Source organism: Eleginops maclovinus, chromosome 7 (assembly GCF_036324505.1).
Source record: "Eleginops maclovinus isolate JMC-PN-2008 ecotype Puerto Natales chromosome 7, JC_Emac_rtc_rv5, whole genome shotgun sequence".
NCBI lineage: Eukaryota > Metazoa > Chordata > Actinopteri > Perciformes > Eleginopidae > Eleginops > Eleginops maclovinus.
In genome coordinates, this window is record NC_086355.1 from 8,963,688 (window position 1) to 9,107,866 (window position 144,179).

Here is a 144,179-nt window from a genome sequence, read left to right on the forward strand (position 1 = left end):
AATGTAATGTAACAGAAAACAGAAATAGGCTGTCATGAAAGTAATTTCAGACTGCATCCCAAAAGTAAAGAAAAGGGCATCAAGTGTTCAGCAAGCTGGGTATGGGTGGCCCTCTAAAGGCTACAAGGCATAGGCAGAGAATGGATCAGCCTCCTCACAGAGACCAAAATGGTGCTTTTAGGTGGTCCTCTTTAGCCACTGAAGTTTCAAATGTCCTGACTACAAGAGTTTGGACTGAAACCAGTGGCATTCCAAGAGAAATCAGGATCAACAGAGTGGGGCAGTGTTAGACTCAGTGTGCCTGTGGACTCTGCTTCTGTTTGGTGTCTGCATGGGCCACTATATGCCAGTGTTAGCACCTGTGTGTGTGTCTAAGGAGGCATCCACATTGGAGCAGAGCAATTTGTTTTCTGTGATGCGTGACCTGTCACAACATGAGGCAAGCAGAAAAAGCCTTGGGCTGAAGTTGCAATCCAAACCTTTTTATTCCATTCTCACACAGCCTCTAGTCTCTAATTTCACCAAAAATTATTCCATGATGCCTATAGGTTGTGAATCTAATAGCTTTGTGGTGAAGGCATGGTGTATTCTGCACTGGCTGGAGGCACAGCGGGAACACTGGGACCCCACTGGGCCCTCTAGGTTTTATTATTTACATCCTGCTTGGGCCCTTTCACTGGCTCAGTTGATGTGAGTGATGACCACCAGAACACATGAGAAATACAAAATGGCTACACGATAAAGTACATCCTGAATAAAGTTGATAAGGTGTTTTAAATTACACACAGCATTGTGAATTTAGTTAATCCACTTCTTTCAGTATTACAAATGTATTTCAAAATGTCATGGACAGTGGCCATTGTAGCACATGCTAGCACTTCAACTCTTTCTGTCCTTGTGTCACTTCCCGATGTTTCTTTTTCTCAGTTGCCCTTACGCATCTCTTGTTGTGTGCAAACTTGGCCATGGGTCAACCATTTTATACAGGAGGGAAACTATTCCTCCGAGTCTCTCCCTCCGGCTCTCTTTGTTTTAGCAAAGGCTAATTGGATCTCTCATTAACAGTATAGCAACCTTCAGCTCTTAATGATGTGGAACTTTTTGATTTGGCTACAGGCTGAACATAGGAGTAGGGAAGTTTGTCCGCTACATCGGGATCAAATTAGGGAGGTATGGATGCAGTGCTGAGAAGGAAGTGGCGTTTCACTCCGCATTTTGTTGTGTTTGCTGCCATTAAACCAGTCCCAGGGGGATTTAACTGAGATGCATTATGCAGTTTGCCCTTTGACAGAGACACATTCTAATTCTGCGCAACCTATGTCAGTCAAATAAAGGTTAAGCAAGTTAAATAGAGGTGGACTTCTGTTAAGATCAGTGCAAGCTAAACGAAAGGGGAACACAATCTAGTTGATTGGTTTTGTTAAACGTTATCTCTATACTTCTTATTATAAAAACCTACAGTAGAGGCTTTTGTGTCACACAGACAGACATCACTCTGTAGAGCTGAACTGATGGTGATGTGAAATCTGTTAACAGCCATCACACACTTCACTGTGAGCACCCTTCACTAAATGACTGGCTGCCCTTCTGTGCACTCATACTGTCAGCTGGAATGGCATTTAACCAACCAGCTATATGGGCCTGTGTGTGTGTGTGTGTGTGTGTGTGTGTGTGTGTGTGTGTGTGTGTGTGTGTGTGTGTGTGTGTGTGTGTGTGTGTGTGTGTGTGTGTGTGTGTGTGTGTCATCACTTTGAGGATACAGTGGCAGTATCTTTTAAATATTTATTTCATCTAGGTCTTTTCTGACATCTGGGAACATATTTTTAAGTGGTTCTTGACCTTTCAGGCCGATGGAAAAGAAACCAGAGAGCTATTCAGGTCCTTTTTTATTATTTGAGGCATATTGTATCTCCTATTCTATTCTCCTTTTATTGTAACTTGACATTTGGCTCTTTCACTCCTCAGAGCTTAGGTCAAGAGTGTGTTCACTACGATTGTCTGAGCCATTGACAAAAAAGTGCAAATCCTATAATGTTTAGATCTTATTTAAACTTCTATTCAATTCACCATTTCAAGTGATACAGCAATTTTAGTTTGGAAGAAAAATTACAAAATAAAACAATAAACGTAATGCTATTAATTTGCCCAATTTGTCCTATTTCACAACAATATTGTTATCATTAATTATTTTGATAACAATAATCTTCCAGTGAAAACCTGATATTATGAAAGACCTGTACTGGACACATTAGCCTCATGTTTTTGTGCTAATTTTAGACTTTATGTTCCAGGAACTGCTTGGTTGTGGTGACTTACACTTTAAACAAATATATGTCATCTGTGGTTGAACACCATCATTAACCGCTGACTCCTCACTATTCATAACCGGTCGGTACGGTGGCAATTTATCAACTTCATGAGTTACAGTATATCAACAACTTCTTCAGTTGGAACTTGAGATAAGACAACTGTGGTCGTTGATGTCGTTTAAATCCTTGGCTTGAGACTAATGGAGTCCTATCTGCCCAGGAACCAAAATGTATTTAGTCTATTGCTGATTGTTACGTGCCGGGCAGGCTGTACTTTTGTTTCTTGCCTCCTGCTCTTTTCTCTACTCCCTGTCGTTCGCTACAGCTAATCAGCAGCTGATCAGTACCTGCCTGGGCATCTCTGACTGATGACTGGTTGGCTCCTCTCACCCTCAGCTGACCAATCAGCACCCAGGACCAGCCATAAAGGAGACAACCAGGAAGCCTTCTCGGGGTCTCACTGCTGGGCCTGCTGCTGACTGGAGAGCCTCAATTTGACTGCGTGTTAAAGCATTGTGACAACTGTGTATCCTGTGCTATATGTTGTGACTGTGTGTGTGTGTGTGGTGGGAGGTGGAGGAGTTAGGTAAGTTTGGGGTACCCTTTACATCTCATCACGTAGATAACATATGTTAGACACACTAGGTTAGCGGATTGTTGCCACCCCTGTATTTTGCTTTGTCCAATTATTAGTAGTTCAGGAAGTGAGGGTTTTTGGTTGAGTTTGTTTCAGAAGATATATGTAGGGATAGGCCTGGTTTTTGTTATATTTATTTCTTTTATTTGGCACAATCTCCCTTGTCTCCTCCTCCTCCTCACCTGAAGAACATTTGTTGTTCATTCTTTAGTCATTAGAAATAAACATTGTCTGTCTACATTTAATCTGACTTGCTCATTAATTGGTTGTCGTGTGTTACTGTCTCCAGGTCCCCTAGACTTTAGTGGGGACGTAACACTGATCAAATGACCAACTGTACAGAGTTGCCGACTACCACGGATCACATTCTCCCAACGGCAAAAGGGGAGCTACTTAGCTGTTAGCTGTGTGCAGCCGGTGGACAGCTGCATTGTGTTAGGCTATGCAGGTGCAGAAAACTGCGTATGATAAAATGAGAATGTATCTGTAAAGTAGAAAATTAGTTTGATAGGCTTGCAGTCTAGATGGGCTACAATTTGTATTAATTCAACATTACATCAATAGTCATTGCGACGAAATCTGATCTGAACTCTACTGAGTGTTTTTTGATGAACACATTTCGTGAGCCGTTTGCCCAAGGAGTCATACTCATGATGTTGAAAGGTTTTGAAGTTGCTTTGGAGATACACCTGCAGTGCAGAGCAGTCTCTTATGGCTCCATTAACCTAATTCTGGTCATTAATATGGAAGACTCCAAGACGCATGCAACAAGCAATAAATCAAAAATGACCTTGAGAGGTTGAGCTGCTGAGACTCTTTTCTTTCGATGCACTTCAAAGCGCTCCACAGGGTCTGAGCTGGCTACCTGGAGCTTGTTTACCTCCAGGATTTTAAATACACCTTGTTGCACAGCATCAAAATCAAACCTCCCCACTTACTTCTGAATAAATATAATTTCTCTCCTTATGTCCTTTTGTTCACTGTCTCCCTCACTGTCACTGAACTTTAATTTGAACTGAATGGTAATTTAATTTGAGATCTTTTGAGGTTTGTAGCTTAATCTTAAATCGTAACTCAGTTGAAATTGAATATGTAAGTTTTACTGCATGTTGTTTTTCCCTGATCTGTTTAATGTCACAAGAACAGGATGCACGAGTTAGCCTTTATAAGAACTGAGCAAAGATATATCTGATTATCGGGTTCACGCTGCTCTTTGCTGATTTAATCCTTGAAAATCGTTTAAATAGCAAGAAAGCACAGGCCACAGAGGAAGTTATAGCTGGGCAAAGGAACACATCTCTGAATTCAGGGTATTTTTCTACCACTGCAAATTGCAGTTTCTAATTCCCTGCAGATTTTTAACATTTCCCCCTGACCTTCATAAAATGACCAGGAAATGGGAGGTGTATTCATTTCCCTTCTCTCATTGTTGCTTCTTCCTCCAAATTATCATTTGACCTTCACTGCTGTCCGAATTCCTCTCCACAGCTCAGTAAGGATGCTTGGGTTCAGTCGACACACGTAAAGTCAAAAAGACTGGACTTGAAGTGTTTGCTGTATGATGTAAAAAATGTTTAGCAGAATAGTTGCTGCATTACTATAATGACTTATACACATACAGAAAGACTTTTATTTGAGCAAGACTTGAATATGAACTGGTCTTGCTTAAAACAGTTGGGTGTGGTCTCTAATGCTTGTAACCACACTCAAATGGTTTGTATGATTACATTATGGTGCGCTGGTTAGTACTTGCAAAGTGGGTGTGGACGGAGCAAGAACTAAACATGAAAAGCAGAACAAGCGGGATTATGTGCCTAGGTGTGGTTTCTCTTTAAATCCTCTGAACAAACTCAATTGACAACGCCTAGATTACACATCGGGAATACATGCAAGGGATAGTTCTACAAGCTGAATGTGCTTCATTGCATCCCAGCAAAAGATGCAATGAAGGACAAAAAGCATTTTGATATCTGCTTATTTAAAACATTCACATGTTTCTGCCAACAATGCATTAAGCAACATTCCTAGACATCAAAACTAGAAGAAGTTTTCCTCAAAATGCAAGTGAGAAATCGTTTAAGCTGTATTCCAGACCAGGGTTGATTTCACAAAGATAGGCGCTCGTGTTGGTGATCAACTCATGTCAAGTTTCCCGTCATACTCACATAGTTTCACATTTAAGACATTTTTTAAGGGATATTAAAGTCATTGTGTATCAGAATGTGTATACTGGTCAATTTTACCACTCCAGAATCTTTGAAGCAAATGTATTTTTCCTAAAGATACTGCTCACTGTAATATAAGGAAAAGATTTAAAGAGTTATTCCATATTTGCCATTAAGATTGATTGGCTCTTGTGTTAGTTTTATTTGAAATAAGGTTTCTTCCTTTATAGTCATTATTTCTGTCATGGCCATTGCTGTTCAGGCAGAGTTTTCTGGAGACCTGCTTTGTACCCAAGTCACCGCTGCCCGATGTTTCAGTTGTGATCTGAATTTATTTCCATGAATGTTTTTGATGCCCTCGGTGACCAACCCCTTCATAACCAGTATGACCCAGCACATCTCATATTGTATCGAGTAGCAAAGAAACACCACTGGCATTATTACATCTCTTTGTGAATCCCCACACACACACACACGCACACACATTTGACAGTATGCATTCAAGCAACATGCAAGCACACATCTCCCAGGCAACTGTCTAGGGCTACTCTCCTCTCTTGTTCTTCTTCCTATAATATATTTTCAGGCTGTTGTGTCTGCACCCACAGGAATCATGTAATAACAGCTTGTCAAGGCTTTTTGTGCTGGGAAACATTTGCATATTCAAATGTGTTGTGGAGTGAAGCTTGCCATGGCTGATTTGCTAATGTGCATATTCACACTGTGGGTTTGTGTTCATGTTCTGCACAGCTAATGGACGCATCACACTCATTGTTTTCAGTCTTTTTTTTCCTCCAGATTTCCGCAAAAAATAAAACGGAGAGCTTGCCTGAATGTGGGTTCCTCACCTGCATATTTATTCTTGTGTTTGTGCAAGTCTGAATTCCCTCATACCCATGCACAAACACATTGCTGATTTACAGCCCGTTTATGCCTTGCCAAGAGACGCTATCAGCCTACAAATAAAAGATAATGGAGGCCAAGTACACACCGAGAGCACTGAGACCATTCCAACTCTGCAGCTTTATCACATCCACACACACACACACACACACAGATGTGGAGATTTCCTTTTAGGGCTTCTAAAATCACGCCAAAACATAATTTCACTCTTAGCCTCAGCCGGTTCCAGTCATGCAGACACTTTATTTGCAGTTTAAGGTTTTCAGATAACCGTCTCTGAGACTTCTGCGGCTTTCCCAATACAATGGAGTCACATGGAATTTCATATGTAGCATTCAGTAAAATCAAAATGACATTTAGAACTCAACAGCAATGTCTTTCTCAGAAACAACCATTCAGAACAACTCACAGACCTTCCAAAATAAATGGTTAAAAGCTATCATCCCATTTCAAATCAGAGTTTCTCAAATAAAACTTACTTAAGAACAACACACACCATTACCATCACCCCTTTGAGTTGTGCTGGTAGCAGAAAAGCAGCAGTACCAATGACAACAACAACAAAAAAATCCTGATGGTACATTGTTCTTTTATAGTTATTGTGGACTTTTCAGGCCAGTTAATGCAGATAGCCCAGGCAGACGAAGGAAGGGTACTGGGATTTACTGAAGAAGTGAAGATAAATAAACTTGCAGCCATAAGGCAGGTACTCACGGCTAGGTTGAGGCACAGGTTGGCAACAGGATGGCAGTCTGGACAAATCAATCCAAGAGGGGCATGACAGGTGAGTTAAAAATAAACTTATGTTGACTGCTGTTGAGGGCAGGACACCATCAGGCTGCCTCCTGTGCTGGAGGAAAGCAGCCGGACTTTCAGGATATCACGTAATATCCATAGATTGTGATGCAGGGGAAAGGGAAGGACCCAAATGCCAAAAAGTGAGGCAAACAGGAACAGGTAAATAAAATATTAAAGGTTTCGGGTCAGATTCAGGTGTCAAAGAACACCATGGCTGTCTTGGGAGTGATTGGAACTGGGCCTCCTATATACTGCAGGGCTGATTAGAGAAAGTGGAATTAGGTGTGCTTGCAGATGAGGAAGTGAGGTGACTGCATGGAGCGGAGGGGGGGGTAGTCTGAGGACATCTGGTGGACAGGTAGAGAAATACAATAAAAATGTTTGGGGGAAAAGGAAAGTGGCTACAAAGAGGAACAGAGAGGATGAATTTGCCATATGAGTTATGTGTTTTCCCGACCTCAACAAAAGCTCTGTGGCTGAATGGGAGAGAAATGCTTACAGTCAAGAGTAAAGGCTAATGTAGCAGCATGTTAAAGAGGACACATTCTGTTCATTTTCAGGTTCATATTTGTATTTTGTGCCTCTTCTCTTCTCTGACATGTTTACATGGTTTATTGTTCAAAAAGACCTTCATTTTTCTCATACTGCCTGTGCTGCAGCACCTCTTTTATGTGGGATTTTAACCTTTGCAGACCATTTACATGCACACAAATCATTATAACATACCAAGGGGAAAGGGATAGTATAATAGGGCCCCTTTAATGAAATGTCCATGGTTTCAGATTGAGGCTCTGTAGTGCATCAAGTGGTGGATGAAACCAATTTTTTAAGACAAACAGAGATCCAGCACCATTATATGAAGAGGCCAGTGTGTCAGTTTATCGCTGGCAGACCAGCTGCTTCACAGAATTAGTTATGGCCTGTCAGGTCTTTGGAAGCTGCTTTAAATGGACTTGTCAATGAGAAAACACATAAACATTTATATTGCTTAAGGCTGAAATATGGAAAGCAATGAGCCTTTCATAAACCCAATTGCTCTCCTAGTGTTGAGTCATCACACACATTAATGACAATTTCAATACAGTCATTAGCACAAGCACACACACACATACACATAGACCCACGCTTACACATACACACATAATGACAATGTGTGCACTAGCAGCAGTTTTAATATTTCTACCCTAATTGTAATGGGTGATGTGACTCGTGGCTGTTTAGAGCTATTGACTGGAGCTAAAGACACACTGTTTGTTTAAGTCATCATTAACACAGCCTTCAATAAGGGTCACTGGCAGCAAGTGTAGCACTGATTAGTGTGTGTGTGGCTGTGTGTCTGTGTGTACAGCGTGTTGAGTAACGGTATGAAAGTGAAAGGCATCTGTAGCGTAGATATATTTGGACAATTTTTCATGTCAAGCAAAGTCTTACAAAAGCGTTTTCAGATTCATTTCTAAAATTTTCTTTTCTCATTGGGACACAAAATTGCAAAATCAACCTTTTCATTTTCTTTGTGCAAAAAGTGTGCATTAGCAAAATACATAAAAAAGCAATCATCAGTTCAAACCTCAAATCCATCACCCCTTACTCTGCAGATGTGACATTTGGTGTCACAATGGAGAATCTCTTTATGTTGTGAGGGTTTTGTAAGTACAGGTGAGCCATGTTTTCTTTTGGTTTGAAATCAAAAGCCAGCCATGAATGGTGCAACTGTCAATCAGTGTTTGATGGGTTAATGTTGATGTCCAAGTGAGAGAGAGAAAGATCAATACTGATGTTAAGGTTAAAACATGACATGCATGGGACAAAACGGGATGAAGTCTAGATGGATATGATGGATTGCAGCGTTTTGGATTACATACTATATATAGGGTACTGTAAACCCGATCAATAATTGAGTGGTTCTACATGAAAGACCTTGACCTGAATTGATCCAGTGGCATTTTTATCATGTTCCACTCCCAAAGCATTAATGTTTTATCATTAACAAGTCTGGAGGCTACTCTCAGTACAATGCAGAACTGTATTGTGTACAAATCACAAATGTAGCAGTGTTGTTGTAGCAGCAGACAAAATGACCAGATTACAGCAAAGACAAAGTCAACAAACGTAATACATTTAATAGGTTCTTTAAAAGCAGCATTTGATGGCAGCCAAGATGACTAATAACCTACTAGTGTATGTTTTGGTCTGAACAACATGTCTGAAGTTTTCCTTATCTCTTACAAATGTTGTTCAGACTCTGGTGGGATCAACATGGCATCAGCTTCCTTCAGTCATTGACACACCTACATTTAATGAGCACCTACTAAGTCTGCATATTTCTTAAATGGTGGCAGCAGTTGTTACGACATTTGAAAAACGTCTTCATTTTGTAATTGGGAACAAAGCATAGCTGCTTACATTCACAATATCTGAGAGTGATTTACTGAATATAACATCAAGTCTTCACAAAATTAACCACGTCATTTTAACTTTTGACTTATTAAACACGTTTTTTTTTTTATTGGAAGTGCTCTAACTCTCCGTTACCTAACACTTTTACTTCTAGACACCTGAAATGACTCCCCTTTCCTCTCCCCCTCTGCCACCACACAGTGCGTTACATAATTTGAAGGCTTCCTGATCCCTGCCGTGTCCTCACCCCGGCTGTGCTGTTTTCTGCCCCATGAACTCCAGCACCAGGATCTTTCTCTCAGCCTCTTTGCTACCTCCATCATTATTCTTCTCCCTCTCTATGCCCCAGTTCTCTTTCCATTGCTCTGCTCCCCTTTACCTCCGTCCCTCCCTCCCTTTCCTCTGTCGCCTCAGGAAGAATTCAGCACCAACTGACAGTCTGATTTAGTTCCAATACCAACCTCCCATCTCTCTTTCTCTCTCTCTGTCTCCCCCTCTCTATTTCTCTCTAGAGAGAGGGTGTCGCACATAAATCTCTGCTGTAGCCATCTATTACCTTCTACATTCCAGTCCTGACCTAATTCCTCCCCGTCTCCAATGTGTCAGTAGGTCCAGGATATAGTGGCCTCAATGTAGTCCGTCTCCCTGTCTCTAATCCAGACTAAGTCTTTGTTTTATGGTTAATAATGTTAAAACACACTACCTCATATTATCTCATAACCAATGATGAAATGAGACAAATTGCCCTTATATTATATAGTCCACTTTATTTCCCTAATCGTCTTTTTTTTCCAGAAGCAGTGTGAGTGTCTGAAATGATGACAACATACAGTAAATCTCTTTCACTCTTATATTGAAAATTATTGCACCAGTGCTGTAGTTCAGCTGCATGATAAAAGAGACGAGCCATTTTTAAGAGGTCATTAGCATTTCTCACCAGATCAAGATTTATTTTCAACCTCCTTCCTAAACTTTACCGACCTCCTTAAGCCAAATTTATCCCCAGTGTTAGTCACTGATAAAAATCTATTTCCATCACACTCATGGACCAATATATTGAGGCAGAGGCATTGTGAAAACCTCTGGTCCCAAACAAACAGCTCACTTGGGGCCTAAAAACATTAAATATTGCCAGCCCTGGAGGCTCCGCGCTGCATGTGGGCCTTTCCTCACCTATCTGGCACAACCTGCAGGATGAAGCTGAGCTGATAATAGTTGTGTTCTCATGTGATGACTTTAATTGCACTTCTGAGGGTCCATGCAAATCTAATTAATCTGAACATTTATTTTAATTAACAAGTAATCATCAGTTAATCAAATGAGCATAGTGGCTCAGTAACATTGTCCAGTGTTCAGCCAAAAAGCACAAAACTCAAATATAACTGAATCTAATATAAAAACAAAACAACAATAAACACACACAACTCCTCACAAAAATATATATATAAAGTATAATACAGTAAAATAACAGAATCATATACCCAAACGTACACAATCAAAATAAATAGGAGAGGGCTTCAAAAGTAAATAAAGACAATAATGACAAATAATGAAATAAAAATAACAGGGTTATGGTTCATTCATAGTAAACAAGCAGTTGTAATCTTCGAGGCTACTGTATTAGGGGTCTGTTTTAACCATCCATCATGATGCAGACAAAATAACAACAAGATGATATTTGAAATCTTCACAAATGTAGACTTTAAAGCAACAGTTCATGTAACTGTGTCCATCTCTCTGCTGCACAAATGCGAGGCAGAGCTATATTAGTGGGAAGATAAAGTCTTTGGGCCTTCAGAGGTAGAAGCACTCGATTTATCCTCTCAAATGTTCTCCTTTCAGACGGTTAATTATTTCCAAAGTGCCCTTCAAAAGAATTCCATCAGAAGCAGAAGCCAGAAGGGACTAAAAAGAAATGAAATGATCAGTCTCAGGCTGCAGTGGCACTGTGTTGGTGGTGTGCTGTGGATGGAAAACTGTGTGGTCAGCAATAAAAGGTTGGCCCAAAGGTGCTTTGAAACATGTCGGCCAATAAACGTGATTGAAAGCATCAAGGCAAATGAACACCGTAACGTTTATTGTTTTCAGTAAGGGTGCAACAGTCCTATAACACTGCAGTGAGGTGCTTTCAGATGCATCACACCGACAGATGGAAGATTAACAACAACAGTCTGAAAATGTAAAGCTCACACAAGAGCAGATGTTGATATGACACATGTTTCCAGAGGTCGGAAGTACATTTACTCAAGTACTGTACTTAAGTACAATTTGAGATACTTTTACTTAACTGTAGTTTTTCCATTTAATGCTACTTTGTAAATTGTGCACTTTTACTCCACTACATTCATTTATACTTTTAGTTTCTTTGCAGAGTTGGATTAATAATCCGAAATATAATCAACACATAAATCAGACTTTAGTTACACCTGGAGTAAATTCACAAGCAACCCTGCAGTATACAAAGTAGTACCAATTATAGCTGCATCTTTACCAGCTTTGATAAACACTTTAATGCATCAATAATTATGATCATAACATTTAATATAAGTTATTCTGAAATGGGCCAATCTGCATAATGAGTACTTTTGTTACTTCAAGTTCATTTTGATGGCAATACTTTCCTACTTTTACTTGAGTAACATTTTCATTGCAGGACTTTTACTTGTAACAGAGTATTCCTACACTTGGCAGGGTTGTGGTAGCAGGACCCAAATGCAGCCAAACAAGGGGAGGAAGGTATGGGGGTTTGAACTAAAAGTGAGCATTATTAAATAAAAGCTGCTACAAAACACAAAAGGTAAGGTACAAAAAAAACAGAAAAGTAGCAAATAAAAACTATGACAAACCAAGGGACGCAGGGAGGGAAGACCAGGACATGACTCATGGAACAGACTCTCAGGAAAGATGCGTCGAACGAACAAGGAGTAAAAGGGAAAACCAGACTAAATACACAAAAGGGTATTCACAGGACAAGACACAGCTGGGGAGGGGAGGAGAAACACAAGGGCAACAGGTGATCACAATGAGACAATCAGACACAGGAGAGCAAACAAAGGAAGTGACACCAGACAAGACACGAGGAGGAAGATACACTTCAAAATAAAACTAACAAAAACCCTGAGGCCATGACAACACCCTGGTACTTCTATTTATTTTACTCAAGTAAAAGATCAGTATTTACCTAATTACATAATACTGTGATTACATCTTCTTTAAATATATTTTTTCATCCCATCCATGCAAAATAAAACTCTCACCTTTGCGTAAATAACAGTTTTTTGCGCTTGAAATGAAATTGCTCTTTAAAGGGGTTGGAAACATGGGGATGAGGCACCCAGAGATATTGCCGCTGACATGACTCTCTGCTGTGAATGCCAGGCATCAGTGTTGACAGGTGATCTTTCAGTGGGTGCAGAGCTGAAGGTATTTCTGGACTTTTTAGGAAGGTTTTGAGGTGGTTTGAAGGTTGGCGGATTAGAGGAGAACGAAATAGGTTGACGGGGACAGAGGGATAGGTGAATATAAAAAAAGGCTGGAGCAAGAAGAGGAAAAGGATTTAGTTTGGGTGAGAGGAGCAGATGGATTTGAGGTGAAACGAGGGGGGAAGGAGAATCACCTCAGCACGGAGCGTGATGAAGGATAGGGGCGATGTTTAACTTTTGTCTCATTCCCGTGTGTGTGTGTGTGTGTGTGTGTGTGTGTGTGTGTGTGTGTGTGTGTGTGTGTGTGTGTGTGTGTGTGTGTGTGTGTGTGCTCCTTTTGTAAGTCTGTCATTGTGAGGAGTTCTGTAATTTGACATAAAGGACACTGAAGGAAGTCAGTACACTTTGTCCTCTTCTTACTAATACTAAGGGGTTTAGACTTGGAGTTAGGATTAAGGTTTCACGAATGGTCCTCAGAATTAAAGAAACACTACGACCATATTAAGTCTTAACCAGCCAAAGATACCTCTGCCGCCGGGTACCTGGCTGCCTCTCTGCTCTGCCACCTCTCCTCTGCATGTGGTTGTGTGTGCATGTATTTCCTCTGTGTTTGTGCATGTATATCCTCTGTGTGTTTAATGTGTCAACACAACAGAGTAGAGAAAGCAATTTCCCTGTAAGGGATTAATAAAGGTATGTCTTCTTCTTCTTCTGTCCTACCATCCACACATCTAATGCTCTCTTCGCGACTATCCTTGTCTTGTCTCTTAGTTTCCTCTCTCCCTTTCCTTGCTCTTTTTCTCATTATATCTCTTTTTCATCCTTCTCTTGCTCATCATTGCATTCTCCTCTCTCCACTGTTCATCTTGTTTGTTCTTTTGTCTTCTCCCTATAGCCTGGTTTCTCATTTCATCCACCTTTTCTCCTTCCTCCCTCTATTTACCGTTTTTCATCCCTTTTCCTCCCCCCTTTCTCCTGGTTTCCCCTCTACTCCTCTCCTCGCTGCAGGATTATTGATGGCCTCCTATTCTCTGTGGCCAGGCAGACAGGAAACAGAGACCCCTGCACAGAGTGAAACACCATCACAACCCCTGAGGCAGGTGACCAGGTGAGTGACTCCGTCCGTGAAAGTGTGTGTCTGTGTGATTATGTGTGTGTCTGTGTACATGGGGGGATTTATACCCAGGTTGGAGTTATGGTGAGGCAAAAAGGTAAAGGGGGAAAAAAGAGGTAAAGAATTCATTTTATCCAGTGGGATGAGAGTTTCCTTTGTGTGTGTGTGTGTGTGTGTGTGTGTGTGTGTGTGTGTGTGTGTGTGTGTGTGTGTGTGTGTGTGTGTGTGTGTGTGTGTGTGTGTGTGTGTGTGTGCGTGTGTGTGTGTGTGTGTGTGTGTGTGTGTGTGTGTGTGTGTGTGTGTGTGTGTGTGTGTAGTACTAGTGAAGTCCTGCTACCTCCAGCCCCACAGGCCTCTCAGAATAAATGGATTTTCTTTTTCTATTCTAGGACGCACTGGACCTTATTTCCTTCTCATTCTCCTCTCTATTTCAATCTCTGTCTCCATCTCGGTTCTCCCCAAGCTACAGGAACATGCTCACAGATGTTTTAACCCTCTCTCCATTATCTAACAGCGTACCATTAATAGACTCTCATTTAATTTAAAAGTACCTTATTACAGTTTAGACTATAAAAGGGAAGCTAAACTAATCAAGGCATGGCACATATCCCACTCACTCCACTTATAAGTAAGGTCAGGGCGCACTGAACGGAAAAGAGAGGTAAACAAAATACTTGCAATACTAATAATCATAAGCATCAGTATTGTTGCTATGGTTACAAATAGACAATATATATTTCAGGCCTTGCTGTTTCGTTCTTTGCTATCACCACCTGGTTATTTTTGTTACTGACGACAAACCTTAATGAGTTTTAACTCCAACCACGCTCTTTGGCCGACCCCAACAGAGTCCTGTTATCTCCCCAAAATATCTAAATGTTCGCCATAGTGACCACAGCGCAGATTCATCTGGACAGTTGTGTAAGGCGCTGAAAAACTATCCTGTCTAAGAATAAAAGGGGTTGTGTTTTTCTGTAGAGCTAACAAAAAGGCTGTTTGTCATTTGTTACCCTTCCAAGATTGCAATCCATTCATTGTAACACAAGTGGTTCAAGGTGTTCATGTCATGGTCCTGGTTTCATGTCTGTCATGTCTTTGTGTTGTATGTTTTATTTTGAAAGGTTTTCCCCTCTTGTGTCAGGTTAAGTTTCATTCCCTGTCTTTAGTTTCCCTCCTTTCCCTGATTGTGTCATTGTTTTCACCTGTTGCCCCTGTGTTTCTCCTCCCCTCTCCAGCCGTGTGTTGTTTGGTGATTAGCCTAGTGTATTTAGTCTTGGTTCCCCTTTTGTCTATTGTTCGGTCGTCGTCGTTTCCTACCTGATCCTTTACCTGTTACCTGCCTGTTCCCAGTGTCCCTGTATCCCCTGGTTAGTGTTGGTGTGTTTTTTTTTTCTTTGAAAGTACTGCTTCAATTTAAATAAAGCTCGCCGTTTGTTTAGACCCATACCTGCCTCCCGTTCATTTTACTGCACTTGGGTCCTGTTTCCCCAAACCCTGACAGTTCAAGACCTCTTTAGATACACATGAATGTTAAAGTCTTCTGTAAAGCATTTCAGCAACAAAAAGAGGTCGACTCAAACTCAGACAAATACACAACATGCAAGCAGGTAAAAATCTGCAGCAGCACAGCAGTCCTTGAAGTCAAACATATTCAAGAAGCACAAGAGGTGAGAAAAAGGCATCAGGTCAAAACAAGGAAACAGGCAACAATAAAAAAGCACAGGTCAGTTTCATGTTCAGAAGAAAGCAAAGACTTAAGTCATATTGACAACTTGTCAGGGAATGAGTAGGAACATGCCGGTTATACTGCAGGGCTAACAAGGGGGCAGTGGAAACAGGTGAGCAGGGGAATGAGAGGCAGGTGACTGCAGGTGGGAGAGTTTGAGGGCAGGTCATGGGTGGATGGAAAATGTCCAAAAAAGCTGAATAAACACAGTATGGATACTTGCTCTTCTGACCCAATGGCTCTTTTCAAGATTTCTCAGCAAGATTTTTCAAGATAGAGAAAACCCTTTCAGAATTTCACCAGGGTCGTTTACACCAGAGTTGCAGAAAGCAGGGTGTTTTTTGCTCTCATAGACAGTAAGTCAATATCCAGCAGCTTCGCTGACTTACTAGCTATCTGCTATCTGCTCAGAAACAGTACAGGTAAAAAAGTTTGGGTTACAAAATGTATTGAATCTGTTTTCTGCCAGGGGAATAACTTGAACTCTACAGTGCAGAGGCAGTTAAATATTAGTTCTCAGGTATTGTTAGTCATAACACAAATACTGCAGAGTTTTACTTTCAATTCTTATCACCAGCTAGTGATTTGCTAAGTCCTTTGAGCCTATTAAAACATATTTTGAGTGTGTCTCAAAGCCAGCATGAAAAGCAGGACTCAAATGATTATGGTTTTTCATAAAAACTGCAACAAGAAATTAATCTAACAAAACATCATAAAGGTTTAATACAAAACCAAAAAACAAATAAAAAATGCAGCCTATGTCATATGAAGCACTTTAAGAGTATCAAAGTCCACAAGGTTGCATATATTATCCAGCGACTTTAGCCGACAGGATTAGCTTTGCTGTGTTTTGTGCTCATTACTGGTTCCTGCTCTTTGTTCTTGTTTGAATGGAGCATTGGATAAGCATGAGTCACTTCCTGCCTCTGGCCTTTTAGTTAAATTCATTTGAAAAGGTTGGGTATTTCAGCTATATAGTGAGTAACGCTCTGCTTTGTTTAAATAATTCTCCTCCATAAAGACTCTTTTTGGTAGTACTAAGCTGCTGAGCTGATGTTTATGTAAGTTTTCTCATCCAGCATTCACACTGTTCCTCATAAGACACATTTCTGTGTGTGAATTTGACTTTTCAAACTTTAGGCACTAGAGACGTTCATGTTCTCCGGAGAGAGGGAGAGAGATGCTTGACATTTTCCAGACAGAGTCAGTGTCTGAGCGATCTCCATGGTGATAACTGCATTATCTCACATCCTACAGCGGCGAGGAGAGCTGTGGATGGAGGAGGAAGACACACAGTATCACCACAACATGCACATGAGAAACAATGTAAAAAGGGCAGTAGCTACATGTATACTGTTTGTGTTACAGTGATATCTGGCCTTTAGGGTTCATGGGAAATTTGGTTCTTCAAATGCTGCTGCAAAAAAAAAGACTTGATAGACAGACTAGCATCCTTATCTACACATATTAAGTGAGCCACACATTTTTATGGATTTTAACTTCGTACCGTTGCTTCGAAAGTCAATTAAAAAACCCTCTTCTGTTGAACACGGCCGCTGCCTTGTTTATTGCATGTTTTCACACACCCATACATTACCGATTACTGACTACACGTTTGTTAGGTTAGTTTAGTTGTTCTGCATTGTAAATAAAAATGCTTTTTGTCACATATAAACTCGTCTGGTCTCTAATCTTTGTTGCGGCCCAGGCTGTAACGATGAGGTTTGCAAGTTGAAATATGATCCAGTCATGTGGATGCATCGTTACTGCAATTTTGAATCTGTGTCTGTACACATGCATCTTACCCTTTACTCCGTATGCAGTTGCGTCACTTCTCAAATGTGCTTTACATTCAGTCTGAACACACATTGACTTACTTTGGCCATGAGTTGAAACCTGTGTCCTACCTTGCTGTCCATGCTGCTGAGCTGTTGCACTCCCTGGTTTGTCTAAGGGTTAACACAGTCAATTGTAGAAACTAGATTTCAATATGAGTATAACAAGATAGGTGATTTTGTTGAACCATTTGAATTTCACTCGAGGTAAAACATCTGATTAAATCCGCCTTTCTCGTAGAAGTTCTGCTGTTCTCTGAAATCACCCTGTTCTCTGCGGCATATGGCTTCACAGGTTTCACAAACAATCACGTTCAGTTTGATTGTTTGCTTTAAAGCTGCCATGAAAAGCAGATGGGCAGGGATAACTGATTTCATGATAGACTGCTTGAACTTTTATGATGTCTTGGGAAATTTAAAGCAATCCCCGAAAAGTAGGCGAGAAAATGTTTTCTACACGCTGTGCATGTGGATAAAATGAGTCTCAGTAGTGTTAGTCCCACCAGTGCCGGCTGTGGGGTTAAATCATCAGTTTACATTCAACACAAGTGTAGAGAGACTGTGGGATATAATTCACAGTGAAGGGTTGCATCCTGTTATCCTTGTGGAGGGAAGGAACAACAAGGGAAGCGGTGCAAATAATGTCTTTGTTTAACAAAAGTCGGAACTGAGTTTTACTTTCAAGACGAAATGTGTCAAAAATGCATGCTGTCATTCTCATGCTTCTGTGTGCCTGTATGCACCTCACCTTGTCTTTGCTTGCTGCCGGTTTGCTCAGTGGTGCCTGCTGTGGAATAAAATGTAAGCATTTACTTTATAAAAAAGGTTTTAGCAATACGAATGTGTTAAGGCCATGCAGATAGAGGACAGGTTCCTTCTTAGGGTCTTGACACTAATGAAGGAACCTCTTTGGCTGATGGTGGAGTGGAGAAAGATGAAAGGGTGCAAAGTCATATGGCTTTAAAAGAAAAAATGTGCAATGATATTTAAAGATGCAGTGATCGAACCAACTCTATATCTTCCTCTTCAGTCTCAGCACTCATTAATCTCATTTCCAGCAGCAGAAAAACTTTAGCAGCAAACAAGCCAATAAGTTAAACAAGACGCAGATCGCTTTTTTTCAGGAGATGATGGAGACCAAACCTGAGTTAAAAGGGCAGTAAATATTTGACAGAAAAACAACCCTAAAGGAGTGCTAATGTTGTTTGGTTAGGACATGTTAATAGGCAACTCTCTGATAACACATCTGCCTTCATAGCTTTATAAGCCGGCTATATATTAACGTGTTTACAGCTTGTTAATCGCAAAAAGAAAAGAGAATGCTGCTTTGAAGATCAGTAGCCACTAAATGGTATAAGCATCAAGACGGGAGTTGTTTGGCTACTCATTAGAAAAGGAGCTGACAGATTTGTAGAATTATGGTTAAAAATGACGAGCTAATTGTGGATGGAAACTATAAATGACAGACCCAGGTAATTTATGATTGAAAATAAAGCATCAACAAAAAAGGGAACAAAGAGAGTGGAATCAAGAAACTTTTGCAAATGATCCTGAAAGCCTCATTAGAGCACATCATTAGTTCCCTGCTCGGCTGATGTATAAAGGTATTTCATGAATGTTAATGAGAGTGTTTCAGTGGTTTCACTAAGATGGGGCTATAAGGGGTTCAACAGTGTATACGAATGTAGTAAATATATATTATTCAAGGTATTGTAAAGTTATACTTTTATTTCAGCTTATGGCATTATAAACACTATATCTTAATAGTGATTAAAGTCTGTTTATACGTTTTAAATTATATAATTATTTGTGGTATAAGGGGGAATACATATATTGAACTGTAAAGCACAAAATAGCAGCAAAAAGATGGTAAACATCATCATAAGCTGCTTTAATTACTAACAAATCAATATCAACCTAAATTAATGTGTAAAAAACATATTCAGTATTTTTCTGGCTCAATATGGAAAACAACATTTCTACAAAATACTCTTGGTAAATTATTACCTAAACCTTAGGGCACCATGACAGCATATCCTGCCTTCCTATCTGGACCTTGTATATTTTCTGACATTCCTTATTAATTATTTAAGCAACTATGTCAGAGTCAGACTTATTATATGTAAGACTCACACATTAAACTGTATCTTATAGGGGAGAAAGAATCATTCATATTGATGTGAGCTTTTCTCACTGTAGGGATTATTGAGTACAGAAAAGAGGAAATAAAGGACAAGAGAACAGGGCGGTAGTTCCTTGTTTTTCTAATTGATTGTGTTTCTACAACAAATGACTTGAAGGTTTTATAACTGTTGTTTCACAAAGGATAGTCAGGTGGTCTCTGGTCTGACTGTGTGTGAACACTGCTATCTTGGTTATAGTAAGTGTAGATATATATTTGTGTGTGTGTGTGTGTGTGTGTGTGTGTGTGTGTGTGTGTGTGTGTGTGTGTGTGTGTGTGTGTGTGTGTGTGTGTGTGTGTGTGTGTGTGTGTGTGTGTGTGTGTGTGTGTGTGTGTGTGTGTAAAAAGACCAGACATCCCCCCTGCATAAATGTGCTGCAGTGTTTTTCTGTAAATCAGCTTTGTCAATATTCCCCAGAGAAATAAAAAGCAGAAAATAATCCTCACTGTTTTCTCCCTCGAGGAGGGGACAGGTGATCATCGCCTTCTGCCATTTTTCTTTTTTTTTCAAACCAGACGCACCTCGAGCCTCGTGACACGTTTTTTTCTGTAGAGTCAATTTTCTTTTTTCTGAGGAGAAAGGAATCACTTCTCTCTTAGTGTGCACGCCTACTAGTGTGTGTGTGTGTGTGTGTGTGTGTGTGTGTGTGTGTGTGTGTGTGTGTGTGTGTGTGTGTGTGTGTGTGTGTGTGTGGTTGGAGGAGTTAATATTCAGGTTGTGGAACGAATGCTAATTTAATCAATATGCTGTAAATCCGACTGGGTGCTTACTCATGCTGGTCTGAGAGTCCCATGGGGGGAAAAAACATTGAAGCAGTGTATTCAGACACACACACACACACACACACACACACACACACACACACACACACACACACACACACACACACACACACACACACACACACACACACACACACACACACACACACACACACACACACACACACACACACACATATCCAAAGTTCAACCCCTACCAGATCTATATATAGGTCTTCCTGTCTTCAATATCTGTTGTCTCTCTGGTTCAGGTGTTGCTGTGTGTGTGTGTGTGTGTGTGTGTGTGTGTGTGTGTGTGTGTGTGTGTGTGTGTGTGTGTGTGTGTGTGTGTGTGTGTGTGTGTGTGTGTGTGTGTGTGTGTGTGTGTGTGTGTGTGTGTGTGTGTGTGTGTGTGTATGTGTGTGTGTGTGTAGGTGTTTCCTGGCAGTGACTCTCCTCCATCACCTCAGACTCAGACAGACTAAAGCCTCATTCAGACAGGATTTATATATCTCTAGGGGAGGTTGTGATTTAATATAGAATGTGCTGATCACTGATTTTAATCCTCTCCAGAGCATGTGTGATTTTTCCTTTCCTTTTGTGAGTGATACGAGTCTAAAATATGTAAACTATATTTGTGTTGCTCGGTTCCCCCAAATGTTAAGTACCAGCTGGGATGTCTGCATGTTTGAGCCCATTTACTAAATCACCTAAAGCTTATTCACATGAAACTAATAGATATTCCCCATTTGGTAAAACCATGATACTGTGTTTTAGATTCTTCTATGTATTTCCTTATAAAATGTGATTGTTGACAAGCTAACTCCCCTATCATGGGTAAATCATATCAGATATATTATCTAACAAGGTGTTATTATAGTTCAGGGTTGTGTGTTTGTTTGCACATTACCAGAGAATCAGTGCACCAACAGCTGTCATGGGTAAATCATATCAGATATATTATCTAACAAGGTGTTATTATAGTTCAGGGTTGTGTGTTTGTTTGCACATTACCAGAGAATCAGTGCACCAACAGCTGTTTACTTCAAAGCAACACTAGATTAACTGAGCCAATTCATCCCCCAGCAATTATATAAATGGAGGTCAAGACGGACATTACACTTCCTGTCGGGAAGTTGTCTCAGTAAGCAGAAAACATTCTTCATGAATATGGCCAGAGGAGGCATTAACCTGAAGAGGGTCAGTGACCTGTGTCTGACTCACTGACACTGTTATTAGATGCTCATTAAAATCATATTTGTGTACGAATTGATGTGAATGTGTTGAACTATATCAGTGAGAAGCAGCAGCTCAGCCGTATGGTTTGTAATGATATACCCAACTGCCCATACCACTGCAAACACACTCACACACACCCGCACCCACACACAGATGCAGGCTGTAGGGTCAGGGGTAATGGTGTCACCTCTGTCTGTGTGTGTGTCCAGCTGAAGTGTGTGTTGGTGGAACCTGCTGTCACCTCATTACAGCTCACCGCCAGCCACATCTCATGCTGACATCCAGGGGCCATATTCACAGAGTATTTTATTTTACCACCAGGAGTTCTTCTAAATGGCACCAAAAAGTTCTGAGCTAAGACTTTTTCCTCTTAAGACCCATTCACAAAGCTGCTGGGAGCTACTTTTACTGAGGAATGGAGAAAACTATAAATGACTTTGGTTTTTTCCCTCTGCTCCCTTAAACGCACCAAATAGGCATTTTTAAGTATTTAAATTAAAGTCCCTTTCTTTTCCTTTCCTGCATACAGTAAAAAAATTAAAAGTAACCCATCCACAAATTGGATTATGATTTCTTTCCGTGGTTTCTTGATATTGTTATAGTTTCCCAGGCCTGTGAGCTTGCGTCATTATGAGTCATTGTGGTTGGATTAAAGGCCTTTTGGGTCCACTTGGTTCCTTTAAGCCTGGATCCTACACAGACCACAGAATATTGTGTGAAAGACCAGATAAATCAGTAATCTTGATGTGTGCATTGATGAATAAAGAACGTTGACAGCAAAAAACTAGAAAAGCACGCCAACAACCAAGCAGGCCTGTTTTTAAAGGTTTTCCAGCCCAGCAGCCATGGAAAGCTGCTCCTGCTGATGACCCGCACTCAAGCAGAGGAGGGGTCCTCACTATATTCAATCTAATAAGGTCGGTGTAATTAGTCACAAGCAAGTAAAATGATACGTATTGCTGCTCTTTTTAATGGCAGCTGTGCGTCTACTGATCTTAATGCTGCTGCTGGATCACTGTCGAATCAAGTTTCTTTCTCTTTAAAAACATCAATGTATGCATGCTAGGTTTTGGTGGGCTTTTCAATTGTCCCCATTCTCTTCATGTCTATGATTTGGAATCTGAGAAGACCTTTTTAGCATTTCCTAAAGTGTTGTGGATGCACAGCAGAAAGCGGCAACTACAAGATTAATCAACCATAGAGACATACTGTTGAATAACGGAGGTAATATAATACAGCTGTCTCTATTTTATTGCCAACAGTCCTCTCACTGCCATCAAAAGTCAGTCATCTCAAAACATTTGTTTACCAAAGTTGAATCCGAACGCTTCTTTAATATCTTGACCAAATCCATTGATTATGTGATTAAGTGAAAACTAACTTATTTTTGGCAAAAACAAAGTTGCAGTTTTGACAAGCTGTAAAAAGCTGGATTTATGAATGTGTTTGCTATTAAACGTGACGTAGTCTAACAATATGAATCATGGAAGTGTGGCTGGAGACTAATATCAAAACAGCCGTGGTTCTCTAAGGACCTGATACGTCTTTACAATGTTTGAACTAAATATCAATTCCCTGTTTACCTCCCAAATCAAGAGGTATCATGTTAACTTGTTGGCAAACAGCTGCTTATTACATGTTCAGCCGACAGGGAACAACATCAGCATTCACGCTTTTGTGCACCTGATGAATAGAAATACAATATTCACACTCATTTTATCTCTGTTTTGGTCTCCACCAACTACTGAGACAAATCTAGCTGTTGTTCCACTTTCTTCACCTAGTTGCTCACTTTATCAGCCTTTTATGCTGAATTAATCTGCCTGATTTTACCATATTAAAGGTTAATGAGAGGGATGAGACGCAACCAAACAGTAAAAGTATTCATCAACACGAATAACACCTCTTACTTTACTAATAATAATTTGATTCATTTTTTTATACAGGAGCATAGTTTAATGGATCTTAAGACGTTACAATTTGTCATCCAACCCTTTTGGGATTTTGGCAGCACACTGATCTTCTGTGAAACATCTGGTTGTGTGCTGTCGATTATACATACATGTTCTGACATGCAAATATGTGTATGTGTGTGACCGAAAGTGTAGGTGAGCATGTTAATGACTACCAGGCTCGTGTTACTAGGCAGGATGCACAGTGATTCCATTATCATTGATTAGGTGACAGAATGTGTGCCAAAAGCATGTCGGTGTGACACACATTGTAAAGGGATTAGAAATATGGGAGCCAAGAAGTGTGTGTGTGTGTGTGAGGACATTAGTAAGAGTGCTTGTCCTATCAGACGGGATATTACTATACTCACTATGGAGGTCAGTGGAACGATGAGTCTTTGTGTTTGAGAGAGAAGTGCCTCGCTGTCATCTTTGCCACTCATATGATCATCTACTCACATTAATGGTGCTGGTAAATGTGAACATCTTGTCGCAGCTGTAAGCGGCAGTGACACACAATGTTTAACAGTATCTTTAGGCCTCTAATGGTTGTATCCTATAGCCAAACAGCCTAAAAACAAACACATGAACATCAAAAAAATGCCTTTGGCGAAACAGATAGTTGGACCCAAACACAGGACTAGAGGAAGGTGAGGTATAAGGATTTAAAGTATAGTCAAAAGAGGCAGAGTGGCAATGGTTAAGGCTTGAAAACACAAAAAAAGAGGCTGAACTGAATTACTATTACTGTAGCTGAGAAAATGATGTGGCAAAGGACCGGAGAATAGCCCAGTCTGAGAGAAGTGATGAGCGGATAGCAGGCAGTTGTGCCAGTAAGCAGGGTCCAGGTGGGTGATGGAATAGGAATGAGACTCACAGAAACACATGTGTTCGAACGAGCAGGCAAATTGGGAACATGACACAAGAGTAGTGAGAAACATAAGAAACAGGGGAAATAAATATCATATGGTTAGCCTCATAACATTAAGTCATATTTTGGCCAAATTATGAAAGGTTATTACGTGTTTCCTGAGAAATGCCTTTTTTCTTTTCTGAAAACCTTCAAATTGAAATGATGCTTTGAGGCTAACGATATAGGACTCAGAAGAGTGTTTAGCTGATTTTTTTTGAAGAAATACGCTCTGCAGAGATAAAGGGGACTGCAGAGTTTGGTGATCATTCTGGGATTTTACCAGTGATACTTAAGTAGTCATTAACTCAAATGGTAATATAAATATATCGATTAAAGCTGGTTTCGTTCTTAACTTAATGAATAGTGGTTTTACTAACATATGCACACACAACTGATCATCCCCAAGATTCACAACTAATCTGCTGTGGTCAGCGCAGTAGCTACCCACTGCTAACCAGCTACCTCATGTTGGCAGTACACACAAACACACACACACACACACACACACACACACACACAGACACACAGAGAGAGACACACAGACACAGACACAGACACAGACACACACACACACACACACACACACACACACACACACACACACACACACACACACACACACACACACACACACACACACACACACACACACACACACACACACACACACACACACACACACACACACACACACACACACACACACACACACACACACACACACACACACACACACACACACACACACACACACACAGGGAGTCAGCTCTGAAGCCACATTGCCCCCTACTGGTTGACAGAACAACATTGTCCTTCATTTTCAGAGGTATTTAGATCTTTTACTAAAGTAAGTCACTAAGAATAATGTAGTTGAATAAAAGGTGCAATATCTTCCTCCAACATGCTGCGAAGGTGAACTAATATGTACAAGAACAAGCTTCTTAGGATGCAAGTTAAGTTCAATGCTTGAGTAGAGGCTGGTTACTTAACAGTGTTGTTTATTGTTTCCTCTTATCCTTTTTAGTAAGACTCCACCATCGACTTTTGCTTATAATCTCTTAAAAATAAAGGAAGTCATTACCATAATGCTTGTTTCCTGGTTTTATGGGGAGTTAGAGCAGCAGCAGAGTGGTTCCAACCATCACATCCTGTTCTGTGGGAATCAGTAAAGTGGATTACAAGCAAGCACTTGCAAAGCTTTTGTATCCGACATTATGATTTGATTAAATTCAAGCAAAAAAACAAATCAACTAATAAGCAGAAGTTAAACATTCAAACTCTCAAAGTATCAATGGCAAACAGACAAAAAGCTGCACAATATAGTGAAAAGTATATGCAAACAATTAAATATTAGTTCATTAACTCCCAGTCAGTGTTTGAGGTCAGGGCTATGTGCAGGCCAATTCAGATCAGGCCTTTGCAACATTCTTGAAAGCTTAAAATTGTCTAAAATATAATGTAGTGTCATTAAGATTTCCTCCCTTGAAAACAGACATGGACAGAGGTACTGGGGACTGGAGATAGTCACAGACTGAGGGAGAAGCCACATCCAGTCAGGGTGGCTGAGTTTTACCGCTTCCTCGGGCTCCATCCTGACTGGTATTGATTATTCATTTCTCATTGACTGTGCAGATGTGGGAGAGTTAAACTGCAGAGGAAGGAAGAGAGAAGAAGCCATTATCCTCTGAGTCCGATAACATCTTAACTATGGTCGTAACACCAGTCAATGAAAGCAAAGATTTTTCAATATGTGTTCATCTATCCATTTTGATTATTTACACTTGTATAACATGCTTTGTTACTCAGGGAAATGCTACATTTATTTGGTCTTTCTTATCAACTGCTTGGTAGACCCAATTATTTTGGGTGAAAATAAAACAGGTGAAAATTGGTTCATTCTGTGAGCCGGCACTTCAGATGGAGGTTTAACTTTAATATTACCATCATGCAACATTAAAGCCCTAAAATGAACTGAAATATTTAATCAGTATTAAGTTGAGGGCTCAGTTCTTTAAAGTATATCCTTATATCAATGTGACAACTTGTTTAATATTTTTCTAAAAAGCATTCAACACAAAGTAAAGGGTAGGCTGGGATTTCATTTAGTTTGCTGGTTGTTGGTCATGCACCAAAGTAGGCTTTTATAAAGATCTGATAAACAAGATAAAAGGAAGCTATTCATCCTGTGTGTGGGCCGACAACATTTCATGACAGTGCATCCCACAGTTGTCGGGACCACAGACCCACGCTGCTGGCGTATTAACAGAGGAGTATTTGCCCGGACTCAGCAACAAAAGGATGAACTCTCCTGTGTGTTATGAGAGTGCTGAAGGAGCTCAGGGTGTCCCCAGGCCTCACCACTGACGACGCAAAGCTTCAAGATAATTTGACTCGGTGACTCGTCTGTAACTGAGGGAAGATTCATTTGGGAGGAAGGGAGAGAGCAAGTGTTTTAGTTTTCAAGACAGGAAGAAAAAATACTTCTGTGAGTCTGACTGTTGGAGAGGGAGTGTGTATTGTGGGCCCCAGAGGGTAAAGTGGAAATTACTTTGTCTTTGACAGCAAAATACTGTTGAAGAGCCTCAGGCTTCTTCCTTTCCCCGTCTATCTCTGCAGCTGCTGCTCCACTCTCACTCCTTCTCTTTTTCATCTCCTGTTTCAGTACATAACAGCATGATTTAAAAACACTTGCAGAGCAATAAACACAAATGTCTAAACAAAGGACTGAAAAAAAAAGATCAAACATCTTTTAAGAATTAGAGACGTTTGAATTGATTTCAGTGGCCAGTGTAAGAGAACCAGATGTACTGGGAAGCTGAATGATAAAATGCAAAGACCTTCAGATATGCATTATTTCAGTTTAAATCACAGAACATTCATTTGAAATTTCTAGTCAAGACAATACAGATAGCTGTGATAAAATGCATACATCCGCTAACATACAACCATCTGACAGTTTCAGAAATACGAACGTGCTCTTCTGTCTCCCTTTTAAATGTGTATGTCGGTACGTGGTATAACAAGCTAAATAAGATCTTGTATTGTTAGTTTGTAAAACAGGTTTTTTTCTAAGTAAAAGCTTAAGAAAAACATGTTTACAGGTTAATAACGTTGTATCAGAGTGTCTGAAGAATGATCAATAACAGAAATGGTCGATAATGTTATAAAAACCTGTTAAAAGACAGTTTGTTAAAAACCATATTTTTAGTAACATTAACCAAATGTACTCGCGGCATTAGGGAGCCAAAAATATGTTAAATGGGTCTCTTCCTCTCCTTTACACCCTAAACTCTCGCTCTGTCTCTCTCACTAATTACTACAACCCGTCAGCCTCACCACGGTTGCTGCGGCGATCGGTCGTCGTCATGGCAACCCCGGTGGTCTGTCTGGCTGGCTGGCTGTGGGGGTGTTATCAGGCAGGAAGGTGAGATAAGAGTTAATTTCTTCTTTAGTAGATAAAACAGTTGCTGGTCTCCGTCAGAGAGACATTAGAACCACAGGATAGCGGTGGTGACACGTACAGGCAAAGAAATACAGAGTTTGAATATTTCTTTCAATATAGATTTTTATTTTTCCATAAAAATGCATAATATGCGTTAATATCATATTCCAAAACCTACCAAATCTGCAAAGGAAAAACCAGTTGCATGAGGAGTGTATTAAACATGTGATAGTCTTACTGTATAAAGCAAATAGTGTTTAACAGTTCTTTGGAGTGGGCATTTGTTCCAGAAAACGTTCTTTATCTTAAGGTTATTTGAGTAGTTTATTTATCAGTAAGTAGCTCAAGTGACATTTTCCAAACACAAAAATTCAAGTTTTCAGCTCCTCAAATACGAGTTATAAAAAAGCTCAGACTCTAATGTCGTTATTCTGTCTATTATTGCCTAAATCTTTAGATTAAGCCTCGAGATACACAAAACAAGCTGAGCAGTATGCTACGGACAAAGGAGTTGAGAAGCAAAGAAATGTTTGAGATGAACCCTGATCTAGAAACTGTTGTGATTAACAGTATGTTAGACCATCAACTTAAGGCTGAAAATACAAAAGGTATTTGGATGATAGGCAATCTTCCTAGAGATAAAAACAAACAAACATGGAGGCGTCTTTCATTAAAGTCAACACACACAATGTAAAGAAGGCACAGGATCATCACTCAACACCCAAACTGCTGTTAAAAAGCAGACAGGATTTCAAGGTGAAAATCCTCGAATGAAAAAACCTGGATTTTCACCAACGCCTTTGAGGGCTCCCATAGGAGAGAAGCACCTGGACAGTTGCGCCCAGGTCATTTGATTTTCTGACCCTGATCTAAAGTATGGTTGAGTATAAAACCCCTATTGAGTGATTAAAAATAAGTTGTCTTTCTTAGTAAATCCTCCACCTTGGCTTTATTGCAATTTTTATTAACATTAGCCTTCATATTAACGGACATGTCAACATTTCTGGGAAAACAAATATACATTTTAAAAATTCTTTATAAATCTTTGACTACAAAGAACATTTTACAATGAAACTCAAACAAACAAAACAGCAAAAGGTCTCACATTTAACTTTGCACCAATAAGCTTAAAAAATAACGGTGTGATATTTTATGATTATAAATGTCCACAGACCTCATCTACACCCACACTCATCCACCACCATGTCCTGGTAATGCCGAAGCACCACGTTGTCGTTGTTGTCGTAGTACAGCATGGAGATTGGGGCGAGGCGGATCGGGACACAGCAGGGCTGGGGGGTGCCGTTGGGGTCCAGGGAGTGCACCAGGGTCTGCAGGATGGCATGGTTAGTCCCGTTCAGACTCTCACTGAGCGGGAACGGGCACTCCCCGTGGCAGTAGTTGGCCATGTAGCCCTGCGGAGCGATGATCCAGTCCTGCCAGCCCACGTCCTTGAAGTCTATGTAGAGGCGGCGGGCCTTGCACACATTGCTGGGTGTCACTGGGAGGTGGATGGCGCTCCTTCTTTGTCTGGTGCGACACTGGTGAGGGTTGAGGGACACGGCCACCAGCGAGGCCTGGATCGACGGCAGGGCAGAGGCCGTTTCCAGAGGAAGGGAGTTCCCTGGGTGAAAAGGAAGAAGTTCTTTTGCATCTACGCTGAGAGGCAGGAGCTCCAAAACCAAACCATAGTTGCGTCCCGGTTTGCGCCAGCTTTCTGCCAGGGAGGTGAGGTCTAAGGTGATGGAGGAGGGCTCAGGCTGCAGCTGGACTGACTGGGAAAGCAGGAGTTTGCGGTTGGCCTGGGGATTGGCACCCCTCAGCGTGGCTCGAATCACTTTATACAGAGATACACTGAGGGTCCTTGGCCCCTGCAGGATCTCCGATGAACTAAAGGGCTTCCAGTGGAACTTGATTTCCAGCTGAGCCAGAGACAGCAGCTCCACAGGCTGCAGCACGGACATGTTGAAGTAAAGCTGCTTCTCCAGACAGGCCTGACAGCTGCTGCTCCAGCCAGACACCAGCCCGCCTGCAATACATCAGCGGCGAAAGAAGCATTTTAACAGCAGGGGTTTATAAGTGGAGATGGGCTGCATGATAACCTAAATCATAGAGAAGAAGAATTTGTCATGACCAATTACTTCTCACTCAAACACACACTGTGGTTGTACTCACTTTGCATGTTTAGCAGTTTTTATTAAAGCACATTTGCAGAATGATTCTAAACAAACACCTAGAGTAGCAAGCTTTTTGATGTCTTGTTTAAAGTGATCTGTTGACAAAAAATTAAAACAGTTTGCACGACTGAAAAACACATTGATCAATAAATAATGATGTGGTTTTTTTACGCACAAGGAAGCAGAAAGCCTTCTGCGGCCCCTAAAAAAAGTACAATAGGTTCATATGTTCCGTATGTGCGAATGCCAGAAAAAAATTGAAAATATAAGCAATATTGTTTTAAGCAATACATTTAGCTCAAGTCCACAATAAATAATCTAAGTAATTCAAAAACTGAATTTTTGAGTTAAATGCAAAACCATATTAAATGAGCTGTTCCTAAAGTTGGGCTGTGATAACGCTGTCTCACATACAATTGATTAAACTTTCACCTTCTTTCATATGTTTATTGTACTGGCTGTAGAACAAACTTGTCATTTTATGTTTTAAAAAGACCAACCAATTTATAAAGATGTGATCTTTAAAGCTTTATAAATACAGATGTAAGGTGTTCTGTATTTAATGACAATTAGGAGTCCTGGTTGTGTGTAAGCACACACACTTCAAACTCCTCTAAAACTAATTCACATTAAACACCATCATCTTACCTTGGTCCTGAACGTATCGGATGATGTTGCCTCGGACTCCGTACTCTGACACGGTGCAGGGGTCGCTCTCCCGGGCCTGCATGTTCTCTGACCTCCGGAACATCCTCCAGACCGCAGAGGGGACATTGCGCCGGGACTGGTGGCTCCCCGCCGGCTGAGGCCGCCCAGAGAGCCCCAAAGAGCTGAGGAAGAGCCGCTCCTGGATCTTCATCTCCTCCACATGTGAGAGCGAACACACACCGAGGAAGCACACCGCTAGCAGGACCACGACAGTCATGTTTGGCCTCATGTTGGACTCACTCTGCTGCTTCCTCACCTGAATCGATGCACCCAGAGAGAGGGCCGTTTGATTTAACCTGTGAAACCTCCCGGTGTGCAGCTGCATAATTAGCCTATGTTAATGAGAAGCGGGCAGACAGATAAGTGATAAGCTGAGGGTTGGTGGCGGGAAGATAGAAACTGATCTCAGGTCAGGTAGGGAATCAACCAATGGTGATTCCCGAAACCACCAATAAAGTTTGCAAAACCGGACGTAGAGGTAATGTTGTGAATTGTTCTATCGCAACGTTTCTCCTCCATTCATTGCATTGTTGTGTTCACTTCTCTTCTTTGACCCTTAAAGACCCAATCTTCCCATATAACTGTTAGTTTAGCACCAAACACAATAGTTAAGTTTATGGAAAATGTATAACATAAAGTTGTTCAAACTATTGATAATTAATCGATCAATTAATCTGATTCTGATTGTACATTATTTAGAAATAAATCAATAATACTAAGAGTAGGTTACTGCTTTGTCTGCTGAGGTCATGATATAGCTAATTAAAACTCTCAAAAAATGTTTAACAATATTTAGTTGCCCCCCTGCAGAAACCATAGACTGTGGTGGAGGTGGTTCCTGGGCCGGTGCCTGCTTGCCAGAGAACCAGTTGGGGTAAAAATGAATTGAAGATATGGTTTGACAAAAAAAATATATACAGGAAACATATGACTGTGGCTCCCCCCAGTGGAAGTAAGAGATTACATTTTTGTAACACACTGCACACTACTATTACTTGTATCGATGTAAAAGCAGTGTTTTTTGCCATCCAGTTTGTGTTTCAGCATTCCTACTTTTGATTTTCTGAAAGAGACATTGTTTTTTTTCTTCCACTAAGCTCATTCGGCTTTGTTTTACATTCTGTTGATCGTGCCCATATCAATATGAATTACTTGTGCTATAATTAATGTTGTCCTTTTTCACATACAACAATATTAAAGAAGATCCTTTTACGGCAACTTTGTGTCAACCGTTTATGAGTTTTTCCTTCAACATGGCAATACCCCACGTACAAAGTCAGATCCACAGAGAAATGATATTTGGAGTTTGATGTGGAAGAAGATAACTGGCCTGCACGGAGCTCTCAATTCAATCTCATCCAACAACTGTGGGATGAACTCGGACACAAACTGTAAACATAATTATTGAACTTCACTGCTTCTCTTGCGGCAGAATGGGAGCAAATCCTTCTAAAATCTTGAGAAAGCATGAAACCAGAAGAGGGGAGGATGTTGAAGCAGATGATTAATGCCCCTTGGAATAACATAAGGAAACCTCCTTAAACAGCAGAGTCTTTGCTTGTTGTTATAAACACCATACATTGAGTCAGTTCCAATGATTTTTTAATGTAGTTGGCAATCAAAGATGATTTGATTCGAATCATTATTTACAGATCAGTATGTAAAGTGGTCAAAGAAGAGCAGGAGGCTGTAGATACACTGTGTGCGTGAGGAGGGGAAAGGGGGGGGTGGCAGACATTCATCCTGTGAAGTAAATGAATGAATAAATCATAAAATGACTTGTTTCATTTATCTACTCAACACCTAAAGGTATGTGTGCATAGCTCGATATGGATTTGGCAACGCACACACACACAGAATAAATATACACACACTGTATTTTAACAATTCATTGATAAGGTAAGACCATAGATAGACAATGATGTGCACTGACTTATCTCACCTGATCACACACGCACAGACACATACAAGTAGATGCTCACACACACACACACACACACACACACACACACACACAAGTAGATGCTCTCACACACACACAGACACACCCACACACACACACACACACACACCGATAGAAATCAGCCTGAAACTCTCCTGTCATCAATAGTTTGACATTTTAGACTTTTTTTGCTGGAGGTTTCCATCTCAGTCAGTTTTTGTTAAAAAATAAAGTTGTTAATTAAAGTTTTTACTGCATTTCTTAAATATATCCATAATCACCAAACACGTTTCTGTCCTGCAGGTTCAACAACTATTCTCATTGCTGTAAAGATATATAAAGATATTCAGTATACAGCATATAATAAAGTTCAGTTTTCATTTCCACTAAAATTGTACCGTATACGTGAAGATGGTATGTCTTTAACAGGAAATGGTTCGAACCGGTTTTTTTGTATGTTTAGCCATTAAGAAAATGCAGCCTAAAATACAGTTCTATTGAACAATGAGCAAGGTAATTAAACTTTTGATAATGTATTCCCTTAATAGACTTATGAACGACAACATTTCTTGAAACAGCAGCTTTAATTTAAATAGTGGCAGAATTTTATTTTAGCCATTTAGAACTGTTTTTACGCTTTTGTTAAGAAAATACAAAAAGGACTTCATTTTATGTTACAACTTTCCAAATGCTCATTTTGGATTATAAGAGTGCTAGTATTTAGAGGTAATGTTCTACTACAGACTTCAGAGGGATCTTTTGTTTCAGCAGGACAGAAGAGTCAGGAATTATGGATATGTCTCCAAAGATGCATTTAAGATTTGACTTTTGTTTAATTTCAGCAACTTGAAAAAAGTCTCAAATGTAAAAAATGATGACTGTGTGAGAGACACAGGAGCAGCACTGACAGCTGGACACACTCAGTCAAAGTTACAGTACTTGAGAAGCTGATCGAGGCGTACACATAACTAGGGCTTTGGTGCATCATGGGATTTTCTGGACAGTTTTTTCTTCATTTCGAAGGATAACGACAGGCACAGATCTGATCGATCAGTCCATATATATATTTATATATATCTATATATTTATAACTATAAATCCATCCAATGAGCTATGTACAAAGTATGGCAAAGAAAATCTTTATTTAAATTTTATCAGCAGATGTCATTGGCTCTTCACCGCTTCTAGTCCATAATGTCTCCAGTGATGTGAACATGTCATGCTAAGGGGTGAGTCCATGCCGGCGACCTGCAGCGGTCGACACGGACTCACGGACCCGATCTACCCCGGAGCAAAAGCTCAGCAGAGTCCATCCAGGGCCTGGGTTTAGTTTTATAAGGAAGGGGCGTGCTCTTGCCACCAGGGTCATGTAGCGTTGACCTCCATGATGTGGTCGTCGGTAGCGGGCAGCACCAGGACCTGCCGTGTGTGGATGTGGTTAAACACTTGTCCCGGGCTGAAGGGCTCCAGACGCGGCATGGCCACGCCCCTCTGCTGCTGGTCGCCACTGCCCACAGAGTGCACACTGCCCCGGCTGCGGATACTCGCCGTGTCCCCCTGGTCGTCCAGAGCCTTGTCAAGCAGGGACAGACTGTCGTTCTCCACGCAGCTGTCTGAGGACGGCAAGAGACAAAATACTGAGCGTCCACTGGAGGGGAACAAGTCATCAGGAGACCATTTGATAAAACAGAATTAATTGTACTATTTTTTTTGTTGTTTTTGATTGTCTTACGTTTTCAGATTTTGTGTAAATATACATTTTATTCAATTGCTGAAGTCTGGGAAACATTAATCAAAAATCTACAACTACTATTCTCACAGCTCTGCTACTGTTTGACACTCAGCTGACAAAGACTCAATATTGAACCTGAATTACAGTTGGATTGTTTCCCGTTTATTCTGATACATAACATGTGGGATGAGAGCAAATAAAAAAAGGCAGCATAAACTGTAAGTCTTCAATCCCTCACTATAGAATAGGTTTATGTTTGAGGAGGGGTCTCACCAGGGTCCGGTTGAATGGCCACTGCTGCAGTGTGAGGCAGGTACTTCAGCACTTTGATCTTGGGGAAGGGCAGATGTCCTGCAAACAGAGGCATCACCTCGATCTGCACCTTGTGGGTGGCGTTGGCCGTCATCGGCATGGACACCATCCCTGAGCTCTTCCCGCACACTGCCCAGTTACTGCTGCTGTCAGCCACTGTGGACATTGATATGCAAATAATGATTAGCATCACTACATCATTCATTTAATCTTATAATTATTAAGTCTGTATCATACATGACCAGAGCTTAGAGAGAGCTTAAATGCAATGTCTTTATTCACAATTAAACCTCCATGTTACTAAATAAAGGTGTAACCAATATATTTAACAGAGCTTCTTTTTTTTGTATTGCTTAATGCTTCTTCAATGCTTTGATTTATCCACCTTTAAAGAAAACCCAGAAGAAAAGCTGTTCTCCACATACCTTCATACATGAGTTTGGTGGTTTTGAGGCCATCAGTGTCTGTCTTACTGTCCTCTGCGATCTCTCCCTCTGCAGGTTCAGTCAGTCGTGTTATACAGACCTCCAGCCCACAGAGAAACCCGGAGCGACAGTTCTGCTCCCCAGCAGGAGGAAGGATATCAGCTCTCACGCTGTACAATGTCTGACAATAACAAACAGAGAAAATCTCATAAAACAGAACAGTTTCTTTTTGCATTTTATGTTCAGTTATTCAATCAATATTTGAGCAACTGACAAAACAATTAAAGAAAAACATAGATGTTTAAGTGAACTTACAGTGACTTTCTCGAGCTGGAACTGGTATTGGAAGGGTTTGAAGTCAGGGACGTCTTGCTTGGGCGGAGAGAAGTTTGTGGAGAAAACACACTGGAGACAGGAGGGCAGGTCGTCCTGCCACCTCACCTCCCACAAGCAGAACAAACTGTGCTTACTGCACAAAAGCTGCACCAGAACACAAGCCAGACATACAAATTAATTAGTGAATAGCCTTATCTTCAATCTTAAATCCTTCTAGCTGAAAATGAGTGACACATTTTCATCTTTTTTCCATTACTGTGAAAACAGCCACCGAACCAATCTTTCTCATTTTCAACATTGTCTCATAATCAACCATTACTATTAGTACACAAAGAAGACTGGAATCATTCTACTCATCAATCCTGCAGTCACCGACATCAGTTTGTTTGTTTTGTTCTGCTCACCTGTTGAGTTTTAGTGTTGAGGGACTCCAGCTCCAGTGATGCATGCTGCTTCTCAGTCAGCTTCACTTCTGCCAGCGTGAAGTTCACATCTGACATGTTCTGCACACACACCTGGATGTACTTCCTGTGTGGTGAGATGAAAGGTCGCAGGTTAGACTTGTGTATGAGCGAGTTCGGGAATGTACATGGTAAGGAAGTAAACTCTAAGTTCTGAATGGAAAGGATTTCATGTAAAGGAGGAACTTTTCTCTGGTAACCATTGTTGGTTCCACTTCTTTCTTTTTTTTGTGACGCAAATGGGAAAGTATATAGAGAATGGAGGCCCACCTGTTACCAGCAGAAAGCAGAGAGTGTTTTGTCTTGAAGGGGATGTAGAAGGTGAGAGCCAGCAGCGTGGAGTAGATCGACCAAGGACAGTCAATAGACATCTGTGGACAGACGCCATCAAGACATTACAATCAAATCTCTTAGTATGATAATAACACGTCCTCCATCGTTATTTCCCCGACATCTGTTACAGCTCATCTCACAATCTGCAAGTGTGTGTTTGTTTCCTCACCCTCTGGTCGATGGCGGTCATGGGTATGTCAGGATGGCTGTAGCTGCGTGGTCGGTGGCGGACCTCTCCGTTGGTCAGCCTCTCGTTGGGGGGACGGTCCGAGCTGGACGGGATGATGCACAGAACCTCCAGCTGGAACTCCAGAGTGTGGTAAGGAGGGGTGGCAGGCAGGCTGATGCTGGTCACCTTCTCAGACGACTGGATGGACAGAGCGCTTTCCCCCAACAACTCTGAGCACAGGACGAGGACAGAAAAGGAAGCCATGAGAACTTTCGAATGCTATCTGTATCAGTCAGTGTGTTTATAGGCACACTAGCTTCAGGAAACAATAATGCAATAATGAAAGAAAATTCAGTTTTCAGCTATCTGATATGGAGATTGTCTGCTTTTTCTCAAGACAATAAAAACTTTGAGAAGCTAGGATGGACTTTTTTCACTATCTGATTACATTGTATATCCATCAATTAATACAAAATAAAGGAATTGCTAATTCAAATAATTGTTAGTTGCAGTCATAGGTCAAATCAGTTATTAAAAGGAAGATTAATGCCGGACAAATTAGATTGAATGAAATCAATCAGAGCCTTAAAAGTGTGTACTGACCACCTGTCGGGTTGCTGATGCGGGCGGTGCAGCTGCTGGAGGGCAGGATGGGCATAGTTTCGGTGTTGCTGAGCTGCAGAGCGTCTCCCTTCTTCACAGTGTAGTGACCCGTCAACAGAGTAAACTTCACTATCTGAGGCAGACCGGCCAACAGCGGCTCTGAAAGCACCAACACAACAACAGTGAGCAACGGCTACACACACGCTGCACTGTGGCTTAAATGATCACAAACATAATGCTGTCTGTTTGTATCTCTGATACATGCTCAGGTAAAACTTGTCAACATGACTTTGTAACTGTGACAAATAACCATAATATGGAGGTGGATATATTATATTCCACATAATCTGACCTGATAGAGGCTCCACGGTTAGTTGTGGCTCCTGAGAATAGACTTCATACTGGACTGATGGGTAGATATGAGGCAGAACAAACTGCACCTGACCCACGGTGGCAAACAGCTGGCGCAGAGTGTAAGTACCAGGCTGTCCACTCTACAGGGAAAAGAGGAGTGAATGATTAAAGGTGGAAAGTGAGGAAACAAACAGCAGGTTTATTTAATTAATTTAACAGATAAACTAACATTTAGTTTAAGATTTCAACAAGTCACATTTAGTTTTTTCCATTTAAAAAGGTAGTAGCAAGGTGTCTCTTACTGGTGCTGTGAATGTGATGCTGTTGTTCCCGGGCTCTAACGTTACATCCTGCACTTTCAGCATCTGAGCTCCTTCCTTCATGGTAACTGCAGGAGGGCTGACACAGTTGGGCGGGTCCGGCGGTGAGATGCTTTCAGGAAGCCGCATGACCAGATGAGTGTTTTTACACACCACTCCTGTAGAGTTGAGAGAATTGTCCGAAGGACTCCTGTCCTGAATCTCCTCTAGCTCTAAAGGGGGCCCGTCTGAGGAGGAGGAGGGACCCGCTGATGAAGTGTCGTGGTTAAACTCCACTGTCCCTGGGTTTGTTTGTCTTGCAGCTCCCTTAGACCTTCCATTAGTCCCTGCACGCTCCAGGTCAAAGTGAATGCTAGCAGCTAGTTGCTGTATGTGCACCGACACGGGCATCAGACATCGCAGATTGAGCTCCACCTGCAGGACAGCTCCAGAGTGCACCGAGGCGGTGGCTGGAAGGAACTGTAGCCGCGTGAGTTGAGAGAAAACACCCATGCTGAGAGTCACTTTTTGAGCTGTGGGGGAAGAAGACAACATCTGATGTTAAAGAAGTACAGATTTTTGGAGTTTGAGACAACAAGACACATTTTGTGGATATTACAGCTCTAGAATATACAAGTGGAAAACAGTGCTTACGTCTAATTGGAAATGATCTCAAGACATAAAACAGCCAGATATTTATCAGCTTAATATTCCACATGTGAATCCAAAATGATGAACTCTAAAAGCATTTTGGAAAATCTCTGATCATCAGCAAAGGAAGAAGATAAGGTGGTAGTCTAAAGGGGGCACATGAGAAACGTAATGACCCCTTGAAAGAACTGAACTATACAGACTCATAAAAAAGAATAGAGTGTATAAGGGTTTATGCCTTTAAGTTTTGTGTTGTAAAAGGTCATCATCACTTACACTGATCTTCAGACTTGCCAGCAAAGGTCAGAATTTCTTGACAAAAGTGCTTCCTCTCCTCCGTGGTCAGATTCGCATCACCAGCCAACAAGGCACTGGTTTGTAAGTAGCTGCAGTAGTTTGTAAAGGAAACCAAACACTACAGTGAAGTGTGTGCAAGAACACCGCCTCTATCAGGGCGATGTAATTCCCATACAATGTGGGGCAAACTTTTGAGGACGAGAATATAAATGAACAAACACTATGCTGATTATTGCATTCCTCTACTTTACAGCAATATTAGACAGTAAAATAATGAACAACTTCAAATTCCACTAAACACTGAAGGATATTTCCTCTAACAGTTTAACTTTGGCACTAGTGTAAAGTCGACATATTCTGCCCTTTATTGTCTAATGGCTATTCTTGGTGTTTTGAAGGATACTCTTCAGTTATGCCCAGCAGCTTCTGACACTCAGCGATCTGTTTCCTGGTGTGAGTGACAGGGAGACTCCATCCCTCTGATACGTAAGACTTCAGAGCTTCCTGTAAGAAAGCCTCTGCCTTCTCAGGCTCCCCCTTCCTCCTGAAAAACACACACAAACACAGCACATTGTTTCTCATGGGCACATCAACATTGTACAATAAATATTTGATGCTACGTGAAATCAACACTTATTTAAAGGCCAAAGTAAAAGATGATCTTTACCGTACAGGATGTGATTGTAAGCATGAACAAATCATAATCTTTGTAAAAGGTATTATATTGCTAATCAAACTTATATTAAAAGGTCAGCGTCTACTTTGAACATATTATATTCAAGTGTGCATCTGCTATTGCCTGGTGTTTGGCATTAGGCTATGTCATGATCTGAATCTGAAATGAAACTCAAAGCCAATAGCAGAGGCATCAGTTCAGTTTGCTATCTTTAACACATGCTGTTGCACCTCACACGTTTGGGTTAAGGGTCTGATTACTCTTTATAGTCGACCTAAAATATGTTTTTAACACAGCAAAAATGCCAGGATGACTCTATTATGTGTTTAAAATATCACTTTCATTTGCACTTTCCATTTATACTGCCTGATTAGACTTCTCCTCTAAGGAGTGTGTGGGTGTTAACAAGCAGCGACTGATTAACAGTTCTGGAGAAGTGTCCTAATCAACCAGACTTACTGAAGATACCAGTTTGGATGCTCTTGAGCTTTAAGATAATTTTGAGGCCCGTGTGTATCCAAAGTGAGCTTACATGTAGAACTCTGCCAGGCTTTTTCCCACCAGTCTGGCAGACCTCAGTCGGCTGATGGCCCTGTACATCTCCATAGCAGCATGAGAGAGCTCCTGATGCAAGAAGGGGCCAACCAGGTGATGGAGGAAGAAGAAACGAGTGATAGGGAAGAAGAGAGGTTAGAGCAAATCAATCGTTTCCCCTGAGGTTTACAGGAGGTTACATCAGAAAAGAAGTTTTGGGACAGGAATTCAAAAATGCATGCCAACTTCCTGCTTTGCCAATTTCCTGACGTACAACACACAGCTGTGGCAAGAACTTACAAGATAGTGCCTTTCAAAGGCTTCCACTGAAGACAAGGCCTCTTTCAGCTTCTTGTAAGGGCTCTGTAAACTGCTGACTGTAGAGGAAGACAAAGAGACAATGATTAAATTATTCTTTGTCTTTTAAATAACAGTCTTCATTACATCTTAACAAAATGATTGGCTGAACAAGCTCCCTCTTCTGTCAGTGAAAAGGAGGTTCATAACAATGGTAGACTTCAAAGAACGTGAGGCATTGCTTTACGTCTGCTGTAAAAAGCTGCTACAGCTGAGGGCTACACTAGTTTAATTTCCCAGGAGAGTGTGAAAACTCACCGGTCTCAGGCCTCTCATCCCCCAGACCGGCCAGCAGATCTACAGTCCTGTTCAGGTCCTCAGATGTGGGTCCCTTCTCTGACACCAGGCCACAGAGTTCCCCCAGGGACTTCAGCTGCAGACAGGAACAAGAATTAATAACATATCTGAATCCACTTTTGTTATTTGGAGAAAAAAGTAAAAGATTGAGCAGATATTCCTCCTCTTTAATTATAGGAAAAACGTCCTGGAAGTTACACAGATGAACAAACCAACGCTACAGGATTCAGAATGATTTGTCACCTTGTCAGTTGCATAGGCCCACAGCCCGACAGTGTGTGAGCAGTTAGCAGCTAACTGGGCCTGATCACAGCAGCCCTCGATCCTGTGCAGAACCTCCAAGCAGCTGAGAAACACCCAGCAGTCCAGAGCCCCCTCCAGCACTGACACCTGAACAACAGGGGCAACAACACAGAGTTCAGTCTGTGTCAATGTAGTCTACTGTCCATCCATCACAGTACGGATGATTTCTTCCTGTTTAAAATAACCCCATGACCTGTTGTATGTGTATTTTTGGGAAAATATGATTGATTTAGGAAGTCGGGCAGTTTCAAATAAATAGAAAAATCATCATACTTTTTCTTATCTTTTTCTTTTAGAGTCTTAGTACATGTTGATTAAAGTATATAAACAGGAGAACATTTCCCTTCAGAGGTCTGTTTACCTCCAGCAGGCGTAGCTCCTGTACGCAGTTGTGCAGCAGCTCCAGGGCTCTCTGAGTCACCTCCCAGGGCCTCAGGAGGAAGATGAGTAAGGTACACTGTCGGGAGAACAGGTAGCTCCTCAGATCTAGCAGGCTGGCCTCCCCGCGCTGGATCCCATCCCTCTTCTCCATGTCGATGGGCCGCCGAAGCAGCAAGCCGCTCCAGTTGCGCACTGGAGCGCAGAACGAGCCCAGCCAGTTCGCTGTATCTGTGGATGGAAACTCACCGGTCAGACAAAAGCCAAACTGTAGATCTTGGAAACAGAACGTGCATGCACAAAAGACTCGTCTTTATTTTGCTTCAGAGGACAACCAAATTAAGGCCAGCCATTAGGTGGTGAGTAATCACCTCCAGCTCCAAAGTTGAGGACATACTGGGTAAAAAGAGCATCTAGTTCATCGTACTGGACCAATGCATCTTCAAACTGCTGCAGCATCTCGAAAACAAAGGCCAGCTCCTCCTGCACACACAAATAACACGCACATGTGAGACACAACGGAACTGTGACACTTTTTCCAACAAAAGTAGTGTGTTTATGCAGTTATTTTTAAAACTATGGTAAAGAATCCCTAAAAAAAGTCAATAAATTCCGCATTTTTGTTATTTGTGTCAAGTTTTTATGCTCTTTTAGTCATGACACAACCTCAAATTCTCTTTCTGTCCAGACGCCTGCCTGTTGTTTTTCTTTGTACCTGGACCATGAAGTATTCACAGAAGCTCCAGCCAGGCTGAGTGCGTTTCTCTCGGAGCGTCCGCATGTCGTCTTCAAAGCGTCCCAGGTTCTTTGTGAAGGACATGAGGAGGAGAGTCCGCAGCTTGAGCAGCAAGGAGTTCCAGGATTCCTGAGACCGGGACGAGTCCTTCAGAGGATCCGACAGCACCACACACCTGTGGCAAGAGGAATAACCTTTTCAGACTCAGGGAAGGTTGAATGAACAGGGTTTATTATATTAGGCAAGTATTAATTATGTTGCCTGCTGTGGGAACATATGCAAAGTGCATCCAATTTCACCTGCATCAACTTGTTAATGAGAGGGGAGTGTCCTAACCTGTCATTCTGCTTGTTGCAGAAATCACTGCGGATCTTGTCCACGATGGATGACCGAGGCAGAATGTTGGTCTTGTTCTTTTTCTTAGTGTCGTTTGTCTCCACAACGATGATGACCCAGTCTGCTGAGCCATGAGTCCGCAAGCTGTTCTGCCAGCGCATCATGTCCTCCTTCACCGTGCTCTTATACGCCTCTGTGTCCTATGAAGTAGATTTAAAAAAAACACATTATTTTTGCTCGCTTTAAGCTCTGTGTGAAGCCCAACAAACATGACAATTAAATAACAAGCGAATATGTCATGTGGATCTTTTTCTAGAACGTAAACCATCACGTGATCCAACAGACATTTTACCCTGGGCTAGTAGAAGTGCAGAGCTGAGGTTTAACCCTTAGTTAACAATGTGCGTGCGTGCAAAAAGGTGCTAAGCTATCCAAGGGTCAACTCACATCCCAGAGCTAAGGATGTGCAGTGAGAGAAGCCTACAGTATATGAAATGGTCAGGTTGTCATAGTTTGTGATACTGCATAGTGCAGGCTAATGAGAAAGGACCGTTCAGGGAAACCAGAAGAACGTGTCTGTGTTTTTGCACAAATTATGCAGATTGCATTTCTCTCTTTTCTGAACTGACAAAGTTCTCCTTTTTCAATGTGTTTAAAATATTAGATCTTGCAAAACATTGCTTGTTTATCAAGGACTCACTTTCTTAAGCAGTGTCAACAAGTTAGTCTTTGTAGGTCTGGTCTATTGAATTGTAATACTGTGTCCATAATGCCATACACACACACCCTCAAAACACCCATACCAAAGGCATAGTCCTGAAGAAATGTCATGAGTCATGCGCTGATGACAGCACTTCCTTAAACTAACTAGCTGCTCGGTCAGCAGGCAGGTTCCTGCTTCCCTTCTCTTTATCTCCTGTCTGCTTTCCCTAAGCAGCAGTCTTGGAAGTAGATCAAGTTCAGTTCAGTAATGCCTTGTACAAAATGTAGAGAACATTTGAAAACATATTCTTCTCTTTTTCCCATCCACAAGAAGCAGATCTTTCTCACCCCACAAAACTTAGCTCTTTCAAAATCCTTGACAATGTACATACATTTAAAAGGATTTTTGCAGATAGAAAATCTTATCAAAAACATCACTGTATGCCTACCGACATTCACAGACATGCCTACATGATTTTAGCTGAAGTGATCTTGCATACAGAGGTGTCTGCGACTTATTTTTGCCAAGATGAGATGCAGTACTCATCTATTCTGAGAGTTCAGAGAAGCAGACATTGCTTATCCTTCAGGACAAATGGAATAAACTAACTTTTACAAGATTCTGTGAGATTTGACTTTTGAAAGCTACAAAAAGGCAGGTAGCAGCAACATAAAATGCGTACTTGTGTTGTTCCCAGGACACACGATGGGTGCTCAATGTGTACATAAATGAATGATGGTTAATATAAAAGCTGTGTCTCTCTATATATCAAAAAAGGAACCTCTATGATAATGACCATAAAGCAGTAATTTAATCCACGCTCTCTCAGCAGCATATCTTTTTTTAATTAGATTTATTTGACAGAAAGATTTTATGACCACAAATCAAGATCAATGATTGATCCAAAAACACAGAAAACTGTCACAATAACATCGTATTTATCATGTGATAGTGAAAAACCAAAGTGTTCACAGGGAGCTATTTCATTACAGCACACGAGTCTTTGCACCTGATCTGCCAGCAGGATAGAATTTAATTCAACAGTCCTTTATTGTACCGCTGCCAAATGATAAGATAAGCTCCCTTTGCTATCTTAGCACAGTTTGATAATGTGCAATGCAATAATAAATGTTTCCCAGTATTGCCAATGTAGTATGTGTGTGTGTGTATGTGTGTGTGTGCGGTTCAAGCTACTCACACAGCAGTCGGTCCAGTAGATGTGGAGGAAGGGGAAGGTGAGGAGGGCCTTGTTGCCGTCCTTAGGGAGCAGCTCCTCTTTAAACTGGACAAAATTAGCTTCAAGGTGGATCATTTTTGGTGCACGGCCATAGGTCCTGCACAGAAACAAAGAGGAGTTTTGTAGGATCAATTATATGCTGTTACAGGTCAATAGATGTGTTCTGTGACTGGCTAGGTATATATGAAAGACCAAGAGAAAATTCACTGTCATTGTTTGCATTAATAATGATATCAAATCCTTTCCCCTAAGAGAGAACAAGGGCTTTATTTGAGATTTGGTTTGTTCTTGCACAACAATGACAATAAGACTCAGGGTGTAAAGATGTCTATATTTTTCATATCTCACTTTAACTTAAAGGGCTTGTTTCAGTTGACTGCTGTTGAAAAATCACAGCAACACAGAATGCTTTATACACATTTACGGTCTTTCACTGTGAGTGGCTCATGTATGTGATGTTTTGTGATTATTGTGGTATAATGTAGGAAAGTAAAAACACATGGTGTAATGATGCAACATGTTGGAAAACCTGTACCAAAAAAACTACCTGTTACAAAATGCTCCAACATTGGATGTGTGGTACTGTAACTAAAATCAAAATGCTTTACAAAGATCTGTATGACAATGTTTTCCCATCACTCGGCAGGGCAACGCTCACCTCCTCCACTCCATTGGCTCCCTCGGGAGTTGTTGAGCCAATGAGGTATAGAGAGACGTAAACAAGCCCTGGTCTCCCGCACCTGTGAGAAAAGGGGGAAGAAAAAGAGCATTTTAAAAACCAAAATTCAATAAGAATTACTTTAGCCAAGGACAGCCATATCGATTATAACAATATTTAACAGTATAACTTATTAACTCAACATTTTCAGTCCTTTCTGCTGACGAACAGATTCATTTCCTACTCAGAAATTAATTTTTGTGCTTTTAGGAGCTTCATGGTGAAAATACAGTATGTGACTGAACTGACAAACATCATTTCTGCACAGCAGTTTAAAAACCATCGAGTTTATGGTCGTAGTTTGTCCCCGAGGCTTTTACAATCTGCCCAGCATGCAACACCCTCTAGGCCTATCCTTAGACCATGTTTCATCACCCTGTAATCCTCATACTAGTTCACAGAGTTTGAGCCTATCCTACATAGAAGCCTCTAGAAGTCACACGACAACAACTACTGCATCAGTTATTCCCAGAAGACAAACATTTGGTATTTTACATCATAGCTGCTGCTCACACCTCCCAGTGTTTTAAGTAATAATCTGCTCCTCATATCATTGTATTTTTGAGAACAGTTCTTAAGTATTGTATAGTATGCATTAAGTATGCATTTAAAAAATATATGTTATTATTATGAGAATAGGGTGCTTGATGATCAGCTTTAGTTTGAAGAGTTTTACATTGCAGAACCACAGCTGGTGAATTTCTGATTGAGAGTCTTCTCTCACATTTGGCACCGAAGCTGTGAGGATCCACTTTCTAGGTTAGTTCATCATCAGCAGTCCGTTGGACCAGCCCCTCACTGACGGTACAATACTCAGCCTAGCTCAACAATAAATTCAGTTTAATGTCTCCAACAGTGCCCCATTTCTCAAAACCTCATTAAAAAAACCGCCATTCACGCTAGCTGGTTGCGTTGTGATAAACAGAGACTTGAGGGCTGAGGTAATTGTTCAGGCTACACTGGAACTGGGCCACGTCCAATGAACCACGTGAAAAGCAATTTTTATAAATAGGTTAGCCTCAAGAAAAATACAGCACTACTACTTCTTCACTATTCATACAGTGTTATTGTAAACACCATCAAATATCCTGCAATAAAAATTTCAGCACACCTCATGGTCAGTTCTATTTTAATCCAGTGCTGGATTGGGGCCAACACATAGCCTTGTGCTGACAGTTTGCCTGCATTGCTAATGAATTAGCCTTGCCCTTGCTGCTCACTGTTTATCAACTGGATAAATACATGACATCACTGGATGTGGAGTTTTGCTATGTGGAGGACGTGCATCATGTGCCATAAATCCAAATATGCGAGTAATTTGCATGAACAAGTAACACAACATAAACTGGTTACTATATTATAGTTCATAGCTGCAAACAATGTAACTACGTTATTTCAGCAATAATTAGTACGAGTCAGTGTTGATTTCAAACACGTTTAGTTACTTGTGTGATTAAGATGATGCCACATCTTTCCACAGTAATACAGCGCCAGTAAAGGCCAAACAAACTGAACTTTGAATTTTCACAACAGCTATCAGAAACTTATCAAACACAACCAAGTAAAGCAAACACCAGTGTAATCCCTTTGACCGTGAGAGTCATTCTCACACACAGCGTCAAGCATTAGAAAAAGTGCAACACTGCTCATCTTGCTGGAGACTCCATTAAAAGCAGAAGGGACAGAGAGTTCCATATGTATTACTCAGATTCATGTTTTAATTCATAAATACATTTTTTGACAGATTCTAAAAATGTTTGGATGGATCACACTTCGTCAGAGTGACACACTTTCATTGTTTACTCAACTTTACATAGTAGCCTATAGTGCCCATTTCTGCCTCAGACATAGGAAACTGTTTTCTATGCTGTAATTATCAGTTTTAGATTAGTTTCAATAAATACACTGGACTCTCAAAAACAAGCCACTGTTTGAAAAATCTTGCTTTTCTTTAAAAAACTCTTGTATCATTATTTCTGTATGGCCTTAATTTGAGAGGGAAAATATTCTTTCCAAATTCCCAGCAATTTTAAGATAAATTTGACATGTCCTGTTGTTTTCATTTTTAACCTAGATAATGACAAATTGACTGTAATTCTAAATCATTGCACTCCATGGTTATAGAGTCCTTGAAATAACTGTTGTATAATGCTTTTGTTAATTGCACAAATTAGGTTACACAGGGTTTACTTGCACAAGTACAAATATAACACCTGTGATTTCAGAGGCATCGATACACCTGACTCAGGACACCTGCTATCTGCTCAGCTGTTCCCTGGATCTTGCAACCTGTGTTTGAATCCCCTCACAAACCCAACCACAACACTGTCACGCAGATGCTTCTCTTTCATATTGATAATTCCCTGTGCCTCGGTGTGCTCCTGTCCTGGTCCACATTTGGACAACCCCTTTCCTAAAAATGGAGCAGCCTGCGGTGTGAGATAAAGCTGGCACCCACTACCAGAGCTGACTCCTAAAATAACCCCTTCAAGAAGCTTACATAAGATTCCAAGGGATTTATGAATGGCAAACTGACCCCACTGGGCCAACAGTGTGGCGACCACAGTCTGAGCTGCTAACGGAGGAAACTGTGGCTGTCCATCAGGGAACAAGATGATATCCTTCCCCAAACTGCAGCAACTAGCCGTGACGTTATGTCGTTAGCTAGGCCTGTTAATTAATGTAGCTACTAGCTAGCTCAAAGATTCCCGCATTTAGCAAAGACAGTGGTGTAGAATAAAAGTAAGAAACTATTACAGCCATGACAAAAGAAGCCACACATCAAAACATGCACACAGTGTCTGGTTAATAAAAGGGTACCAGCTAGCTAAGCTAAAACTAGCTACTGAATATAGCTAACTGGCTAACTGTCAAGAGCAGAAAAAAAGAGACGTCTCCTTCTACTAAACACTTACATGTCACAATCGGCTTGTTTTCCATAGTATAGATGATCGGCTTTTCCTCTTGACACTCCATATGTGTTAGCGGTGGTACTCCATGAAAATTATATACAAACCCAGCTTTATTATTAGTAAATGCTTATGTATGCAGTTGTGTTGAATCGATGGGGCCTGTGTCCCCACTGCACTTCCGGGAAGTGCGTAAACTGTGCGTCATTAAAGGGCCGACCTGACACATTGCATTTGTTGTATTCATCTGACTTGGAGTTGAACACAAAGCTAGAATGTTTGTGTTTTGTTGTAATGGAAGAAGTACTGAGAGAATAGATCCTTTCATTAGGTAAGGTAAGCAATACCACATTGTACAAGTAAGGATACAGTTAGAATAATTAAAGGCGAGTATTCAACAGTAGTCCTACTCTTTTTTTTCAGTGTTATCAGTCAATCGTCTTTCCAAAGTAAATGATAATAATGAACTTTATTTATACAGCACTTTTTTAAATTACATTTAAAAAGCATTTTACATTGTACAACCAGGATAGAATTCAAATTATATCATACAATACATTCAAAATAATGTTTTATTTTTGCAACAATGTCTTGAAAGCTTACTTATGATTTTCTTGGAAAAGTCATTTAAAACTTCATGTTTTTAACTGTGTGTTTTTAAACCACAACTCAAGAGGAGCGGATTGCCCTGCAGGTGATTTAGATATTTAAGAGATGTAGCTGCTTTCCCCGCATATTCAAGTTGATCCCGAGCAAAGGAAAACAGTATTTGATTGGTACTTCCCTTGGACAAATAGACATGAACAGTGACATATACAGTATATACATGGGTAAACATAGATTTTGCAAAAAAACCTTTGAAAACAGTCTGAAGACTAAATTTGGAATTATGGAAAAAGTTCAGGATAATCTATCACCAAAATGATTTATATTTGTATGTCTTGGAAGGTCCCTGTAATTACCATTATACGTAAAAGCGCTTCTTTAAAGCTCGCAGTAGTCTTCAGATGTATGTTTCTGTAGGCTTACCTATCTGTCACGTAGCTTGAACTCTAGTGGTGAATACAATGCTGCAATCTAGTGGTAACCATTTGTATTGCAGAAAGTGTGAAATGAAATGTTGAGGTTTTGAGTTTAAAGTATTTTATATAAAACAGACAATAATACACACGTTTTTTTTTAACATTCTGTTGTTTTGTTATATTGCCTTTTCATTCATTTTTAGTCTGGCCTTCATCTCCCTGCTTCTTGTCCTTATTTTCTGAGTCCTCCTCAGCCTTTTCTGCCCCCTCTTCAGAATCTAACACACCACTTTTCTCTTCTTTTTCCTCTTCAGGTTCAATCTCAGCTCCATCTCCTTTCCCAGGTCTGTCATCTCCTTTCTCTTTGTTTTTTTCACTATCATCTTTTTCTTTCTTTTCCTGATCGTCTGGGTCCTTCAGCCCAGATCGATCTACCTCTAACATCTTTTCTACATCTCCCTCTGTACTTTTTGTGCTTTCTCCATCTACCTCTTTGGTCAAACTATTATCATCTTCCCCCTTTTCTTGTTTTTTAACCTTTGCATCTGAACCCTCCTCTTCTTCTCCCTCAGCCTCTTCTCGCTCCCATCCAACCTCCCCTCCCACCCCTTCCCCTCTTAAATCTGTTTTTTCTCTTTCTTCCCCATCTTCTACTGGCTGATTTTCTAATGCTGCCACTTCTAAATCAAGCTGGTCCACCCTGGCCTGCATCTTATGATTGCTCGACTCTAATTCCATCATAAGTCGAGCGAGTTTTGTCTGCAGAATTTCCAAGTTTCTTTCTAACCTGTTTATCTTGTTTTCAACTTTTTCCTCCTCCCCTTGCTTTTCCTCCCCATTCTCCTCCAACATGCCCATCTTGGTAAGGATCTGTCTGCCTTTCTCTTCCAGGAGACGTTTGGCTGCAGGGAACTCTGATAGCACGTCCGTCAGGTCTTCTTTGGACAAACTGAAAAGGTCAGAGTAGCCAATGCTTCGGATGTTGGCAGTACGACGATTGCCGGACTTATTGCCTAAAAGGAAACAAAAGTTTTGTTATTTTGTGAAATTCAGTTATATATTTTTTTAAATCATCAGAAAGTCAATCATCTTTCCGAGGCATTAGGTAACCTTCTTATCGCTGCCCTAAAAGAGAAGGTTAATAGTATTAATATCTAAGTATTAATATTTTAAACTTCAGTGCTTTCCAGACACACTGCAATTTCCTTTCATTATTTTCATTTACAGGATTCTCCTATGCACATTATCAGTGACTAGGACCATGGGACTGTCCTTAAATTTTTACTCAACCAAGTGCTTCATTCCTGAGTGTTTGGGAAGTACAGAGAGAACAGCAAGGTCCAAATCACCACAGGAAGATGTTTCTTCTTTTGCACTGTTGACTCGATTAAAATCTCTTCTAGGTACAAAATTGTTTTATATTGTGTCAAAAATCAGCCTATTTTCCCTTCTATATGCATTGATAAATGTCCATGTGTGTAGTAGTAGTGGACTAACCTTTGATGTTGAGGATACTAATTTCCCCAAAGAAATTGGATTCAGTAAGCACAGCATACTCTGTGACCCCGTCATCTGCAACAACTGCAAGTTTTCCCTCTTTGATGATGTACATCTCATGGCCCACATCTCCTTTCCTGCAGACATACTCTCCTGGACTGAACACCTGGGAATCCAAAAGAGATAAACTTATTTATTCTTAAACAATTCTTTTGTAAAAGAAAACTAGACAAAGTGACGAGAATAAGCCGTTCAGCCATTAAGTATTGCCCCTGACCTGAGGTGTTAGTTTAAGCACCAGCTCCTCCAGAAGACTTTTCTCACAGCTCTGGAAGATGGTGACTTTGGAGAGCGTGGGAAGGTGAACGCTCACAGCAATCTCTGTTCTCAGATGTAAGGGAAGCTGCTGCAGGATTTCATTCTCTCGCATTATCTTCTTGTTGATGTGAAGATGTTGGTACCAGTTGTCAATTCGCTGTCGAAGCTCCTTGCTAATGTGATGGCTACGCAGGTATGCCTTCACCTGAAAGCCAAACAACAAATTAAAATAACTAACTGTCAGGAAATGACTCAGAAACTGGCTTTCTAACTTACCAGCTCATGGTTAGGAAAGAAGACATTATCACGGTCCCTCAGGCTTGTGATGACATTGCCAACGTTTCCAACAATGGAAGCAAACACCAGCACAGCAATGAGCAGGTCAGCAATCATAAACAAATACTCCTCTTCCCTTTTTGGCAGTGGGGTGTCTCCCACTGTGGTGAAAATCTGGGTAGAGAACCAGAAGCAGTAAAAGTACTGACGGCGCATGGAGGCAAACTCAGGCTTGCTGATGTTGGGGTAGACCCAATGATCACTTCCGAAGCCGATGTAGCCTGACAGTGCAAAGTAGAGACAGGCATTCCAGTGGATCAGCACAAAGATGTAGATCATGAGCTTGGTAATACGGAAGGTATTGGGGGAGGAGGTTCTTGTCTCCATGCGATCCAGGGCCTCGTCCAGTCGTGGTATACGCAGAAGGCGATTGATCCTCACCATCGGAGTTTGGATGCCAAAGACCAAGTAGAGGAAGTCTGTGGGAAGCAATGAAACCAGGTCCCTTACGAAATGTTTAGAGTGCAGGTAGCGCTTCTTCAAGTGAGAAAGGTCCTTGATCAGGATGCCTTGATACAAGTAACCTGGAAAAGGAAAAACAAGGTCTATCAAATCCCAGAAAACATTCATATACTGGTATAATTACCTAAAGTGTAGGTTGCCACTAAACATGTGTTGTTTTTGTCCTGATACAGATCTTGTATTGGACCAAATGGAGTGTATTTAAAACAGTTTTAAAAACCTTATAATAAAAAATGACCCTTCTTAGAATATTTAGCTTAAAGTCTGGTAGTCTGTAAGTTGAACCAGGTAGATGTTAGTATAATACATAACTTGTTTTACAATAATGCCTATTATCTGTGGTCTGAATACTTTTAGTACTTATTGTGTTCCTTTATATAACAGCTTTCATATGACATATATGTGTCGAAATGAAGTAACTTCTTTACAATAAAATGTGTACCTGTGTGGACAGTGATTATCATGTCAACCATGTACATGAGGTCTGCCAGGTAGTCCAGTGTAAGCCACACAGGTAGGTATCTAAATGCAATTGCAGTGAAGCACGTCCTGAGAAAACATAACCAAACAGACGATGCATGTCCAAGGATTACAGGATATACGATTAGATACTTGATTACTCTTTGATATGTATCATGTTTGTACCTCAAAATGATGATCACCCAGTTATAGACGACGGGAAATATCATGACCTGTAACCAGACATAATAAAACTGTTCTGCCGGATCAAACACCCACTCGGTCCACCTGAGAAGGAAATAATGATGAAGACAAGACAGAGGGAAATGAGGGCAATCAGTAATGATGATGTTGGAGGGACATGAGGAGGATTTTCCCAGAAACTGTGGTTTATGGTTCTCAAATGTACATCATAATGTGCTATTTGTTACCAAGATCTGTCACAGCATGACGTTTTAAATAGTTGAAAACATTTTTTTTTTATTGTAACATGTTGTAAAACATTTGCATCAATGGCTTACAGCTGTTGTAGTTAGCCTCTTCATTGAACTACACTGAGAGAAGCCCTGAGTATAGTATAATGACAGTAAATATATTTCTATTTTATTCTAATATTAAACGATTTTCCCTTTTTGTCAGGTGAGTCCGAAGGCTTACATACCATACCGTATCATTGATTGATCAATAATTGTATGATATTATCAGAATATTCAATTTTGTCCATATTGCCTTCCCCTGCTTTCTTGTAAGGCTTTCAATATCTGCTTGTAATTTAAACTCTGATTCAGCAGATTAAAAAAAGTCCCCGAACAATTTACAATGCAAAAACAAGAATATAAAGTTGGTGGATATTCTGTTACTGTGGATATAAATGCTCTCTACTAAGGTACATTAGCTGGATTTAAATCATTTCTTCTCTCATTAAAGAGGCTTCTTACTTATTCATCAAATCAGCAGTAATGAAGTCTGAATGAGTGATTGTTGTAAATAAATTACTTACTTGACTTTCAACTTTTGATCCGGATTGGTGTTTTGTTTTGCTTCGCCCTTGCCTCCATTTTCTCCATCTTCAGTCACTTTCGGACCCCGTTGCCACTTGAGCAGTCTCTGCCATTGGTTAACTTTGATACTTACATCACCTGTTTTATCCATTCTCCAAAGATTAGCCGTAGACTAACACGTTTTTCTAAGGTAGCATGGCCAAGTGCATTTGATCTTGTCCCGTCCTGCATAAGCGATATAATATATCGGATAATTATTCAAACAACCTCCTGCATCAGGTGGTACTCCGTGGTTCACCTAACAACAAACCAGGTGTACCTGAGCTCTGCCTGGTGATGCAGGTCTCCATGGAAGAAAAGCACAACAGATGTCAATTGTCCTCTGGGAATTTTTTCTTCACCTAGAGAAACCAGAGAGGTCCTCCTCTGCAAATTGTACAGGCTGTGAGTGACAACAAACAATAACTGGAGGATAGAGAGCAAACTATATCAGTGTCATTAACATACATGGACTGTGTGTGCAAAAGAAAACACATGATTTATTTTTCATTAGGGTTTATCTGAACAAAAGTAAATGTTTCCAATAATTATTGAAATAACATTTTTTTAAATCTATATTTCATTTACATTTGTTTCTTTGGCAATTGATATAAGATAGCACAACTGCAGACTAAAAATGTATAGCCTCATTGCAGAATTTCTTCACTCAATTTAAGTCAGCAGGACTACTGATTCAAATAATAACCCAGATGGTGTCATAGGGTTAGCTCAACTTGGGCTTGAAATGTGAGTCTCCTATAATATCTTATGTGTTAGCCCCAGTTTGGGATGTAATTTCCAGTGTTTTATCCCTGATTCATGCATCTGATGTTTAAGCCTTAGGTTTGGTCTGTTGTTTTAACTGGTCTTTAGACTGTGTGGAATTAAGATGTGGGCATTACATAAAGCAAGCAGAGTCTAATAAAAGACACAATTGAGTTGCCTTAGGTGAAATATAGCATACAGCTCGTTTTGAAAGGGTGACCCAGTTGAGACTCAGAATCACGGTAGGTCTACAGTACTTGGCCTTTGCTACTGTAGTTTTGATGGGTCTCCCTACTCTATGAAAGTTCAAATGAGCTTCTCAATTGGAGTAGGCTTTAAAGGTCCATGTAGGATTTAGCAGCATCTAGCAATTAGGCTGAAGACTACAAACAACTGTTCATCCCTTCCTTCTCAAGCATGGAGCAGCCTTGTAAAAAAAGTAAAAGAATAAACCTGCTCCATATGGGCTTAGCTTTAGTTAACGAAAACACAATTCTTATGATGACATAGTTGTGAACATTATATTCAATTCTTGCCAACACATCAGCCTAATTCCTACACATTCAACCTTTAAGCCAAGACTGGATCAGCAAAGTCTTAAAGATCTCAAGAGCTAAAGAGGTGTCTCCCATGACAATCTAGCAAACTAATGCACTGATGAAACTGATTCACTCAAAGCACCTGTAAAAGCTATTACATAGTCTTCAAGCTGTGTTGTTAAGAGGAGATTTATAAGAAGTAAGACTGATGTTCAGTTGTCATGAACTGGTTTAAGAATTTATTTGAATTTGTCCATCAGTTTCTTGTGTATTAATAAAACCTTTAGTTGCCTACAGTGTTTTTACATTGGTCAATGTAAGTACATAACCGGGGCAAAGTGTGAAAGTCTTATTTTTGTCACTTTAGTCCCTTCACACAGCAGAGGAGCAGCGTCGATGTGGGTGTGAGTCAGAGAAGTCGTGTGGGAGGAGTTAAAGTAAGATGGCTGCGGGAAAAGGCAGAGTGTTTGAGAAATCATCAAATGGGATGTTTATCAGTCTCTAACAGGATGCACTGCAGCCCGAATGAAGGAGTGGTTAATGTGTCAGCTTCCCCGGCTCAATATTGTCTAGCTCACCAGTTGTCTCCAGGTCACCTGCTTGCTGCTCATCCGTTTACTGCTCTGACATTGTGGAATTCATTAGCAGCTAGTCGTTAGCAACCAGCGCTAACCCACTAGCAACCAGCTAGCAGGTATCCGTGGAAATCAGGAATAACTGTTGAGAGTCCTACAAATAACAAAAGGTGAGTAACTGTTTTACCACTCTTTATACAACCATTTCAGCTCGATGAAGTAACCGTATACATGGTTGACATTCCTAACATAGCTAATTATCAGTACCAACTAGCTGTCCCGCTACATCATCTCGCTAGTGAAATGCATTGATTGTTTTTCGGCGGACCCCAGCGTAAGCCGGTGGTGTTGGATAACATGAGATCTGGCGCTTGGTGATGACTAAAATATCCGGTTTAAAGCACAAATGCTATTAAGATGACGTTAATTAAACAACCGGCTTAAATGCAAGGTCGTCCTTTTGGTTGTTTGAGAGCTAGGTGCGGTAACAGCCTGTCAGACTGAAGGGGACACATGACCCAAAACACCGCAGTGACTGATGGCTGACTTGTTATGATACAGTATGTGAACTCTGAATTACATCAGACGGTTTTGTTTCTCCTGTAACTTTGCTTTGGTAGTCATTTCTGCTTTAAACAATTGTGTGGTTTCTTGATCAAAGGCACATCGCTTAAGTTACACTCCTTGTAAGTGCACTATACTTTAACATCATTTGTTATGATAGAAATATTCATTTACTCAAGTATATAAGATATTGAATGCCAAGGTTTAAGGTGTTTGCTGAAATATGTCTGCAGCACAGAGTCTTCATATCCGTTGTAACAGCTGTTATGAAAAGCCACTGCACCTACCAGTGCAAACACAGATGTGAACAGTGTCTAAATGTCCTTCATTAAAAACAAACAGGGACAGAAGTAGAAATTTGAGGCAGTTGAAATACTGCATTTTCCTGAGAGGTTGGAGCTCTGACTGTTTTCATGCTTGTGCACACCTGGACAATTGCTTCAGAAAGCAGGTGTGGCTGTCAGTTTTTCAGTCACAGAAAATTTGGAAACGAACGTGTTTCTCCTTTCAGTCTGACTGAATGTCTTTCTTGGACTTTAGACATTTTGGTGTGAGATAAGTCAAGACGAGTTGTGGTATGGTGTGTTTGATCGCTAACCTTTGACTAACTCTGTTGTCTTTATGAAGGCAGCCTCCCCTTAGTAGAATCTGTAAAGTTGAACTTTGAACTCATTTTACAAGCGGTTTTATTGTTGTGTGTGTGTGTGTGTGTGTGTGTGTGTGTGTGTGTGTGTGTGTGTGTGTGTGTGTGTGTGTGTGTGTGTGTGTGTGTGTGTGTGTGTGTGTGTGACGTGACAAGACAATAAAACACACTTCAAATTTCCGCATAGAGAGCTTTGTATATTTAAGCTGAGGAAAACTGCCTGCGTGCATGTAAGGTAATAACATTCATGTTGTAACAAAAGATTGAATTTTCATTGGGTCATTTTTGCTGTAGATACATTCCTGTTTTGAGTCTTTTTGGTTTGAGTGTCTGGGTATGGTTTCATTTTATTCAAGATTTTTTCGCCAGGCAACAGAGAGAACTTTGACTAGCCTGTTGAGAGCTGGTGAATCATTAAGAGAAGCTAGTTGGTTACATTTCACCTGCCTTCCTCAGTGTAGTCGGTGTAGATCATCAAACAGCAGCTTTATGAGAAATGTAAGAACAGAAAATCCTGGTGCGTTCTTGATTTAGGGGAGTCATCAGATCTGTATCTGACCTAAGTCCATGTCATCTCATGACTTCAGTCAACATCATGTGGCCTTAAATCATAAAATGAATCAACTTAAACGTTTATTCATATATGCTTTTTAATAGCAGTCTGGCATTGAACTCAATAACCTTTTGAACCTTTCCGGAGCAATTAGTGTGGTCTTATGGATTATCCTTCACACCAACACTAACACAGAAATGGCTACATTGTATAATGCCTAATGCTTAAATTAATTTAAGACTAGGTTTCTCCAGCAGTGAATAATTTGGTAACTGCAATCTGTTGTGGAATATGGAAAAATATCTTAAGTATTAAATAAGCCTGTTGCCTTGAAGGTTGGTCTCAGATGTTGGGTCCCAGAAAAAAAAGGCATCAAAACATCCAGGCAGCATAATCCGCTTCAACACATCTGTCCAGTCCTTTTCAAATAATCCCCACAAAATACACTAAATGCACTACCTCCAGAAGATACTTTTAGGAGCTTTTAGGATGTGATAGCCCACATTAGTGTATTTGGCTATGCTGTGGAAAAAGCTATTCATCTTTATTAATTCTAACAGTTGAAGATTATTTGAGATACAGCATAGTTTTCACAGTTGCATGCCATCCGGTTACTGAAGTGTCAAAAGAAACACTATCTCTTAAATGCAAAGCTGTCACTTGGTTTTGAGGTTAAACAGTCGTGCCTGTGACTGCTCTTCTTTTTCTTTACTACAATGTAATTATGCAAAATGGATTAACCGTTTCTTTAAATACTGAACATACTATGGTTGTCGGACATCACTCAAGACAGTTATTAGAGTAAAACTTTCAGTGAAGAAAAGCAGGCATCTCAAAGTAAAAATAATTGGAATCATTAACTGGTCTCTAACTTCGATAAAAGGCAAATGATCCACATTTGCATGAACCACAGGTCAGACAATTAGTTTATGAGCGTATTTTGGACTGGATGTAGCTTAACTAAAGAGGGACCGAATGGTTTCCCTGGTAACAACATACTGTAGAGGCTGACTAATGTGTTTGTTTTAGAAAAACACAAAACACACCGACGCTCTTCAGCACTGATGGCTGATTTATTGTACACATTTTACACTTAGTTAGCTATCACTGTTATATGTCTGACTATGAGAATCATTTGTGATGTATTCTTTATTATGGAGAAGGTTACGTTTGTGGAAATATGTTTACATGCTGTTTTTATTTACTCAGCCCAGAGAACGTCCTGACTGGCTATGGAGTGGTGTTGGCTTCAGACTGGATGACAGCGTGGACGGGGCGGACAGGGTCGCATACATTCTAAAGCAGCAGCGCTTCTCCTAGGCGTGAACTGACTGGCAGTGACAGCTCGTTTGCAGCAGACCTCCCTTCCCTCCTTCTCTCTGTTCGGATACACTCTCCCTCCCCTTCCTCCCCCTCTACCCCTGTATCCCTCTCTTCCTTCCCACATCTTTTCCTTTCCTCTACTTTTTTCCTTCTCTTGCTACGATAGTCCGATCATTTTTTTATTTTTACTGGAACTCAGTTTCTCGTCTTAATAGTTATTGTGACTCTTACTGAGTCTAGTATGAGCTGGCTGAGCAGGTTGAACCCGCGGGGTCCTGGGAGTCGGACGGGCCGCAGTGCCGCCCCTTCAAGCCCTTGCACCGCCGACCCGGAGACCTGCCTCATGGTGTTTGAGAACCACTGGCGACAGGTGAGCCGCAGACACACCTCTTCTCTTAATTTTTGTATTATTTTAAATGATTTATTGTGGTAAAAACATGGTGTTCTCTTTCATATAAGCTTTACTTTCTCACAACCTGGATATTAGTTTAGCTGAATAATCTTTTTTCCTCATCACTCCAAAGCAAAGACGACATCTCGGCTATTCACAAGTTTATTAAACAATTCCCCAGTTACGATATTATCCAAATCCATTTGTGAACAAGCAGTCTGATCTGTGATCTGTGTCATCAATTTGTCTGGGAGAATTCACACAGTTACTTCAAGCTGTCCATTTGTGATCCATTTACAAAAGACGCATGTAAGTGCTATGTATTAAAAGGGGCTAGTCATAACTTGCATCTTAACACACTGGCCTGTTACACACACACCTTAGATCCAGTGTGACTCACATGCAAATATTTGCACGTTTTGTTTTTGGTTGAGCAGCACAAAGATAAAAATGAATGTTTAATTTTGGCTACAAGTCAATGATAGCGAGCCTGTTAGAATTGAAAGGCTTTTTCTTTATTTTAGTGAATGATTATCTGTTCCGACACCAAGTGTGTATGTTCACACATTCAGTATGCTGTGCCAGTGCTAATGAGAGCGGTCAGTCAGTCAAACACACTTTGACTGGCTTATGTCCAAACACAGACTGAGAGCTTTATAGGTTACACATCCTTGCCGCTGCCTGACTGTTGGATTTCCTCAGAGGCAGTATCATATATCTGAGTGATGCTTATTGGTTTGTTTATTATTATTTAAAGTAGAAATCTGCTATACAAGAAGCAGACAGTACACTGTCATAACTGTCAACTGAATTGCAACATACGCACAAGATGTTATAGTAATCTCTACTCCTACATGTCGCTACATGATTGCTAGTAGTCATGCAAGTTTTTGAGTTGAAGTAAAACAGGAACACCCTGTCAATATTTTTTTAATCAAGGCTTTATTTTTTCATAGTTTGTCAAGAAAGTTTAAAGTTATGCATCTTCATAGCACAGTTACGCCCAAGTGGATTTGAGAAACACTTGGTGTTGTGGAGAAATTGGTATTTAAAAATACACATTTGTGTTGTGCAATATTCTACACATTGGTTCCGGCTTCTTGCTCATACATTCAACACAAAGAAGCACGTCTCTTATCTGCTACAGATACTCGCAGATCTGCAAAGTCATCATTGCAATGTCATGCTAACTGTCAGACCACTTGATAAATGTTGTAAAACCTCTCATGGACATCACTTTTGTCCTTCCACTATTGACATTTGAGAGCACTACAGTATAGATCTCACACTTAGAAACATGACACCTGAAAGAAATGGCAGACAGTAAACAAAGTGGTTTCAGACACAGACACAGTGGGGGAAAAAGCCAGTGAAATTGAAGAAGGAAATCAGTCATCATGTCGTATTTCATATTTTAGTCCTGTGCTTTTCCTACTATGACATGTCCAGGTGAATGAATTCTATCAGTCTAATGACCTTGCTGCTGTAATTCTAAACTTGTTCAGGACTGAACTGAAATGCCTGTTAGTGCTCTCTAGTTTTACTTTTTAACTCCTGAAACAATGACATCACTGGAGTTAAACATTACACTAAATCACTGTACCTTCTCTCAGGTCTCGTGGGTGTTGGAGCAACAGGATCCTACCTCCTCCAGCGATGACCTGACAGCAGTGAGGAATCACACCGACCAGATGTTATGTCTGCTGGCAGAGGAGCGGCCCGCTGAGAGCCCAGAGGGCGTTGTCGGCTTGGCACCCATGGGCCCCATCCTGGAGCTGGTGGTCACCGAGAATATTCTGGAGTCTCTGGTTCAGTGGCACCTCCGCCGCGGCCTGGACCCAGACAGCCAGGGGGCGCTGCTCAAGCTGTTTGAGATGCTCATCGGCCAGTCCCAGCAGCCTCTGCTGCAGCACACGGCCGTCCTCCACCCCCTGCTGAGGCTGCTGGGAGCTTGTGCTGACCCAGAATTAGGTTGTCCTTTAGCTCTGGAAAACAGCCTGGTGCTGCTGCTCAACCAGGTAGATCACCTTGAGTCTCTATACTTCTCTACAATGTCTAAAACAATCTACACAAAGAGTTTGCAGCGGGCCTTCTTTCTCAATTAGCAAAATGGGAATTTACAAAGGCTAGATACCCCAAACATTACTTTCAGATTAACATTACAATGATTTATTCGTCTTGACAGTCAGAAAGGAGCGCACGTTGAATGACTGAGGTAGACTATAATAAGAGTCAACTCCAGAAATTCCAGTAAAGCACTTAAGGTTTGTGCTGCAGAAAGTTCCTCTTGCTAATTCAGCTGCAACATGCATGCAAAAGGAAAAAGGAAAGGAAATGTAACAGTTTTAGATGCAAACTTTGAAAAACCCTGTTCTGTATTTTTGATTATCCTCCAGTTCTGTGTATAATTGTGACTCTGTGACTCCTCACCAGATCTGTGTGTCCATGGCCCGGCAGCCTGTGGTTCTGGAGATGTTGTTCCGGGCGGCACCAGCTCAGCAGGGCTCCACCAACCTGCTGATCTTCTCCCTCCTCGTTCCCTTCATCCACCGGGACGGAGCCATTGGACAGCAGGCCCGGGACGCGCTGCTGCTGGTCATGGCAGCGTCGGCCAGCCACGAGGCGGTGGCACGCTACATTTCTGAGAACTCCTACTTCTGCCCAGTGAGTAATGATGCGCATGAAGACTTTAACCAGTATTTAAAGGCGGTTACATAAGGTGCTGCATTTGGTCCAGTGTCTATGCAGCTTTCGTATTTGCTCATACTCATTTTTATTCTCTTGACGTTTTCTTACATTGTTTAATGTGATTTGGTTTGGAATTCGGCCATCTGTCCTATAAAATATCCGTGTGTGCAATTAGTTTGTTTCCTATTGTCATTCTGGTTCTGGTATCTTTGCATATTTTTGATAGCTGAACCTATCTTCAATCAAAACCCCTTAGGAAGCCAAATAGGAAAGAACATCTTTATTCTTAAAGCATGTATGATTTATCTTGTTCAATTGTTAATAACTAATAACTCAGGCAGAGACCTGATCATTTGGGGTTGATGGTTTATTAACATCCTTAATATCCTTTCAAGATTTCAGTTTCAATTCACAAGGTATTCCACCTGGGCTTCTTTTAAAGGGGAAGGTTTGAAACTCTACTACCTGTCTTTCTCTCTTTTCTTTCGTGATGTTCATTTTTTATTCTGCTCTGACCTTGGCTGACTTAACAGCAATTCACATAACTCTGCATATATTATCAAACTCGGCTCTTTTATTTATAGGCTAGTCAATTTGGGCCTTCTGTTTTATACACACATGGAATGGAGCTACTCTGTTATGATGTGATCGTTACAGACAGCCTATAATGTCGGGTGTGTGTGGGATTCTGATGCATTGGTGATGGTGTGTGATAATTGGAGGGGGGAGGATGTGACTTTGCACTCGGACAGACAAGTTCATCCTTATCTACTTCCTGTCAGATCTGCCTTGACTTCCTGTAGGCATCTTTTAAAAAAGAACCTCTTCACTCAAAACCCACAAGATTATGATGTTTGAGATAAACAGATCAGACACACTCCTGCATGCTGCTGCTGCTCGACACTTATGAAGAATGTCTGATCTACAAGAATAGATGTTATTCTAGATCAATTAAAATAAACAATCAGCGTCAGTTTTGAAACATTTTGTCTCCAAATTATTAAAAAAGGGACAAATTTGGAGATGCATCTGCCTCTGTTGTTGTAGTTTCTCCCAGCTGCCACTAGGTGTGATTAAAGAGCTATATAGTGCAATTACATTTTCAGACTGAAGTAACTAGCTGGATTAAAATGTATAGTGGTTCAGTGTGAGGAAAAGGTTTGCCGTTCAGCCTCGACAGTACAAATCTTGTGACACACTACAGCAACTGAGCAACACTTCAGCAGTAGAGGAGTGAACAGCAGTATTTAAATGCTGCGCTCAGGACTGTTGTCTTTCCCTCTGCCGGTTTACTCTGTCGTTTAAAGAGCTTGCTCAGCTATTTTCTGAGTGCATTCCTTCAAGCAAATCCAGTCTGACCTATTTACAGGCTAGAAGAAACAGTGGAGGGGGCATCAAGGGCCACGTGATCATTTTTCTTGTCTGTTCATGCTCACACATTCCAATCAGCTTTGTGTGACATTTCCAGATGTAGCAATACATTCTTCATAGCTGTAACAACCCCCTCACTGTGTGGTACTGTAAGCCGTGCTCATCAACACAGTCTTTTCTCTCTCCTGCGATCTAGATACATGGCTTTCTTTTACATTTTGGGCATGTGTATATCTCCCTAACATATAATTTCACAAGTCTAGCCAGCAGAAAAATACAGTTTCCTAAAGGCCATCAGCTGTTGTCAAAACACTCAGTAACATGAGGGCTTTAACCTTGACTTTTTCATCTATACATACTGGCAGGTTGTTTTTCTCTGAGCTTCATCATATCCTCAGGGTTAGTATTTGTGTTATGAAAATAAGATGTGTTTCAGCCAAGTCGTAAGAGAACACTGCCAGGTATAAACTGGGGGATCTAATGGGGATCTAATAGGGTTACAACTCACTTCATTAAGATTAGGATTGTTTTCTTGATAATTGATTAATCATTTGTTCTTTGGTAAATATTACCCATCACAAACTACCTCTGTGACTTCTTTACGCTCCTACAAAACCCTAAAAGATTGGATTTACAAATGACATAATCGATTTAACGATTTATTGTCTCAGAGTGTTTTCAATAAGGTTTTTTTTCAATGTAGTTTTATATCATTTAAAAATCTGGAGCGTAGAAAACATGTTGTGTTTTAATCATAAACCTACATTTTTACACGAGGGCTGTTCAGCACCTCCATCAACTGCCGACCCACAGCTGTTTGACAGAAGCCTCTCCGTCTCTCCTTAGGTGCTGGCGACGGGCCTCAGCGCTCTCTACTCCTCTCTGCCCAGGAAGATTGAGGTCCGAGGAGACGACTGGCATGCCCTGCGGCGGGAGGACTGGATGGGCGTGTCATCACTCGTGCTTTTCATGAACTCGCTGGAGTTCTGCAACGCGGTGGTGCAGGTGGCTCACCCCCTGGTCCGCTCCCAGCTGCTGGACTACCTCCACAACGGCTTCCTCGTACCCGTCATGGGCCCCGCGCTGCATAAGGTAGAGGATGGATAGGTGGTAGAAAAAAATGACTCTGGATGATCACAAATCTCCTTTTTAACAGTTAAAATTGCAACTATTTGTTAAAAAAGATAGGACAGGATATGGTGGACCTCACAGATGGAACTTTATTTATTGTGTATATGAATTGGTTTTCTGGACATTTTTCAAAGGGATGACTCAGAGTGGGAGTCAAAGTGAAAAAATAGATTAAAACATTTAAAGAAATTACCTCATGCCAGTTTTTAATCTCAGCCGTCCCATTCTTATGAACGTTTTGGCGCTGCCCTCCTACAAATGTCGTTGATTGTGTGTTTGTAGTCGTCGGTGGACGAGATGATTGCCAGCACCGCCTACCTGGACCTGTTCCTGCGCAGCGTGTCCGAGACATCCCTCCTCAAAACCTTCCTGCGCTTCATCCTGCTGCATTGCCACGACAACGACACCATCCTGGACACACTGCTCACACGCATCAGCAGCAACTCAAGGGTATAAAATAGATGTACAGTATATGTGTGTTTTTCTGTGATAGAGCATCAAGGCCCCTATATGAACTCATTGTGTGGGTGAAGCGTGGGCCGAGAAATAGAATTGAAAGTGTCTCCTGCAGAATACACAAGTATCTGTTTTTTTAAGAAGATGGAGAGTTAAAGTCTTCCGCATCTACTGACGAGTGTATTGTAAATAGTTTGTAGTCAATGAAGCAATCCACAGCGAAATGCGAGTTCATAATCAGTTTCAAACACTCTTGGATAAACATTTTGTTGTAGAATAATTAAAACAAAACCATGTAAAGATTTCAATTAAAAGGGAAATAATTGGATTCACTAATTTCATTCTACTTTTATAGCATTGGGCAATACAACAGTGCCACTGAACACAGGTTTCCCACATATCCTGAACAACTGTTAAACACACCTTGGTTAAAATTATGATTTTCTTTTTATAATTAACAATCTGTTTTGACCATATCATGGACATTGGCCTTTATTATTAACCGCTCCCTCTCTCTGTGTGATGCAGCTCTGTATGGTATCGTTGAGCCTCTTCAGGACTCTTCTGTCTCTGAACTGTGAGGACGTCATGCTGCAGCTCATTCTCAGGTATGTCAGCATCGTCCAGTATTTTTCCCCTCTACATCTTGTATTTAAAAAGGTGTACTACCTAGGTCCTTTTGAATTAGCAATTACATTTTTCAACACAAACACGTTGACCTTGCAAATATTTTAATTTGTTTTTCTGTTTCTTTGTCCCTAATCATGTTCAGATAGGGAACTGACTGCCCACAATTAATTGACACAGTAAGATAGAATAGCCAACATGTCTAATGACTGCATTTATAAATGTTTTTGCATATATTTGTCTGCTTTGCTCCCAGGTATCTACTGCCCTGTACACATGTAATGCTGAGTCAGCGTCGTGCCATCAGGGAGACTGACCTGTACGGAAAGTCAGCAGACAAGTTCCTGTCGCTGATCCCAGAGTGCTGCCGGCTGAACCCAGCGACCACTGCTGAGCGGGACGAGGACAGTGCATCATGGGCCAAAGGTGAGCAACAAACCCCTGTGGAAACAACAGAGAAGGGAAGAGAGTGGATATGTGAACACTGTTGGGTAAATTAAATTAAGTCATTGAAGAGCACAAAATATCGATTCATTGCATGTTTTCCCTTGTGATACCTGCTGGCACACAGAGACATACTTAGTGCTTAATGTGATATGTGTTTTTTTTGTATGTGATAACTATCTGTACGTTCATCCGACAGCAATGAACAGTCCCAGCATAGAGTCTCCAGTCCCGCCCAGACCCAGCACACCGTCCCGCTTAGCCTTCTTCATGCGCCAACAGAGCAGCGGAGGTGGATCAGGAGGAGGGGGTTCCTCTACCCCCACCAGCGTGGAGCCTCCACAGTCGGGTCCTTCTGGCTCACATCCCCTGTCCCCTGAGAGCCCGATGCACCAGCAGCAGACCAACACAGACTGCCTGGACTGGGACTCGGGTTACCTGGAGTACCTCAAAGACTCGCGGCGAGGCATCGAGTTCTGTTCCTGGGCCTGCCGTGACTGGTCGGCGCCCTATGATGGAGAAAACCCCTCCCCAAACACAGCCCCTCCACCCCCACCTCCCCCTACCGCCAACCCCTCCATGGCCATGTACCCGGAGCATTTCTCTCTCCAGCAGAGAGGAGGCAGTAACACCCCTCCAGGCCAGCAGAGGGCGGCCATTGTGGCAGCAGCGAGATCCGAGTGGAGCAGCTCAGAGCGGGACAGCGGTGAGTGGGACGTTACGATCGGCAAAAACAACTGCATCAGCCTCACACCTCGCTCCAAGAAACGCAGCCTGCAGAGAGAGGAGCTCCTGCCCAAGCCTATACCTCAACTCGTCCCCTCCTCCTCCTCTTCAGCCACCCCTTTATTGACTTCCCACCCCGCCTCGTCCCCAGCACCTCACAATCCCACCTCCACCATCACTGTTAGCTACCAGGCCATGTTTAATGGGACATCGGGCCAGGGGGATGGGTGCTCAGACAATCGAGACCGAGGACTGGAGGTGAAGAAGGTGAAGAGGGACTTAGGGGAGCAGCAGTATTTGGATGAAAACGCAAATCAAAATGGATCCCTTGTCACCTGCTCCTCCCAAAGCTGCACCGCTCTCCCACAGACTATTTTTAGTAACAGTGAAATGAGTGATGCAGAATCGCTTTGTCCTAAACAGATTTCCTCTCAAAGCCCCGTCACCCAGCCGACTCCTGACACCAAACTGCTGACCGGCGACACCTCAAACCCCCACAGTGCATCATCAGATCTTGTAGAAAGCAACCAGACGCAACAGTCTGTAGAAAGTCTCATCAAGGAGCTGCTGGAGCAGGCGCCAGGGGAACCGCAGCTCCCCGGAGACTCCAATGGTCAGGGCATCAGCATCGAGGCCTTCACACAGGAGCTGAGGGAGCTGGAGGACCGGGTGAAGGAGCGCAGCAGAGCAGCCTGCCTGCCGGAGGAAACTGCCGGAGACTCTGTGTCTTCTGAGCAGCCGGAGGAGGAACAATCCTCAGGCCTGGAGGTGAAGCTGACGGTTGACGCAAAAGGAGACGGGCCTGTGCCGGGCCTCTGCAGTCCTGCTAGACCACTAAATCAACCTGCCTTTCAGCCATACACAGGTCAGATACACATTATTGAGAATTTATCTAGTTGTATTGTTCCTACAGCTGAGCTAAAGTTGGTTGTGGATTATTTTATTCCCTTGCTAATGATCCATCAATTGTTCTCTGTCCAGGTCCGTTCATGGTGGTTCTGTTTGCCAAGCTTGAGAACATGCTCCAAAACTCGCTGTACGTCAACATCCTGCTGACGGGCATCGTGGCCCAGCTGGCCTGCTATCCTCAGCCGCTCCTACGCTCCTTCCTGCTCAACACCAACATGGTCTTCCAGCCCAGCGTCAAGTCCCTGATCCAGGTACCATGCTAATCTGTCATAGACCCAAGAGCGCTCTCCGTGCTCTCTGTATAACCTCAAGGCTCTTCGTTTCTAAACCGGATACTGATCACAAACTGAAGGAAGTTCTGTATGTCTAATGAAAGTGACGACAGTTTTAGGTCTTTTGTTGGAGGCATAGTTGTCTTCCAGCCCACCTCACTTCTGTGCTCGCTTGTATTCCAAAAGCTTTGGGCCCACAATGCATTAGAGTTTCTTTTGCATAATCCATTTCCGTCCATGATATATGATTCTGTAAATGGATGACTAATGCCGTAAAAAACAGTAAAAGTAAAATTTCCTGACCAAAAATCAGCAAACCCAAGTGAGCTGCCTTTTTGAAGATCAAGTCAAACTTTTTTCTTCCCCTCTGAATCACCTCAGGTTCTCGGCTCTGTGAAGAACCGTATCGAGGCGTTTGCAGCCTCTCATGAGGACTTCCCTGCCATGCTGAGAAAAGCCCAGCAGTACCTGGTGGCCCGAGGCAAAGTGGACTGGACTGACTCGCCTGCAGCAGTTCCAACCCTGAGGCGCTCTGATTCATTAGGTGAGCACAGGAGCAGGAGAAAGTGCGTGACTGGTATCTAATCGGGCGGACTAGGACAGGATTGCCTCTAATATACATAAAAGACTAAAACAAACATGTCTTCATATGGATTGACATAGATATAATTGTATTAAACCCGACATAAAGCAGCAAAAAAAGAATAACTTCTTTTAAAAGCAATAACATCATCTTTAAAGGATAGAGTAGTTTTACAAAATAATCTAAACTCAGGTTCCACTTAATAGATATTTTTCAGAGCTTTAAGCCCTTTGAACATATCCTTCTTAGCACTGCTCTGTAAACGTACTGTTTCCTTGTCCCAGTGAAGAGTCGTAAGCCATCTCTGGGAGACCTGATCCTTCGCCACACCAACAGCCCGACCCGGGCTCGGCACGCCGCCCAGCTGGCCCTCGCACACGTACGGGATGGCAGCCAATCACTGCACAGCGCTCTGTTCAAAGGAGGTGGAGGCGGAGGGGCGTCTGGCCTGGAGAAGCAAGCTGAGGCACTGCGAGTGAAGAACGCTGTGTACTGTGCCGTCATCTTTTGTGAGTTCCTCAAAGAGCTAGCTGCCCTGGCTCAAGAGCACGCAGTCACTCTGCCTTTCCCCCAAAGCCAGGACACGGAGGAATAGAAGGCGAACTCTTACTTTTCAGATTTAGCTCTCTTTTTCGTTTGGAGTAGGCTGTAAAAGAGTTATACATGACTCTCCCCTCTCCAGAGGACGGACCGAAGCACTGAGACTTTTCTGTCACTGAAGTGGGTCGTCTGCAATGACAAAAAGCAGGATAAAAGAACTGCGTTTTTGTACCAAAATGGTTATAGGATACCTATATGACTGGAAGAATTTTCCTCATCTGTAAACTTATGATACTGTGCATATCATGTATTATATTTACATTCTATAAATAGAGAATCTCAGTAAATGCTTGAGATTTAGAAGCTTGTACATACACATACCATGTCATGGTATAATGTGACACAGTAAAGCCACAGATAAAAGAAACAGACGAACATATCGGTGCTAGTCTCTTTATGTTTTAGGTTGAAAGGGTGCTTTCAGGCGGCACAGAGGAGAAGAAAGTTTTGTCCTCAACAAAATCATAAAAAACAAACACCAAAAAAAAAGTTTGACAGGAAGACATTGAAAGTGTAGATCCATCAGTCCATTACAAAGTGATCGAATCAGCTTCGGCCATCTCTGTACGGCACAGCTTTGCTTATGTCCTCTGAGAAGGACCGGCAAATAGAGGAACGGTAAATCTCCCTAACAGCATCTCAAAAGTCCATTCTATTATCTGCACTGCTGCAAGGACTGGTCATCAACGAACGAGATGAAAACTGGAGCACACAGGTGAGGGAGAGTGCTGCTTTCTCTCCCCTGGAGCAGCACGGCCGACACAAATGTACTGGAAATCTTTGGGTAATGAAAACCATTTTTTAATAATATGTTTTAAACGTTTGTCTTTTGCGTTTGCACCATTTTCTAGACATATCAACAATATGTGGGAGCAAGTGTGTCTGTTGTGTGCGTGCGTGTGTGTGTGTAAGGTTTATTTGACATATTTTGAATGACTCCTTTCCAAAAGGTGAGCCAACCCTTCAGGCCATCAATAAGCCATTCACCTGTTGCCATAAAGGAGGCTGTGTGATTGGGGAGGCAGAGCTGCTTTACTATTCATACCTTGAGTGCATCATTTAGTCTTTTTAAAAGACCTAAGAGTCGGCCAGAAAAAAGGGAAGAGATTCTTCTTCTAGGGAGCGCTATATATAATGTACTTCTAACTGACATTTGTAAAGACCCTCTTGAGGCATTCACTGACATTTCTTCAAAACATTTCTTTTTTTCGTGAGCTAAACAAGGAGCTCGTACCAAGAAATGTAAGTTTTCCGTTTATAATTTCAAAATGAACATCCATCTGTTCACCTTGAAATGTAACATGCTGCTATTTTTTTAACACTAACACCCATATAATTCTTCTCATAGCTACCATCGTTTCAATTTATTGTTCGGTACCAAGTATAAATGTGCATGTGAGGATGTGCTAGTGTTGTGATCAGCATTTAATTTATTTACTTATTGAAGTTGCAGCCAGGCAGTGTTAGCTTTCAAAGGCGCCTCGAAATATAGAATGAATTAGTGTTAGTAGCATTTGCCAAGACGAAATGTTTCCCTTTTTATTTTCTCAACATTCATACTTTTCAGGTTTTCCTTTTTTATGAGAGTCTAATTCTTTATGTTAAAGGTCTCTCATTTCATGAATCCCTTTTTTTCTGTAACTACTTGTAGGGTGAAACTATTAGGAAATGAAGAACCTTTACTTGTGTGACTGCTTAATTCACAATTGGTTTACTGCACTCTCGACTTTCAGCAGTGAAGAAGCTGCTGAAAGTTTCTGCCATCCTGCAAAATCTTTGAAATTGAACATTACATTATTTTTCACCTGGACAATTTGAGGCCCTGTAAGCTTGTCAAAGCCATATATATCCATGTTTGTAAATGAAGTACTTTATGATGCTGTCACTTTTGTATGGGATTTCTAGACACATTTCGTAACACCCTCCAGTTTTAATACCATTAGTTAAGAGTTTCTGCATGCCAGTTAAGGCAATTCATAAATAAATAAAAGAATAGTGAAGATAAGTTTTCTTTGGTTTGTGTGATAGTGCTGAGCTGAAATGAGCTTCCATGCAGTAGGTTTTAGTGGTAAGTGCATCATCCCAGATCAGCGTTTCACACTGAATGTTTGTTAATTACATTGATAGAGAAATAACGTCTATATTATATCCACTGCCATCCATCATTCCATCTATTACCCAGTCAGGTAAATGTTTCCCTTGCACAGATTAAAACAGGAATAGGCCAGAGGGTCTAAATCCTCAGCGGGTTCCTCTTCGTTTACACTCGAGATTGTTTTTTTGACTAAACTATTTTTACAAAAGCTTCTGTTAAATGTGTGTCAAATGTTCTTTATCCTACTTGGTCTGTTGGTCAGTCACATGGTAATTAAGTGTTTCAGTGAGTTTTCTGTTTGAATTCATGGACACCAAAGACGATCTCTCTGACAACATTGAAAGTCCGAATGTCTCTGTTAGGAAACAACGTAATACAATTAAAGTAACTGTTAAATAAAAGGGACATATTATTAGACTGCAACATTGATAACATTGAAAAGTGAATTTGTGCAAAGATAGAATTGATGGCCAAACCTGTGAAAATAAGACCAAAGCTGTAATAAAATGTCTCAATAGATATTTACCAGCTGAAGCTCTTCGGACAGGGCCAGTGTATTTATGAGTGTTTCAAAAATAGGAAGCTGCAAACTCTGAGATTTGTCCCATTTGACTGATTTGATTTTGATCATCATCTCCTGCCTACACTCCCTGCAGTCATTTCAATATCTACTTGTATAACATTTGAAGACATGAAGTGGGCTCTTTGGAACATTTTCCAGCCAGGAATATTTCATGATGATGACAGACTTAAAACAGCGTAATATAAAAAAGGCTGTTTGGTGAACAGCACATAGGCTGTGTGCTTAATGGGATGGATTACCTAACTTGATGGAAGTTGTTTTTTACACTCCACATGAAGGGCAGCAAATAGCTTCCTCTGCTGGAAGAACCAGAGACCTCCAGCTGCGTAGGCTCCAGTAGGGATTGAGGGCAGGGTGACAGCCTGTTAAAAACACAAATGCAGGTAGTGATAACAATTCCTGGAAGGGGTTTTGTTTTTTGAATATGCAGTAATTACGACAGCTGGATGCTGAAGCCAACGCAGAAATGTCTTTAACCGCAGTTCCTTTAATGGCCACCACAAACTGTCACCAAATACATTTTACTGTAATGAGGTGAAAACCAAATTTATGAACTCTTTAAAAAGTAGATAAATTGTGCTAAGTTTGTAATGTGTTTCACTGATTCAGCTGTGGGGGTTGCCGCTCTACTCAGACGGTTCAGGTCAATATATCTTTTCATGACTATTAAGCAACAAAGGTGGAGGTGAGAGGTAAACCTAAAGCTGAGCTGCAGAAACTGTTGTCCTTTAGTTATTTGTTTCCTGCTGTCTTTGTTCCAGACAGATGTACCAGAACACTACAATGTACGTGTCAGATCTACAAATAGAATCAGATACTTCACTGTTGTTTAGTGAAATTCAGTGCATGTTTTTTTTTTTTATATTTAGGGGTGAAATCATACTCTGTAAACAGCAAACCAAAGTCTTTAACTGTCAATGAATTTCATTTGAATCAGAATTGAACTGTGCGTTGTTGTTCCTTTGCCCTAAGGTTTCCACTTTACACATTTCAGTTTCAAATGCACACACGGTTGTTTTATTACTGTCAGCGCTATTGACTGTATGATTATAGACATCGAAAATGTATTGGGTATATCCAAAGGGACACGCTTGCTGCTTAGAATTTGTTTTCACGGCTGATTTATCAACACCCCATGTATACATGTTCTTCAAATAGATTTGTGTTGACTTGCTGATCACGAGATGTAAAGCATCTTCTCAGTTTTCTTTTTCTTTTAAACGCTTCAAGTTTTCATCCCTGTTAGATTTCCCCCCTGTGATCTATGCAAACATGCTCTAGTGTCCCCCCCCCCTCTCCCCCCTGTGAGGCTGAACGATTGATCAAAATGTGTAAATACTGTAAAAAGAGGAGTGGGTCAAAAATGGTATGTGAAATATCCAACATGACAGAATGAAAATCATGCTAAAAAATAATGTGCTGATGAATGTTGTCAGAAATATTTTTCTATATTTTGAAATCATTAGAAAAAAGGACAAAAATACAAAGTGGGGAAAAGCTGTCATACGAACACTACAAAGGGAATGTTTTTATTAATTTATAAATTCTTTGCCTAGCAATACTGCGTTTGTCCTGGTGTCCTTTCTTTGTCGTCTTCTGACTGTAGGTCTATGTAATGTGGTTTTTTTTTTGGCTTGTGAATGAAGTAATGTCTGCTTCCCAACATAGATAAAGCATGTCTTCAGTGTGGACAGAAGCGCTACCAATTCAAGAGAACTTTTCTGTTTAATTTAAACAATTTCCTAGAGAAACTAACCAGAAGTGATGAAATTGAGACAAAAATCTAAAAGAAATAATGTACAAAATATTGAGAGTTATACAAGTATCTGATTAGGTTGTCAACCACTGTAATTAAAGACTTAACTTCACGTTCCCTTTCTTTAGTCTAAGTTAACACGTTCACATTAGCTGTGATTCAAGGAGATGGAGCCCATTTCAGCCTGTACTGAGCATGTTTACTTCCACAAGTTTACACATCCTAGATGTGTTAACCCTGAGCAGTACAGTCCTGAATTTCCCCACGGGGATAAATAAAGGTCCATCTTATATTATATCTTGCATCGCCTGGTTTTGAGCAACATGTTTCTTTGATAGAATCAAAGAAACATGTTGCTTGTCTATAACACCAGTGTCTAATCTTAGGCTGCCATGTATGTAGGACAAATCTTAATGATGTTCAAAAGAGCTGTGTAATGTCATGTGGTGATGTTTTAATAATTCTGAATCTTCCATAACTGATGAAGAAATGGATAAGGAAACAGCACAGTGATAAAAACAGCAGTGTCCAAGCAACCAAAACCAAAGTGTGTTCAGGGAACTGGAGTCAGTGCAGAAATGACGGATGCTGGATTTCCTTTAGTAAAACACAAACATGCACTGTTGATCCCACAATTATAAACCTGCATAATGCTCAGAGCTTAAAATATCAGACGAGTAATCTATGACAAATATATTTGATAGTGATTTATCATTTTAAGGCATGTTTAAGAAAAGCGAAAATATTCCAGCTTCTTCACAACGAGTGTTTGTGTTATATTTACCAAAATCAAACCAGGCATACTTCACTACTTTCCGGTGTAACTATTAATTAGGTCATACAATATAATAATTTACAATTTACAACACACATTGAAACAACTGAAACTGGTCTCAAGTACAGCTAAAATAATGACCAGTAAGTATCAAGTTGTCAAAAAGTGAAATTAATCTGCAACAATGCTGTAATTTTTCAAGCAAATGTTAATCGCTTTTATTTTCTCAAATGTTTTTCTTCAACAGTAAACTAAAACTCTTTGGGTTTCTGAGATAAAAGGAGACCCCACCGTACAGTCAATGAACTTATGATCTTCATCCCTTTTTACTATTTGCTGACATCTTATGGTCGTTTAAGCCCAATTTACCAGAAGGTTTCAAGGTTTTATTGGTCATTGCACAGCATACACAATGTATATGTTGGCAATGAAAATCTCATATCCCATGCTCCTCCAACAACTCAACATACATGGACAACTCAACATACATGGACATCACAGAAACACGGTTAGGGATAACTCAAGTCCATGCACAAGGAACTGGCTCAAACCCACAACTGAGTATGTGCCGAACACTGAAGACAGTATGACAACCAAACCTAGAAATTATTGTCCAAGTGAACTCCCAGTAAACCAGAACAAGAGCACTACAAAGTCAACCACCCATCACATACTCAAAGCTCATAGGTGTATTTCATGATGTAAAGAGGTGTCGCTTCCTCAGGTGGTTTGTGTCATGATAAAGTTGCTCCCTACTCTCGACTCTTTATTACACAAAGTGGTATTTCTCTAAAACACAGCAGCAGGATTCCAAGTGAACTATAGAGTCTACAGATTGAAGACCAAGGCACATATCGATGCACCTTCTGAGTTTGCATGCAGAGGAAACTGGAGTCAGCTTGGCGGTCTCCTAGCAACAGCTAACCGTAGGGGAAACAGCGCAGAGGGAGGGCCGGAGGTTGATGGTAGAAGTGAGCGCGAGGGGAGATGTGCTGAAGACGAGCAGAGCATGGGGTCGTAGCAGCGACAGGTACCTGACGACAGGTAAGACACTGCAATGGAATTGTGTTTCTTTTTTTCTACAAAATCATCACTCCATTGTTTACTTATTAAGTATTATTTGATTGAGGACTCTTAAACTTGATTTTTATTAAAAAAAGGAAAGAAAAACATGACGTTGTTTTAGGCTAAAATGTTACAAAAACTCAAAGTCTTGAATTTTGGGGATACACATGTAATGGTAACACTGGGTTGCTCGTAGGTTATTTTCCAAATGTGACCCAGTTCTCCCACTCGGATGATGAGAAACTGGACCCTCTTCATCTATTATGTAGTTTGGTCATTTGAGTGGAAACCCGCTCTGAGACACAAATACATGGGACTGGCATAGTGTCAAAACTACAAGCAGCTCGTATGAAGAATAGGAATTGCTTAATTAGTAATGGGTTGAGTAACTTATACCGCAGAGAAGACTTACAGTGGGATATTTGAACTATTCGTACCCCTGATACCAATGCCGCACCAATTCATTTATATCATGTATGCTCCCTCAACTATGACATCAACGGCCTCTCTAATTTTTGGCCCATCCCTGGTCCTTTAAAGCACCCTGTTAACACGAGTGATGCTAACAAGCTACACAAGAGGCCCCAACACTTTAACCAGAAAACCCTTAGTTAAAGACCCTTTTCCCCCCAACAAACAACAAAACAAACAAGCTAAAAAGGATATAAAACACAAAAAATATACTGAATCCAGACTTACCTACACTGAGAATTTAAGGAAATCTACAGCAGCACATTCAAGCCATCATATCCAAAACTCAGCGTTGACACTATCTGTGTAGCGATGTCACTGAAAAGGGAACATTTAAAACATAAATTAGCTCGACAGTGTGTGCTTTTATGTGCATCAAAGTGCACAGCATAAAGTCAACCGTGACTGAAATGATTGCCTATATGCCTTGCACAATTAGATGACAGTAAAAGGAATACTTCACCACCAAAATAACCATTTCTGCATTAATAACTCGCAGCATTGACGTTTTGTTCAACATGGAGGTATGCAAGAATAAGACGTTTTCTTCGAGAATTTAAGATAATACTGTGTGATTTATTGATATACAATAGCATTTAGTGTGTGTATTACTTTAAGGTGGGTTTAGAGACCAGAACGTATTGCATTTTCTCTATATAAAGAAAATAATGTCTTTTCAATCCTTTCTTGTCCACTAACATCTTCTGCTACTCATAAATATCACTCAATAAATCTTTATGACGCAGACCCCATTTTAGGTTGTATATGTGGAAAAACTTCTTGGCAATATTTTATATGAACATACATTTTATGTTGTTGTATTCTGACTGGCAGTACCCTTCCCTATAGTCTGGCCATACACTTCCTAAAGGAGCCTCAGTAAGAAAGCTACTCTGTGTCTGTTAGATGATGGCTCCCTATGGTTCCAGAATCATGACAATACATCACTTGGAGGACAGACATCTTTCCCCGCCATTTCTCTACATCACTTTGTTCATTTCATGAATAAAATATCAAAGCGGGGTCTGTTTTCAGAACTGGGGAGTTGAGAAGTATTGTTGTGTTGACACTTGGGCTGTCTCTTTACCTCCCACTCTCGCCCTCACTCTGGATGCTTCTGGCAGTCTGCCTCCATTTGAAATGCTAATAGATTTTCTCGGTGTAAAACTTTCTTCTTTCTCTGTGCTAGTTCTCTCTGCCCACAGACTCCTCTCTCTTAAGGCCTTCCTTCATAGATGTATCACCTTTCCATAAGCAAGGGTTCACATGGCAGCATGGAAATGGTTGTAATAAAAGATCTATCTGGTGCACATACTTTCAAAAGCGGTTGCTCATTCACCTCTGCCAGACTAAATTACAGTGTGTCAGATTCAGTATACTAGATTATTTGATCTTGTGTTGGTCATATACTGTGTTCATTCCTATAAAGTAAATCAAGTCCTATAACCATTTTCTAGTGACATGTTCAATAGGAGGATGTCACTGCTGAAAATACTGCATACTTTAACAACTACACTTTAACTGATAGCTGAGCATCAACAAGTATCTCTTGAAGAGTTGAGCTATACATACTTTCCACATCTAACCACACTTGATAACCACATCTCATAAATTTTTGATATGACAGAATTGTAAATATGTCTTAAATGTTAAGCCATTCTTAAGCCTGGATAGACCTGCATAGCATATAATTTTGGATTTGATTGACACGTGGTTACACATGTTTCTACATACTGTGTTTTATTAAGCATTTATTATGTTTATGGGTTGGTTGTTTATGTGTTTACCTCCCCTTTCCCTTTATGTCTCTCTGTAGGAAACTCAAATTGAATTCTAGAAACTAGTTGATACATCCATTCGTAATGATGTTTGTGGGAACTCCCTTGGGTAGCAATTCTGCCTCACCTATGCCAGCCCACAGCCCCAGTCCAGATGGTCAGTCAGAGGTTTCTGGCCCTGCTCTCCTGCATCGGTCCCCTCCATGTTGGGCGTCACAGGCACAGTGCGACCTTGCGCAGGCAGAGGCAGAACTGCGACGCTTACAAGAGAAACATTCAGTTGAAACTGAATCTGTGAAGCGGGGTGTAGAGCGGGCCATTCTGGGCGCACGCAGGGAAGAGCGGCGCCTGATAGAGAGGGTAGAGCAGGACCATCGGGACACTCAGCAAGGTCTGGAGCAGGTCCAGAGGGAGAACATGGCAGCAGCACAGGTTAGCCAGTCCCTGTTGGACCAAAGGCTCCGTATGGTGGCTCAACTTCAGCAGCGGATTCAGGTCGTGAGTAAACAGTCAGGTCTGGAGGACAGTGAGCCAAACTATCTGCTAAAGGACATTGCAGAGTTCCTACAACCCTGGGAAGTCTCAGTTTCCCTAAAAAAAGTAAACTTCAAACCCAGCTCTCAACCTAATGCTGTCACCTTCGGAGATATCCGTGTTCAAGAACAAAGCCTGTGCCTGCATGTTGGAGGTTGTGGGCCGCAGGGGCATATGTGTGCTCTCCATCACAGGAGATGCAGTGTGACAACACAAACCATCAAGGCGGAGAGAAAAGCCCCCTAGGAGAGGGGTGGACCTCACCAACAGGAAGGGTTGTCAGAAAAATCAGTCTTTCTACTCGGAGTGATCTCGAATCAGAGGAGGAACAAAACCTCTCCACATCAAAGATAGGCCGCTGGCTTCCAAAGTGTGAGCAGCCAGACTGGGAGTCATCCCAGGATGAAGAGATGGAGCCAGCGTTGTTTCAGCCACAAGGGGAGGACGTATTCCTGGCTGTCCCTACGTTACTTAAAAACATAGATACAGAAAGCAAGGACCAGTTGTACAAGATGAATAGTAATGGAAAGCACTATTCTCCTAAGAATCAGAACAGGTCAATAACTGGGGTCTCTGGTAGGAAGCCATCCCCCTCATCTGAACGAAGACGGGAGCATGCTAAACTGAATCATTGTTTGAGTTTAGACAGCCAGGGAATAGATTCTCATAGGCTTTTGAGATATGGCAACAGTGCTCTTACACCTTCCAGGCTGACTCCAAGAGAGTCTCTGACTAGCCAGAGCTGCCTGGATCTCACTTCAAGAGGACGACCTCACTCTCGCCTCAGCCAGTCCTCTGATGAACACTCTCTAGGGACCCATGGTGACTCTGGTCGAGCCCCATCCCCAACAGACAGCCTTGACTCCAGCTATACTTTCATAGTTAGTCCACCTAATGACTACAGCAAGAACAGAGGCTCTTTGAATTACAATTGCCGTCTTTCAAAGTCTGCAGTGGACCTGACACACAAGACACGTCCGATGATCAGCAGTGGGACGAATGAGCACAGCGGAGTGTGTGGCAACTTCAACTCCATGTCAAGTTCAACCTGCCATCCTATTAGTGGGGGACCTAGGGTCTCTGACATGGGACAGACTTTCTCTTACCCTCCTTATAGAAGTCATAACATTCTGCATCAGCCACAGAAACAAATCAAAGTGATTGGCAAGCAACCACTGGTGGCTAGGTCCTTATCCATGCCTGTAATAGATGGTTCCTCCCAAGAACAAATGAGAGGCAGAGGAGGGCCAGCCCTCATGGAGATGGAGGAGGAGGGTGACTCATCATTGGCAGTATTCAACCCTAGAGGAATTGATCTGATCAGTCAGTTTGGAAAGCAAGGTTCAGGTCGGGCTGACCTTACGCTGCCGAGTGGTATCCATGCCACACCCCAGGGCCAACTCTATATAGTTGACTGTGGAAATGCACGCATTCAGGTATGTATTTAATACTTGTATTTTTTAAACATACAGTATGTGTATTTTATTAAATGAATCTGTCACCAATGTTAAAAATTGTTTTACCCTGAAACAGGTGACTGACCCTCGGGGAAATGTCCTCCAGCAAGTAACCTCCCCAACGTCTGATGGCTCTGTTAGACGATGCCGTAACTACTTTGACATTGCTGTCAATGGTAAAGGTTTAATTGCACTAAGTTGTGCAGCAGAGCGAGCCCTGCTTGTCTTCAGCCGGCATGGTCGCCTGCTTCAGACCTTTGGAGGGTCAGGGTCAGGCTCCGCAAGGGATGAACTTGAGGCTCCCAGGGGTGTGACGGTAACCAGGCTGGATGAGTTTTTGGTAGCCGATATCCGAAGAGGTTCCCTCATTGCCCTGAAGCTTGACCCTAAGACAGGCTCCCGACGAGAGCGCACAGTGGTGACGGGATTCCACCGGCCCTACTTAGTGGCTGCATGTTCGAGCTCAGGCATGGTAGCTGTGTCCGAGAGGGGCAATGAAACAGGTCATGTGCCTTGTATCAAAGTGCTCGAGCCAGGCTGGAACACAGTTAGGGTTCTGGGTGTATGTGCTGGTATGGGACCGGTCCTTGCATGTCCCTGGGGCATCTCTATAGATGCAGATGGTAATGTACTGGTGGCGGACTGGGGGGAGCAGCACAGAGTCCTGTTGTATCCAGCACAGGGAGTCGGGTGGCCAGTAGTTACCCAGGGCTTGAGTAGTCCACGTGGACTGACCCTGCTACCTGAGGGCCATCTAGCTGTGTCCGACAGCATGCACCATTGCATTAAGATATACCAATACAAAGGAACCCAGGACTAGAGAGAGCTTGTTTTTTAAAAACAAACACTGCAGTTACTAAAATTCCTTTGTGAAGCCCAACTGCATTAAGACTTACAAATAATGTATTAGTGTTTAGTCGAGCTGTACCATAAGGGCATATTGCTTTCCAAAATAGTTTATTTATTAGTATTTAATTAGAGCCCGCAAGTGTTTGTGTTCTGCCTTCAATTTGCTGTAAGAGTTATAACCCACAGATGCTAACCTACAGTACAGATATTTATTATTTATTTTTGATGTGTTGAACTAGAATGGTTGACATTTTTCAATGGCATCTCGTCATGAGTTGCTTTAGTAATTCCTGCAAATTCTACAATTTGTCATACTGTCACTGATCTTTGCTGACAACCGCTGGAGCATGGTGTCTCTTTTCAACACTCCCACTCCCTGCTTTCACCAGCAGTGGCTGTCATGTGTATCCACCACTCTTTAATGGATTCTGTATTTAACATTTTGATGCACTGCTGCCAGGAAGTACAAGGTGGGTGAATCATCAGCAGTGAAACCATACCTCTATTTTCTGGTATAGAAAAGTGAAGGTATACCAAATTATTTTCTCTGAAATGTGTCTGTCTTTACATTTGCTTATGGGGGTTAAGACAGAGTTGGGAAAAGGTAAAGCACAGTTAAACAAGGATGCTATTTGAAGTAATGCTATTTTACAAGAGTATTTCATTTTTGTGAGGCTTTCTTTTTTTAATCCACGACCACTGAGATTACATTTTGTCCCTTTTAATCCAATACATTCACTTGACAACTGTTAGATTTTACATTCAGTTTGAGTTAGTCACATTACGGTTGTTATGTTAGAATAAAGCTTCAATAATGCATTTCTGGTTCCATTTTGGAAATGTCTGAAATGGAAAGAGGTTGGAGGCGCTTATGATACAGTAACTGGTGACAGCAACAACATGAAATTCTGCTGTCATTTAAATCCCCCAACAGTATCACCAAATAGCTAAATGTAGCTAAAGAACTGCTTAGATAATGCATCAATAATGTAACACCATTAAAGACACCACTTTTATATGTTTTCCTTCTGATATTTTACTTTATCCTGATTCCAATATTTGACTGCTAATTTTACTACAACGGATATATTGGATTGCTTTTTCTTTTATGTGGTTTACAACATTTTCCCATGATCTCTTAGATTAAACCATAACATAACACAACATTTGAGCAGATTGTACATTATTTTGAAATAAAAATTGGTTTTATTATCATATATACTTTTATGACTATCCTATATAATGAAATTAGATTATTATTATTATTATTATAGATGTGTTTATCCCTGAAAAATCTTCTGTTGTGATGACTTGTATGTTGACACTAAAAAGCAGTTTTTTCCCTCATGCTTTTTGATTTGTTTCATATGGCAAATAAAAAACCAGCAATCCTGGTAACATAAAATCTTGTCAGGATTCTCAATAAATTATATGCCTTTGTAGAAAATGTGGAACAAAAAAACAAAATACAAAATAGCTTAAACATATCAAAGCAATTCACTATGCAATGTTACCCTGTGTAATAAGTTATCTGATTATTGGTGTGAATACATATCTACAAATTAACTTACAGAATGCAGAACCAGATTAATCATATGATTCATGAATGATTAATTTATTTGACATGATTTACTGTAGTGAAATCAGCACTCCAACCACAATGAGCATTTGAATGCCAATGAAAAATGTCTAACCACAAAATGAGCTTGCACACAGAAAGAACTGAATGAGAAATCGTTGGGGTCTGACACACACACATATCTGTTGCCGAGAGAACAGTAACCCTTTTTTCTGAATTTTCACACATCAGAGATACAAGTCTTTCATTAGATCAAACTGTTATCATTTTGTCATCATCCATACTGGTACATTCAGAGAATTATATGGAGATGTATTCTCTTTAAATTAGAATCTCAGACCGCAAATGGATTTCTAAACAAGGCATCTTGTGAAAACCACCACGCAGTCTGCTTTGAAAGCCTGAGCCAAGAAACATCATGCCAGTAATAGTGTAATTATTGTGATTTTGATACATTTGTTGTTTACTTCTACACCCATACCTGCCTTACACATGCTTTCATATGCCTTACAATATGGATATGTATATTTAATGTTCTTAGGCCTTCTGTATAGCTGACCTATAGTGTATTCATATCATACCTCAAGCTGTTTAGTACTGTATGTAAACCAAACTATTTATTTCCTCTATGCAAAGTCTGCTGCCCTGCTCTGTTAACCTTTTTTAGTTTCAACCATTTGTATTTCCTGAGTTGCTTCAAATTATTATGTCCCCTGGATAATCCACCAGCCTTGTGTAACCTCTGAGAATGTTTTGCACTACAGGGCGGATTAGCTACATCAAAATACTTAGTTTGCTCTTCATAGTGAATTGATTTAACATTTGCTGGGAAGGCCACCCATAATGTGCTAGCTAACATAAGACACATTAGCTAGCAAACTGTTTGTTGTTGATAAAACAAAGAGCAGGGCAAGGACAGGGAGGAGACCATACAAACATTTAATACATGGCAAACTTTGGATAATCAGCATGCTATCTTTAGCTTACAGCTAGCTTAAATCACCTCACCTGAGTCAGGTTTAGCAGGTGGAGACGTCACTGCAGGATTACAAACCTTGTCATGATACACAGCCTCGGTATTTTCAGTTTCAAGTCCAAACTCATTTTAAAGAAATAATGATACTAGTGGAAACCTGTAAGCTGTTTGGCAGAGAAGACACTCTGTTGTAATGTCTTGCCACTAGGTGTTACTAAAGAGTTAAACCATCCTGTTCCCCGGTCATTGGGTTCACCTGTTTCCTATCAGCTGTTTCCTAGCTGAGGAACTATCCTGCTTCTTCATTGTTCTACAGCCGGCCTTCTTGTTTCCTACCCAGTTGGTCACCCTTTTATCCAGCTATTGTTCCTGAGTTAGCAGACCTCCTCTCCCCGTCCATTAGCCGCGTGCCCAGTTGTAGTCACAGTTATAGTTGATTTACAGTAGAACAATGTGGATGCCTTCAGTCAATGTAGGTTTGTTGTCTTACTCCCAAACTAACAAAAGCATGCATAAAAAATATTTCGGATAGTCTAAAATGCTCTTTTTAACACTCCATTTGAATTATGGATTCTCGCAGATCGATTAATAACTACCGGCACATAACTTAAAATCAAAGTGACCAAATTAACACTTCTTCAGCAAGCCTGTCTGTTAGGAGCAAGCATTGTTTTAATCTACAATTAATCAATGCATTTATATAACAACATAAAACCTTGCACTCAGGATATGTTTATTTTCGTTGATTTAACATTTGAGCTGTGGAGGAAGAATTATGGAAATGACTTCTCCTACTCACAAGACACCAACGCTAAATTACCAGATTATTTAAAGAGTTAAAGAGATTTTAAGAGTGCTGGTTCATGACATGAGGTTTATATTTTCAGATTCTCAAATGCAGTATAGCTATATTTTCACATCCATGTTTTTTTTGTAAGTGTTTTGGGGTCTTTATAAACCTATAAGTGTTTACCTTTGAAAATAAACTCCAAGCAGGCAGGGTGACACATTTTCAAAAATAACTTTGCTTTTGTTCTTACTTTTCGTGTAGACTGATGTTTCTAACATGGATTAAAGAAGGACAGAGCTGTTAAAAGCTACTGTCTGCCTTTCCAGCATGCCTTTATTAAACTAGTAGCGTCAGCACCACTTTTTACTCGCCTACGCAAATAAACATACGGTATATAGCATGTACACAGTGCTGTCTGTTTGACAATCACCTTGGTGACAGTGCTGACTAGGGGACGAAAATAAATCCTATCCCACTCTGCAGATTCAAATGGTATTCTGTCTTTACTAATACGTTTGAAAGCACCATTTTTTTTTACCTTTAGGCCTTCCTGCCACAGCAAACTGGCATTTTCCACCACTGAAAACTGAGCTTTTAAAATCGGAGGCAAAGAGCTTTTTGAGAGTTTAATCCACAATGTATTCAAATGTTTAAACTACCTTATCGTATGAGATATACGGTTAACTTTTTAAAAAGGGACATGCTTTGGAAAGACTGATGAAAGTATCCCCCCTATGAGAACATTTGTTGAATTACAATTAGTAAGAAGCATAGCTAGGGGCTATGAAGAGGGAAGGTGTGGGCTCTCTATTCTGAAACACCAAACAAGTTGTTCAAGAGCTAAGGTAACAAAGAGAGATTTAACCTGCTGAGAACAGGTTTTCCAGGTCATGTCGTAAGTATAACTGAGGGAAAAATATCTATACATAACTAATCTAGCTGTAGTAAGAGAATCTTATTCATGACAATGCTAAGGTGCAAGAAGATTGATGCTCTGTGTCCTTACTGTAAGTTCAATGCAAGTGTTAAACAATAAAGTTCTTTTACATCTTCCTTTGGGAATATGTTGACAACATAGTTTACAGTATAACAAAGTTGAGTGAAATGAAAAAAGGGCACATCTGTCCTTTTTCCTAAAAGCACACATGGAAATGGCATTTGAGAAATGTGTCACAAAAACTCTGAAAATATCATAAAAATGTAGGATAAGTGGTTGATTTTAAACTCCCAGGTGGCCACCATCACCACACTGCCAGACTTTCATCTCTGCGTGATGCTTCATCATCAAAAGCTTTGTGGGACACTCAAGTGCATAATATTCAACATGGCACACACACACACTCACAAAGGAAAGGCAGACAGGAAAGAGTTCGACACTTTCATGGCACCACTTGCCACTTTAATGAATGAATGTAATCAAATAGAAACTAGAAACTTCTTTAGTCGAAAAAACAAGTCTGAAATCAACAATCTTCCCACATCCTCCCTCAGTTATTTTGGTCCAATTTTCACTTGCTCACAGACACTGATACTGTGAGGGAGTCAAGTTGGTTCAGTACACTTGGCTGCCTTTTATAGTTTGTATCATAAACCCTGCAATGGGTTAGACTTTGGTAGTCTTGCTCTTTATGCAAACTGTTTTTGGTTGTTAGCAATGAACCTGTAGAGGGCCACAGCCAGTTTAAGTAAATATTCAAGGCTTTAATAAAGAGCAACGCCACAAGCAAGCTCTTAAACAAGGTTATTGAGTGCTTATTGTAACTTGCAAAAATGTATTTAACATAACTCAACTTAAACCTTTTTGTTCAGAAATACGGAGGGTTACATGAGGTCAACGTTCAAAATGAACATCGATATGCTTCACACTTCAAATAGATAAGTTTGATCTTGTCTGAGAGAGCCCTGCTCAGCATACACAACAGTCAATGGAAAAGCAGGAATGTAAGCTTTGTCATTTGGGTTTTTCTTCCTCTGGATTTTTGAAGAGGGCTGTCGCGAGAAGTATTGTTTTAATTATCAATTGATCTGCCAATTGAAATTTTTAAATACAAAAAATGACCTATGACCTAATTGTTACCGCGCTAACTAAAACTAAACAAAAAACCTATGAAATAAAAGAGTTTGTGAAGACAGTGTAGCAGAAACCAACTTAGTCTCTGTCGTGGAGCACCAGTCACAGGGGTGTCTCTCTCTTATATAAGGCTGCACTGGTAGGACCCTCAAACTGCAGTTTGATGGCCTGTTTCAGATTAAGCTGCGGGTCAGTGGTTGTCATAGCGACCATAGCATCTTCAGGCAAGGCACTACAAGGTGGGTCCGGGGTGAAACTGTAGCAAGCAGGGGACAAAATGTTTTTCTGGGGTTTAGAATCCCAAACTTGCCCTTGCAGTGGTCTCTGTAACATATACGGGTATCCCAGAGGAGGACTCTCTCTGTTTTTAGGGCTGTCTTGCACTGGCCTTATCCCAAGGGAAGCCATTACTGAGTGCCATTTGCCACCAGCGTAAAAAGTCCCATCCGCTTTTATTAAGTTTGAGTTTTGTTTGTTCATTTTGTCGTGATATTCAAGTCCAGACGACAAGCCTTTCTGAGGCAGTTCACAGTTGTGCACCATGGCAGCGACTGTGCAGACAGTGGCCGGAGGGCTGCCTTTAGAATGCTTGTGTATGCTTCCATTGATGCTACCCATGCCTGAGCTCCCTGGTGGGGGGAGGGTGGAGGGACGACTACGACTGCGGGGAAGTGAGTGTTGTTGGATCTGCTGAATAAAGCTGAGGCTGTCAGCTGGCACGGTCTGCATGGTGGCCATAGAGTGTCCAGTAGATGAGGTTTGGGAGCTCTGCATTGAGTGGAATCGTTTTGCTGAGGAGCCGGGGGAAGATATTGAGGAGGAGGAGGTAGCAGCTGTGAATTCAACTCCATTACTTTCCAAGATGCCTGAATAAAGGAGCTGGTTAGGTTTCACAGGGGAGGCAGTTCTAGAGTTAGGATGCATGCCTACATATGGCTTGGCTCCGTAGTTCTCCAATAACCTGACAATTTTAAAGTGCCCGTATTTCCCAGCCACTTTGACTGGACTGCGGCCATATTTATCCATGTGATTTGGATTTGCACCTGTTTCCAGAAGCATTCCAACAATATTTGCATGTCCCACCTGTGCTGCGATGCTCAGAGCTGTTGCCCTCTGGTGACAAGTAAGGTCTATATTAACACCAGTGGCTTCAAGGAGACGACGTCCCACTTCAGCGTGTCCTGTCCAAGCCACTGAATGCATTGGTGGTCTCCCCTCGCTATCCTGTGCATTGGGGTTTGCCCCATGCTTTAATAGTATGTCTACCATCTCCACACACCCTTGCCAGGAAGCAACATGAAGTGCTGTACGTCCCTCAGAATCTCGGGACTCAAGCGGCACCCCACCTTTCTCTATTAGGAGAGTGGCCTTTTCAAGGCGATCCTCCAACACCAGGAGGTAGAGCAGAGGCCTTCCTTCTGCATCCCTGACATCGGTATCGGCCCCTCTTCTCATAAGCAGTTCCGCAACATCAGTATGGCCCTCCAGGAGGGCAGCACTCAAGGCAGAATGTCCATCGTACGCCCTGTGGTCAATAGGAGAACGTCTGTCCAACAACAGCCTGACAGTGCTCCAGTGACCTTCCTGGGCAGCCAGTATAAGAGGGGTTCGTCCTTCAATATCCATCTCTCCAACCCGTGCCATGCTGCCTCGCTCTGTCAAAGCAGCGCACACACCCCGGTGGCCTTCGCAGGCTGCAGCGTGCAGTGGAGTCCAGCCAAGGTCATCTTTGTGGTTCTCATCAAGGCCTCGGTCCAGCAAGGCGCGGACAACTTCAACACTGCCTCTTGCCGCTGCTAGGCAGAGTGCTGTCCTTCCTTCACAATCAATGGCATCAACAGCTGCTCCCCAGAAAAGCAGCCGTGACACTGTCTTCATGTGGCCCATGGCTGAGGCTGCCAGCAGGGCAGTAACAGCAGCTGCAGGAGAGACATTTCCTTTAGGGCCAGCAGTTTCATCTACATCAGCACCAGCTTCTAAAAGAAGCTCAACAACATCGTCATGGCCCTCATAGGCTGCAAGAAGCAATGGTGTCATTCCATTGTGGTCCCTGTGTCCTGGATCTGCTCCACGCTCTAGTAACAGACTTGCTACCTCCCCATAACCTTTGACCCCTGCTGCTGTAGGGACACAGAGAGCAGCGACTGACAGAGCAGTACGCCCATCTCCATCAGCTAAGTTTACTTTTGCATTGTGGTCCAGCAATATCTCCACAGGTTCATGATGCCCCATATAGGCAGCAGCAATAAGCGGTGTGCGTCCTTTGCTGTCTGCTTTGTCCACCTGTGCCCCATAGTCCAGCATTGTAAGGACAATTTCCTCATGTCCTCCCCAGGCAGCAGCTCTTAGAGCGGTCCTGCCCTCAGCATCACTTCCGTCTACATCGGCCCCTGCATCCAGAAGAAGTCGGACAGCCTCACTGTGGCCCCCCCACGCTGCAGAGCGCAGTGCAGTCCAGCCTTCATTGTCGACATGCTCCATCATCCGCACTGCATTTTCTGGTTCTTGGCTCTTGGTCCATTCCAAAAGCACAGACAACACTTTGACATGACCCTGCCTGGACGCCAAAGTCAGTGGAGTTTGACCCTGTTGATCACTGAGCAGTGGATCATATCTGTATGTCAGGAGAAGTTCGACTAAATTTGATGAACCCTCCTGGGCTGCACTGGCAAGCAAGGTCTGTCCATCTGTGGAACCAGGCTGGTTTACAGACACCTCACTGCCTAGCATTTTCTTTACAGACACATCCCTTTCAAAAGCCTGTCTTAAACTACTTATCTCTTCACCTGTACAATGAACTCCAATACTTGTATCGGCATCTGAAAAACAAGCTGCAGGGACGAGCCCACTCCTAATTAACAGCTGAAGGACTTCTTGACTGACCAGAACAGGAGGCTTGTTTATTGATAAGGTGAGGCTACTTCTACTGCTAGAAGTAAGAATGGGCACATCTGTCCACAGCATCCACAGTGCCAATAATGAGGGGTTATCTTTATGGTGACCCGAGCAAACTAAATGTGTAGCAAGCTGGCAAGTGTCCTCATTGTCCAAATTAGGACCCTGTAAAGTCAGAGCCATTGCGAGCATGCTGTGACCCTCTGTCGTGCTACAGAGGTACTTCTGTGTGCAATATTTAACATCTGTGAGCCACTCAGCAAAGCTGGCATGAAAAAGTAGTTTGGTGCCACCAGGGCCATCGATCAGGAGAGGTGTGAGAGTTCGGAGCTTGTTCTGGAAATCCTGAAGGCTGAGCAATGTGTCCTGCGTCCATGCTGCTTCAAACAGCTGCTGAGGGGTAAGGGGCCTCGGGGCAGCCAATAGGATATTGAGGAGAGGCCTGACATAGACAAAGAGCCCCCGGGGGAACAGTCTTTGGCACAACCACAGGTAGAGGCCATTCAGAGTCCCGGGAATGTCACGGATCTCCCGAAGACCCACCAGGGCACCCGCCACACCATCCAGCACACGCTCGAGGAATAGAAAGCAGCCACCGCTCTTGATGTGCAGTAGATTCAGCATGTCAGCCGTGTCAGGGGTGAGCTGACGGCGAAGTGTCGCATCTTCATCCAGCCGACAGAGGATGTACTGCTGCACGTCTCGGACGGGTGGGGGTTTGCGGAGATCATCCAGACAGAGCCTACGAAAACCTACAACATAGAGAGAGATAGTTCAGCTTGTATAAGTCCCCAGAATAGTTCATAAACTATACATGTACAGTACTTTATCAGTCATCCATTTGGTTATGTTGGTTCTTTTCTGGTATAGGTATTTACCATCTTCTGGTACTTTTTTTGTCAGCTTTTTTTCAACACAGCATGTTTAGGTTTAGCTTTAGCTGTTGAGTCACTGAAACATTGATTTGAATGCCCAATAATTGCTGCCCACTATGCTCCACATTGATGCCTGAGGTAGTTCATGATCCAGTCTGTTATAATCTCTCATTTACATCAATACAACATGTAAAGCTTTCTTCATACCTGAGAACATCTTGCACAGAGCCTTGTTGTTGCGCCGGATGGAGCAGACCAGCAGCAGCCAGCTGGGCAGCAGGTGTGTATTTGCGGCAAGGAGCTGTGCAATGGAGTAACTCCTCCCGCCTTCTTCACCTGCCCCATAGCCTACGTCCAGGGAGTCCACCAACACCATCAGAGTCTGGGTCGGAGGAGGAAGGTCTAACAGGGGCCCCAGCACTGCTCTAAAGACACAAGAAGTGATTTATTTACGACGACGGCCATGTAAAAAATGCAGCAGTGGTAGGAAGATGAGGGAGTTTGAAGTAACATTGAACATTTTATTTTGAATTGACTGTGCAGGATTGACTCTACATACATACACAGCAGGTCAATTTTTACATAAAGTCAGAGATGTTAAACAAAATCACATGATCAGTATGCAGGCAGATATTTTGCCCTAGTGTATGGTGATTCCACTTGAAGCATGGAAGTGTTTTCTTACTTTTTTCCTTCCAAACAATCCGACTATACCTATAAGGCTTTGTGACACACAGTGAGTTAAATAGTGTAAAGCTTACAACTTGATATGTCAGTCCATCCAACCACAAAACAGATTACCAGAGTAAAATGTTTTTATTGGCAACAGTAGCAGTAGCAGATTCCAATTTTGCACACTGTTCTTTACTTTTAACACAAGGTAATAAACTCCTCTTAACATTGACATGCAGCTCCCATCAGGGAATAAGAACAGCAGAAAGTATATGTTCAGCTGTGATTAAAGTTATAAATCTGATGTAAAATGGTGAAACTAGGCTACACTTTTCAAAGATCGAAATCCTTAGAGTCAGCACCCACACCCTGCTTTGATCTGATGGTGACTCAGGTTAAAAGAACTTATGAAATGCCCTGCTCCACCCTGAGCACGCTCTCACACACACACACACACACATATAGATGCACACACACACACACACACACACACACACACACACACACACACACACACACACACACACACACACACACACACACACACACACACACACACACACACACACACACACACACACACACACACACACACACACACACACACACACACACACACACACACACACACACACACACACACACACACACACACACACACACACACACACACACACACACACACACACACACACACACACACACAACAATAGAATATCTTTAAAAAATAAACGAAATAAAGATGAAAAGGGTTTTCTTTATAGGGGCACATAGATCAAAGGTTTTTGGGACCTCCAGGCTATTTAATTCCTGACTTTAGACTAAGCCCTAAGGCAAGTTTATTTGAAGAGAATAAAATCCTTTATTCAACAGGCGGCACAAGGCTATTGAAGCTAAAAAACTTCCAAAATGAAAGTGCAAATTGTTTGAGGGAAGTCGGTAATGTTAAGTACAAAGTTTATGCTTCCACATAATTACTGTGAAAATATGCCTGAGCTAAAGTTTAAAAAAAAATCTGACACCTATGATAATGTAATGGAAAACTGTACAGCAAAAATAGTTATTATAGCTACCTATGTTCACCCTGTTCTAACACATCCAAGCAGGGCCAGACCTGTGTTTAAACTGGGCCAGGGGAGGTTTGTGAAGTAGTAGTTACTGGATTACAGACTACCGACATCTTTTGGCGTGGTTGACCATAAACTTAAAATTCTGCTTTAACCTTTTAATTACTTTTTTTGACTAGTTTTAGGAATAACAATATTCATCTGTCAGCCCACCCCTTTGGTCCATGAATCTTCTATCAGATGAAAATAAAAATGCTGTCATTAAGCAAACACATAAACATTACACTGCATCTAGGATTTGACCAGGTGTGGTTTACTTCTGTGTCAGCTCAGCAGAGGCAGAACTGCAAATACAGACCGGGGTCTTGTTTTAAAGGTGACAAACAGTGATTAACCTGTGACTGCAGTGTGGTAAAAATGGGTCACAGAGAGGCTAAACACCAAGTCAATTACCCTGCCGCAAACACAGGGTGTATGTCAGTGTGTGTGCTGTCATTAGTGTAAATGCCTATGTTTAGGAATGACCAGAAGGTCCCGTCACCTTTAGTGACCAAGCAGGTTGCTTTTAACCCTTATTTTAGCAAAACAATTCAAATCTCAGCTTCAAAATTGTGAAAAGTCCGTGGGTATTATGTATGCATTGCTGGTGCCTATTAATAGCAAATCAAGGAATGTTTCTAATCTTGTAAAAGAAGAATAAGCAGCAACCAGGAAGGAAACAGCCCAAGAGGTGTTTATGTAAAAACCAGGAAGAGATCATTCAGTCTGTTAACAGAGCCATTGTGGCAGAGAGTTTTTAGTTTAGTCTGGCAAGTTCAGAAGCTTGAGGAATGAATGAAAAAGAAACCTGTCAGATTATATAAGTACCTAAAAGCAGGATCATTAACGAAACACGATGAAGTCTACAACAAATGATCTCTCTCTCTCAGGAGTAACATACGTGCAGGGAGTGGGATGTTAAATTCAAACATCACAGAAATTACTCATCCATAATTAGATTTTGGCAAATGAGGAATCCAACAGATCTGCCCTATTTGAGCTAATGTCATGATTATGAAACACAGATTTGCTGTTAGCCCCCAATACAACTGTAGTAAAATGAATACATTAGTGTGCACTTACAGTTATGCACACTGCAGGAATGTATCCAGCAGTGGAGGTAAACGGTGCTCATCCTGACACTTTATAAATCATGAGAAAAAGGTTAGAATACATTTGCTGTAAAGCGTAATAGGAATCAATTATGACGTTGGAAGTGTGATAAAGCATTTCTAATTCTCCCCTGAAGGGGTAATGTTGTATATCATTAAATGATTTATTCTTCTTCGAGTTAAGGTCTCCCACCTCTGCTTCCAAAAACACTGGAAAGCCCTGCAGTTATTAATTACTAACACTAATCACTTGAATTGTTTTGAATGATTAGTGCAACATCTTCAGGGCTGCGCCTTCATTTATCCACAGTTAATCTCTATCAACAAAATGTCAAAAGACAGTGATTAAATACCCATAATTTCCGAGATTATAAAAAGGAGACGCTCCCAATTGCATGTTTTATACGAACAGTCTTAAGTTATGGTAGATTGGCTACTATTACATTTATTTTTTATTAAATATTGGCTTTAGTATTAAACATCATGCACTTTAAGGACAATACAAAACAAGGAAATGTGTTTTGCAGAGGGTCACATCAATCTAGAATGTTCTTTGCAAGGTATTTACAGACCAAGCCCTAATGTGTGTGTGAATCATCTCTTTGCGTCTGGACAGGATAGCCTTGACTTTTATCATTGAGCATATCCTGCAATTAAAACACAATTTAAACCCTGACTTGGGTGCCGGCTACTTCTAACAACCTTATCATACCTCGGCTTGCTTTAGTCATGGTATAACAAAACACTCCCTCACCGGGCACACGTTCAGGTCTGCGGAGGAGGAAGTGTAATGAACCTTTTATTACTGCTTAATGTTTTTCCGCTCCGTTCAGCCCACATACTCCTGGACACAGGTATGTGGCTGCCCTTTGACCCTGAGCTTTAATTCAACTTGCTGAGGTTAGCATGACACAATCAAAACTGGTTTTCCATCAGGTCAATCCATGAATAAATAATAACTGCACTGTCTTCCTACATGTCTTCTCAACACATTGTTTAAACTTCACCAGGAAAGCCTCATCCAGATGAAAAGAAAGAAATATAATCTTTAAAAAATGCCCAAGGCAAGATAGGCAGCAATAACAATGAGCTACTACTTACAAGTTAAACACAACTCCAGTAGTTTGTGGTGTAAAAGCAAAGTGGGAGAACCACAGGATAATACGATAGTAGCTATGATATTTTGCTAATGAATTAAAAACTAACCCCTCAAAAAAACAATCTGCATGATAGGTATAAATATATTTAAATATGAAAGTGCATTTGGAGACCAGGGTTACATTTGTGTGCATAGCAGCATTTCAGTGTGAGGATTTTTCCAGATTTGTCTGCCACAACACAGCAGTTTGTTCGCGTCTGTGTTATTTGGCAGCTTCTCATTAAAGAGTGTGTGAAACGTAGCAACCACACAGAAACTATCCCATTAACAACATTACTATGCTTTTCACCCTGTTTCTACCTGTTTGTCATTATGTCATATAAAGTCCAGTAGCAGTCTCTACAAATAGAGCTCGTAATCAGCTTTGTCCTGAGTGGTGAAGCGAGAAGTAAAGCATGTCAAGGAATGAGTCAGTCCTCATGATTTATACATGTTTACCCCTCTAGCAGGAATGTAGTACATTAACTAACACAGTGGAATTATAACACCTCTTATACTTTATTAAGTATTTCAATTCTATGCTACTATATACTTCTAATTCACTAGATTTCAGATGGAAATATGGCACTCCACTATATTTTTTTGCCACAAAATCTTGAATCCACACTAAAGAACTACAACTTTAAATCCACTATCTGTTTAGAGATGAATACATTATTGATATATATTCAATAATAATATAACACGGTGACGAGCAATAATACCTGTGTACTTTGACTTGTAATGGAGTATTTTAGTACCATCATAATTCTACTTTTACTTATGTTAACAAACTAAATACTTCTTCCCTCACCGTCCTCTTGGTAAGTTTGTAATTAGATTGAGAACATCAAATAAACCAGACCTACAGTAAGAGGCGACAATGGATACTTTTCAAACAAACTACATGCACTGTCAATCATTAAGACAAGTCAATTGACAGAAATATACCAACTGAACTTTAAATCTAACTATTGAAAGAGTTCAGTCAGAGCGCCATAGTTTGACTTTCTGACTTCAGCCGGCTGCCAGCTGGTTCTCTCGCTGCCAAATCAAGCCCATGTTTCAACAGTTTGTCAACGGCTGTTCTCACATGGCAATGTTTCGCCCGCAGCCACTTTCCCTCACAAGTGCTCCAAACACAAACAGCATCTGGCTGTTAGCCAGTCTGAGGGCAATGAGGAATCCAGCTCGGTACTTCACACCAGAGGTAAGCAAACACGGGAGGAGAGTAAAAGGGTTGAGGCTCATCGCAGAGCAAACACACGGGAGAGAGTGAAAAAGTCTTGGAGAGGAGGGTGACCTCGCTGACTGGTGCTGAGACGCAGACTGGGGTACTGGAGGCATTTTTCACCTCTTTGTTCTTTTTTTTCCCCCTCTTTGAAAGGAAGTTGTGTCGTAAATAACACTGTAGCATTCATTCACACTGGAGGCCCATTGTGTGTGCTGTGAATGGGCTGCATTATGAGAGGAGAAATAAATATAAGACGAAGAAGAATAGCCGCTGCCGTCTTTTTCCTGTGACGGATTCCCTTTGCATTAGCAGTGGTCACATGGTTTCTACACTTACTTTGCCACTTTGTGTCTGTTGACAGTGTAAACACCTGCAGAGAATCACCTATGTTTGTACTAGAATAGATGCAATCTAAATGCTTTCAGGGATCTTTTTCCAACAACATGAGCAGGAGCTGCCGCTGTGTTTGTCCATCAATCCCTCAGGATAAAATAACCTGACAGAAAATGCTACAAATGCTACAAATTAAACACAGATCATGATGTGGAGCATTAAGACAATCAAGCAAGCTTTCGTGTTAAAAAACTAAAATGTGTACTTAACAGTTTGATCTCAAATCAAAGCTTGTCTGGTTGGCGGCAGACCAGGTTTTATTCTTGTGACAGGTTATGTCTCATTTAAAATGACTAAAAAGATTAATTGTTTATGGTCACAACAATCAAATGCTGAATCCCACTATTTGCAAAACAAAATAAAACTTGTGGTACAGGTTTTCACCATGTTGTTGTCACTAATAAAACACTTGTTTTCCCCACACATACATTTTGCTGCAATGGGCCACACTCTTGAACATGCAGACACATGCCGAGCGCCTGGATGGATTTTACGCTTCCTTTTTTCCCCTTTGCTTAACTTTTCTCTCCCTCTTATTTGGTCAACTTTAAATCTGCCTCAATAAAGAATTACCTTCCTTCAGGTCAAGCATGTACCTCTTACTATAAAAGACTTTAATTAAATATCATTCTTAAAAAAGTGCTACAAACCTCTTGAAGGTGTCATCAGGGTCTTTTTGACAGTTGATGGGCTCCAGAGAGGAGGATACAGACGGGCTGTTAAGGATCTCTTTGTACCCAGGAGGGAGGAGCGGTGAGACCCTAAGCTGCTCCACCAGGCTCAGTATGAACCTCCACAGCACCATGCTCCTCTGGTCCTCCCTCTGGCAGAAGTGCGAGGCCAGGCAGCGGGGTGCCAGCCCGACTGCCACCCCTGCTTTCGAGGTGGGCCACACCACCTCAGTGCACAGAGCAGTCTTCCCAGCACCAGGGACCCCTGTAACCAGCAGCCCCGGCGGCTGCCCCGGCACAGAACGAGCGTCCAGGCAGCGCCGCAGCTTCTCCAGGGCCCATTCCCGGCAATAGAAACGCCGGCCCTGGAGCAAGCTGGGGCTGCTGCCAAATCCACTGCTACTCATTTGTTCCTGGGGGTTTGACTTCCAGGCGACAACTGAACTCCTAGTCCCATGCTCTTTAAGTAAAATGAACTCCGACTTTTGGGTTTTTCTGCAGGTGTTGACACCTCTGTTTTGTGACGGATAGGGGTTTTTCCTCACACTGACAGTTCCTGAAAGTATTGCATCAGTAGATTATTATCAGCGACCCTTCCTTTCCTGAAAGTCTTGAGATGTAATTCTGACGAGAAGTGAAGTCAGAGAAATCTTGAGTCGGCTAATGATGTTCCTCTTCATTTCCTTTTTCTGGATTTGTCACGATCTTCTTGTTGCAGGGAATGAAACGCCAAAGGGAAGAAGAGGATCCATGGTTACCACCGTTTACCAAGCATCTCCTGGAGATCGTGGAGCTGTTAAGTCAGAAATCAGATAGAGGGAAAAGGAATGAGTCAAAGAAGAAACTGACAGCATGTTTATAATGACACACTATCTCACCCCTCCTCTGACTGAGTTGTCTTCCGTCTTCCAATTACAGCTGCAATATTTCCACCCTCTCAGTTTCTGTCTAGCTTCTCTTAGGATTGTAAGCATCGATCCCAAACTGCGATTTCAGCCTGAAATTCTCTTTTCCTTTCCCACGTCCTCAGCTCTTTACAACCCTCCGTTCATACCTCACACCTCCTTCTCTCCATCTCTCTGTTTCTCATGCTCTCCGGTTTTTCCTGTTTGGGGTTTTTTGTCTCCTCCCTCTCTTGGTGTTTCATGGCGTGTCAAGACATGCACAGGAGAGCAAAGAGAGAGAGAAAGAGAGAGAGGGGAGGAGAGGGGGAGGGCTCATGTGGCTGTGGGCGATTCAAAGTTGACAGGTGGGAGGGTTTACCTGGGGTCAAGGTTCAGTCACGGGGCATAACTACACCTCGGGCTTTAGTTTCAGGTGATTTATCCACGTAAAGCCCCATCATGCTATAAGAGTTTTGTTTACTGCCCTTGCCATCCCAGCATTGCTCTTGAAATGAATTTGAATGTTGATTTACATTGATTCAAATTGATTTAAGATATATAAGAAATGTGGTTTCAGCTTCTCAAATATGGGCTATGACTCTTTTGTTGTCGAAAATATGGTAAGTGTATCTGCGTAATTAAAAATTAGGAGCAACTTTCTATTGCCCATACTAGTGATTTGATATAAGCTTCAATTTAGTTTTGACTCCCACCATTTAATTGATTTACAGATAACATTATTTAATTGGATCTTAAAACATTTTTTAAGCCTTAATTTTAATGTATTTCAAAAAACATTTCTCTTATTTCTTTAGTTATACTATCTCATGAGCTAACAGCCATTGTAGTATCACTGTACCACTTTCTTCCAAGAGAAAATGATGTTAATAAAACTGACTTTAGCATATACAGTTATAAAAATTAAATAGTTGGAAATAAAATGCTTTTAAGGAATTACAGTAATTATGTAATTTTCTGGTTTTACAAGACGCCACATTTTTCCCCCTGTATAATCAACTGTGAGCAATTTCCATCATGCATTTTCTGTGCCAATCAACTGCACACTGAAAACTGAACACATTTTGAAAGGCATGCTACTACTTGATTAAGTGGATTTAGGAACAAAAAGAAAATTCATACAACATGGTTGGTCTTGTAATAAAAAAAGACCCTCAAGGAATCCAGAAGAGGAATCTCAAGGACTTCTGTGACAAAGTTAACATTGTGATGAGAGTGCTACGCATTTCTAGCCGACCAAACACCAGGTAGCCTACACTACATTAAATCTTCAAGAGTATAACCGTTTAACTCTTAATGGTAATGTGCAGAAATAAATGTCACTGCTGTGCATTTCATGACACCATGGTGACAGTAGGAATGAGAGCTAAATGAAAGCACCTACAGTTGGATGACACACGTTGTACACAAACTGTACACCAAATACTAGAGACGAGCAGGAGAATGACGAGATCTTATGTTTTAGCAGCGCACACTGAAGACCGACACCAAACAGTGAAGTTGTCTACATTCTTGTCTTTACTTGTGGTATTTACAAAGGCCTCCAAACTTGGCGTGCAGCCTGTAAAGATGATGTTGCAGCAACAAAAAGCCTGAAGCAGCGTCTTTATAGCATTTCTCAGACATGCTCTTTATCTTTATGTAGCAGTCAAATAAAGTCAAGTCAATTTAAATTCAAGCATAAACAGGCCATAGACACCAACTGTCTGAAGAGCACAGTAACAGTAAGTAAGTCACAAGGTCAGTGGTGGAAAATACTTGTTTAAGCATCTACAGGCTACTTTCTGCGATTCAAATGTAATTTCTGTCAAAAAATTAGCAGTTTGATGAATTCTAAATTATTCAATCCTATTGGACAGCGCTAAATACAAGAATACATGACCACCAAGACATATTGCTAACCAATCAGCTGATGTGGTGTGGGAGGCTCTTGACTTGATGTGCTTTAATGTGTAAAACGTAACCGAACACAAAATATGTTATTAAGGCTCTCCATTAGTTCCTCTTGTTTCTCCAATTAATTCACACATTTTTAAAGCTGGCTTTGTCCACGTTTAAAAATTGCTTAAGCTCATAGATATATTTAATTGGCTTGGAACCTGCAGAGGAATACACCCAGGCTTTATTGTTTTAATTAGTTATTCTTCTAATTTCCAGATTACTACGCACAGGAAGTTCTGCCTCTGGCTGATTAAAAACACCAACATTTGCTCTTTGCAATTGAAAATGGTTCACATTTGTTTTTACTGGTAGAGCGGAGAAGTGAGAGTTGATTACAATTGGTCATTTGAGACAAATGTGCAGACACATTTCTATAAATCCCACTGCTTTTCTGGGAAAAACCAGCCCTACGTAGCATTCAAGTGCTAAGAGTCTATACTTGGGCAAGGTATCGTTGCAAGTATAGACTCTTAAGGCTGGAGAAATAATTCCTTTTAAAACACACTTCGGCTACATCTAATTTCAAAGAAGGCGCTTGCACACTTCATTCAATGCTCCAGAAGGAACCAAGGTCAGTGAAAAAGCTACAAATACATGCAAACGTGTAGTTACCTGTGCCCTGACTGATTGGCAGTCCTGACCCTAACCACTCAAGGTCAATGCCTAACAATACCAGCTACAGCTGGGGTCTTCCCGAAGAAAAACTGTGGAATTCATAATTATGAAATAGAATTGAATGATAATGCCATACATTAGGATCGTATTTTAGGTTCTAAAAGGGGAGGGGGGGCTTGATTATTTCTTGGCTTAAAGTATGAGCCTAATAATAATGCCAAGCAAACAGCCAAATATAGCTAGCACAAATCTGAAGGATGTACTGACATTGGCTCGTTTATGTAAAGTAAGTGTAACAAAAATAAACAATACTTTCCTTTAAGTTATACGTTTATATAAAATAACTTGTTTGTAGAATAAGGTTTTGTACAGCATTTTTAGGTTTAGATTTTTTTATTGCGTTTTTAAACAATGTAAACAGTAGATTGTTCTGTCTGACTTTTAAATACCTCCACATGATTATGAATCACTGCCTCAGAGCTTTATATCATAAATGATCTGCTTAATGTGTCATAAACTGTAGACTACACACCTTAACATTACAGCCAGTAAACTCCCTCAGTAGTCACTCATTGTTGGGCTCTACAGGTGATCCTCCACCTATCTGCTTCTACACCAACACTCAAACCATATCCCCTACAGGCAAGGCTAGTGGAACATTATCTACCTGCTAATGTGTGTTTTCACTGACCTCATTAATCCAAATCAGGCGCAATGCTCGACGCCATTTGGAAACACAAAGCGGTGCCCAAAATACTTTGTCTGTTTATTTCCGACAAAAGCTCCGATAAAGTCAGAAATGCATTTAATTCGCTGCAAAAACACCGTGACAGAGTTTAAGATCAATCAATCTCACCTGACTGACAGGCTCGCTCCCCATCTCCGTCTTCCTCCTCACCGACAAACCGAAAGCTCCCCACCAGGTTTTAATCACGTGTATGCACTCCCACGAGCCTGCACACATCACATTAAAGGTGGAGTTGTTGTTATTTGCATGCTGAAGGTGTCCTGCTTCTTTCAAAGACTGTCGTTTCTCTCATTCCGTCTCTCGGGGGGGCTGCTCTCTCTGCTTCCTGTACACTCTAAAAAGGATGTTCAAAATTGGGGAGGGGGGGGGGGGATTAAAGGACTGTTACAAGGACATCCTCTACAGGTCTGGTTTCACATAGATTTGTAAAACTGGACTACACGTTTTCTCTTAGTTTTACTCATAGACTGTAAGAGGTGACAAAAGTGCTCAGATTGTGTACTTAAGTAAAGAAGAAGTGAAAAAGTCCTACATTCAAAATGTTACTCAAGTAAAAGTACAAAAGTATTAGCATCAAAATATACTTAAAGCACCAAAAGTACAAGTAAATGATATGTGTTCAATATATTATTGATGCAATAAAGTGTTATCAAAGCTGGTAACGGTGCAGCTAAAATAAGTGACGTTGGATGCTTCAGGGTAGCTTGGAAATGTACTCCAGGTGTAACTAAAGTCTAACTTAAGTGTTGTTTATATTTCCCATCATTAAACTAAATCTGCAAAGTCACTAGATGCTAAATAAATGTAGTAAAGTAAACGTACAATATTAACCTCTGATTTGTACTAGGGTAGAAGTACAAAATAGTAACAAAAAAAAACAACAAGTACCTCTTAGTTGTACTTAAGTAAAGTACTTGAGTAAATCTACTTAGTTACATTACATCACCGTAACTGTTTTACTGAAAGAGTTGGAAGCCAGTTCATGCCAGAAAAAAAATGGATGAACTGTTAGTAGGCTAAGGTCAGAAATAGAAATGCTCATTGTAAACCAAATATTACTGACATTTACCTGGTTAAACTTAGAAGATTACATCAATAAGGTTATTTGTTGATTTAAACAATCTTACAATCTATGATATATAATCACTCATATGTTTACTAAAACAGAAGAAGAGTGGCTCAGCTTGTGAGTTGGATGTTGTTGATTTGGAAATGTGTGTGAAGTATTCACTGAGTTCTTCCTGTAAGGAGTTCTTCCTAATTTACTCCCCTGACTTTTACAGAATTCTTCACATTATATTTTTTTGGTCCAAACCTCATAAACTGCTCTAAATGTGGGGTCTTTAAATGTTCTACATTCACAACTGAGTTCACAGTGAAATGAGAGTTGACCTTTTCACCCTGTTCACCAATTCTCCACATTCTAGCATTCTCCTATAGACTAATAAACATCGAAACCCTCTTCTCTTACACAACGGCTTTGATATATTGCAAAAAAGGTTTTGTCATTAACTTATATATACCATGACGATGTCACACATTCAGCTCCTCTCTCATCTGTGTAAAGATAAATAATGTTAGACTACAAAAACAACACAACAACTCACACAACACTTGTTTGATTTATTTTCTCACCTCCTCTTTGTTGCTTTTTCACGGTGGAACTCCTGCGACAAACATTAAAATAAAAAGTACATTTTTAGATAACTATTATATCAAAAATGATTCTGCAACAGGAGGTCAGTCGGCATCCACTATGTTAACAGGGGAGCCCTCTACTGGATATCTGCAGTAATTACATATTTCTGTCAAAATTATTCAGCTTAACATGAATAACAAACCTGTGATTTTTTAAACATTTTACAGGATATTAAAATATGAACACAATTATTAATAAGAATTGACACTAAAATATGAAATGTTTTGTCGAAATCAGCACAAAAACAAAGAAACAGAAAATGGTGTACCATAAATATGATAGACCTTACTCAGAATATTTTTGTTATTACTGAAACTTTGTGAACTTTTCAGGTTCACATACAGTAGGCTTTTAATGAGCATAGGGGATTTTTTTCCTATAGGGAAAACATAATCTTTTGTCTATAGAAGTTGTCTTCCTCTTGCTCCTTTTTTCTGCTGATGTCTCATCGTGCCTCAATACATTTTTTGTTATGCTGAATAATTCATAAATGTCAACAAAAGCTCTCTCCACCATCTCTGATGCACCGAGACATCATCAGACTGCGGAGGCGAAATGTATCACACCATAAAGTAACAGCCCATTTAACAAATCCAGCCAAAAAAACATCAATGTTTTTCATGCATCATTTAATTGCATATTTTCTGATGGAAAAATTAACATAAATAACTGAACTTCTGTATGATATCCCTGTAGTGCAGGAGTAAATGTTCAATATTGATCAGAGGCTACAGGCATCAGGTAACATGTATACGGTTTGCTAAAGGGGCAGTCAACCTCACTGGTCAGGCCAAAGGGCAGGTGAGGCATGCATCCACCACCCCGGAGAGCTTCCACAGGAAGTACAGCAAAGGCCTGATGGTTTCTGGAACAGGCTTCTGCGTGGTTGTGTGGTCATCCATGCTGACTCAGACTGGCAGCACCTGGAATCTGTCACCTGTTGGGAAGGTCATGCCCAAAGAGGGGAGAGAGGCCAAGGAGGAATGAAGAACTGCTATGACAGACCTTCCCCACCTCATAATAAACCTTCTGGAGGGTACAGTGAAAGAAAGATGAGACTCTTGGTGACCAGACCATGTCACATTCAAAAGACGATTCTGACCTCCTATGCATTATTTTAAAACCTGACATGTGTGCACTTTTCTTTTTCTTTTACAGGCTGGACAGGCAGCAACACAATGGTGAAGATTATTGGCAACACTGATCAAACAGCTCTTAATGAAAGCAGTTCATGGGAGATTTTGAAAAACTCAATAATTTATTTAATGGCACAAATGATAGAATTCATACAAAAACCAGAAATCATAATTTAAGAGCTGTAAGAACATGGTTTTGTATTTGAAATCCAGATTGTCTTTTGTTATTTTGTGGGGTTTAATGTCTGAAGATGTTACAGTATATGAAACACTGCTGCGCTCATTCTCAAGCTGTTACAAATCTGCCCCGGGAATTCTCTGTGCAGATTGATTTTCACTGCCTCAACAGTTCTCTCGATAATGATCTTCCATAAATTACTATATCTCATAACTGTGTGTGTGTGTTTGTGTGTGTGTGTGTGTGTGTGTGTGTGTGTGTGTGTGTGTGTGCGTGTGTGAGAGAATGAGAGTAAAGCAGAGACTTAAATCAGCTAAGAGGGGATTTCATTTTTGCCTTCGAGGTTTGTCTCTATTCAGTGAATTATAATATAACCCTCAAAACGTTCTGTATGTTTTCATTAAATATGTATGTTTCTTTCATACAAAATTCATTTTTCCCAAATGGGTTTAAGTTCTCTATCTTAAAACCATTTGGGAAAAATGAATTCTCAGTTTTTTCAATCTGTTTTTAAATTACTGAATTATATAACATTTTTAAAGGATATTTCTGTGTGGGTGCAGATAAAGTGGCACATCCTGAATATTTTTGCATTTGTAATAATGGAGCCTTAAAAGCAACACATCTTGGGTTTGAACATTTCTCTGCATCATCAGAGAGGAAAGTTGGAGGAACATCTGAATCGTTGGTTTTATTTTTAGCTGTCGAAATTGCAGGAATATGCTTTTTAACCATAATTACATTCTCTGATCACAGGCTGGTGAAAGTGCTTTAAAAACATTGCTGCTGTTCATGATTGCGTCAAACATCTTTAGTGTGAAACAGCCCATATTTTGAAAAATGAATGGGTGAAACTGAAATGAGGGGTAATTTCCTTTTTGTATCCTTTTCCAACAGCACATTTGTCAGGTTAGTTGATGGAAAGCATTCAAACTAGTTCTGACAGCCACTTAGCCATTTTTCTCATGAATCTGAAACAAATTGAAAGCTTTCTTTTAATTTCACAGGCTAGTCTGCTGCTGACCTTGATATAGAAGACAGTATATATAACTTTAAATGTGCATATAGCTTTAAATATATATTGTTCTATCTAAAGGTTGTGTTTTGTATTTCTTATCTAGCAGCCATCTGTTCCAGGGCTTCCTTTGCAAAGCAGAGCTGTCAGTGGGTCCTTTGGGGACTCGGATGACTATCACCACCTGGGCCACATGCAGCCCCTCCAATCTCTTCAACATGTTCTTCTTCTTGGTAGCGTCCAGTTTTAACTCTATCTAAATATTGAGATGTAGGAAGTCATCAAAGTGCACTCATTATTAAATGTGTTTTAAAATATATGTATGTCCTAAATGTAACGCCCTTTGGAGTAAAGAAAATCTCTTCTGCACTCTATGTTGTATTTAACTCTGTAAATGAGGCCTTGTATAATTTGAAGTAAGAATAAGCTCATTTGCTCCTTACTTAACTCCTGTGTTTAATGGCTCATTAAAACCAAATGAGAACAGCGATACATTTCTCTCAGACAGGGAGGTAATGTTGGGTTAAATTAAAATGTACAAAGTTACAAGAGGGTGCCAAATCAGTGAGTAATCAAGCCGTCATCGGCCTGATCACAGACGGCGACGAGACGGCGTACAGAGAGGAGGTCAGAGCCCTGACATCTTGGTGCCAGGACAACAACCTCCATCTCAACGTCAGCAAAACAAAGGAGCTGATTGTGGACTACAGGAAGAGGCAGAGAGAGGCACACACACCCATCACCATCGACGGGACTCCTGTGGAGAGAGTCAGCAGCTTCAGGTTCCTCGGGGTAAACATCAGTGAGGACCTGACATGGACACATCACACCAGGGTCATATCCAAGACGGCTCGACAGCGGCTCTTCTTCCTCCGCAGGCTGCGGAAGTTCAACATGGACTCCAGGATACTCTGCAACTTCTACAGGTGCACCATCGAGAGTATCCTGACTGGCTGCATCACCGCCTGGTATGGCAGTTGCACCGCCCTCAACCGTAAGACTCTACAGAGGGTGGTGAAAACTGCTCAGCACATCACCAGGACGGAGCTGCCATCCATGGAGGACCTCTACACCCAGCGGTGTAGGAAGAAGGCCGGTAGGATATTAAAGGACCCCCATCACCCCAGCAACAATCTGTTCTGTCTGCTGCCGTCTGGCAGACGGTACCGCAGCATCCGGACCAAGACCACCAGACTCAGAGACAGTTTTATACCACAGGCTATAAGACTACTGAACTCCTGAGCTCTGTGAATGTCTACTCACATCTGTTTATAGTACACACACACATATATATATATATTATACACATCTGCCATACATATCTGTTTATAGTACACATATCTATATATTATACATATCTGCCATATACATCTGTTATACGTAATATATGCATCTGCCCATACCTCCTCATTCAACAGTGTAAAGTGTTTAAATACTCTCAATGTATTCCACATATGTATATATTTCACATCCTCAAATCTTTATTGTTGATATTGTAAATATTCTTCTCTCTTTTTGCACTATTTTATTTATGTTATTTGCACCATGTATGTGGAGTTGTTGGAGGAGCACGCGACATAAGATTTTCATTGCCAACATATACGCTGTATCTGCTGTGCATATGACAAATAAAACCTTGAAACCTTGAAACCTTGAAGCCAGCTTGACATATTTAGAAGCACTCCTTTAATTTTTCATCTGATAAACTCAGAGCAAATGGCCTTTGTTTGCTTAAACTAGAGGGGAATAACAAACACCAGTGTGATTTTGGTGAGATTATGACCATCCTGGCCAAAGTCTGGAAACAGGCGGACAGCAAGAACAGGACAGAACAAAGAAAACGGGTGCAACCTATCAGAGCAAGTGTGATAACAGGACTAATACAAATGGCTGTAGTGGCACTGCAGACCATTTAAGTAATACAATAAAGAACATATACACCAGCGGTGAAAGTAATGCTCATATCTTGTGCTCAAGTAAAAGTAGCAGTATCATAGTGTTCAGTAAAAGTCATGCATTCAAATATTTAGCTAAATAAACGTTAAAACGTTTTAGCATCAAAAATAAACTCAAAATCACAAAAGTCAAACCTCTCTACAAAAAAACTAAACTAACACAAGTCCTGCCCTTCGCCAGTAGAGGGCACAACAAGTCCACTTCAGGAACCAGCTGTAATGACAGTAAAACGTTTGGCTTCGGCCTGATTGTATAAATCTTGTTTCTCTTCAGCAGAGCAAAACAGAGAAGTCGGAGCAGGTCTCATATTATTGTTTTATCCCTCTGAATCATATGCTCAGATCTAAGTCCTACCCACATGGGCTGCTATATGAAATGTGAAGGATGTCAGATGTTCTTCATGTGGATCACAGACACACCACAGTTGGCAGAAGCCTGTAGTTTCTATGTCGTCAATGAGGTCTGAAAATGACAATGATAAATATCTCACAAACCTGCAAGACTTTGCTGGCATATTGAAACCCACTTAACTCAATTTTAAATTATAGGTTGTGTATAGACAATTTGCAAAGATACAGACTATGCTTTTTCTACCTCAAAAGATTGATGAGGTTTAAACTGAAGTCAAGATTCAAGTCACTGAAACACACACATTTTCCTTCCACAGCTGTGTTAGTACTCTTTTTTTCTAACCAAAACGATCCTTTCAGTAAACAGGATTAATAATAAATATCCACACTGTGTGGCTGCTGCTGTTTTTAATATTATTTTATAGAGTAAAAACTGGACTTGACTTAAATGTCTGCTTTCAAGAAGTAAATCAAGCCTCACAATAATCTCAAATCCTTATGTCTGTGATTTAATTCTCTAAAATGCCTTCCTTCTATATGAAACAGTGGTTTAGGTGCAAAGTATTTGCTAAACAGAATTTACAACCAAGCCTAATAAACAAAAGAAGAAGAAGGCTTTGATCATTAACAACACAGGCCTTGCAGTGATTTCCGTCCCAACTGACCTGCTGCTGCGCATCATGCAGCTCTACACTGAGGCAATGGGATGATGTCAGCTTCATGACCGGAGCTGAAGCCTCTGATAACAGCACGCTTCATTGGATCACACAATCCCTCACTTCACCCCACTGCCTGCTGGGATGACAATGGAGGGAGAAACACTGAAGCCCTTCACCAGCGCTGATATGATGCCACAGTCAACCAGAGGCTGCCAGCCCGGCAACACACACACATCAACTCTGGGTAATGTCTCTAATGAGAAGAACCTGTTTGGAAATAAAAAATTGCATCTGAGCTGCCCGTTGCAGCCTGTAAACTTTAAACAAATAAAGTTTGGAGACCTGTAACAACTCAATAACATGTGTGGACTCAAAACAAGTAAGGAAAAAGTAATGTTCACTTGACCCAAACACATAGTAGAGGTCAACAAGAACAGACAACAGTGTTACACATCGTAGCATTTCATCTTTACTGCCAAGCAAAAGTGACTTTTACGTTGGCAATGATCATGCATCAGCTGCTCTCTCTATCTTTCTCTACGCACTGTGTGAGCAGTCAATGCCAGTTAGGAGTTATCCAATAAGTGAAAAAAGGGCTACTAGTTAGAAGCCTTAATCAAAGTCTTTGAAATCAAATGAAAACCTTTAACTATTTCATAAGTATTTTAAGTTTTTAGAGCTGTACTGACAAAATCAAAGCTGGCTCAGAGTCGTCACGTACTTTCACTTTGACACAAACACACACACACACACACACACACACACACACACACACACACACACACACACACACACACACACACACACACACACACACACACACACACACACACAGACACACACACACAGACACAGACACAGACACACACACATACTGACTGTCTTTGTGGCTATCCCTGCTTCTTCTCTTTAGGATAAACAGCCGTTGGACTGTCCGGCTGCAGGCATGTACAGTATGCTTGTGCCAGTCTGCTGTGTGTGTGTGTGTGTGTGTGTGTGTGTGTGTGTGTGTGTGTGTGTGTGTGTGTGTGGGGGGGGGGGGGGGGTGTCCTTACTGTTTGTGATGCTGCTTAATTAACTGGACTGGGAAGGTTGACGGACATCTGCTCTCAGCCTGTCGTTTAGGGTAGCTTGACCCCCAAAATAAGTGTGGGTGTGTGTGTGTGTGTGTGTGTGTGTGTGTGTGTGTGTGTGTCTGTGTGTGTCTGTGTGTGTGTCTTTGTGTGTGTCTGTGTGTCTGTGTGTCTGTGTCTGTGTGTTACAAGCAGGTATGGACATTGGCCAAGACTGTGCCAGATAAACGTTGGATCCCATGACCAGATGGTGCCAGCTAGCGTCCCCTCAGTAGACTGGTGACCGCTAAAAACACTCCCTCAGATGTAACCCCGGTGCCCTGCATCAAACTGTCAGAGAGAGCGGTGCACCAGCCTGGTAAAGACACACAGAGTGTACCAAAAACACAGACACACAGACACACAGACACACACACACACACACACACACACACACACACACACACACACACACACACACACACACACACACACACACACACACACACACACACACACACACACACACACACACACACACACACATGCCTACACAATAAAATGATGTTGCTACCGATCAGATAAAAGACCCTTTAGTCCAGTTGCTATCAGTGCCTAATTAGTTTGGCTGGAGACAATTTGTAATCTGATTTCAACTTGAAAATGTCCTCCTTGGAGATTATTGGTACTTACTTACAGGTATGTTTAGCACAATGGTTGACTGAGCTCCTAAAATGTGCGACTCACAGTGAAAAATGAGCCAGAAAGTCACTTTGTAAACGAACAAACAAACAAAAAAGTTTTATTTGAAATGATGCAGATTGTTGGCAAATTATTGTAGCGTGGCATCCCAAACTATTGGGACTGTTAGTTATGATTGACAACGGATTGAGTGTTAGAGTGACTAAGGTCAAGGGGAATGTGGAGCTCAGTCAAGACAAGATGGAAATAAATGGTTTTGGACCAAAAGTTCACCAGTCGGTTGATAAAATAATATATTTCTCTAAGTTTCAGACCTTTGTATACTCACTGAAAATTGAGCCTTTCTCATAGCAACCCCCAGAGTGTGTAATTCTCAGACTGCTGGCATGGTTTTTCAGTGTGTACAGGGTAAACAAAGATTGATTCCAGTGAGGGCAGTGAGAGACAGTGCTAGTGAAGTAGGAAAGGCAACTTTTATTCCTGCCATCTTTCTCTGTGGTCTTTCATTTGAAATGTCAATATACCCGAATACAGATCAGAAAAGCTGTGCTAATTTATCTGGAGAATGCAATGCAGCAGCGTGGAAGTACAGTTATTGTTGTTTACCATGTTGTGTTTATTGGCCTAATTCATAGTCCTTCACTAGGCCTAATGTAACAACTACATTGTGAATTCTGCTGTATTCACATTATCGTAAACACAATATAGGAGAGCATAGAGGGTAGGAAGAGACTGAACACAGGTTTAAGGGACAGACAGTCAGCATGGCAACCAGCTGTCTGTGGTTGTTCAATCACAGGCGGTGGCTGTAGCCAATTCAAAAAGACAACTTTTCCTCGTTTCCATTGTGATATAGCCAATCATACCGCAAAGCTGCAATTGAATGGGTTAGGGTTCGGTTTGGGTTGGGGTTGATTTGGTTAGCCTGTGTTTCTGTCCAAGTCCTTACATGATGTTGGCTGTTCTGTCACTTGCCCAGTGATAAGATGGTGCAGAATAAGATATTTATCTTGGTCATTAGATTGAAAAGATTCAATCTAATGGACAGAGTTTCCTTTTAAAAGCACCACAAACCAGCTCTCCAATGCATGCTTTGTACTCCTTCTCTACCTCTTGTCTCCTTTGTGTCTTCAGCTTCCTCTCATCCACTTCTCCCTCCTTCATCTGTCTGTGTGTTGTCTCTGCAGTTGGCAGTCTGCCTGGACTTTGCTGCTGTTTTTGCTGCCTTGCTGTGAGCAGTCTCTTCACCTTCCTGTCCTAAAGTTGCCCTCCACATCCCCTCCTATCACCTCCTCCTCTCTTGTACCTCTCTAACCATCCTCCTCCCTCCTCCTTGAGCCTTGTGGATTGGGTGGTGCAGGGCTGTCAGTCCCGGTCTGGGCCTGCCAAGCAGCACATCTCGGTCAGAGGGGAGGCCGGGGCAAATGGTCGGCCGCTGTTGTGAGTCCGGCCGACCTCCCACCACTGAGCAGCGGACCCCCTCAACAGATTGAGCCTCCAGCTGGCGGCACGGTACCGGCCTTGGCCTCATGCTGAGGGCACACATGCCACAAAGCACAAATTCCCTCTTGCACACAAACAGGCACACATACACTAAGATGTGTGTGTATGGAGACATGTGCTTGGCTACACATGGACAAACACATGCATGCAGACACACAAACACCAATCTGCAGTTTGGTCAACTTTTAGTCAACTTAACCCAAACTTAAAGATTACTCCTCCATTGCATATTTTATTAACGGAAAACTAAAGTAATATACAAATACTTCAAAATGTAAATAAAGAATGACCACAGCTATTCAGTAGTTGCTGATAACAATGATATTTAATAAGTTGTTGCAAAATTGAAATTAAGTCTGCAAAAGTTTTCTGTAAACTTAAGTGAAAAGGTTAATTTGTGCTCACCCAGAGGCTGCATACATTAGAGAAATGCAGTACTGGTAAGAGTTTGAGTGAAGAAATCATAAACAGTGTTAGCTATTCTTGGTTTATGTAGTATTGTGTTGTTCTAAACAACGTCATGCCTTGTTATGCAGCCACCTTTCTGTCCTTCCTCTCATTTACAGTTAATTCCCAGTTGGCCTATGGCCAGTGCACTACCTCTCTCACGCTCAGCCAGGTAAAATTTTCATCCTGTCTTCATTAGCTACACTTGCAAAGGGAAGATTCCTGCCTGCCAAGGTCCTCCGGGGCCCCAGACACCAGTGCAGAGGCCTCCAGGGGCCAGAGGAGCCAGCCTGCACACTGTCGGTCTGCAGTCTGTTCTCCAGTTGTGACAGCGGACGCATCCTTATGATGACAATTAGTGGCTGTTAGAGAGCACAGATGAGCAGGGGAGATAGTAAAGAGGGGTGAGAGAGAGAGGGGAGGAAGACGAGGAAAAGAGAGGAGGGGGGGGGCAGGTGGTGCAAAAAGCAGGACACAATTAACAAACATGGGAAAAATACCCACTAATGAGGATGGGCAAAGCTCAAGGGACCTGGTGAGATGGAGGGGTGAGGGAGGAGAGGAGGGATTATGACTTAAAACTAAGGGGGAGGAGGGGGAGGGCAGAGGGACAGGAGTTACCTTGTGACAACACATGTGTGAGGTTGAAACAGAAAGCAAGCTTGGAAGAAAGACTCTTCTTCACGGGTCTTCACACCGGAAAATATCCTCTGGAAAGAGTCGTTGTCCAGCATTATATAACATTTTCATTAAGAACAATTTAAGAACTATTTTGTCTGACATAAACATAACTGAGCACTTGATGGGATAACTGTGAAGCTCTACAAGGTTCTCTTCTGTATCCTTTTGCTTTTCAGAATCTTCTTATGATCTTAATTGGGCCAATAAACCTTGCAGACTCAGAGTTAATTTCTGAGGACAAGCACAGTCCAGGATATAAAGGCCGCCAAACATGACCAACTATTTGCTGATGGGTCAGAGTCAGTGAGAGTCCAGTTTACTGTCTGTAAAACATCATATTTCTGACTAAAACTGACAAATGAATTCAAGATGTACACTTACTTCAAGGTACGCCTTTGCTCATTTTGGAATGAAAACATTTGTATTCTCTGAATGAAACTTACGTTTATAGGCACTCAGTCACACATCCTCAAAATGTTCAGAGGTTTCCTTGATACAGATTTTCAACCCTGAAATGAACTCTACAACATCGACTACGTCCTATAGTGACAACAACTGTGTGAAAGTTGACTCTTAGTTTGGGTCAATCCGTTGTATTTTTAAAAAGAGTTTGAGTTCACACTCTAGGGACTTTTTATCTCGAGTTTTAATGAATAGAGATGAAAGGAGAAGATGCTCTGCAAACATTTTGGCCTGAAGCAATCAGCATTGTTATTACCAAGGCACCTGTTTGTGTGAGAGGCTCGTTACTTAAATTGTCAAAGGACTGTGCAGTATTAACACAACCGTAATTATAAAACAGGTTGACACTGTGAGTCAACAATTGCTGCTTCATTACGGCAGAACCCATTAAGAAATGCTTCCTTCAGCTACAATACCCTTATTGCTTAAAGAAAGCCCTTGAATAAAAGGAACATTTGCGACGTTTTCTAAAATTGGCTGCCATGAGCTTGTGGTCATACCAGACCAATACGGAGGCGGCAACTAAATTGGGCAACATTTTTCTTAATTGCAAAGGAATTTCCACTCTTTTGACCTGAATCCTTAAAAAAATACAGTTTCTCACCATCATACTAATTCTTCTTCCCATGACCCACATCCCGAGCCGTGCATCATCACGCGCTGCATCTATTGTCTGCAGGCCAACAATGCAAGAGTTAATAACTGGCAAACCTGGAGAGACATGTAGCTAAAACAACAATAACAAAACAACAACAACATCTCACAAAGCCCTCCCTCCAAAAAATGAATTAAGAAAAACTGTGACAATGATGCCATCCAGAGAGCACAAGCGCTCCATTGTTGAGGGCTGACACGCCGTATTGTGCCTGGCAGACTACATTGCCTCATAGCAGCTGGGTTGTGCTGGCAGGGGAAACAAGCCTGACTGTCATCAGCTGGGGGAGATACAGTGTGATGCAAGCAGCATTACATCACATATGATCCTCCAGGCGATCACTTCTACAACACTCAGCAGTGTGTGGTGACTTTTGACTGGCTGTAAGAGAGTCTATGGGTTCATCTGAGGACTGCAAATACAGAGATATCTTCATATAACATATTTCTCTGACTCAGACGTCATTTTTTTATACCTTAAATGCACTTAGAATCAGATGAAGGCAGCTATACGAAAGATCAGTTACTTTTAGATGAACATGACTGAATGAAGTTGATAGTTATAGTTAGTTCCCAGTCTGTTTTTATAATCATTATTAAGCTGAGAGATTTCAGATTAAAGGAAAGGGAATCTTAGGCATTAATCATATTGGTGATAAAAATGGTTAGTTAGTGTATGTCAAATACAGGAAACAAACACACAGGATCCATGGTTCACCTCTTTTGTCCTGTCGAAGATATTTAGGGATATCTAGGGATAGAGGTTTGCATATGTTGTGAAATATGTGACTTGGAACCATAAATGTATTTGCCTTGACTCATCAGCTAAATGTTTTAAGCTAAAAGTTATCTATTTAAGGGAGATTAAAATAATACATAACATTTCTGACCTGAAATTATTCAATTATTTTGTAAAAAATAAACATATTGTCACAGTAATGAAACACAGTCTTAAATAGCATTGATATTATTTCCATACCCAAACTACCCATCAAAGTGAAGTCGATTTTGTTAATTTGTGTGTCTAGAAATTAGGGATTAAGGATTACTCAGTAGGGAAACTACTACTATTAGGGTGAAAAAGTATAATCCCATATGATCCACTAGCCTATGTCAATAGTCATATAGGAGACGTTGACAGTAGTTACATCCAGTTTATTAGGCTTATAATTAGATGTCCTATTCTAAATACAAAGTTGTTCCAAGTGTAGTATGCCCCACTAGAAACATGTGATTATTACAGGCTTTGTAATGTACAAAAATAATAAACTGAATTTAATGTCTACAAGTCAAGATGCAATTAAATGAATGTCTCCCCATTATATCTGCATGCAAACAAAATCATCTACAGAGCTGTTCTGTCAGTTTTGAACTGATAAAATTGCTGGCCTAACTGCTGCATTACACGCATACACACACACACACACACACACACACACACACACACACACACACACACACACACACACACACACACACACACACACACACACACACACACACACACACACACACACACACTTTCTCAGGCAGGTCCTAATTGCCTATAAATGTCAGTGTGAGCCAGGGTGTGATTGTCTTCTGGTAAATTAACTGGTGGGACTGGCACCTCCTCATTAGACAAGAGATATACAACACAGTGAGAACACAACACACTGGTCAACACTCACACTGTAGCTATACTGCCTACAATCCTGAACTCCCCAGAGATTTTATCAAAGACTGAAAGAGCTGTAGTGTGTGTGTTAGTGGCTGAATGCAAGTCTGTGTGCATATGTCTGTATGTGCGTGTACATTTTGTATTCATGCGTTTGTGCCTGTGTGTGCATCTCAGTCCTCCTGAGGGAAATTAGTCGTCTCTACCCTGCTCCGTATCCAGGTCCGTCCCTGATGTTTTCTCTCTCTGCCAGGACACTCCCACTCCCATCGGGCCACACTGCGGCTAATTGCTAAATACACTGTCTGTTATTTCAGATGTTGGCAACAGTCTCTGTAGAAATGACTGTCGTTCTGGCTAATTGGGAAACAATATCTAGACATGGGTCTCTATAGTTTTATAATGTCTTTTACAGAAAAAAGTGCTTATCTGTCAGGTACAAGTTAAAGTGATCACAAGAACTATGACTGAGATATCAAGGTCCAGGTTTCTGCAAAGGAGTTGACAATTTGAGGTGATTTGAGCAAAATGCAAGCATCAGCATGCTAACATACAATAGCATTGTTGATATGCTGATGTTTAGCACATATAATGTTGACCATGTTAACCAATTTAACTAACTCTCATTAGTTTTACATTTATTTGGTTATTCACCAACATATTGGACAAACAGAAATTCTGTCAGAGGAAGTACAAATCATAGTGAAGGGTATGGTTTTGCGATGTTTTGACAGTATCCCCAGTATACAACACTTACATGCAGACCATATATTTCAGCTTATTCACAAGACATGATTCATCTCTGTGTCTGAATAGATGTGTAGCTTTTCTCCTTGAGCAGCATCCCGTTGAGTGGGCTCACACAGAGCACAGCGCCACTCTTCACAGTGCTGTGTGAACTTTGGTCGGTAGTTTCTCTCTCTAAAGGTGTAAGAAGGGAGCTGTTAGGAGATGTATTTATTCCTCAGCAACAGCGGAGAAAAAGACAGAGATCAAGCACTGTAATTAATGAAAACATAGAAAGACAAATTGAAACAAAAGCTCTTTTCAGAAATGTAATATGGTAAAGGTAACTTGTTCCTTATGACTTCATTCAGACATGACAGCAGAGTTATGCAATAAGCTGCATGCTTGTGTGAGGAATTGATAACCAAAGGGTCTAATTTCCAAAGGCAGATCAGAACATTTTCATTTAGTTTTTGAAGGCAATGGATAGCAACCTCATTCAAGATGTGTTGTTCAAATGACTTTCTCCTTGTTTTTGTTAAATGTAATGCATGAAAGAAATTTTCCAATGTTGGTAGGGCTGTCAGAACATAGAGTGATGTTTAGCACTAAAGCTGTCGCTGTTCATAGATCCAGCACAAAATGTGTGTTCTGTCATTTCTGCGTGAAACAAACAAGCATTGAAACAGTTGCTGCTCCTTGAAACGTCTGAGAATAGAAGGTTTTCAGGCTCGGCAGCATGTATGAGCCATCTGTTAGACAGTGAATGTGTCTCTGCTTCCTTCACTGTGACAGTACTTACTGTGATTTACACTGCTACCGCCAACTGTCTCTCATACTGAAAACAGGGACGTCTCTGTATACAGTATGCTGATGGTACACAGATTATAGTGCCCAGCCTGTCGCTCATAGTCAAAGAAAGAAAGAAAGAAAGAAAGAAGAAGGAACTATAGAAAAGAATAAAGGGAAAGACAGAAAGAAATAAAGAACGAAATAAAGAAGAAGTGACACTATTCAGACCGTCACATGAGGGTCCCGTCTGTGTGTTTGGATGCAGGTGTGTGTTTCGTTGCCCAGGCTGTGTTGTCTTTGGCTTTGTGTGACACACTGAATAAGGACAAAACACACACATACACACACAAAACTAGCCTGTGTTCATGATTCAAAATCAACATGTAGACAGTTTCTGTGTGTCCAATTGAGGTAAGTCTAATTTGAATATATACATACATTCATTGGACGTCTACATAAACCTTAAAAGGCATGGTGTAAGATGTGGGTGTTTTTTGTATGTAAGACAGCCTATATATCGTGCATTTGAATGCAATAATTTGCTAATTTTCATTTAAATCAATACAACCCATGCTAAATCGCAGATTTCAGTCTATGTTTGATCAGTGATTATAAGAGTTTAATTTCCTATTCACCGGACACAATCCTCTAGTGCAACATGAGTCAAATGGAAACTACATCCTTTTTATTGTAGTAAAGCTGGATTGATAGTATATGGTCTTGGGTTAACCAAACACACACGCACACACACACGCACGCACACACACACATACACACACACACACACACACACACACACACACACACACACACACACACATGCATTCACCTCAGACAGACAGAGAAGTAGGATGTGTCTGAAGGCTACAGACTTTCTTTATTCTTTCTCTGTTTCTCTATATTTTTCTCTTTCTTTATCTCTCTCTCTCTCTCTCTCTCTCTCTCTCTCTCTCTCGCTCGCTCGCTCTCTCTCTCTCTCACAGACACACATATAAACACACACAAACACAAACACACAGAGGCATCTCTCTTCTGGAACCGCCTTTCAATACTCAACTGTCACCAAGACTGTATGGTGACCCGATCTTATTCTGCTGGTATTCACGAGTGCAGACACACACACACACACACACACACACACACACACACACACACACACACACACACACACACACACACACACACACACACACACACACACACACACACACACACACACACTCTTTGTCTCTACTCCATATATAGTCTCTTTAGATAGCGTCTCTCTGTGTGTGTGTATTTGTGTCAGTAGGAGAACACAGGGATGCCCCCTGACACTGCTTTTAGTCAAACTTCGTCATGACATTGTTGCAACCATTAATCCCCTTCGTCCGCTTGGCTCGCCTGTCCCTCACAGTTCTACAACAGGTCACCCTTGATCTTCAAGTTTTTTCTTGTGCATAAAATATCAGGAAATACTGAAAGGGTGAACAAGATTATGTCTTAAAAGTGTTTTGTCCAATAACTCTTCAAAATCCAAAGATATTTGAATGCACTTGTATAAAAGAGATTGCCACATTAAAGTTAACACGTTTTTTTTTCTTACTCGAAATTATCCATAATGACTAAAGTGATAATCATAAGCCTAGGTTACAATTATAGTTAAATTGGCCCCAATACAGAATATTTCATAAGTGAACAGCTCTAACAAAGTTTTAAATATGTAAATTACTTACAGTGGGCTGTCTGTGTGTTTTGGGGGGTGGCCGCAGTGTGTGTGTGTGTGTGTGTGTGTGTGTGTGTGTGTGTGTGTGTGTGTGTGTGTGTGTGTGTGTGTGTGTGTGTGTGTAGCACAATGTTTGTACTGTGGGGGCATGCAGACAGATGGCTGGGACACTTGTACGTCTGTGGTTAAACAGTCCTACCATTGTCTGCGTCACAGAGAGAGAGCGGATTGTTGTGGCGGCCGTCACACTGTAGTGTCTGTAAATCTCACATGTTCTGAGCGCCACAACTCTCACTCTCACTGAACAATCATGTCAACCATAAGAGATGTGGCATCCCGACAAATGATTTATCTCCCTATTCTTCATTTAGGAACCTAACCCTATATTTAACGTACATTTCTATTAATCATTTTACTGACTTGAGTATTTAGGTAGTATTTAATAATAAGTTTTCAATTCATTTTTGCTGCTTGATGTTTCTTATTAGCTTTATTTCAGAACATTTATATGACAGCTTTAGTTGCTAGTTATTTACAGATTGACATCATTTGAACAATCATTAATCCTGATGTATTATCAAAAAATTAAACCACTAAGGCCTGTAAAACAGTTCAACTGGATGCATGTTCAATCCATCTTAAACTGTATTATTCTTAAAAGATTGCATAATCAGTGCTTCTGGTACTTTATGTATTTTCATGCATACTTTTGTACTATCACTTAATCCACCTCCACAACAGGAAACATTAGTAGTGCTGCAGTCCAGACTTAAGCGTGGAAGACATGCATTTCTGTTGAACATTTCAAGTCTTACGTTTAGTGCTAAATTACTGTCATATTGTCTATATTGTCATCCATCCATCCATCCATCCATCCATCCATCCATCTTCTCCCGCTTTTCCGTCAGGGTCGCGGAGGTAACAGCTCCAGCAGAGAGCCCCAAACTTTCCTTTCCCTGGCCACATCAACCAGCTCTGACTGGGGGATTCCAAGGCGCTCCCAGTCCAGCGAAGAGATATAATCCCTCCACCTGGTCCTAGGTCTACCCCTCGGTCTCTTCCCAGCTGGACGTGCCTGGAACACCTCCCTAGGGAGGCGCCCTGGTGGCATCCTCACTAGGTGCCCGAACCACCTCAACTGGCTCCTTTCAACGCGAAGGAGCAGCGGTTCTACTCCGAGTCCCTCCCGGATGACTGAACTTCTCACCTTATCCCTAAGGGAGATGCCAGCCACCCTGCGGAGAAATCCCATTTTGGCCGCTTGTATCCGTGATCTCGTTCTTTCGGTCATGACCCATCCTTCATGACCATAGGTGAGGGTATGAACGAAGATGGCCCGGTAGACAGAGAGCTTTGCCTTCTGACTCAGCTCTCTTTTCGTCACAACGGTGCGGTAAAGCGACTGCAGTACCGCTCCCGCTGCTCCGATTCTCCGGCCCATCTCACGCTCCATTGTTCCCTCACTCGAGAACCAGACCCCGAGATACTTGAACTCCTTCACTTGGGGTAAGGCTTCATTCACTACCTGGAGTGGACAATCCATCGGTTTCCTGCTGAGAACCATGGCCTCAGATTTGGAGGTGCTGATCCTCATCCCAGCCGCTTCACACTCGGCCGCGAACCGATCCAGTGAGTGCTGAAGGTCACAGACCGATGAAGCCATTAGGACCACATCATCTGCAAAAAGCAGTGGTGCAATCCTTAGCCCACCGAACTGCAGACCCCCTCCCCCACGACTACGCCTCGAAATCCTGTCCATGAATATCACAAACAGGATTGGTGACAAAGCGCAGTCCTGGCGGAGGCCAACCCTCACGGGAAATCGGTCCGACGTGCTGCCGAGGACCCGGACACAGCTCTCGCTTTGAGAGTACAGAGATTGGATGGCCCTGAGCACATGTAGACCGGATGAGCGTACTCCCAGGCCCCCTCCAGGATCCTTGCGAGAGTGAAAAGCTGGTCCGTCGTTCCACGACCAGGACGAAAACCGCACTATATTGTCATATACAGCCTATTTCTTCAACGTATATGCTGATGATGCCCCGCTCTACCAGTCCACATGCTTTACCAAATCTTGATTACTGCAGTACCAGAGTGTTGTATAGAAACACTACCTCAGATCATAGCAAACTGTTGAAAACTAAGAAGACATTTTAATGCTATATAGTAAGACCCTCAAATACTGGCATCTTCGTTGCTCTCTAATCTCGTCCAACAGTCCATCCCCTTTTGTTGCCTCAGGTTCAATAAGTATACTGTCTTTCTTGGTATAGCGTCATTTAAATACAGAAAATAGCTACATATATAAACATGTTTTACTGTTGTGACTATAAAACAATACTTGTAGGCTACTCTGTATATCTGAGTGCAGCTTGAGGCTTTGATCACGAAACTGAATTGGCTTCTTAGCAAACCTGGAAGCTTCGCGAATGCCGCTGAACCTTCATAGAGCAAACTAATCAGATGACAGCTGTGCTAAGCGATGCAATCTAGCAGGGAAAGTAACAATAAAAATATAACAATAGCATATCATATCAAGGCAGCTTAACAGACAGACATGTCATTTCAGGTTCAGAGAAAAACAGGTGAAAGCTGCATTTTATAGTCGCCTGTATGTTTGTTTGTACGAAACAGAAACAGACATTTTGGAAGTGACACCTCATTCTAAAAGTGTACAGATGGGATCCAAACAATTATCATAATCTCTCCCTCTCTTTTGCCTCTATCCCTCTCCCTTCGACTCCCCTCATGATTAAACATGGGAGAGTTAAATCAGACGATTAGCATGCTGTCAGGGAGAAGTCTAACTGCTGTTGTGTTTCACAGTGTGAGAGACAAAGCGCTGGCCTGCACACCGACAAGCCTCCCCGGCCAGCTACAGTAAACTAGTAAACACATGTCTGTTTGGCTCAGCAGGGGATGACAAACACCCGCAGAGGAGGCCGGGATGAGAGGGATGGAAGAACTGAGGAGGAAGCCCGTTTTGACTCTTTTGCTTCTGTGTCTCTTGGCGCCTAATGTCCAGAAATCTGGGGCCAAACAAGTCATTCTGAAAGGTCCCGGCACGACTGCCAAAAGCAGAATGGATGGAGACAGAAGGAAGAGGGAGGAGGGGGTGTAAAGGGCAGTTTATTTTAGAAAGGGAGATTGTATAGTGGACTCACCTTCAGTTTGTTTTTAAGGTTGGAAGGACGGAGTGGGTAGACATAAGAAATACAGCTCTGAAAATATCGCATTTTGCAGCCCTTTTCTTTCAGTGGAAGGTTTAACAAAGTTTCATACAGAGAGGAATTGACATTGGTTTCATGACAGAAAGGCGAGTTAACCCTTACCCCTGCATAGCATAAAACAAGCTTATTATTGTATCATTTATAAAATAAAAAAAGGTTTAATAAATAGTTTTTTCACAGTATTTTCTGTGGCCTAGTATAATGCAATCATTGCACATAGTTGATGATAAATATTGCAGTATTTGTGCAAAAAAAAAAGAAAGTGCAGTGACTTGAAGCTTGAGACACATCTTAAATTGAATAGGAACCACAAACTTTTGCTTTGCATTGCTAAAGTGGCAAATGTAGACATATTTTCATGGTTCTTTATATAAACAGAAACTGTGAGAGGCAATAAACACTTTTATTTACCAGCTTTAGTGGTTTCATTTGGTTAAAAAGGGCCTGCATCGCTTGATAGCAAAAATACATGTTCCCAATTTTTTTTCATACCATCACTTAGTGACACTTGGAGGTCGTTGGTGTGAGTTATGTCTGTCCACTGATGGACGTCTCCCTGAAGCTCTCATCGAGTCTGACCGGCCTGGCCGCGAGCCCTCAGCGCCACGCTTAACCGTGCTGTGTAACCATGCCGACAGGATTGGGCCGGGGTCCAGGAAGACAGTCGGCTCTGGAAGCTGTCAGCAGCAGCTCCGTTTGACAGCATGCAAATGTATGCAAATGAAGAGGTCCAGCCATGACACCTGCACACAGGAGGAATGGACCATGCCCTTCCCAGCAGAGGACTCAGGATAGTGGGTACGCTGCCCAACACACACACATTTATACGCAAACACACTTTCTTATAACACTTATTTTTGTAATCCTGGTCACAGAAACCAAATTGTGTGTCTTATTGAAAAAGGTAGTGCTAGAAACTTTGTGATTTATTCATAACTTTTCACCTCATGATGTTCCTCATAAGAAAAGCTTTCAGGGTTTTACACAATATTTCACCTTAGCTTTTAAAATAGCTTTCCTCACTTTGCATTTTTCTTTGTCCCTCAAGGATCCATACTTCCTAAATGGTCAGTGAAAAGTGGAAATGATTGTGTCAAAGTAAAACTCTATGTGACTGCTCAGCACATTATATTTGCAGCCTTGCATGAATCCACCAATTGAGATGAATCAAGTGAATTAATTGCATTTGTTAAACAATGTTCTGAATGCTGTAGTGACTGAGGCCTGAAGAAGAAGATTAAAGCTGGTGGGCAGCTGTTTAAAGCTTTTGAATTACCCCATATTTACACCTTTCATCAAACAAACTGACAATGAAAGAAAGCAGGAGAGAGCCGTGCCTTTAATGACGTGTGTGTTTGTTTAAATCCAGCTTAACTCCAGTTATAGGACAAACACACTGTGTTCAAGTGCATCCAGATTTTCCCTCATTTCTGACCTCTAAGGCAGCACTGCCAACACACGTTCTCCACCTTTTAACTTACGCTGGAGCTTTTTTCAGGCTTGAAGGTAAAGTCATTCCAGTTTATTGTTCAATGGGTGAAAATCATGTACCTGTGCGATAAAAATGCAGAACACCGCTTAGCCTCTCCTCGTTCCGCTGAAGTGTTTTGACTCCTCGGTTGACCCTGCCAGCTGGTTTTGGCATTCCAGCAGGCTGGAGGAGAGGAGGAGCGATCTGTGGCCCCCAGCAACCCCTGCACACACACACACACACACACACACACACACACACACACACACACACACACACACACACACACACACACACACACACACACACACACACACACACACACACACACTGTCCTTGGGTTTAGGTGTCCAGGGTTTCTGCTGGTCAGCAGAAAGAGAACGGCTGTGTGATGGCACAAGTGTGTCTGTGTGTTTTTAAGAGGGCGGTAGCTGTCAGAGAAGCCCTGTGTGTGTGTGTGTGTGTGTGTGTGTGTGTGTGTGTGTGTGTGTGTGTGTGTGTGTGTGTGTGTGTGTGTGTGTGTGTGTGTGTGTGTGTGTTGTTGTGTGTGTGTGTGTGTGTGTGTGTGTGTGTGTGTGTGTGTGTGTGTGTGTGTGTGTGTGTGTGTGTGTGTGTGTGTGTGTGTGTGTGTGTGTGTGTGTGTGTGTGTGTGTGTGTGTGTGTGTGTGTGTGTGTGTGTGTGTGTGTGTGTGTGTGTGTGTGTGTAATTTGAAAGTAAGGACATGTGGGGCAGCCTCTGGGAGGGATTTGAAGTCAAGTGGCTCTGGTCCAGACCTTGTACCATGTAAACTGACTACACACCCAACCCTTCAAAAACTCATATTTATAACACGCACACACACAAACAAAGACTCTCCCCTTTGCCCTTGGCTGTCTGTTTTGGTGTGTGTGTGAGCAGATGGACAGGTTCATGGACCCTGAGGGAAGAGGAGAGTGCGCACCACATACAGTTACAAAAAACAAACAGTACACAAGAAGATTAAAAAATATGAACACATTTAAAACAATAAAAGCAGGATTGTTACGTTGGTGTGCAATGTGACTTTATATATAAGTATCAGAACCTTGCTAGTCGTCGCTGTTTTTGCAGGAAGACAAATGTAATGATAAGTGACCCAATGTTAACAGTAAGTATTTATTTCAAGAGATTTGTTACAAAGTCAAATATATTCCCCTTTTAAGAAACAAGACTTGCACCCTCCTTTTCTAAACTATACTTAATGGAGTGGGGTTTGCTTTATACCTTTATTAACTATTAATCAATGAACTAATATAAATGTTTTTTATATACTTATTACTACCAGTAAGTGTTAAATAACTAAGTTACTTAAGAAATTATGTTAAGCAAAGGCCTTGATGAAAAACACTTTAAAATATAAAACAGCACACAGTTTAGAAAATAGTCGGCAGTCATGTAGTATAAGTAATTAGATTGCAACATGCTTAACCACTGGTACAATTCTTATTGTGAAATCTAACAGGTCTTTCAGAGTAAACACAAAGGTTTACATTAAGTTACAGCTGCAACCACCATGTACTGTGTATCAATAAGTCTTTAAATAAGAGTTTAAATGGACCGGTTCACAACACAAAACAGAGTCCTTGTTTGTGTCTTTTTTAACTCCTCTGTGGGTCACTTAAGTCAAGTCAAAGTCAAAGTCCACTTTAATGTCAAAGTTTCCACATGTCTAATACATACAGAAAAATTGAAATACAGTTTCTGTCAGTCCATGGTGCAAATATAAACAAGAACATATAACATAAAAAGATAAGAGCGTAGAAAAAAAGGGGGGGGTAAAAAGGGGTATACAAAAACAAGTACCGGTAAGTAATATATACATGTTAGACACAATCAACACAGTTTGACAGTAGTGCAAGTAGTTCTTTAGTGCAAACACCAAGTCAGTGATGGGATCACATGACCTAGATACTCACGAACGTAAAAAAAGAAATGGAAATCATCCTCTGCGTCCCTCTCCTCTGTCCTGATGATTGATGACGGCACACACAGTCAGTGTTTGCCTTCTTCAGACCACTCTGCTCCCGCGTATGGAGATAGATATTTAAGGGTTTGCAGAGCACTTAAAACTGAGAAGACCCTCTCGTCTCATAGTGGTCCAAATCCAGATGATGAATGCAGACGTATTATTTTTAAAGTATTTAGGTAAATAGCCTTTTAAATAAAATACTCCATCTTTTGCATCATGTTTTGCGCTAACCATGGCATTATAAAATATGTGCTGTATATGTCTACACTTAGATTGTGTTGTTATTTGTAAGCCACCTTATATTGCACAAAATAGGTTGTTATGAGGTACAAACAAGCAAGATAAGACAAAAACCGATGCAGATCATTTTTGTAAAAATGTAATATTATGCAAAATAGCGGTTTGTGATATTTCGTAATTTTACTCCAGCTCCCCCTCGCCCTAATCTGGGCCATGTTCACTCATGCAGCAGTAACAGTGAAAAACTAACCCGTCTCTGGGAGCACAATGGCGGGTGCCCCCCTGCCCCTCAGACTCCCCACATAGACGGTGCTGTCTGACAAGCCCGCCTGCCAAACAACTCAATTAAGCAGAAAAGGAGGCAAGAAAGAGGAGCACAAACAGAGGAGCGAGAGAAAGGAAGGGAAGAAAGAAGACAGGAAAACAGAGGAGCGAGAGGGCTGGTGGCTGTCAGGTCTCGTCCACACCCAGCCGACGTTTGGCGAGAAGCAACAAAAACACAAAACAAGAAGAAAAGAAAACTCATCTGTGATGTGTTAACTGGAATTCCTGCTTCCAAGGCCACCGAGGGTTCAGAGGGCAAATTGAGGGCCGGGGGTTCATTACCACAGCGACACACTGACACACACATTAGAAGGACCATACCCATATTTTCACTCATTTTGTAACAGCGCTTTGTATTTATTGTCTTCTTTATTTCTTTTTGTCACACATATACTCTGGTTCCTCATAGAGTAAGATGTCATGTTTCGACGTTTCAAACTCTATCTGTACTCGCAAATAATTGGACACTCTCTATCATATCACAAACCTTTAAACTTCTCATAGAAATTACAAAGTGGGCAACAGAAAAGTTAAAGAACTATACTTAATGCATGTGGAGTCCCTCTTTCAGAATAGATAGACTAATCCCCCAACACCTACTCAGGACATCTGATTTAAGTTTCCAGGTAAAGATTTTATTCTGATGTGGCAGATGATAGGAAAGATCATGCCCTTTTTCTTACATCCCATTTTCGTCTTGGAGATCTGATCTTAAGTATGTTGTAAGAATATACATGTGTGGCGGAAAGGTAATCAATCCTTTAGTTTTCTGATATACTCTGTAACCTTTTCTGGATAATCGAGGGGCCTTGCAACACTGACAGCCTGGATTATCATTGAGCAACAAAAATGCATACATGTGAGAAAAACAAGATAGGCATGACGTTCATAGTGACCTAAGGGAGAGACGGTTGGCCTCAGGGGACCTCTGCAAAAGGGGCCACTAAATAATGTAATGATTTTTACATTTGGGGTTTGTAAAGGCCCCAAAACCACTTTGCCTATTCATAAATCGAGGAGTCATTTATTTTTTATTGGAAACTATTCATTTTTTTCAAGTCCAACTCCATCCCCTCCAATAATAACTTCCTCTTGTTATTTGTTTAACAACTTTCTGTTTTTATCACATGATTTTATTTATATATTTTTTTAACAAAAGCTATCAAAATTGACGCATTGGAGGAAAACCAAGGCATGATTTCGATGCTTTCCCATGTGTCTCAGTGTGTGTCTTTTCAGTGTTTTATTGATTATCCCACCACCTACAGTATTAACACGTAAAAAGCCCCTAAACAAGATATTTTGCATAGCTTTAGAGATGATTTCAGATTTTGAAAAGACAATGCTTGTCCTGTGACCACACACCATCTCAGCGCGTCTTTTAGCCGGTGGATTGGGGTAATGAGGTGGTGGTTGATGGTGGCCTGTAAAGTTGTAATGAGGACTGCGGTGTGAATAGGACAGAGGGCAGGAATGGGTGGGAGAGAACACGATGCTTAATGAGCGGGCCGGCGGGCTCAGCAGTAACCCTGTTGTATCGGCTGAGTATGAGAAAGAAGGGGTGACAGAGGGGATCGGGAATTTCAGGGTGGGACAGAACAGGAGGGTCTGATGTTATTTAGGGAGGGTATGAATAAAAGCTGGGTTAGAAAGTAAATGGGGGTCCTGACCAGCCCCTGTGCTCTGCTCATTGTGGGGATGAAATTTATGGCTCAGGACTTCCTAAGCCAAGGACTCCCCACGTTGACTGGTTAAGTGCTATGAAACAGTACGACAAAGGTCGGAGGCAAACAACACTCTGAGATGAGAGGCTGCAGGAGAGGGGACAGTGCAAGACAATGTGTACGGTCCACATTAGAGACACATGTTGGAATATAAAGTGACTGCTTGGATACACAACAACTGAAATCCAAATGGATAAATTAAGAAATAACGGTTCTTTGAAGTCAATATTAAGCAACTTGTTCATTTAAGCTACATGGGTGCTAGCATATTATTTGTCAGTCTAAAAAACACAATTTTGTGAAGTCATCTTGGCAACCAGTGTGGTAGAGTAAAGGTTCCTCACAGCTGTTTACTGAATGGTTGACTTCTGTGTATGCAGATTTAAATCTGACACTAGAGTGCCAAAGCATGAAGCTGGCTGTTTTGGTCTTTGTATAGTGCATTCAATTCCAATATCAGGACACCTCAGAGACTTTTATTGTGCTTATACAATGGCCATCCTGCAAATCCCGATGATAATTTTCATTGACAATGTTTTAGCAATTTGCAATTGTTAATATTTGACCTAACTCTCTGCAACAAGTCCTCTAAATAAGACAACAAAGTGCATCTATTGGAATCACCCCCTTTAGATCGAAAGCCTCTAAAACTGAAATAACTTTTATAATGTGAGACTGATATGGTTTAGATTGGAAAAGGTTTACAAAGGGAAATAAAAACTATTGTATTTTCGTTTAAAATACTACTTTGTTCAGAGTTGAAGATATTCCTCATTGTGGTAAGATTACAAACACTTTAAGTTAGAGGTGGACTTCAGTCACTGTTAAAATTAAATAACACTGGCTGGAAATTGGCTGTTACCCGCTGCCATACAAGGTGCCAAACGGCTCAATCAATATCCTAACTTAGTTTGGGTCGGATAATCAATATCCGACCTTTAGATTGGGTCGGACCGGCCAACTTTCGGATTATAAAATAACCTGTTCTACCTCAGTGGCAGAAAGAAAATACCAACCTACTTGACTTTTAACTAAATGAAAACAAATGTAGTTTGAGCTGTTAATTGAGTTAATGTCAAAAGGCCATTAAAAAAAAAACAATCATGGTCAATAATTGGAATTCATTTAGTTTCCTTTATATTTACTCAACATATAATATATATGCAATGTAACTTTGTTTTGGGAACTTGTGTAGCTGTATGTGAATCTAAACTGGGTATTATTAAGGTCCATTTGTACCATTTGACACTTGTGTTGCCTGTGTATGTCTACATGGAATTTATTGTTGTATCAATGCTCTTATGCGGTCCGTTAGGTCACGTCTCTATCTGGTTAAATAGCGGGAAATTACCATTGCTAAAAAACAATGACAAAGGTTGTGGATGTGCTAAGAGTGAGAAGAATTCACTACTTAGTCTTGTATTGTGGTTGTGTGTGTGTGTGTGTGTGTGTGTGTGTGTGTGTGTGTGTGTGTGTGTGTGTGTGTGTGTGTGTGTGTGTGTGTGTGTGTGTGTGTGTGTGTGTGTGTGTGTGTGTGTGTGTGTGTGTGATCGTGTGTATTGTCTTACAAGCCCTCCTCGCCCCATTGAACAACAGTGATGAAATGGAGATGAGTTAAAGTGCTAACACAAAGACTGACCAGACCCCTGCGTCGCTGCAACAATGAAACCACCAAACTCGAGAAAGTGAGAGCCTCTTGGAGAAACCGAGAGAAAGGGCAGAGAATGAGAGGGGGGAGAAATTAAGGAGCTGAACAAAAAAAAAAAAGAAGAGAAGAAGGGCTGAACCATCCTGAGAGCAGGAGGGAAAGGATGGTGGGCAAAAGGTGGCAGAATGGAGAGCAACCCGGAGAAAATAGCAAGGTAGCTAATCCCTCCAGAGATAAAGCAGCTATATGTAAATGAAAGACGTGAAGTTTTGGCATCTTACTTTGATCTATGAATCAGGCTCTCCCTCACTCCCCCTCCTCTCCTCCTTCACTCCCACCCTCTTCTCCTTCCTCCTGTTTCCTTGTAAGAAAATCAAGCCTTATTTAGGTTAATCTCACTTAATGGCATCCAGCTCCTCTTTTGTCCACCCTGATGCTAATAGATTCCCAGCCTTTCACTCGCCACTATTCACATATCTACCCTGCATAATCCTCTTATTCCGGGGTGGCAATTATTTGGAGTATTTTATCAGCATTATGATTATGATTATTTGTATTCAGGCAGGCCGTGCTAAGGGCCAGGTTGTGGCTGAGAATATCCTCCCTCCCACCAGCGCCTCTTATTCTCACTCAGAATGAGGCTGCCTGCTTTCTTCCAGAGGGGTGGCGAGTTTGCAGGAGTGAACCCCATTCAGCGAGACACATTTTCTGGGCGTTTGAACATATTGTGGAGTGAGTGTAATGAGTAGCACCAAATCACCCATCCCGGCACCTTAATACAGAGAAACATCAAGAATTTGAGGATGGAGGAAAGAGAGGGGGCTAATAATCAAAAGGCTTCCTTTCTGCGCAGGAGTAATTACACGGGTGGGTTTTGATCTTTTGCTTGTTGGGGTGATGAATAGAGGAAGAGATGAGGACTGTTTCACTATTTTGGGGTGTGGAGGGTAATGGAAAGCTCAGCACCTCGTCAGCGGTGAAGAACCAATGAACGTGAAATGGCACGGAATCAAATTTAGCCAGTGAAATACTTCTCAAGTTATTTTGGGAAAGTGTAGCAGCAGCTTTTGTTTTCATTTAATGTTTTACTAATTTGCCAGAAACAGATTTAGTGTTATGGAAGGATTTTATGGATCTACACTGTTTTCTTTTGCAAATCATTTTCAGCAGAAAAAATAATAATTTAAGGGGAGCATAAGGGGGCGCAGAGTGTAAACATTTTACCAACATGAGGAAACTAACATATTCAGTCATAAAATGTTGTCATATAACAATGTGTATTGTTTAAATACACACTACTACAGGATCAAGAGCAGGCTGGAGTGCTTTCTACAGAAAAAAGAGGAGTCTGCCTAAAGACACAAGCAAGCCCACCTACAACTAGAGGGATAAGCACAGACAAAAACACAAATATCTCTCATCTGAAATCAACAATGTGTTTTCACTGCTCTATACTTCGTACTTTTTATTTAATAAGATATAAGGATTTGGAACCCCTCTAGTGCTAGGCGGTTATTTTTGTGATCGTCTTTCCACAAAAATTGCAAATCACTTTAATCAAACATAACAAACACTCACATTTCCAATAATAAGCGTAGAAGTAGTTTCTCTGAAAAGTATTTAAAAATATATAACTACAACAAAACAGGCATTATTATATTTACTTATAAACATACTTATATACGTGGAAAGACACTGGCTTCCAAATACAGAATGGATCCACCAGGTTTAAAAAGTTCAAAGATATTTGTGAGTTATTGCAGTAAATCATTTCATGTTCAAATATGTTCTAAATGTTAGAAAAATAACAACTCATATAAAATGTGGCATACTGGTAACACTCATCAAGTCCATTTTGTAACTTCAACTCAGAGGGGTCACTTTGGAAATCTTGGAACCGGATTGGAGTGGTTAAATCTGGGTAGTCTGCAGACTCCACAGGGGCACAGGGGCCCTCCGGAGGCCCCTGCAGAGCTCCACTGCACAGGAGCCAGCGAGGCCTCCATGGGGCCCGGGGACAACAGGGGACATTTAGAAGCAGATGCCGATGAAGTGGAGGACGAGGACGAGGCTGCTGACGTCAGGAGGGACTCCTGAGTGAGGAGGAGCTGACTTGGACCAGAAATGAGGGGCCACCCTCCAGCGAGCAGCAGCCGGGGGACCGGTCCTGTGTTCACACCCATCCCCACACTTACCTCCCCCAGCAGCCGCCGCATCTCTTGTAGAGACGACCCCAGGAGGAGGATGTAGTTCCTGGCCAGAACCAAGGTGGAGATCTTGGAGAGCCTGCGGCCTGGAGGGGCCCCGGGCTGGTGGGACTGGGGGGGGGAGGCAGAGGATGGCGAGGAGGCGTACGGCACCATGACCTCCCTCAGGGCATCCATGGCAATGTTCAAGTCCTGCATGCGTTTCCTCTCCCTGCTGTTGATCTTCCTCCTGAGATCCTGCTGCTCCTCGGGGCTCAGCTCCCTCTGAGGCTTGATCGGTCTTTGGCCGCTCTGGAGGTCGAGCATGGGCACAGGATTCAGGCGTGAGCTCAGGTTGAACCCTGGGGGGCAGTGGGGCAAGTCCTGTACAGACCCGGGGCCACAGAGAGGAAGAGACTGCTCCTGCGCCCTGATCCCTGGGTTGGACAGCACATTCATATCTGGTCTTCTTAAAAAAAGCTGTCTTCAGCAAAAGATAAAGTTTGAGAGACAAACCAAAAAAAAGTCAAGGCAAAAACACTTAACTTCTTCTTTAAAAATCCCCACAGTGACAAAAATCAAACCTTCATTTCCTCCACCTGTTGATCTCCCCTCTGTTGCAGAAAACAACTGCCATCCAGGACAATGACGAGTCACCAAGAGTTTTTACTTTTGGCTTCAGACGTTTCTGGCTGAGCAAGTGACTGAATGAGAGCTTCCTAAAGTGGCAGCTCAGTTTTATCTCATTTCCACAGCTGCGTGTGGTGAGAATGACAGCTCACACAGTGGAAAAGTGAGCTAAATGCTGCCCTCACATACCCCCACCTCAGCTCAACTCCTCCCAGACACACGATGTGCTCTTTAGAGACACACATGTACATGTCTGACTTTTATTATGTTTGACAGTTCAATGAATGGTAACAACACTAGCAGAATCCCATTGAACATTAAGAATAATTAAGTTAAGATAAACCATGCACAAGACAACTATGAGTCAAATTCTAACACTTCAATTTGTTTAAATGCATTTTGTTTTGAAAGTTGTTTTGTAACTTGTATTATTACAAAAGGAGCTTTAACTTTAAAACTGGTTTTAATGAAGCTCAAATTGAACACGAGCAATAGATAGGAAAGATTTACAGGCTAACCTTCTTTTTGCTTCTGCTATCTTTGCCAGGACACCCATGTAAAAGTGTAAAGAGTAAATCTCGGTGAAGCTTTTTTATATAGTATGTTAAGAAGCAGAAAGCAAAGAAGAGTATTATAGTGAAATAGACATAGTCGTTGGCATCAAAGGATACTTTTACTGTTGCTACATTTTTAAAGCTGTACAGCCGTATGTTGTCTGTAGTGCTAATTAGTAAATGTTAGCATTCTAACACACATTAACAGTAACACGGGATGGTGACTGTGATGAACATTAGCTTAAAGATCAGCGAGTTAGCATTGTCATTGTGAGCATATTAGCATGTTGATGTTAGCAATGGCTCAAAGCAACACTGTGCCTAAAAGCCACCAGTGAAGACTCTTGTTAGCACCTGACAACATGAGCAACATTGCTTTTAGTTTTTCTTTGTGTGAAGTTAATTGAAAGCACTCACAAAAGGCACAACAGTGTGGGCTTAATGGAATGCACCTCTACAGCCATTTAACAACTTGGATGCCATTAAGATAATCGGCACTTTGTTATGTGACAGAGGGCAGGTATAATCAGTATTAGCATGCGTATTAATTGTGTCAGAGAACAGTTTTGGCAAACAGTGAATGGATACATCATTGTGTGCTAGTAGGTAATTGATGGGTTTGAGGTGGAGGTTATTGTTGCTCAGTTCTGAGGAGCTACGCTAACCAAATTGGCTGGCAGAGAGCTGGGCACCGTTCCAGACATGCAGACAACAGGCCAATTGACTCCAACCACAGGTGAAGCTGGCTTGGGGCACCGAGCAAGGCTGGAAACCTCAAATGTTCCATTCATGAGCCACAAAAAGACCTCAGCGTCACTCCATTGCACAGGGAGCCTTGCCGTCCTCCTCCTTTGCAATCCTTACCCCCCCTTTTCCTTGTAAAGCCCGTCTGAGCGGGAGAAAAGGAAGGCAGGGGGAAGAGGGGAAGGACAGCACCGTTACAAACAGAAAGCAAGTTGTTTACGATGAAAGCAGAAGGAGATGCAGAGGAGGAAGACCCTTTCTTTTCTCCCCAGCCGCTCTTCTCTTGTCGTTCAACAAGTGAAAGATGTGTGTGGAGGCGCTTCCCTTCCCTGCCAGTGCTCCGGTGGCGTCCGGCTGGTGCTGTGATTGAAGCTGAATGGACGGCTGCAGACGGACAGGAAAGGGAGGGCCTCATGAAAAGAGGCCGGCGGATGGCCCTCGCACCTGCAGGAGAACAGAGTGCAGGCAGCCAGGATGAATGTGTGCATGTGTGTGTGTGTGTGTCTGTTGTGTGTTTGTGTGCGTGCCTGGTTTCTTGACTGAGGGCCTGTCTAACAATGAGGGGTAATAAACTGACTAATGAAAGAAAACAAGCCATGATGGTTTTGACTGTATTCAGGGATCTGGTTTCTGTGTCAATAGAAGAAAAAGGACACCTGCAAGGAGCCATGCATACAGAAGTCAGAAAAGAGGAGAAAGAAAGAAGCTGCTGTCTACCAGAAAGGCGCACCTCCCCCACTTTTTTTATCCACCACTTACAAGGGAAAGAAAAGTGAGCTTGATTTGGGGCCGCAGCCCAGCATATCCGCCTCCCAGCTTCCAGGCTCCTTTTGATGAGGCTGGACCAGGGCAGGAGCACCGGTGGCTTCAGGGCAGGGGAAGACTAGTGTCTTTATGGTAGAAGGAGTACTATCCATCTGGGCAAGGCCCTCCAATGTTGGGTCTGCACCTGGGAGCTAAATGCCTCGTCTGTGTGCAGCCGTTTCCTGCGGCTGACAAACAGGAAGACACCTCAGCCAAACTCCTGGGTCAATTTATCCCACAATACAGGATGAAAAATACACCCAAAGTGACACCACTGCAATAAAATTAAAAAATCCAGTATGGATAAGGCTTATTTTTGTATTTATTTTTAAAGCAATTTAAGCCAAATAATGCCTAGACTCTTTAAATGGAGCAATTCATTTCTTACTGTTTCAACTGAGGTTTCGGCTGTAAAAGTTACACATTTAAAATAACAAGTTGGGCCCCCATTTAATAATGATTTTAGAAAAGAATCTACATTTGTGGAAAATTAAAACAATCTTCACAAAATGGAACAAATTCAGTGTAAATAAATACAAAACTAAACCAACCAGAGACTAATTTCAGAACTACACAGGATACACACTGCAAATAACATTTTTTCAAAACGAACATTTAAAAATATTAAGCATTTTTTTATATTCTCCTTTAATCAAATAAATCACTAAAATTCAGTTTTTTAAAGAGAAAAATAAAAGCTGAATTCTTCCTGTGCTGGACCACCAGGGCTTTCCTTGTTCAAACACACACAAAACAACCTCTATTGGCTCTTTAATTGAATACAAATTGGCATGATTATCAGTCCACCTCACAGGATAATATAAAGACAGTTTCACAAATGAACTCAAGCCACATGCAATCTTGACTTAATGGAGTCAATTTACATCAGGTGTCTGATTGAGCTCTTTTGTGTGTCACTTGATGGTGTGTCGATGTGTTTTCTCAGGAGGACTTATGCTGACAATGTCTGAAGAAGGCTCTACAAAATTGGGCCGATTATTGTCTGTGTCCTCATCTGTTTGTCACCGACTGACTCACTTGCTGTTTAAACAATCTGTGCAATATAAATAATTATTCATTCATTGAAGTGACAAGGATCCAACTCAATAGATAACCCTATAGGACACAAGAGCACAAAAACACTTTCGGTAAACAAGGCTCATGAAATTTGGAAAATTATGAAAGATTCCACACTTTTTGATTACGATTTTGTTATGATTAAAAGTTGTTGTTTTTGCAATTCAAAACTCCAAACTGCTGTTAAAGTCAAGTCAAATATCAACAACATTAACAAATTGAATCAGACTTTCTTAAAAATGGCTAATTAATTTAAGGTAAGTTTCAATAAAATGCACAAAATCCTATTGTATATATTAAGTCATTTCTACAGACACCAAGAGGTGCACCTGCCGTGGTCTTTACATACCGAACTGTCTTCTGTTTACAATGTGCAGAGTCTAATGAGAAATTAACAGTTGCCAGTGACTGATTTCTCCATGTGTCCCTGTGGGCAAACAGGTGCAGTGGCCACAATGGAAATATAACAGAACTTTTCAGAGGGGAAAAGGCTGCTCTGCATCAAAGCAGGAACGGAGGACACACTCGTCTATTCGCCCTAACTCCTGCTCTGTGAGGCCTGTCCAAAGACATGAGAAGATTACAAGCTGTTAATAAGGTGGAACCAATCGGCTGAAGGTCTGCTTTTGTCCTTCCCAGCATGCTTTGTGAGCACTGGCCTGGGATAGTCGGCATTTGGTGCTGATCATAGTGCGGCAGGGATAATGAAGGTGGGAGGGGTGTAAGGTTTTAGCCCTCGGGCCCTTTGTGAAAGAGAGCCTAAATGCTTCACTCTCAATAGCTGCACACGCTCAGTTGGTCACGCTTGTTTAAATACAGATGGACATTTGCCACATTCATATTTAGGGTTGCTAAGTGCGCCTCTGACACTTTATTGTCTTGACGTTTATCGTTGATGTTGTTTCTGATTTATTCCTAGATGTGGATGTATTGATAGCCCTTTATAAACACTATTCATTTTCTTGATTGTTTTCTAAAGTTTATATTGATTTCTTTGCAACAGTCAAACCAAAGCACTCTCCATTCGTTGCAGATTTAAACTTCACCCCAAACATAATCCAACTCAGTGATTGTGTATTGTTACAGCAGATGTTCCTCTCTGAAACAATGCCACCAGGGATTTGTATGGTGGTTGCTAATAGGAAAGTGTTAGTTAACCCGTCCCCCACAAAGTATCCTTAAAACCCCCGGTCCTATTTAAACGTGACAATGATGGATTCGCAGACACTAAACGTCCACAGGAATCCTTATACAAAGTCAAACACAGAGCTTCTTCTTCTTCTCACCGAGCGACGGAGGTCAGGAGCACCCCTAGTTAAAGTCTAAATGTTGAGGGGGTGGGCTGAGATGTTTCTTTTGGGGTTTTTATTGGCGTTACAAGGCCAAGGGTGGGTTTTCAGAGGTTATTCCCATCTACATGGAGGGCGGTGCAGCGAGACCAAAGTCACTGTTAAAGTGAAAGCTGATAGCGGTTTGATGGATGAGGATACACGTCCCGGTGATTAGACTTCTGAAAGCGAAGCAGAAAGAGGAACAGGCTTTGAATGTGTCTTTGCCAAAAAAAAGAGAGTAGAACAGAAGACTTGCTGCAGGGTGGAAATTTGGGGTTGACCTATGAGAGCCATTGGCAATAATGTCTTTTAGTAAAGGAAATTCTAACATTTCAACCAAAGGGATACACAAACACATTATACATCAAAGCATCTAGGCGTACAAATATACAGTATACAATATTAAATAGTGCAATTGGGAAGGTGGTACCACATATTTACAAGTGTTTCCGGATGCAGAAACGTCATTCTTTGTTTAATGCCCGGTCAGCATGAAAGACTTCTTGTTTATTTTCCGGCAGGCCTCTGCATGGGACTCGGATTGAAAGACCAGGAGCTCAATCTCTTGAATGTGATACATGTAAGGTCTCTTCAGTAAGAATTTTAGTCTTTCTGAATGGAAATTCCTATTGAATACAGAGTATTCTTACCCACATATTATGTTGAATTGTCCTGGTTTGTTTCTTCCTTGGATGCCTCCCTATGGACATGTTTCGCGCTCGGCCAGCCGGTGGACGGTCGAAAGGCAGAACCAGGACACGCTGCAGGGATCACATGTCCCAGCTGACCGGGGAGTATGGAAAGAAAGACACTGCTGGAAAGAAAAGGTGTCCGGTGCTAATTTCTCTAATTTGCTACGCCGCGAGTGAGTGGATGCTAATGGTGTCGGTGGATAAATGAAAATTTGGCTCAAAGCAAAAAACTTTGGGTGATGGTGAAACACTCCCAAACCACAAACATTCTTTATGTTAAACTGCAGACTGATTTTATGCATCTTCAACTTCTTGAATACCAAGTTACAAACTTACATTTCTCCTTCTGTTTAAAAATAAAAACAAACCCAGATAAGGAGGAAGGAAACTATAAAGTGCTTAAATGAACCTCAAACAGATTTTTCTCCAGATGTCTGATGTAGCTTATTGTTAACATTTCGCAATATTCAGTTGAATCCTCAAAACATTTCTCCCACTTGTTTCATGAATGGGGATCATCAAATTTACATTTCAAGACATTGTTCTGATTTCACAAAATCTTGCCACGCCAGGCTGGCAGATGGATGCAATGGATGTAAGATGATTCTTTCAGGCCTTGATGGACACATCTGTCAGCCTATACACCCTGTATCACACACACACACACACACACACACACACACACACACACACACACACCCTTCTCCCCTTGAGACAGCCCAGAATGTCTCCTCTGTGCCTTACAACCTCCTCCTCCTCCTCCTGCAGCTCATTCACCTCCCACTGTGCCGCTGCTCCTCACAGCCTCTCAGCACTTTAAAATCCTCGCTAAGACCTGAGAGATCAGACTGAAGCAGCCTCCACTCTCCATTTCTATTCAGCCTCCGATCTGATTGAACTACAGCAGGTTTATCACAGATGTTGTTGAAACGCATGACTGGCCTCCCACTGAGGACTGTTAAATAAGAGAGTGTGGTAGCAGGTGACTCACACGTTATTTGTTTTGGGGGTTTTTGTATGAATTAAATGGTTAGAAACAGACGTAATAACGTTGGTTTGCTTCAGTCCAGCTCACATGTAAATCAGATGACAGCCATGTGGACTGTGGTGCTAATTTGATTTATGAAACAGGGGACCCTGGGGAGGCAACAACTCACAGAGCAGACATATGCTGCAGTGCAACATGATATCAGGCCTCAGTAACTTGACAAATTGGGCTTGTAGTTATTAAAACATCTCACGCTGGCAGGGCTGCTGTGGAGTCTGATATTATCACACTAGACCGACCTCACCTCAAACCTGAGAAAGACCCAAGAAAATAAAATGCTAATGTAGGCATGTTATCGTACTCAGACTTTTAACATGCAATAAAGAAGAGTAGTTGCACCTTTTTTTGTTTTTCTTATTATCGAATAACATTTGAATCTTAAATATTTGGTGAGTTTAAGAGGTAAATGTCCTCTTTATAAGATGCAAGAACTGATCCATCCAAACAGCCTTGTCCCTCAAAGATTTAAAAAGGTCACAGCTTCAATTCAAACATTTTCAACCAACTCTAGGACACCCTGTGTGTTTCGCAGCATCACTTTAGTTTCCCTGAGTCCTGTCAGGTTGAGTTTCTTTGTCCAACAGTCCCAGCTGCTAGCAGCAGTCAGAGCTGGCAGGGCCACTGCCGGCGGACAGACATGAGCATGACATGGTCAACCTACCATATGGGACGTCATTGACACGATGCACATGCATAAATTTAGCTGTAAGAATGTGTAAGAGAGTGGGGCCCTGTTTGAGAGCATATTTTGGACTATCCATGATGCATTATTATTAAAAAATAATAAGATAAGTTAATAAACATACATCTTATCTTATTATTGTTCTTAATGTATCTTAACTCTTTCTCGAGGTAGTGTTTTAAAGCTTATTTTAGAGGTGGAGTGATTTCATGAAAAGACAAAGTTGGATCCGTTTTCGGTTGCTTGTTGAAAATGTGTCTATCGTTGTAGAGATTGTTCGGGAAAAAAAATTGTAGTTCAAATGAAAACTTTACACATTTGGATTTGGATGAGCCACAGTAACCAGAAGGACATTGTTTTTAGAAATATATGCTTTAGATAATTTATCAAAATGTCAAGGCTATGAACACCACAAACTATAGCCAACCCTAACGTATTGAGGTGGAAAAAGACACATTAGAAGCACATTAGAAGTATGTGGACGCCCTAACATTACAACTATGAGATTCTTCAAAATGTCATTCAAAATCCATGAGCACTAACAACCTCCTCTTTCAGGGTTTCCAGATGTAGTCTCAGCTGCAGGGATTTGCTCCCATTAAGCCTCAAGAGCCTCGGTGAGGTTGGACACTGATCTGTGATAAAGTCTGGGACATATAGATGTTCCAACTCATCCTAAAGATGGAAAGAGGTTTGGGGTCAGGGCTCAGTGCAGGCCAGTCAACCTCTGCCATACCAAACTGGTAAAGCTATTTCTTATGGACCTGGATTTGTGTAAAGAGGCATAGTCATAGTCTGAATCATGAAGAACAGGCCCAGCAACATGTGCAGATAAGTGGTCTGTAATCCCTTGGTCATTTCTGTCACATTTTCCCCTCCTCAGCAGATCAACAGATTGAAGATGACAGTAATGAGAACTTATTTTGTTTCTAAATCCGATGCTTATATGTTTCTCAGATTGTGGGGCAGGTGCACACACCACGCTATATCACTCTCCTGAAAGGCATTTAGGAGGCCCTCATCCTGGAGTCATTCAAAGTGCTGTCCACCCATCAGACAACTGCTCCCCACTGGCCCCCAGCACACCCCTCTGAGACCTCTGTGTTTCTGCATTGGTTGATTCATGTCCCAGTCCTGCTCTCCTCACATTCACTTTGATGTTTAATCCCATCCTGACTGCGTCCTCCTTCAAGCCGCGGAGCCGCTCGGCCAGTCATGAATATCCAAAGGTCTGCTTACTTGACAGGATTATCCCTCTTTTCAAAGCCAATGGGGACAATTCTTCAGCCACAAAAAACACACTCAATGGATCTTCTGCTTACTCGCTTTGTTTCTCTCGCTTTCCTTTACTCTCACTCCCTTCTGTCTTTGTCCCCCTGGGCTTTTACTAAACACATTGATCCACCCGATCGAGAAGTTCATCTGCTGCGGTTCATAGATTATTGAACAGACACACAAACGCGCACGCAAGCATTGTTAAGTTCTTAAGAAACTGGCTTGCAAAATATCTGATGGATTTTTAAATGGAGTGAAGTACCTGCAACAGGGGTGAAGTTGGTAAAATACGGAATAAAAAAACAAATCTTGAATGAATCCAGAATTTCACCACAAAACTGAATCAATGACGTATCTACCCATTATCAGCAATTATCTATAAATCCAATGTGAGAATAACAGTGCTGTCCTAGACGTAAAATCAATCAAGATTGGAACCATCTTCTGTGAAGGAAACAAATCAGATGCTGTGGACTAAAGTAGGTGCACAACAGCTTGAGAAATAAAGACAACGCTATGCTATATTCTGAATGCAAAGGCAAGTCCACATTCAATGTTTATATGAGAATTGTTCATTTGAGGCATCCCAAAATCCAGCACATACATCTTCACATCATGTCTATTGTAAATCAAAATCAATGTGCTGTTTTATCTAAAAGTCATGAAACAAACAAGTTAAACTTATTTATCATCAAGTGAATTTCAGGAGCACAGGACAGGGACAGGATTTCCTGCAGGAAATCAGAGGTCTTCCTCAACACAAATGTACTCTGACAATTCTTCTCCTTTATCTTAGTAGTACTATTAATAGCTGTATTTTGGTGTCTGCATTTAATTGTTTTATCAGTACCTGAAACAACCAACAAAAGTCAGGGGGGGAATGAAACGTCTAAACCAAATTTCTTAGGCAGCTGTCCAACATTTGTAAACATATATGACCCAAAACCAGGAAAGTCATCCTCCTGGTGATGCTTGAGGATAAGTAGGCTGGTCACCGAAGTCAGAAATTGACCGTCACTGTCTGAGACTAAAGAAGTGGGCTGACAAACTTTTTGGGCAAGACATTGAGCTAATAAATTCAATAACGTTCTTACATTTCGCAAGTCAATATAAAGAGAAAGAGTCAGTTTAATACATAGGGGAAACAGCAGTCATGGCTCTTTCTGAAGGCAGCAAAATAAACCTACCATCACTCAATAATAAACTCAATGATTGTCACGTGATATGTTGTTAGCCGAATCTGTACGATAAACCCCCAAAAGAAATGTTCTTATCTAACTTTTTGAAAGAAAGTTTCAGATGCATAATTTATTCCTTTAAATAGAAGGGGAAAAAAGGAGTTTCAACAACTCAAATAAAAACAGTTTAATACCAGGATAAGCTACCACTTGCTGCCTGCCAGTAATTCTTTGTGTGTGTTAGTCCATCACAGTGTGTAACGGTGGTTTAGGATGAGCAGATGAGTCAGAGCTGGAGTAAACATCAATCCCTTGGGAAAGAGTGACCTCTGAGGTCTCATATTCACCTTAGAGGTCCATCTATTCCCTTGTAAGTGTTAAATCCTGTATTTGTCTCTGACAGCTTCTCTGTTTGTTTATCTTCTCTCTCTTATTCCTCCTCCGATGCATCATAGACTCTGTTTCTCTTTCTGTTATTCCGCCACCTTTGATGCATCCCACCGATCTTTAATCCCTTCAGCTAACACAACACGATGCGCAGAGCTGAAAGGGTGTACATCTGTGCGTTTTTTCAGGAGGGTTTAAATCCAGTTACAGCAGTGTTAGACTGATGCTCCCCTTCTGTCCAAAGTTATGAATATTTAAACTGTCACAGAATCAACCTCACACTCTCAGCATCAATGGATAAGTCAGCCTGCCACCAACAGTGGATAAGGAGTTGTTTATTCAAATCCAGGCACAGGGATGTGAAGCCCAGCTGCTTCGGACCACAGTGTTCAGGCTGATCTGAAAAAATGCAACTCAGTCAGTTTCTCTTTTAACTTAAGCATGATGTTTATCTGGGTGTCTAATAGAAAAACAAACTCATGAACATACTCTGAGAGCATCAAATTATTCCCAAATGTTTCCAACATAAGGCAAAATGTCCTTATATACCATAAACACTGATAGAAAGAGGAATACGTTTGAGTGGAGTGAGTGGAGAAAAATTGTAGAAGTTCCAGAGGACGTTGGATAAGGCCGTCAAATTGCAAGACTAATAAGATTTGGTTTTAAAAAGATGTCTCCAATGCGTGGTCAGCGTTTATTTTGGTGGAATATTTACCAAGTAAAGTCATAAAACATTGGGATGGGCTGGAGGTTTGGACTGAAATTTGTGGTCTTTGCATCCACTTTAGATGTACTCCTGCAACCCCCAAAACAGAGACTTTAAAATCTTTGATAAGAACCACTGAAGTTTTTTTGTATTTTGTTGGAACAAAAGTCTTTCCAAGAGAATTGTTTTCTTTTCATTTAGAATCCATCTGTCATGGAGAGCAGTTTGCCGGTAATCATGACTTTCTGACCAGTCAGTCTTTCACGTTTTTAAGTTCTTTGTATTATATATCATACGAGAAATCAAAAGAGCAAATCATGGGGGGAAGGGGAGTCTCATATCTCTGTAACATGACACTTAATTATCCATGTTAACTGTGTTTTGCATAGACAATGCAGCTTAGATAGATTTGAAGATTCTTGATATAAATCAGATGTTCTAAGACAGTTGTGTGTCTTCATAAGGCATCAAAATGATTGTTAATTCCCGTACCAGCTGCATGGATTAGTTTGTGTTAAACAGTCTGTATTATTAACCTGTATGTTCCATATTATATTTTTTTGTTCATCAAAAAAATTGTTTAGCTTTTTTGTTTCAACATTAAATATACCAAAATGAGAATTGTAAATAAGAAACATGTGCAGGCTTGACTGTCATGGTGGGGGAAAAAAAACTCTAAACCTGTTGACCATAGGGCTCACATGATGACAAAACAACAATTCCTTTGGTGGCATTGGCCATCTGACACAATAGGTTTTAATGCCTGAATTTCATTTTCTGGGTGAATGAATACATTTGGAAGACCCAAAAGACAGAGTTTCATAAAATAAGCCACTTATTTCTGTAGACACTTACATACTTTTCTTTTTTTATCTGGTCAGAACCTCAATTGCAATGTTGGTATATGTTCTGAGAGGTGATGATTTAGGTTTACTAATTGTCATGCAAAGTACATTTAAAGTATAAAGTAGTTAAGAACAAAGACATTCTCAGATGTAAGCCTGATATTTGTTTCCATGTTTAGAGTTTTTCTTCTAGCTTACCTGTAAATAAACTGTATTGTTGCCGTATTGCATCAAATGACCTCTTCCTCTATGAAACGTCCTACAAAACACTGAAGGACTTTGAATAATTCAATTCCAGTAATGAGACGAATAAACAAATGCGTGCATGAATATTCAGATATTTAGTTCATATCGTTCCAGCTTCAAAAGCCTTTGGAAAACATTGCAACAGCATGCACAATCTGCTATGCAGCTGCTGCCTTTTCCTAAAGTGTACCAGCCTTTAGCAGGCTTTCTGTGATCATCCTCAGTTTACACACTTATTTTGCTAAGCTGGCGACTCCAAATGCAGTTTTTAGAGGTCGCCCTCTTGCCGTACAGGTATGAAAATGGAAAAGTCGTGTTTTGTTTTTTTTGCTCATTTCAGCACTATATCCTCAATCATTTCTTTCTTTTAGTTTGTGGTTGAAATTAAGCTGTTTCCCATCCAGGTGAACTCCTCTACAACAAACTTTGTTGTGATCATCCAGCAGGAAGCATGAGGAACGACTTTGTTTCACGAGGGCTCAAATGCTACTAAATTATCAAAAGAAAGTATATTTTATCCATTAAATATAGAAAACATAAACTCCTTCAATACTAAATACTACTAAGTCCACTTATTACTATTATTGTTTTGCGGAAATAAATTCCTGTTTTTAACAGATGTAATTCATCCATTTTATGACCAGAAATAAGAGTCCAATGTTTTCGAAAAGAACCACATGTCTGTTTAGTCGTTGCTTTAATCCTGCATGGCTGAATTCTGAATCACTGCAAATACACTGCCAGAAGAAATATTTGAGTCCATTTTCTTTATGGAAGTTACAAATCAAAAAATACTGTCATTTGGCTTAACATTAACTTTTAAATAAAGCTAGCTAAATGTTATTTATGAATGGTGAGTATAAGCAAAAAAGATTATGAAGGCCCTCTGTTTTCTTTAAGGTGAAATTAGAGATTCTCTCTACATCTGAACTGATCAGGTTTTTTTCATATAGCCTTCTTTTTAATAACAAACACTAATTGTATTTATATTAAGTAATTCAAAATTATAATAAGTATGTTAGTACATTTTAGGGTGAAATCTTGAACTTTTTGTCTTTTTAAATATTCAAATATTATAATTTGCTTTTCCAAAAAGAGAGCAGTTTGGTGTTGAAAGTGTAATGCAGTTTGTGTTCAGAGTTTCTAAATGAAGGCCTGTTGGGTGCATCATTTCTGCTTTAAACATCTCAGTTGAAAATCTACTCAGAAATTGGAAGGAAAATATTGTAATTGTATAACAAAAAAACAGACTTTTCATCTTTTCAATTAATCGTCTTTATTTTACATTTCAAACCCCAACATAATCAGAGATCCATCTGACATTCCCGTCCAAAATAAGTAAATAAATATCATTTTCATTTGAATAAAAAAATAAACAAGTGGTCATTGTTTCGGTAAGACAGAGAATGACAAACTACAAGGGAGAAAATAAGGATGGAAGATTTGAATAATAGGACAGAATAAAGCAGATGCACCGTGTGAGGGGGGGCATTCCCACACATTAACAAGACTAATTATATAAGATATCTCCGACTATTTAAACAGAATAAACCATCTACATATTTACAATCTATATTTGTGGTATGACCTTTTCCATTTAACCTATACAGGATACATGGAGGGACAAACAAATGTCTGGGCCATTAAAGAGTTCCAGAAAAAAAGCTGAAGTTGTGTTTTAGGCGCTCTGTGAAGAAACACCTGTTACAGTTTAGGTTAATAACCATAAAGCACTAAGTTAGTTTCAAAACCCCAAAGTCCCGGTGAGGAAAATCAATGCATTGTTCTTCCGTTGAGGCAACGGATTCAGCAACACAGATAAATAAAAGAGTAATAACATGGGGAGAGAGTCTGTGATAACCCCAAAAGTTCGTCTCCGGTTAGTTTGGAGTCACTTGGAGTCGCTGGCCAGCCTCGGCATGGGGACGGCGTTCATGCTGCTCACATGTGGAGGCGGAACTTGGCACATGCTGCACGGACAGGGCATCCCTGTGCTCACGCCCCAGTGATGGAAGCTGCTGCCCAGTGGACCTGCTCCTGGTGTGGGCGCTTTGAGGAGTCCGTGGTGGGGTCTGACCGAAGAGACGGAGATACCCGGCGCGGACAGAGAGGCGGACGAGACGGCCGGGGGGAGGAGTGGGTGGTGCACAGCCGGGTGCGAGGCGTGAGAAACCACCGGGTGACCCGGCACGGGCCCTGCGTGAGTCATAGTCCCACAAGCTGCTGGGTGGAAGCCGCCGTGGTGTCCGCCGCTGCCGTAGATCTCGCTCACCAGCCGCTTCATCTCCTCCAGTGAGTTGCTGAGCATCAGGATGTAGTTTCTGGCGAGGAGCAGGGTGGCAATTTTCGAGAGCTTGCGCACCGAGGGTCCGTGCGCATAGGGCATGACCTCGCGGAGACCATCCATCGCCACGTTGAGGTCGTGCATCCTTTTCCTCTCGCGGCTGTTGATCTTGAGGCGGATGGTCTGCAGCTCGTTCTCTGTAAGGAGCTTTCGGTCTTTTTTGGACAGCCGAGCGAGGGTTTCCTCGTCTTCGGCGGTAAAGCTGTGCAGGGCGTGCAGCTCGGACAGAGAGTCGATGTGAGTGGAAGACACTGCGCCGGAGAAGCCGTGCACTGACTTCTTCAGGGTGGCCAG

General features: G+C 41.3%; 7 protein-coding genes across 10 annotated transcripts in view; 1 reads left to right on the plus strand and 6 right to left on the minus strand.

The window, feature by feature from the left end:
- Window positions 1–27,899: 27,899 nt before the first annotated feature.
- On the minus strand, window positions 27,900–31,027 carry gdf3 (growth differentiation factor 3). The gene is made up of 2 exons (XM_063887206.1): window positions 30,622–31,027; window positions 27,900–29,825 (listed from the first exon to the last, which is right to left on the minus strand). The coding sequence occupies exons 1-2, from the start codon at window positions 31,004–31,006 to the stop codon at window positions 28,972–28,974; spliced, it is 1,239 nt and encodes a 412-aa protein (XP_063743276.1). The 5' UTR covers window positions 31,007–31,027; the 3' UTR covers window positions 27,900–28,971.
- A 1,239-nt stretch (window positions 31,028–32,266) lies between these two features.
- On the minus strand, window positions 32,267–47,958 carry trappc10 (trafficking protein particle complex subunit 10). Its single transcript, XM_063887289.1, has 23 exons — window positions 47,786–47,958; window positions 44,811–44,892; window positions 44,114–44,249; window positions 42,213–42,412; window positions 41,856–42,051; window positions 41,512–41,623; window positions 41,124–41,371; window positions 40,703–40,849; window positions 40,421–40,535; window positions 40,106–40,182; window positions 39,804–39,895; window positions 38,999–39,139; window positions 38,575–38,684; window positions 37,651–38,180; window positions 37,347–37,488; window positions 36,995–37,153; window positions 36,392–36,621; window positions 36,160–36,260; window positions 35,833–35,956; window positions 35,408–35,572; window positions 35,093–35,273; window positions 34,629–34,823; window positions 32,267–34,236 (listed from the first exon to the last, which is right to left on the minus strand). Exons 1-23 carry the CDS (start codon window positions 47,844–47,846, stop codon window positions 33,989–33,991), a joined length of 3,792 nt encoding a protein of 1,263 aa, XP_063743359.1. The 5' UTR covers window positions 47,847–47,958; the 3' UTR covers window positions 32,267–33,988.
- Window positions 47,959–48,310: 352 nt separating this feature from the next.
- cnga4 (cyclic nucleotide gated channel subunit alpha 4) lies at window positions 48,311–53,250 on the minus strand. Its single transcript, XM_063887291.1, has 8 exons — window positions 53,194–53,250; window positions 52,874–53,099; window positions 52,060–52,161; window positions 51,857–51,963; window positions 50,893–51,476; window positions 50,576–50,821; window positions 50,299–50,464; window positions 48,311–49,814 (listed from the first exon to the last, which is right to left on the minus strand). The coding sequence occupies exons 2-8, from the start codon at window positions 53,023–53,025 to the stop codon at window positions 48,991–48,993; spliced, it is 2,181 nt and encodes a 726-aa protein (XP_063743361.1). The 5' UTR covers window positions 53,026–53,099; window positions 53,194–53,250; the 3' UTR covers window positions 48,311–48,990.
- Window positions 53,251–54,660: 1,410 nt separating this feature from the next.
- fhip1b (FHF complex subunit HOOK interacting protein 1B) lies at window positions 54,661–72,312 on the plus strand. Its single transcript, XM_063887290.1, has 12 exons — window positions 54,661–54,962; window positions 57,762–58,245; window positions 59,880–60,284; window positions 60,700–60,930; window positions 63,172–63,417; window positions 63,739–63,906; window positions 64,441–64,520; window positions 64,796–64,965; window positions 65,183–66,574; window positions 66,691–66,869; window positions 67,272–67,434; window positions 67,758–72,312. Exons 2-12 carry the CDS (start codon window positions 58,117–58,119, stop codon window positions 68,066–68,068), a joined length of 3,474 nt encoding a protein of 1,157 aa, XP_063743360.1. The 5' UTR covers window positions 54,661–54,962; window positions 57,762–58,116; the 3' UTR covers window positions 68,069–72,312.
- Window positions 72,313–84,147: 11,835 nt separating this feature from the next.
- Window positions 84,148–99,357, minus strand: ankrd50l (ankyrin repeat domain 50-like). 4 transcript variants are annotated; one of them, XM_063888437.1, is made up of 4 exons: window positions 99,263–99,357; window positions 94,928–95,741; window positions 88,830–89,047; window positions 84,148–88,499 (listed from the first exon to the last, which is right to left on the minus strand). In XM_063888437.1, exons 2-4 carry the CDS (start codon window positions 95,353–95,355, stop codon window positions 84,955–84,957), a joined length of 4,191 nt encoding a protein of 1,396 aa, XP_063744507.1. In that variant the 5' UTR covers window positions 95,356–95,741; window positions 99,263–99,357; the 3' UTR covers window positions 84,148–84,954. The 4 variants fall into 4 exon arrangements, with proteins under 4 accessions (XP_063744507.1, XP_063744508.1, XP_063744505.1 ...); XM_063888438.1 differs by lacking the exon at window positions 99,263–99,357 and adding an exon at window positions 96,003–96,097; XM_063888435.1 differs by lacking the exon at window positions 99,263–99,357 and adding an exon at window positions 95,827–96,058.
- A 29,267-nt stretch (window positions 99,358–128,624) lies between these two features.
- On the minus strand, window positions 128,625–130,098 carry olig1 (oligodendrocyte transcription factor 1). Its single transcript, XM_063888476.1, has one exon. The coding sequence runs from the start codon at window positions 129,796–129,798 to the stop codon at window positions 129,031–129,033; it is 768 nt and encodes a 255-aa protein (XP_063744546.1). The 5' UTR covers window positions 129,799–130,098; the 3' UTR covers window positions 128,625–129,030.
- A 12,723-nt stretch (window positions 130,099–142,821) lies between these two features.
- The window catches only part of olig2 (oligodendrocyte lineage transcription factor 2), a 2,028-nt gene continuing 670 nt past the window's right edge, over window positions 142,822–144,179 (minus strand). Inside the window, exon 2 of the mRNA XM_063888276.1 lies at window positions 142,822–144,179. This exon is cut by the window's right edge and continues 85 nt beyond it. Within this exon, the coding sequence (XP_063744346.1) occupies window positions 143,433–144,179 (747 nt within the window). The 3' untranslated portion in view covers window positions 142,822–143,432.

Bases quoted from the DNA above. Each gene is read 5' to 3' on its own strand.
- gdf3 (XM_063887206.1), bottom strand. From the start codon at position 31,006: ATGCAGCTGCACACCGGGAGGTTTCACAGGTTAAATCAAACGGCCCTC. The intron at 29,826-30,621 runs GTAAGATGATGG...GATGTATTGCAG, and splicing joins CCGATACGTTCAGGACCAAG to GCGGGCTGGTGTCTGGCTGG.
- trappc10 (XM_063887289.1), bottom strand. From the start codon at position 47,846: ATGGAGTGTCAAGAGGAAAAGCCGATCATCTATACTATGGAAAACAAG. The intron at 41,624-41,855 runs GTACAAAGAAAA...TTGTGTGTGCAG, and splicing joins GTGAATACTTCATGGTCCAG to GAGGAGCTGGCCTTTGTTTT. The intron at 36,261-36,391 runs GTGAGGAAACAA...GTCTGTCCACAG, and splicing joins TGACCGCCATCGACCAGAGG to ATGTCTATTGACTGTCCTTG.
- cnga4 (XM_063887291.1), bottom strand. From the start codon at position 53,025: ATGGATAAAACAGGTGATGTAAGTATCAAAGTTAACCAATGGCAGAGA. The intron at 51,477-51,856 runs GTACACATTTTA...TTCCTTTTCCAG, and splicing joins GATAATCACTGTCCACACAG to GTTACTTGTATCAAGGCATC. The intron at 50,822-50,892 runs GTAAGTTAGAAA...TTTGGCTTTCAG, and splicing joins TCTTTCCTAACCATGAGCTG to GTGAAGGCATACCTGCGTAG.
- fhip1b (XM_063887290.1), top strand. From the start codon at position 58,117: ATGAGCTGGCTGAGCAGGTTGAACCCGCGGGGTCCTGGGAGTCGGACG. The intron at 60,931-63,171 runs GTGAGTAATGAT...GTCTCTCCTTAG, and splicing joins AGAACTCCTACTTCTGCCCA to GTGCTGGCGACGGGCCTCAG. The intron at 64,966-65,182 runs GTGAGCAACAAA...TTCATCCGACAG, and splicing joins CAGTGCATCATGGGCCAAAG to CAATGAACAGTCCCAGCATA.
- ankrd50l (XM_063888437.1), bottom strand. From the start codon at position 95,355: ATGAGTAGCAGTGGATTTGGCAGCAGCCCCAGCTTGCTCCAGGGCCGG. The intron at 89,048-94,927 runs GTTTGTAGCACT...TTGTGTCTTTAG, and splicing joins CCTGATGACACCTTCAAGAG to AGCAGTGCTGGGGCCCCTGT. The intron at 88,500-88,829 runs GTATGAAGAAAG...TCTATGTTGTAG, and splicing joins TCTGTGCAAGATGTTCTCAG to GTTTTCGTAGGCTCTGTCTG.
- olig1 (XM_063888476.1), bottom strand. From the start codon at position 129,798: ATGAATGTGCTGTCCAACCCAGGGATCAGGGCGCAGGAGCAGTCTCTT.